At 38.8% G+C, this 133,328-nt stretch overlaps 1 protein-coding gene across 6 annotated transcripts; it reads right to left on the bottom strand.

Annotated features, from left to right (window-relative positions):
* Window positions 1–10,450: 10,450 nt before the first annotated feature.
* On the bottom strand, window positions 10,451–118,242 carry LOC149252375 (Acyl-CoA N-acyltransferases (NAT) superfamily protein). Of its 6 annotated transcripts, XM_089459669.1 has the most exons (9): window positions 117,699–118,236; window positions 117,414–117,567; window positions 13,644–13,746; window positions 13,354–13,433; window positions 12,872–13,204; window positions 12,553–12,629; window positions 11,970–12,012; window positions 11,372–11,440; window positions 10,451–10,882 (listed from the first exon to the last, which is right to left on the bottom strand). In XM_089459669.1, the coding sequence occupies exons 2-9, from the start codon at window positions 117,498–117,500 to the stop codon at window positions 10,856–10,858; spliced, it is 819 nt and encodes a 272-aa protein (XP_089315795.1). In that variant the 5' UTR covers window positions 117,501–117,567; window positions 117,699–118,236; the 3' UTR covers window positions 10,451–10,855. The 6 variants fall into 6 exon arrangements, with proteins under 6 accessions (XP_089315795.1, XP_089315799.1, XP_089315798.1 ...); XM_089459673.1 differs by lacking the exon at window positions 117,414–117,567 and having other exon boundaries at window positions 118,008–118,242; XM_089459672.1 differs by lacking the exon at window positions 117,414–117,567 and having other exon boundaries at window positions 117,908–118,242.
* Window positions 118,243–133,328: the final 15,086 nt, after the last annotated feature.

The raw sequence follows: 133,328 nt of genomic DNA on the forward strand, positions 1-133,328 counted from the left end.
CAGTTGGAATAGTTGGAAGATTTCAGGCAAATCCGAAGGAGACTCATCTTCAGGCAGTGAAGAGAATTTTCAAATATCTTCAAGGGACTCAAAATTATGGCTTATGGTATCCTAGAGATACAGATCTCACACTACATGCTTATACAGATGCAGATTGGGCCGGAAGCGTGGATGACAGGAAGAGCACAAGTGGTGGTGCGTTCTTTATGGGTTCCAGATTAGTATCTTCGTTCAGCAAGAAACAGAGTTCGATTGCCTTGTCTACAGCGGAAGCGGAATATGTTGCTGCTGCATCTTGCTGCACTCAACTCCTTTGGATGATGCAGACCTTGCAGGATTTTCAAATCACTTGTACACCACCTATCTCCATTTTATGTGATAACACAAGTGCAATCAGCATCTCAAAGAACCCAGTCATGCATTCAAAAACCAAGCACATACCAATCAAGTATCATTTTCTCCGAGAACAAGTGCTTGAACAGAAGGTCAAGTTGGAGTATGTTCCTTCTAAGGAACAAGTTGCTGATATACTCACCAAACCATTGCCCAGGGAGACTTTTGAATATCTCAGGCAAAAGCTGAGGGTTGTTGATGCATCATCTTATTGTTGAAACTCTTCTGATTGATGTATGCATGGTTCATCTGGGGTATATGCGTACATATGCTGGGTTACAGATTGGTTGAAGATTGAATGGCACAGGTTCAGGGGGAGCATATAATGCATTGTTGGCATTATGGAGGATGTACAGAAGGAGAGCATGGATGCTGGTCTGATTATAGTTGCAATATGTCTCTATCTCTTTCATGGTCATTTATGGTGTTTGGTGGATTATGGTTCTTCTTTGCAGATCTGGTTCATATTCAGGGGAGCATGTTCTTAGGGGGAGCATAACCCTTTGCCCTTGAAGTCAAAGGGGGAGAATGAAGCTGAAGATTTTGAGGTTGCCATCAAGTCCAAAGGGGGAGATTGTTGGCATTATGATTCTGGTATGGCTCTATGTTACAGATGTTGTACTTGATGGCAACACCCTCAAGTGGCAATGCTCTCAAAAGGTTGAAAATTAAGAAGTACGCAGGAGAATAGTTCAGAAGATGCGTACACACAGGTACACCGTGAAGGAACTGCGGCCACCCACGCAGGTCACCCGTTCAGAAGGTGCGTACCCCCAGTTTCACTTACTTCAAGGCAGAGAAGCGCGTTCACGTGGGGTTTCCTATGTTTGGCCCGTGGTATTTAACCCGCCGCTCTTGATTCTATGGTTTTGGCCCGTGGTATTGTTTTATATTATTATTATTATTGAGCCCCCTATTTTTGGGCCCCTTGTATTGGTTATCTATGGTATTGATCCATGATTTTAGGAGGAGCTTGCCTATATAAAGCAAAGGAGATCACTTGGCTATGTATCTTTTTGAAAATTTGAATATCTTAAGATCTGAAATATTGGGTTAAAAGCTTGATCTATATGAAAGTGAAGTTCAAAGCGAATCTGTGAAGGGTGATCTCTCAAGCGCATGATCAGATCTGGGCATCTGACTAACTGTGGCGCACTGGTGAACTGTCAATTCAGCGCTAATCAGAAGTACGCAGGTGATTAACGGTGCAAGTGCGTGGATACGCAGAGGAGAAACAGAAGAGTTGCGTGTGTACGCAGAGCAGAAGAAGGAGAACTGCGTGGGTACGCAGCACGACAGAGGTTCAGGTGCGTATGCACAGTAAAAGTACGCGGCGCGATAGTGTCTATGAATGCGTGGCTACAGTAACAGTACGCGGCGCGATAGTGTCTCTGGGTGCATACCTACTGTAACAGTACGCAGCGCGATTGAAGAAGCAGTGCGTGGGCACGCGGTGCAGCAAAAGGCTCTCTGCGGGTATACGCAGGGAAGCAGAAGGTGAAGTGTGTACCGACGCAGGCCAGAGAAAGAAAAACTGCGTATCTGTCTTAAGATCTTCTGTTGACTGAATATTTCTGTTGATAAGGTGTTCTGGGTTTAGTTCTGTTATTGTTGATCTGGTTATTGCAGTTGACTGTGTAATTTACATGTACTTGATGATCATTTGATGTTTATGGATCCAGTTTGAAAATTTATGAAAAGTGGTCCTTGTAAGAAAAGAAGTAGGGGGTTGTAGCTCCCTTCCAGGAGAGACTGGAAAACGAGAGAGAGTTGTAGCTCTCTGCAGGTTGCAGCCTGTGTACTGGTAAAGGACTGCACCAGTACAAAATCATTGTAAAAGGAGTTTCTAATTTGAAAGAAGATAGAGACATATTGCAGCAGGTGGTTTTCACCCACATTGGGTTTCCACCTTATATCTTGTGTTCTTTGCTGTGACTATCTGTTTTTCTTGTTCATGCTATTATTTTATGGTACTGATATGCAAAAATAATTCAAAGTGAAAATAAGGAAGATTTGGTAAAAGAACTTGATAATACTGATTCACCCCCTCTCAGTATTATTTCCAACACAAGTCAAATGAAACCTTTTCATGCTACATTTTAACATGTTAAGTTATAACTAAAATTATTAAAAAAAATGAAAATTATATGTAACGGTGAAGAAAATTAATTTAAAATAAACATGTAAATAATAAAAAATAAAAAGTCATAAAGATAAAAATGATTTATACTTTTAAAATTTAAAGAATAAGTATTATGCTTTTATATATTTACATATTTAGAAGTATAATTAAAGTATTTAAATGAAAAAGTGATATTAACACATTATTACTTATTTTCTAAAAGCAAAAACTAATTATTATTTTATCATATGCTTACATTTGCATATTTTCCTAATCTATCGTCAAAATTGCACCAATCAATATAATTCATCATTGATCCATATAATTCATAATTAATCGATAAACTTTTAAATTTCATAGTATAATAAATTTTTAAAATACAAAATCCTCAAATAAATATAGAGGTTCCAACTCATGCCCTTGACATCTAAGATGTCCCTTTATAACCATAAACAAATATGCAATACCATAATTACAAAATCCACTTCATATGCTTTTGCACTCATTATGAATTTGATTTCTTGTTAAATGCTCAATTGGTTGCTTCACATGTTAGGATGTTTACAGCTACCACAAAGGCTTCGCATAGGAAAGCACTTAGTGCACAAAGGCATACTAATCAATATAATTCATAACTGATCAATAAACTTTTAGGTTTCATAGTATAATAAAATTTTAAAATACAAAATCCTCAAATAAGTATATAGGTTCCAATTCATGCCCTTGACATTTAAGATGTCCCTTTATAATCATAAACAAATATGCAATACCATAATTACTAAATCTACTTCATACACTTTTGCACTCATTATGAATTTGATTTCTTGTTAAATACTCAATTGATTGCTTCGCGTGTTAGGATTCTTACAGCAACCATAGAGGCATTCGCAAGGGAAAACACTTAGTGCACAACGGCATACTAATCAATATAATTCATAACTGATCAATAAACTTTTAGGTTTCATAGTATAATAAATTTTTAACATACAAAATCCTCAAATAATTATATAGGCTCCAACCAATGCTTTGACATCTAAAATGTCCCTTTATAACCATAAACAAATATGCAATACCACAATTACAAAATCCACTCCATACGCTTTTGCACTCATTATGAATTTGATTTCTTGTTAAATGCTCAATTGCTTGCTTCGCATGTTAGGATTTTTACAACTACCACAAAGGCATTCGCATGGGAAAGCACACAATGCACAAAGGCATTTGCATTGGAAAGCACCTTACCAAGTGTACCTCCAACAAGAAGAACTACCCCCAACTAATTAAAAAAATGTGATGTTTCCTAATAAGCAACACCTCTAATTGATTGAGAGGTGTTTTCAAGCAATGGAAATTGTTTTAAATCATGCCTAAAACTCCTCACTATCTCTTTAAAAACAAAATTTAGAAAAATAAAATATGAAGAGAAATAAGCCCTTTTATATGGTTGCTCGGAAATATGTAGAAATAATTTTTTTAAAATATGTAGATATTATTTAAAAATGGGATTTTAGGTGAGAAGTAAAGGTACACAGTAAAAGTTAAAAAACACATAAAATGTTAATATTATAATTAATAATGAAAAGGTTATAAGTCAATATATATTCATCTTAATTTTAAATTTACCACCAATGAAAAGGATCAAAATTTTTAATCCAAAATAAAATTTCATTTTGAAGAAATTGATCTCTCTCATCACATAATAACTCCAAAGTTAAACTAAATACACACACACATATGAGAGATGTGTCAACTCTATATTCAAGACTAAAAGCATTACATATCTCCTTCATATTGAGCAACACGCAATTCACCTTGAAGTAAAAAGCACCTATGAAGGAACTATCTAGAAGAGACTCGTCTTTGTAGATTGATTTTCACTGCTAAAGTCTACAAAAGTGTAGATTGAATTTGTGACTTTTCATGAGGAAATACATGTTCTTAACCATTAAGCCCACTCAATTTATAAATTATTTTACTTAAAGTGTAACATTGAAATATATTTTACTAAAAGTGTAACATTGAGCATAGAAAGAATCACACATTCCATCACATTGTATTGTAGAAAGCATCCTCTAACAAAATGATTTAAAACTAAAAGTGCAAAAGTAAATGTTTTAATAAGTGTGGGAGCAATTTAAGAACAGATAGATAGGAAAGGACTAATTGCTTGCAACATAATCCAAAAAGAACATGCACAAAATATGAAAAATCAAAGCGTTCGTAGCAAGGAGACCCACGGCTAGATAAAATTAGTTACTTGCCCTTATGAAGTGTGTCTAGGTGAACCTACGAATAATGATTTTTTGTTCAGTGATTGTTATTGAACAGAACCAGCAGTGAAAGGAGCCCATGAATAGCCCTTCACTCCTCTCACTTTGGGCACCCAAACCTTGTCACAATATTTTAAAAGATAATTTGTGCAACAATGTCCACAGAGCAATCTCGGGTTGGCATAGCCTTTGCCCATCATGTAAAACAATTTGTTGTAATTATGATATTCTTGGCCCTTGAGTAGCACGTTAGTGGATTGATACATCATTAAGCTCTAGATATTGAGTTATTATACTTGTATTGTTATGTTAATGCTATGAGTTCTTTATAGGGACTGGATATTTTAATTGTAAATGTGACATTTCTCTCATATATATACAAAAGAGATAACTTTAAAGATCGTCTCAACTTGTGCTTCTAATATATCGTAAAATGAGGTTATCTCACAAAACGGGTTATTATCCATTCTTTTAATTTCTTTTTAAAGGTGTAGAGTTGCGTTCTATTTTATGGTAATTGGGGAATTTGGCACATAACCTCTGATTTCGGAGCATACAATCCTTTGTTTGGTTCATTCCATTGAGTCATTCCACCATTTCCACTATAATGTTTTTATAAAATTTCATATAGTGAGTTTCAAGGTTCATAGAGTACATATTGAAGTACATTACATCAAAATTTCAAGTTCTATTTGACTATACTTCCATAAATACAAGCTATGGAAATTATAGGTTTTTAACCACTCTTAAAACTAATCTCAAATGTGTGTTCTTGCTAAAATAATGATATTTGAAGCTAGAAAAATCTAAATTCAAAGCCACCAATGCCATTGGAAAGAAGACAAATTATAACATTTTAGCTCCAAATTTCATAATCATGATAAGAATTTTGACACATGGAATATTATACAAGTGTGCTTTTCAAAAATGGTCAAAAGCAATAAGTTTTAGACAAGTTACCATAATTCTTTTGGCGCATTAGAATTTTGTCAAGCTTGTAGCAATGAAAGAAAACATATCAAAGTACCAGAAGCCAAAATTTTGGACTCAAAGACTCAAAAAATTTGGAATTGTCACATGCAAAGTCAACATACGAAATAATCTCCATATTAGGGTTTTAAAAAATGTTATATTAAAAGCTCTATTTGAAGCGATTCTATATTGGATGCACCTCTAGAAAATTCATCCATGATTTATAAAAAAAATGTCAAGACTCAAGGATCCAATTATCCCAATTGAGAAATTGATTTAATGACATGGATGAGAATGTGTTGGAAAAGTTAATTTGGCACATTTGCAAGGAATTTCTTAGAAGTGAATTTGAAAATAAAATGGAAAAATGTATGGATCAAAAAATGAAACGATTACAAAATTCCATGTAAGCAATGTTCTTACATACCCTGGATGAGAGGTTCCCTAAAAATGATGTAGTCATACAAATCATGAAAATAGTCACACAAGTAACGAAAAATGATATAGTCTCGAAACCATGATCATTGATCACTTTAAAATTTGGATCATCAAATGTTCAACTCAAGACCAAAGAACTACTTAATTCCAAAGATTGATATGGAGTTTGATGATAATGGTCTTATAACATGAATATTCCAAAAGGATTTGCTACGCCAAGTGCTTGTTATGAACATAAATATGTATAAATAATAATTAATAATGGTTAATGATAATGTCAATAACTCTTAATTGTTGTTTTTAGAACCTAATCAATTTTACTAACACCAATAGCTTGGTGATCTAAAAAATAATTATATAGACTCTTGTTCAATTTTTATGAGTGAATTGATAACATATTATGAATAGATAAAAAGAACCTTGTTTTTCAATCAACTAATAAATCTTCAACAAAAATTCCAATTACAAAGTACATTCAGATATTTCAAACCAAATACAGTAAAGAATATTCCAAAAAATAATTTGGTAAATCTCTTTATGGACACTTTAAATAAGAACATTCAATTTGAGGTGCATTTCTTGGAACTTAAATCTTAGAGCACAATTTCAGTGTGACAAAGAGTTTAAAGTCAAAATATAGCTACCATAAGGATGGCCACTAACAACTATAAAGAGCATCGTGTTCCCTCTACTAATCTCACTCAGTGTACAAGGTCAACACCTCAACAAATGAATGAAAGAAAAGCAAAGTGATTGTTTCAATTATGACGACGAGTACAATGAGACACACAAGTGTAGTGAGAGGAAATTCTTCTAAACAAATTGTGAAGAAAAAATTATAGAACTAGATACTACTCCAACCATTTCATATCTTGTTTTAGTTGGCATTAGTTCTCAAATTCTCAAAATAGAAAGATTTATCAAAAAAAAACACAATGTTGATTTATTCTAGTAATATTTGTAACTTCATGAATTACAAATTAACCGAACTTCTCAATTGTTTTATATCCAGCTCTATAGTTTCAAGTAATGATTGCAAATGTAGATACCATACATTATTCAAGGAAGTGTCGTATTATTAAGCTCCCGGCATAGAAATGTTTATTGCAAAGTCCAATGATTACAATTCAAATGAGTGTCGCCAATTTTGTATTAGTTGTTACAATCATTGAGAATAGTGACTCCTAATTTTCAAAAGCATTCCCTAAGATTTTTGTTGAAAGTTAAGGAAACTGACCTCAAAGTCATGCAAGGAAAACCATCATAAGTGATAAGCTCTATTACTATGACAAAATTGTTGAAATGGGGCATATCATGGTGAAATTACATAATTATGCTCACTAGATGTTCAAAGCTCGGCAATTTATTCCCATGGACCTCAAATAATCATTCCAAGGCATTTGCAAAGATGTCTAAAGGTCTTCCACCTACTCGGGATGATGACCATGTTATTCGCTTGAAATCATAAAGTGTACCACCACACATAAGATCTTATAGGGATCCATATTATAAAAGGGTGAGATTGAACTTGTGATCCAAGAAATCATTGGCAGTGTTCAACCTAGCCAAATTGTTTTCTCTTCATAGTCATGATGGTTTACAAAAAAAGTTCGTAATGTATGCATCCAAATTATATATATAAAGGAAAATTAGATCAATGTCATTTAACCTTAACCAAAGTGTTTATTTCACCAATGGTGATTATTCATGGCATGTGTCCAAATTATAGTGAGCTCAACAAGATGTCCATTAAAGATAAGTTTTATATTCCTATCGTTGATGATTTGTATGGAACAATTTCTTTACCAAATTGGATATTCATTATAGATATCATCAAATCAAAACAACACAAGAATACATACCCAAAACAACATTTAGAATGCATGACATTCATTAAGATATTTTTGCAATGCCATTTTCCCTTTGTTAATATGCCTCATTCATTTCAAATCTTAAAAAAATTATGTGTTGCTATTTTTTAATAATATATTAATCTACGACAAATTTTGGAAAGAGCGTGTACAACATGTTGACGTGATCTTAAAATTATTGAAGAAATAGCAACCTTTGAAAAATATTCTAAGTGTTCCTTTGGTGTTCAGGAATGCAATATTTGGATCATATTGTATTTCAGGGAAACATCAAATTCAACCCTAACAAAATTATACCCATATTAGAGTTGGGGGCAATTCTTAAAACCTTGAAAAACGCTTAGAGGATTCATAAGATAATGATTGATGACCTATTGCCGCAAGTTTTTTATGAATTGTAATCAAATAGTATTGCCTCTAACAACATTCCTGAAAAAAAGATGCATTTTCTTCAACTTAAAAAGCAACCAAATCTTTTGAACATGAGAGGTAGTGTACAACTCATGTCATGGTCATGCTCAAATTAACAAAAATCTTTATTGCTTAGTGTAACATTTCAAACCATGGTATTGGTCCATTTTATTACAAGAAGAAAGCCCCTTGCCTTTGAAAGCAATGACATTAAAATAAAGAATTTAGTCAACCCATTTACTACAAAAAATCACCAGACTATATGTAGTGAATAAATTCCACCCTTCCCTGATAGTTTGGAGTATTTGGAACAACAATTAACAAAAATGGATTACAAAAGAAGTTATGACTTTGACAATATCTACAAAGATAAATGTGACAAACATATGCACTTTCAAGGAAAGATGAAAACACAAAGAAGTTACTTTATGTTTCTTCCATTCCACAATATAACTGGATGTGAGAAGCAGAGATATAATGGAAGCATAATTAAAAAGCATGCCAAATCATAACTACAAGAAGAAACGAGTGCATTAAATACATTTGCGTGGAAGAATGATTTATTATCTCATCAAGATCACCTAGATTTATATAGGATTTCTCAACTTAAATAGAAGGTTTCCTTTTGAAAATGCAAACATCTCTGACAGAACATAGTCCCTAAAAACTTACCATAAGATAAAGATGAGTTTTTAAACTAATGTTCAAAAGTTTGTGGTTGAATGATTTGTTTGCCAACAGAATAAAAAGTGGGACAATTAAGACACTCATTTTCTACAACCATTAGGTGTACCAAGCCAATGCTGGAAAGATATGTCAATGAATTTTATTGCAAGTCTATGACAATCTGAATGATATAATAAAATTATTGAAAAAAAAAAAATCATGGTAGTGTTGGCTCAACTCAAGTATGCCCATCCTTATGCTCTTTCTCATCCTTTTAAAGGAAATACTTTAGCCGCAACATCCATGGAAATAATTCAGTAGTTCCAGGGAATCCCTAGGATTATTACAAGCATAGAGAAACAATTTTCATTGCTAATTTTTGCACTGAATTGTTGTTCTGTTTGGGTGCTTGATTGACTCCTCTTATCATTCTCTCAACTCAAGTATGCCCATTCTTATGCTCTTCCTCATCCTTTTGAAGAAAATACTTTAGCCGCAACATCCATGGAAATAATTCAGAAGTTACAGAGAATCCCTAGGATTATTACAAGTGATAGAGAAACAATTTTCATTGCTAATTTTTGCACTGAATTGTTTTTATGTTTGGGCACTTGATTGACCTACTGCTTCTCTTATCATCCTCTATCCAATGGGCAATGTTTGGGTGCTTGATTGACTCAAAGATCCTCTTATCATCCTCTATCCAATGGGCAAATTGAGATTGAGTAAATTTCTAAACCGATATCTTTATTGCTTTGCATCTAATAAATAAACAATGAGTCAACTAGTGGTCTTTCTTAACCCACAATTCATCGAACATATCCCCATTTATAGCAAATTACTATCATCGTCCATCACACCACCCTTGAAAGGGAAGTGAAGGTTCAAATACATAGAGCACCAATGCAAAGTTCCCCAAACTATCGATGGACAACTTGACTATAACACAAAACAAGATGGAAGGAAACCAACATCACAACAAAATCGAATTCAAGTGGGGGATTGGGTATTTATAAAGCTACAACCATATAAACAAATGTGCTACAAATAACAAAAAGAAAATAAATCAGTGTCCAGGAGTCCAGAAAATATCTATTAACTAAACATTACTAACATTACTAGAGTCCAGACAAAAGCTGTTACGCTGAAGATCATACCTTGAGAGAACTCATTAATCTTGGCAAAAACCTCTTTCAATATTAGAGGGAAATAACACGTTTAAGGAAAAGGAAACATACACCTTAGAGAGATGCTCTGCACCGCAACTTTAAATACATAACAGAATATCACATGGCAGCACTCAGCACTGAAGTCAGAAAAGATATTATTTTCGCACATTTTGAAGTATAACTTCCAAATCTTTGGCATCGAGACGTGTATATGACAAGGGGACTAAGAAGATAAAGTGACAATACTAATACTAGAAAATGTCCTGAGTATTTCCCAGTCCCCATATAGGTTGCCTACCAAGGGCAGGCACAAAATTTGAGGGAAAGATGTATTTCATCCTCCGCACAGATCATTATTTACTACATACATAGAACGCATATATAAATAAAGAATAATAAATGAATGTAATTGCCCAAAATGAATAATTTAGCATAGGAATTCAACACTCGAATTTGTCTAAATGCCGGTGCAAGCCTTTTTCTGTAATACTATTTTGCAAAAATGCTTCAAACATCTTGAGGCCTAGACTTCCACCCAGATAATTAGTCAGCCCCTGATCTGCCATCTTCCTGTAATCACAAAACCACAACGAAATTTTAACACTGACAAATAGAGTTCCCAATCATATGTTAAGACTCCACTCAAAGTCAATTTTGGAAAGTACAAGTCATAATGTATACGAATGAAGTTAATTCGTGGACAAACTCAACCTTTTCTTGCATTGAAATTCTTCCCTAAATCTGGAAGGAATTATGGCAGAAGATAATAGTTCCACCTGACTGAAGGGAACTTTGACCTTGGAACATTGCCCTCAGAGGTTTTGGCTCATTTTAAGACAACACAACCTAGATCATTGAAATTTTGAAAATAAAGTGTAGATCAACATGGAACTTTACCTCACTGGAAAACACATAAACTCCCTCAGAAAGGTTGAGTTTGTTCACTTATTAACTCACTCCTTGGTACATTCTTTAAGGATATAAGCTATATGAACATGCTGCAAAAATGTGGATCTTGGATTCAAACTTTCACAATGTAAATCTAATTTTAAACCATACCTCCAGTTTCATCTTGGCTTCAGAATCAAATGTTTTGCAGAGGATTTCATAACTCTTCTCTGCTCCGATCTACATGCCAAAACAAAATTGAAATATGAGTTTTTTATTCTAATAGAACTTTTGCATGCAAAGAAAAGGAATACTTGAGTTTCTTGCATTAATCTTAAATGAAAAGGATATAAATAAAGAGAAGCACTAGAATTAAACAAAAAGAAAAGAAAAAACAAAGCAGCAAAACAAAAATTAAAAATTAAGAGTAAAAAATCAAATAAAGCAAAATAAAACGAAGCATTGTGAGGAGACTGCTAATGATAGGCTTCACCATCTAGTGTCTAAACAAATATCTTATACTCATCCAATGAAATATGACATGGGACAAGCCAAGTACACAGCCAGGCAACTAAAACTGACCCTGAAGTAAGTTAAACTAAAGACCATCATAGTGCCCACTGCAATTTTACAATCAGAAATCATTTAGTTAACAGACACTTGAAACGTACAACCGCTATACCCTGTTCGAAGCTTATTGCATAGAGAGGTAAGAGAGTATGCAAAACGGAATATTGCCTGTCAGATAATGGTTATCAAGCATACTCACCAGTGGATCTACTCGTGATGGTGATATGCTGGAAATTATGTATCTACAACACACAAGAACCCAAGAACAGTTAAAATATATCTTTTCATGCAGCTTTTACGACTGAATCTACAAATAAATTTTGGGGGTTAAATTTCAGATGGGCTAGTTTTCTATGCCTTTTCCAAAAAAGAGATTCGCCAATTTCTATTTTCTTCTAAAAAGAATTCGCCCAAATTTGATAGGATAAAATTATTTTTATCTTAAAAATTGCCAAAATTTTATAGATATTATATAAAACCATTAGGAATATGAATATTTTTATTAAAATAACAAAAAAAAATTAAGAACTAAAAAAAAATCCTAAACATTTCACATATTAGGAACTAGTATAATTCACCAAGGTTTCTATACTTTAAGATAAATTTCATACTCAACATTTTCCCTGATTAACCAACACACACACTAAGTAGGGTAAAAATAAAATATAGTTTTATGCATTGAAATAAAGGTAAAACTAACGACTCCAAACAGTCACTACATAGCTTCTAGTTCAGCACTAAATTGTCTTTTAGTACAAAAATTGATAGTTTCTGCTTCTAACCTTAGTTTGCTAGTGTAGAAATTCATTGCAGATATATTTCTTTTCTGAACAGTAAGCATCACTGCCTTCATCTGGTTCTGCAAAATCAAAGCCAAAAGAAATGAATAAATCAAGCACAATAAAAGGACATACCAACTCATCCTGCATTGCAACTGAAGATCAGATGCTAAGGCATAAATCTGTTCCCTGGATATGACCCAAATAACTCCAGCGTGGTACCTAGTGAACATTCTGTAATATAAAACAAACTATGTGGACACTGCTAAATTAAATTTTAATAGAAGCATTCTCAAGATCAGAATTTTATGAGGAAAACTACCTTGCGTGCGATAAGTTCAATTAGCTGCATCAAAAATTTGCCAAGCCCTCTTCCTTGCACACATTGCTGTAACTGAAGTTCATAAACATAGACTACAGGAATTTCTTCCTCAACAATGAATCGATAATGCACAAAAGCAACCACACGGTCTCCATCACCTGTCCACTGACACTCATGCACCTCTTCCTTATTATTTATATTGCAAAGATGTTCATTGTCAGCACTTTGCACACTCCGCACAAAAATATACCGCGCTTCAGGAGCAACCATTTCTCTGCGTTTGATTTTCTCTTCCGCGGCCCATTCTGGTCCATATGCACTCTGCATATTCACCTAAAGGAAATGAAAAGGTGTAAGTCTTAGAAACATAATATTGCATTTGAATATATGTGAAATAGCTTATTGCTTGGTTTTACACAGAAATTATCATAGGGCAATTTTTCAAAGTGACTGGATTCATGCTAAACAATGGATGAACCAACCTTCAAAAGCTCTTGGATGTAACGCTTTAGTGAGGAGGACAAATGTTCTCCTGATCCTGATTCCAGACGAACTAATAGGCCTGCATATGCAAGTCTTCTAGTCAACCACTACAGGTTTATCATTCGTCCAAGTTACAAGTGTAGCTTGTTATATTATTATCACTTCTTTCCACTAGACCAGAAAGAGTGAGAGAAGATTGTACAATGGCAAGAAACAGAATTCTTGAATAAAAAATAAGATAGTGTTCGTCTATACAAGACTAGAACAGTAGATATTATATCTTTAGTACCATTTCGGTCATATGTATGAAAAGCAGGGAAGTCAACGAGATGATCATCTTTCATATAGGCAGATTTAATGGCCTCGTCAACAGCCTTTTTCTTCACTAATTCCTGAACAATCAAATCAAATATCAGCTTCACTATTATTGCTGTCTCTAACACAAAACTAAACTTGTTGCTGAACACTGAATATAATTACAATAAACATTAAAGATAACATTATAAAAAAAGCAAACATAAAAAGTAACAATATTCATTATATTAAAGCCTATCAATTCATAGAAATTATAAAATATGCTGCTAATAAAAAAAAGATGAAAAAACACAAACTGAGTTGAAATCAGAAACGAGATGCAACAGGCTATCGTGTCACATTAAATAGAGAAATCCAGAGAGAAGATAATAGAAAACTGAGCTCCGTAGGGTACTTGAAGCCCTCGTTCCCTGTGCCCAATCAAGTTTTCCAATCCATAATGGACCTTTCAGGAACATTATTTCCTAATATTATTAATTACGCTCTTTGGTCAAATAAGTTAAAAGTAATGAATGACTTAAAGCTATGCTTACCAAAGATTAGCATAGGCCATTTATTTATCAATATTTATTTCATTGTAAGAGAATCAATTCAACAATCAATATATATTATTTGAACCATTTTCCTTGTGCACTAAGTATCTGGCAGATGCATTTGTCCACCATGAAATGAAACCCAGCTTAGACCCACAGAAAATCCCATAAGAGCTTTCAAACAGTGATTAAAGAAAACATGCACCAGCCTTCAACTTTTTAACATTGGTGCTAAAACATTAAATTCCCTAACCTTAAACTAATCATCTCAGATTTCACAAATCATACATATCTTCTGCAATTGCATCTGTTGGTTCTCAGCAGTCAATTTCACTATAGTCCCATTAACGTCCTTTTGCATCTCAGTTTCTCTGCACTTAATTATAGTTTGATTTGTCCCTTTATCTTCTTGCTCAGTTCCATATTTTCAATCATCTTCCCATGTTTGCAGTTATTACCAAATATACAGTATATTCAATATTTTGATTCAATTTAGCGAGTTAGAGTAGAGTTATGCTCTGTGCCTCCAACATCTCCACTATTCTGAATCCTCATTATGTCACTTTCATTTTCACATTTTTGTTGTGAATGGAATGTTCATCTAAACTACAAATTTCCCTACCCATTATCTGCCCATGTAACTATCACCACAATCTACATATTTACCATGGCTTTCACCTTGCATCATCTCTTACTGCCCACAATCATTATCTTCAACAACCACACATTTTGCATTTTATCCCTTGCAAAAAGCATTGCTTTATCCTTCAGGCTCGCATACTATCAAGTGACTTGCAACTTCTTTTGCTGTTGGTCTACTTGCATTTTCAGCATGTGATGGGCAGACACCCCAACAAACACATCATGAAGTATGCAATATACAAGATATGGAAAATAACATTTCTAAAGCACACCCTTCATATTATTCTGGGAAAACTAAGGGTTCTGCAAATCTGTCGGAACTTCATATTTTTCAAGGCAAAAGACTAACAGCGCATTAAATTCCCTTCTAATCACACCCAACCTTCCCTGATACCAATGCAGATTGCAACCGACACGACCTTTAGATAACAACATGCATCTTCTTCATGTTAACACTGCAGCACAGTAGCTTTCTGCTCTAAGCTCCAGAACAGCATCAAACAGATCTTTGAGAAGATCTACAGAGGGCAGCACAAAACCATCCCACTTCAACAGTATATGAGTCACTTATTGATGTCACCAAATCAACAGAACAAAAATGCGCTCTAAACGGCTCGACAGTTTTACGCTAATAACAAACAAACAGATTTTACAAGAACATATTAACATTTCAAATAACAGAATAGCAAATCAAATATTGAATCACACAACAAATCTCAGTACAGTAGGATTGCAAAAATGATGACCCTCTGTTAATTAAGATACCATAAATAGTACAACAATGTACAGAGAACAAAATAGCCACAAACGGATCTCAAGTGTGTTGTAGGACTCTTTAGCCGCACAAGAAGATTACAGGTCCAATGGTTCACTTGATAATTCTAACATTTAATCTAATCATCTTGCTATCTAACCTTGGCAAATGAAGCATTAACAATTTAACATATTTATAGATTTAGAAATGACGAAAGTTGAACAAGTCTCCCATGTGCTTTTCATATAATTGGTAGGTGCCCAATTAACCAGTGATAAGAAGTCACTCGGTCAGTGATCATCTTTGACCAATTAAAACATTGCCCGATGGTCACATCCACATTAGCAAATCATGCAATGTCACCTCTGTGCCAAGTCGCTCCTATCCCAAATCAGTCCTGTGGCACAATCCTGCAACAGAACTTTCAGCCTGCCAGAACTGAACTGCTATAGAGATGGCACTGTTACACTACTGCCAATTCTATACCTGTAGTCTTCTGCTATGCACCTCTGCAAATAAGCAATCAATGATGTATAATTTTCCATCACAATTTCCAATAATTCTCTTTTTATTCAAGAATCAAAACATCATCTACCATTGACAAAATGATCTCTGCCCTTCTTTAATATTCAGCCCCAATGCTATTAATACACACATATCTTGTAATTGATGGATACGACCACCATTTTATAGACCATATCGACAGCAATACCTTGCAAAATTTACCAAAAAATTGTGTTACCTTCCCAACTTGCACTTAATGATATAAGCCCTAATCCACAAGATGCAACCCAAGGTGACCTATAAGGGAAGTCACCATTCTCACATAAACAACCTATCCTCTCGCTTTTGGTTGGCTCTTCTCCAACTCAAGAAGGGTATACCTGGAATAAAACATAACTTCCCACATAACAAGCAAGAACCCTTAAAATTTCCATTAAGCCTCCACAAAGACATTCAACAAAGCTCCAAGAGGAGAGACTCCTCACCAAATCAACCATGAGAAACAATTAAAAGAGCAAATCCTTGCATAGGTTTGAGCTCCATCTTCATGTACAATATAATAATAATATCTAAAGGTGAAAACCGTAGATCTAGCCTTAGGAGGAAGTAAAGAAACAATATCCTCCAACAACTAACTTACAATACATGAAGTAAGAAGTGGCGATCGGACACATGTACAAGTCTTCAATAAAGACACTCAATGAAGGTAGGATGTCCCCATCAAAAGGAAATGAGAACAAATCACAGCTCCAACATCTGGCCTCCAAGTGTAGTGCTCCCATAATAATAATCCTCAAAACATGGAATGAAACCTTTGATCTCAAGTTTGGATCCTCCAAAGTGAACATATAGCTCTCCAATGTGAGACATCCTATAAATAGTGCATAAAAATATGTGACATGTGGCCCCAATAGCTAGTGTGTTCTCCATCATGGCCATACATAAACAATAATCCCCACAAATAACCACCAAAGTGCTTAAGCAATCAAGGTGGGGTGCTCCATGAAACAAGTGGTCAAGACTCAAGATGCAGCGAGACTTTTCTAATGACAAATTTGAAAATGCCTTAACTCCATCAAAATTTGTCACAATATTTATTTAGCCATAATTATGAAATGTTGTGACCATTATGCATCTAATGACATTGATTTGGCTGTAATATGAGCACATTGTCAACAGATAACCACTCTTCAAGCTAATACACCCTCTAAATAGCTATTTGTCCTCCTCCTACACATGTTGAGCTAATACTCCCTTTCGCTTCGATCAATAGCTGGGCTGATATGCCCCTGCAAATTACTTATATAATATAGAAGAGGCAATGGCCATAGGGACTACAACGTAAAGAGGATAAAAGAAATGGGGAAATGACAACGCGTGTGCAATAACTTCAAAATGGGTATGGCCTAGACTTCACTCACTAAAACATCTTAGTAGTGTGAAAATTCCAACTTCTAAAATCCTATTGCAGCAACTGGAAAATATTTTTCTAATTGTTAATTAATTTAACAATTTATCTGGTACGGCAAATACCAAATAATTCACACTGCAACCTCCACAAATAAATTGCGGAAGAAAATAGCATTGCAAATCGAGAAAATACCAGCCCACTCACGCATAAAATTTGACACATTTATTTTTGGGCAAAAGTCCCCAGAAAAACCCAACTTGGGAAAACCATTGCAACAGATGAGGGTTTTATATTATTATGCAGCAATGAGAAATTCAAAGTACAACTGAATGCTGAATCTGGCTATCGTACAAAGAAAAACACTGGCATAAATTTAGTGAGGAATTTTCCTCACCCCACAGGCAAATATGGGCTCTGACTGTAGCTCCAAGTGAGTCGTCCAAACTGCTTTTGCGTAGGCCTGCATTACCCTAGCATAGTCCCTTCTACGCTTAGCCTGAATCAACTTCTCCTGTAGCCGTCTTGTCTGCCACTGGTTAACAAACTGTCTCTCCGACCTTCTGGAACCCTTTCTTGGCCTCTGGCACTGAAACTCGGCTTCTCTCCAGCACGAATTGCATCTAGAGGCTTCCACGCAGCCCTTGTGTCAGCCTCACTGTGGTTATCTCTACCTCTCTACAAATGCAATCGTCGGATCCGGAAGGCTTCCTTTGGCCTCACTTTCTCTGCCCTCTCTCTGCTTCCTTACTGAAGCTCGAACTCTCCCAGCACTGTTGGCTCTCTGGAAAATCAAACTCTCCAAGGAAATCGAATTCTTTGTGGTTCTCACAAGTGTGTTCTCCATCTACCCATCAACTTCTTCTTATAATCTTTTGTTGGAGCTCCAACAGCCAAGATTAAACCTTAATCGATCGCTAATATTAATTCACAGTCGATCCATGTGAGTTTCTAGATGATTCACACTTTATCTCAATTAATAATGATTAATTAACCAGATTTCCTAAGTTTAGACTTAGGAAATATTAAAAATAGGTTAATAATCTAATTGAGACACTTCTGGGTGGAATTTTCAAAAATGATTTCTCGGTTATGAAGATCTCATGTGTTTTAGCCTCTCCACAAAGTTTCGAGACTAGAACACCTTCGATGCAATAGAAACTAACAAGTGGCATGCAATAGAACTGTAGACCTAGGGTTTGGAACCTCCTAGATCTCTTTTAATGTGAAACATCCTCATCAATGGCCTAGAAACGGGAGAGTGACAATATAAAACCCTCCAGTGCTGGATATGCGTCTCTCTAACGTGAGATGTCCTCTCACTCGTGAATAAATGTTCTCTAAATCTCTTCCAATGTGGATGTCTTCTCAAAATAACATAGGTGGTAGCGTAAGCAACCTTCTCAAGGTGGGTGCCTCCTCAAAGTACAGCATGAACCATGTCAACAATCCAAAGATGGTAAGTGTGAGATCTCCAAGTGAATGTTCCGTCAATATGGCATAGAAGAGTGTGCTATGTAGCCTCAAATGGTGGAAAACTTCCTCGAATCAAGTGTCAAGCAAGTGGATCCATGGAACAAGGCATCAAATCTATGAAGTACACATATGAAATGCTATCAAAGCTCAAATAATTCCATGAAAAAAGGGGGTGTGCCCTCGTCAACCAATAAAATAAGACCATCGCTCAACATGTGTCCAAGATATTCCTCCAAAGTTGGGATATCTTCATCCATAAAGCAAAAGGTGTGCAAGGTGATAGATCCATACAAGCATGTGCCAACTCAAGATGAACAAAGAGTGACCTCACTGTTCAAGCCACAAAGTGATGTCAAGTTTGTGTATGCCTCCAATTATGTGCCATCAAAAGTGAAAAAACAGAGTGCACTTCATGTAATGGTAGTCCATATCACTTAGAAATTTAGAATTAACTCATGTGCCAATAATCTCCAACCAATCAAGGGTGTCTAAGGACAAAGTGTTCCAAATAAGTCAAAAGCATGCAAAACTAGTCATTGAAAGGGCTAGATCCTCTTGAGAAAGATTGCAAGTGAAGAACACTCTCTTGAAACCATATGCCAATGAAGTTAGGATGCTATAATTAATGCAAAATAAGCACATGAAAGCTAGCATCTTGTTGTATCAAGGCTTAAAACATGCCTAGACCATGTCAAACCAACCCAAATGAAAGTGAAATCAAGTGATAACAAGGGGACAATGCCAAGCATACTATGCCATTATGATTAAGCCAACCAAATGAAGATGCCTATAATGTTAGCTTAGCCCAAATGTAATGACGTGTTCCATCAAGGGAGCCATACATCAAAGTGCGTCATGAACCATATAATGAGCACAAGGCTCCACAACCATGTCTACTAGCATGAAAGGACAACAATCACCAAGACAACCAAAGCATCAATGTCCTTCAAGTTCAACCTTCTCATGGAGATATGTCACTATAATATTGTCGTTGATCTTCGCTCTTAGAGATATACTAATACAGAGGTTTGGCTCTTCATTGATTAGATCTCGGTTACCATTTGAAGACTTGATTCCAATTGATGACATATTCATAAAAAAGTGTTGATATTGTCTTGATGTTTCAGATGTCCTTCAGAATGTCCTTGGAATGAACATTACATGTATAATTCAGAGGAATATCTTGGTCTAGTTCATATTTCAGTTGTATCTTGGAGGAGGTGACTTGTACCACATTCATATAACTTGCATAAGAAGAAACCTTGTAAAGTAGTAGATCAATGTACCATCAGACTTGGATTCTCAAATTTCTAGACCTCAGATAAGCAAAGAATAATTCGAATTATGTCTCAGATAAGCTCATCTTCATTTCAAATGATACTTGGATTGTTTGCTATGCCCAGAACTTTAAGAACAGCGACCTTTATGTCAATCCACAGTCAAACTTATATTGAACTTTGGATCCCTCTTGGAATGCCAACAAATTGTGATCTTCGATCTCCGTCACCAACCTTAGCTGTCATACCATGTTGGAAAATCAAGAAGTTTGTAGATTAATATTGATTCTCCTTAACTTGATAATTACTTCTGAACTTTGTTGGCTTCTATTAAATTATTTGTGTTTTCTTTCATCAAGCAATTATCAAAATGTAAACATGAAGATCACAAGAGAAAATAGACACAAGATATAGGCTCCATGCCAGGGCAAAACCCCAAAACTTGGGGAAAACCCGAACAATCTCCTCCTTATAGAATCAAATCAAAATGAGACCCCAAGACCCAAAGACAAACCTCCTGCAAGCTCCAAGTTAGCCCTCCAGAATTCTCCTCCAAAAGAGCCAAGGTCCACCAAAGTCAACAAAGGTCAAAGTGCCATCCTTCTGTAACTTCCAAAGTCTTGGCCCTCTTAATCAAGTTTGCAACTTCGTCATGTAGTTTCGAACTTGCAGCTACTACAGAAACCCTAAAAGTCTTGCACATGTGAATTGATTTAGGTCAGAGATCAAACTTCCCTTCTTCGCTTGGATTCTTCTCCTTTCTTCTTGCCTTCTGCTCTTTTTTCTTCTAATTTAGGTGCAGATAGAAGTTCAAATCGAACTTCAGATCAAACTTGATGTGTCCTCCAATGAATCAAATCATTTCCTTTATATACACTTCACATGTGGCCAAATAGCCCATTACTAGGCCGACTTCAACATGACAGGACTGACTTGTGCTTGGAGGGTTTCTTGACTTTATAGACTCAAAAATAAATTCTTTTGCATGATACAATATGCCCAAATGGGTCTTATACAATTGAAATTGACTCTCATGACAAACCCTAGAAGTATGAAGAACATGCTTAACCTAGTTAACCAATCAAAAGAAGCATGAAACCCATGCTCGAAAATAATAATTTTTCTTTCTTCATTTGTTATATCCAAAATACACAATGACATGAGTACAAAGACAATTATGAAGACCGAACCTAGTTACTTTTCCAACACCTAGTGGCATTGATTGTTGAACTCCTCTATCATGATCCTACTAAAAACATATACATCATTCAAACAGAATCTTCACTTGACATGCTATGCTTTTTCTATCTTATTTTAATACTTAGAGGGTAATATTGATGACGAATATCCCAATCTAGGCAAAGATTTTGATGATATCAAGGTATTTGTTGTAGCATGATTTTTTTGGATGCTAGAGCCCATCTAGCGCATGTTTGTTGATGCATTTTCGGTTGAAAGATGGATTGCACTCGATGCTATTTTGGTTATGTGCACCCTTACATGATATATAAATGAGAGATTTGTATACAAATGGTTTGAATTCATATGGATGCACATGAATATATATGTTTTTGTTTAAAATTTGAATATTTTGTGTTTTTGGTTGACTAGCTTTTTGGTCCGATTTTTTCATTGGTTCTGGTCCGCATCGCACCAATTTTTGGTTTGAGCGGTCTACTGGTTCGATGACAAGCCAGTTCTTATAACATCAGTTATAAAAAATTCTACCACCTAGTGAAAAGCCACACTAGGAAACCTAGACAAAGTGCAACACACGGGAATGTCAACATTGTCACCTCAGCAACTACTCCCCTCTCTTTAGTGAAGGACACCATCCAACAAAAGGGAGGTGTTAGCCACCCATGTAGGTGACCCCTAAGAGAAGTTTTCTCTTGTTGTTTAAGTTGCCAACCACTAGCCCTATTATGATACATAGATAGCTAGCCTTGGATGAATCTCATCCATTCTCTAAACAATGATTTCTACATCCTGCCCATTTGATGAACGTGGGTCATCAAATGTGAGGTACATAAACCTTCTTTGTATTCAAGTTCTTTCAATTAATGTTTGAGGGCATTCTAATATGGATCACAATTTGAATTGGATAATAGTCTGCTTTCGACTACACACTTGTTCCCTTGCTTCCCCTTGGTGGTTATCACTTGCCCCTAGTTTAATGTGATCTTTCTTGAGGCCTTTTTTCACTATCTAGGAGGGACACAAATAGGAGGCTTTGATGGATGTTAAGTGTCCATGATAATCCATACTTGACACCTTCCATCTTCCCTATGTATCCACATACAATCTTTGGGTTGATTGTTATCTGTCAGCAGGATTGGTTCCTTGATTTCCTCATCCTTGAGTAGGGGACTGGAAACTTCACCCTAAGAGGTTGAGGTAGCAAAAAGAAAAGAAAAAACAAGAGCCATAATGGTAAAATGCATAAGATTGACAAGGATAAATTAAAGTGCGTGGACAAAAGCCTAGCCTAAGCTCCACCCCCTTCATTAACCCTCACCCAATTCTTGACTAACGCATGAATTATCTAAATGAAAGGAACTTTGAATAGCCCAATCTCGATGAGCAATAAAATGTTTCATCTTTAATGTTAGAATTTCCCTAACCCGACACCCGGTACTCGGTTCCCAGTAACTATAAACTGAACGAATACATGGCCAAGTTCCTAACCAAAAATATTTGGCGGAAGCTAAATTACTCGAACTGAATCACATACACAAACGGATTTCTGCCCAATCAATAGTTCTCCATTAATAAATTAATCACAGAACTTACATGGGTTCTTGTCCTAGGATAATGGCCCATCTGAGAAAATACAAATTACAAACTGATCACCAGCATCTTTGCACTCTTTCGGGCAGAACACACGCTCACTAAGAAGCCTCTCTCAATATTGTGTTGTTGTCGTGTCTTAACCTCAACACTTAGGCTCAATTTATAACTTTCCTAAACTAAAATTAACAAGCAAAATTAGCTCACCAAGTTAATTGAAGATAAGTGACTTAACTTTAGTTGGTTATCCTATCTTTAGCTTTCTTTACATGCACATTTCATGTATGTCACACAATGTTTTAAAACTCCGACTCCGACTCGGCCGAAGATCGACTCCGACTCCGACTCCGAAACGGTAATGACTCGGCCGGCTCGATTTCAATGACTCGGTCGTTGTAAAAAATACATTAAATATTTATTTTTTTTATAAAAAAACATAATTTTAAAGAAAAACATTCCTATCTATGTGATATCCTATCTATGTGATATCCTATCTATGTGATGTCCGATTCCTATCTATGTGATGTCTGATTCCTATCATGCTATAACAGCATATCCATTGATGGGATTCACTCTACATTAATACTCTCCTGAGTCCTAACACAGTTGGCATAGGAATTGCAACTTGTTAAATTGTACCTTAGATAGTCTTCTACAGCCCAGACACATATGTGGCAGTCCAGCACACACTTATGAACAGATGTCGATACTTCAGTTACAGTAATTCGAGCTGTGCACTGCAAGTTGCAACGATGCACTTCCTCTCTTGTTGACTGAGCACTATAATGCATTATATACGTAGGATTGATTACTGTTCTATTTCCACAAATTGTCCTCAACTGTTTGCATGGTATCCTTAGAAGTTTACATGTATTAGTTCAGTTTTATTCTAGCAGCTTTCTAATTTTGACTTCAAAGTTCAGTCTAAGTTGAGTTAGGTAAGATGTATGCAATCCAATTGAGAGGACAGATTTCTAGGAGAATGCATGGTTGCAAGCATCAGATCATCTACAGTAGAGATGCACTTACCTGGTTTATAACTTTATCTATGGCACACACAAGATTAATTGCTATAAATATAAATGAAGATGATAACAGGGACAATTAACTGCACCGACTATTTCCTAAGTATGTACTAATTTAGAATTACAATACAAGATAGCAGTGCACTAATATAAAGAAAAGAAACCCAAGTCATTTTCTTTTCAAGGAAAAGATCCAGTAATTTTATTTCTGAGATAGGAACAAAACTTCATTTATATATGCCATGGGCATTCCTGCTGGCTGATGACCTGAACATATATAAGCAAGAAACAAAAACTGAAGTCTATGAGAAGGCCATAGAGGCTAATATTTTCAGCCTAAAGTTCAGCATTGGATCTGTAATTCATCAATCTGTGGACATATACATTGTCATTGGAACAGGGTCTGAAAATCCGCAGCCAACTTATGTATATCATTCATATTTTGAAAAAATGGCATGAACTCATGATTCTATGCCCTCAGGACTAACTCGGTGGAGGAAACGGCCGAGTTGGCCGAGTCATGGCTGACTCGGCCAAACGAACCGTTTCCTCCACCGAGTCAGTCCTGAGGGCATCGAATCGGACCAACTCGGCCGTTTCCGTTTCGGAATAGCCGTTTCTTAAAACACCGATGTCACATGCAACACATCCGCATGTCTGCAACTCACTTGCATACTTTGTATGTCATATGAAAGCTCCTAAATAAGGTTCTTCTAGTCAAGAAACAAGGCTAGAAGTACCTTCCGAGCTACAAAACTCAACACTCCCTCTTAGCGAGGGAGGTACATCTGGAAGAACCTCCTCCACCTGGATATGTCTCGAACACCACCATGTTATCGGCTACTATAGTTGCTCTCTCTTAACTAGAAGACTTCCATGCTACCTACTTCAGAATCTAATCTAAAGACCTATTCCTTTCAACCATGCTCCTAGGATCTTGCTCCTAAGTATCTAACAATGTCATATCATACCAGCTGAGGCTCGTGGAAGTACCTAAAGGTTCACTCTTCCTAGCCACCTACTCTCTCAGCAACTGACACTAATCCTATATCCAAGATCCCCTCGGATATACCCACAAGTTGTCCCAGCAACCTGTATCACTGCCCCTGTCTGATGCCAAGCACTACAATTGCATCCAAGGTCACTCCCTCTAAATATAGAAGCACCAGTCCATCCCGAAACCAAGCTCTATATTCAGCATCCTCCAAGGCTGATACTGAGAGCAAGTGGATCATCAACCCTAGACCAAACAAAATCCCTATGACCTCCAGAAATCCTCTTGACTCTAGTTTGAATCTAACACATCCAACACCCTTCACTACATGCGTGGTACTACCTCCACAACTCACATGGCAATGTGAGTTTGTCTCTGAAATACTGTAGAACACTAACCTCATCCCATCATGTGATTGGACGCTCTATTGTCCAGTAGCCATAACCCATAGTCCTCATACACAACAGTACTATTGTCTAAAGTACACAACAATAGAAAATTCCTTCTCAAATTTCTCTGTAAAGTCATCAATCTTAGTTTGATGTTGATGCAACCACCTGATCCTTCTTCTTCTTCTTCTTCTTCTTCTTCTTGTCTGGACACTTCGTAAATTTTGATAACAATGGTATGTTCTATGCTTTAGCACAATTACTTCAATGTACTTGAATCAACCCAATGACAGTTTCCAAATTAGTTTCCAATAGCAATCACATTAATCATAAATCACATTGGCAGTAACTGTAGTTAGAACATAAAATAAAAAACAAAAGACAAGCCAAGACAAGATGACACCAAATTTGGTGGATGCCAGGGAAAAACCCCAATGTGGGGAAAACCCTCTGATCAATTCTTGTTATTATTATATCAAATGTTCAGCACACAGAGAGAGTACAAAAAGACAAAGTTGACTTGCCAAATCAAAGTCAAAACAACACTGTCAAATCTGCAGTCAAACTCAAACCTAACCAGAAAGTCAAAGATGGTCAATGCAAGAGTCAAACTTGCCTCCTTGAGCTCAGTGAACCTTGGTCAAACTCGGCCTTCCTTGTTGGTCAAAGTTATCCCAAAACAATTCTTCAAAGTCCAGTCAAATTTCGTCAAAACAGAGAGAAAGTCTGTTGTAATTTTCTGCGGTCAAAGTTGCAATCAAACTTGAAGTGAACGCTAGTCAAAGTGCCCATATTTTCTCAATTTGTGTGCCAAGCAATGTGGCCTAGAGAAACAGAAATAATCACAAGAAAAACGCAGTGAAATATTCCTTGGTCAACACTGGTCAAACCTCTGCAATAGTCCTTAAATTCGGTCATGCAATCTGCCCAAAAAACTTGTCCTCCTTGCCACACATGTGAGAGAGAAGATCTATCCAATAGTTGTACGAATCAAGGAGAGAAGGAGAGAGAAGAAATGTGTGAGTGATGATGATGCCAAATGAGGTGAGAGGTCACTTGTATTTATACAAGTCGTTGAGGGTGAACTGACATGTCTCTTACGCCTCATGAACCTACAGGATGATGTGGTCAACCTGAACAATTTGCATATGTGTGGGCATAAATTCAAAAACACATTGTTGCTTGTCCAGATTTGATGATCTATAGGTCAACTTTGGTCCTCTCGAAAAGAGGAATTTAATGCAATCATCATCTCCATCAAATGAGTTGTCTAAAGTGGAATTTGGCCCTCGTTGCCAACACTCCCTCTCAACTACGGAGAATTCCACCTGCAAATCCATCCATCATCATCGATCATGATGCCATCATGTCGCCATGGACCATCACTGTATCTCATCTCATCTTTGCTCTGCTGAACACTGATATGAATAATGAAGAAGAATCGATCGAGAGTGAGTCACAAGACCTTAGCACTCTCCACAGACAAAAGTCAATCCAGAGGTAAAACCTCAATCAGACTTGATCCCAGATCAAGTTGTTGAACACCATGCATCTTAGAAATAGGGAGTATGACAGTGCAAAATGCATGCATTGGTAGTGATATGGTCCCTATCCACTTTTCCCAACTCATTGGCCAGATGAGAGTTACTTCATATGAGTCCCGGACTACATGGGTAGGATGTATGTTGGGGCATCAACAGAAGAAGGTGAACCACTCATCCTACTCATATGCCATAGGACAAGGTGAACCACTCATATGCCATAGGACAAGGTGAACCACTCATCCCATGGATATGTCAATCGTAGGGGAAGATGAACCACTCATCCTATGCATATGTCAATCGTAGGAGAAGGTGAACCATGTGAAAATTCCACAAACAAGAACCCCTACTGGAGCAAACTGATGTTCCTTCTCCTACTTGTTAATCCATACAAGTTATTTACTGTGTGCTACAACAAATATCGATGTAAGTACTACTGCAGTCTTCACTTAATTAAATTATAAGCAAAAACAAGATACTGAGCAAGAAAGAAAATACAACACAATAGACAACGTTATTTTTGGACAAATGTCCCCGGAAAAACCCAATGCGGGAAAACTAGTGCAACAGCTTTGAGGGTTTTATATTATTAAGCAGTAGTTTTTGAATACAACTCTGGATGCCCTCCCAGCAATCCAGTTATAAAGAAAACGACACTGGCAGAAAACTTAGTGAGATTACTTCAATTCACCCAGCAAATCTGGCTGATCCGACAGCTAAACTGACTATCCCCGGCTACAACTATGTTGCCCCTTCGCAATAACTGTGTGGGCCTGCGTGGAGCTCTCTAAGGCTTTGCGTCAACTTTGCGCTCGGTCTCCTTGCCTCCTGAAGCTCTGACGTCAACCTTCCTGATTGATCGGCAACTCCCCGGAAAATTTCGAACTTCTGCTGGAAGACAGCTCTGCCTCTGCGCTGGCTTTTCTGGCTCTAGGTCAAGCACTGTGTGGGCCCTCCTGACCCAGCGTCAGTCCTTCCTAGGTCTGCGTTGCCTTCATTGGTGCTTCTCTGCCTCTCTATTGAGTATTCAGGGTCCCGGAGAAGATACTCCAACCCCAACTATCCTTGCCCCTCAACTGCAAGAAATCTACTCAGTCGAATTTCCTCTTGAAAACTTCTCACTTCAAAAATTCGATCTCTTGATCTCTCTCGGTGTATTTTCCAAATGACCCTTAAACCCCTTCTTATATCTTTCTGTTGGACAACCAACGACCTAGATTAACTCCTAATCAAAGGCTCGGATCGTTTTGACTTGATCTTCGTCTTATTCTAGAAGTTACACCGACAATTAAATTAATACCCATTAATATTTTAATTTTCCCAAGTTTAGAGGAACTCCATTAAAAATATTAATTATTTTAATAAAATAGTCTCTAGGTGGAATTTTCCAAAACGATTTCTGGGTTCTTTGGAATGCATGTGCCCAAGCCTCCCTGCGAAATGTGAGGGCTAGAGCACATCCAATGCTACCCAAATCAACACTCCCTCTTAGCGAGGAATGTGCTCTAACAATACACTGTAGCTGCATACTGCTCTAACTTTGAAGCATCATCCTCTGCGTTGCTGATGTCTGACATGCTGTCCACCAACTACTGCGCCATTGTTGCAACTATACTGTTGCCTTTGACACTGCCACTACCAATGCTACATCTGTACTACAGCTCCCTCTCAAATGTTGCATCTAATATGCTGCTAGCACTGCCACTACTAACATTACATCCGTACTGCAACTCAGTTGTTGAGAGAAGCAATTGAAAAACATCCAAAATTACTGAACTAACTATGTTCAATATGATACCACGTGAATGTTGGAACTCATTGTTGCTAGTCTCTACGCTGACCCTCTGAATCTACTATGTTGTTACTAACCTCTGCTTTGTTCCATCTGCACCACTGCCAACTCTGCTCTGCGTTGTTTAGTCTCTCGCGCTCCTAGCCACTGAAGTTGTCTCCCCGACACTCCTCGGCACCATCCAACACTAGTCCATCCTACTACTGCACAACTGGGCTCCTATAGCAAGGGTATTGATCCAAGAGGTGGACTCCTCAAGGATCTTGCCCATCTGTAGCTCTTTCGAACTACATCTCCAAATCAGCCCACCTACCTCCTGAAGGTATCTCGGCTGTCATGGCAAACTCTTCCTGTTCGATCTTCGCAACTGCGACCTTAGGATCGTGCTTCTCATCCTTGTCCTTTTTCTTCAAAGGACACTGTGATGCATAGTGGCCCATCTCGCCATATCTAAAACACTACCTTGAAGACGTCCTCCTTTCGTCTTTGTTGCCCCTGTTGTCCCTTTGATGCAAGGGTTGCATTATCCTCCTCCTCCTTGGGCTTCGACCCACTGTTGTTGTTGCTTCTGTCAAGTTTGACCTTGACCAAGTCTCTCCTCAACTCCTCTTGTTTTAGAGTTGCCCACATCTCATCCCACTTAGGCAATGTTGCTCTGCCCAGGATACTCTGGACAAAGACTTGCCACTCATCTGAGATAGAATTGGGGGTCAGTCTAACCAACTCTGTATCCTGAGGTGTATGCCCCGCAGCAGACAACTCATCACCGATTTCCTTCAGCGTTGTGAGGAATGGATCCACTTGCTCTCCCTTCTGCATCTAAGCAGATCTCAGCTTCTGCTCCAAGTACATCTTCCACTGCTCGGAAGATCCCTAAAATAACGTGGCCAAAGCATCCCACATCTCCTTAGCAGTCACTCTGCTAGCAACGTGGCACACCACGTGATCCTTGACTCCATCCAGGATCATCCTCTTTGCCCTCGCCATCTCAGCTCTGTACTTCTTCAGCGGATCTGCATCCGCCGGTTCAGCCACCACGTTGTCGACATACATCTTGCGGGCATGCTCATCTAGAAGGAAAGACATTCTAGCCTTCCAAATGACGTAGTTGGATCCTCCGTCCAACCTATGCTAATCCCTCACGCCATTGGTTGCCATATCTGCCAAAAAATGTTGAAAATATTCTCTCTGCTTCTCATTGTTGCTGCTCAGCGAATGAGAGAAAAAACTTCTCGGCGGGAAGTCTGACGAGGAAAAGTTCCCTCAAGGTGCTTCTCTTCTCTCTTCTGACGTTTTTCAGCCCAGCAAACGACCTGCTGAAAATTTGCGTCCCACCAGTTCTCTCACACTGAGGCTTCAGCACTGCTCCCTCTGCACCTGCAAAAATTCGAACTGGAAGTCCTTCTCTCCATCAACTCACTCGAAGAGAGACTGCCTCGAAAAACTGCACTCCCAGCTTGGAACTGCGTCAGCCTTCTGGGTTTTCAAACTGCTGCCTCCTATAGCTTTTCGATCTCCCTCTTCTGCTCAGCACTGGTTCTCTGGCACTGCTCTTCTTGTTCCACCTGCAACTCTGATACCATGTGAAAATTCCACAACAGGAACCCCTACTACAACAAATTTATGTTACATCTCCTATGTGTTAATCCATACAAGTTATTTACTGTGTGCTACGGAAAATATCAAAGTAAATACTACTGCAGTCTTCACTTAATTAAATTACAAGTGGAAACAAGACACTAAGCAAGAAATAAAATACAACACAATATACACCGTTATTCTTGGACAAATGTCCCCAGAAAAACCCAATGTGGGAAAATCGGTGCAGCAGCTCTGAGGGTCTTATATTATTAAGCAATGGTTTTTAAATACAGTGTTGGATGCCCTCCCAGCAGTCTAGTTAAGAGAAAAAGGCACTGGCAGAAAACTTTGTGAGATTACCTCACTTCACCCGGCAAATCTGACTGATCTGGCAGCTGAACTGACTATCCTCGGCTACAACTGTGTTGCCCCTTCGTAGTAACCGCGTGGGCCTGCATGGAGCTCTCTGAGGCTCTGCGTCAGCTCTGCGCTCAGCCTCATTGCCCCCTGGAGCTCTGACGTCAAACTTCCCAGCTAATCCGGTAGTTCCCTGGCAAATTTCAGACTTTTGCTGGAAGAAAGATCTGCCTCTGCGCTGGCCCTTATGGCTCTGCGTCAACCACTATGTGGGCCCTTCTTGCCCAGCGTCAGTCCTTCCTGGGTCTGCGCTGCCTCCACTGGTGCTTCTCTACCTCTCTGCTGAGTGTTCGGGGTCCCGGAGAAGATACTCTAACCCCAACTATCCCTGCCCCTCAACTGCAAGAAATCTCCTCAATCAAATTTCCTCCTGAGAACTTCTCACTTCAAAAATTCGATCTCTTGATCTCTCTCACTGTATTTTCGAAATGACCCTCAAGCCCCTTCTTATATCTTCTTGTTGAACAACCAACAGCCTAGATTAACTCCTAATCAAAGGCTCAGATCGTTTTGACTTTATCTTCGTCTTTTTCTAGAAGTTACACCCACAATTATATTAATACCCATTAATATTTTTATTTTAATACCATGTGAAAATTCCACAACAAGAACCCCTACTTCAGGAAACTGATGATAGTTCTCCTACTTGTTAATCCATACAAGCTATTTACTCTGTGCTACCGCAAATATCGCAGTAAATACTACTGTAGTCTTCACTTAATTAAATTATAAGCGGAAACAAGATACTGAGCAAAAAAGAAAATACAACACAATAGACGCCGTTATTTTTGGACAAATGTCCTCGAAAAAACCAATGCGGGAAAACTAGTGCAGCAGCTCTGAGGGTTTTATATTATTAAGCAGTAGTTTCTAAATACAACTCTGGATGCCCTCCCAGTAATCTAGATATAGAGAAAAAGACACTGGCAAAAAACTTTGTGAGATTACCTCACTTCACCCGAAAAATCCGGTTGATCCGGTAGCTGAACTTACTATCCCTGGCTACAACTACGCTGCCACTTCGCAATAATTGCGTGGGCCTACGTGGAGTTCTCAAGGCAGTGCGTCAGCTCTGTGCTCAGTCTCCTTACCTCTTGGAGCTCTGACGTCAACCTTCTCGACTGATCCATCAGCGCCTCGGCAAATTTTAGACTTCTGCTGGAAGACAACTCTGCCTTTGCGCTGGCCCTTCTGGCTCTACGTCAAGCACTATGTCGGCCCTCCTGGCCCAGCATCAGTCTTTCCTGGGTCTACACTACCTCCACTAGTGCTTCACTGCCTCTTTGCTAAGTATTCGGGGTCCCAGAGAAGATACTCCAACCCCAACTATCCTTGCCCCTCAACTGCAAGAAATCTCCTTAATCGAATTTCCTCATGAGAACTTCTCACTTCAGAAATTCGATCTCTTGATCTCTCACTGTATTTTCCAAATGACCCTCAAGCCCCTTCTTATATCTTCCTGCTGGACAACCAACGGCCTAGATTAACTCCTAATCAAAGGCTTGGATCATTTTGACTTGATCTCCATCCTTTTCTAGAAGTTACACCACAATTAGATTAATACCCATTAATATTTTTATTTTTCTGAGTTTAGACTTCGAAACTCCATTAAAAATATTAATTATTTTAATAAAATAGTCTCTGGGTGGAATTTCCCAAAATGGTTTATGGGTTCTTTGGAATGCATGTGCCCAAGCCTCCCTGCAAAATTTGAGGGCTAGAGCACATCCGATGCTACCCCAAATCAACAAACCACTTACCCTACACACCTGTCATCAATCGTAGAGGAAGGTGAACCACTCACCCTACACACATGTCAACCATCATGGGGTATCACAGGGGAAGGTGAACCACTCACCTTGTGGTCTCTCGTAGCTCCAAGAAGTACCCCAAGCCTCAGGAGCTCCCATAGCTCAATGTCCAACTCAAGCGTGACCCTCATGGGAAGGTCTTTCCATGACTCCAAGTTTGACCTTGCCTAAGGGCTTCGTGAGGATGTCTGCAATCTACTCATTAGTCCAGATGTGTTGGAGCCTTATTGCTCTCAGTTGTACCATATCCCAGATAAAGTGGTACCTGATATCAATGTGCTTGGAGCGGTCGTGGAACACAGAATTCTCTGAAAGGCGAATCCCACTCTGGTTGTCGCAGAACATCACAGTGGTATCCAACTCGTGCTCAAATAGCTTCACTGAAAAGCTTCCTCAACCAAATAGATTCACAATAGGCCATACTAGCTGCAATGTATTCGGCCTCTGGGTTGCTTAAAGCAACTGGTTTTTGCTTCCTACTCGTCAACGAAATCGAAAAAGACCCCAATGAGAAGCAACATCCCGATGTGCTCTTTCGATCCACCACATTGCCAGCCCAGTCAGCATCAGTGTATCCATGTACCTTCAAATTCCCGATAGTGTATCTCAGTGCATAGTTGATTGTGCCACGAAGATATCTCAAGAGATTCTTAGCAGCAATCCAAAGTATGTGATGAGACTCGACCACAAATTGACTCAACGTATTCACAGCAAAGCATATATCCGGAGAGGAGTTTACCAAGAACATCAGGACCCCCACAAGTTGTCTATATTCAAAAGGATTTGCCAATTCGAGTCTAGCAACTTCTTGAAGTTGAGTTCCATCGAAGTAGACACAAACTTGCAATCCACCATCCCACATCCCTCGAGCAGCTTCACAATGTATTTTTCTTGAGAAAAGAAAATCTCACCTAGCTTTTGACATACCTCCAGGCCTAGGAAGTAGTGCATCAGTCCTAGGTCTTTCATCTCGAACTCGGAAGCCAACTCCCTCTTGCATACATAAATGAGAGGGTATGCACCTATCAGAAAGAGATCATCTACATAAAGGACCAAAATGAGAGGCATGTCCATTTCAACCTTGAAGTATAAGTTAGGATCAACATCGCTCCTCGTAAAACCCAACTTCATAGTATAGCTATCAATCCTCTCATACCAAGCCCTAGGGGCTTGCTTCAACCCATAGAGGGATTTCTTCAACCTGCATACGTGTGTCCTTTGATTTTGTACTTTGAACCCTTGAGGTTGTGTTGACAATGCTAGACCCGCCAACATGTCAAGAGAACTCCCCAATAAGAAGTCCCAACTAGACCTCAAACTGTTTGGAGTAGGAGTCTCAGCAGTGGGTAGTACAATATTGCCTTGACTCCGGTTGTGCGCAAAGGTAAGTAAGATGTCCTTGTTGGAAGAAAGGGTGTGACCTTGCAGCAAGTCAAGGGAGATGCCTGAAAGGCTCTAACACATGGAAAGGGAGAGGAGTGGGCCCCTTAGAAGCCTATGATAGCACGCAGCTTGAAAGGGAACACAAAAGCTGAAAGACAAAAAAAAGGAAAGCAGAATAGTCGACAATCCAAAGTGATGAGTTAAACCAACAACACACTTCGATAAGATTCATACAAACACATACGGAATAGTCCATACATTCATGCGTAAGTTACACCTACATACATCATTAGAGTAACCAGAATAGTCGAACTACAATAACAATATATGCATGAAACGTGTTGGCTTTGTTATATTAAAAGAGTAAAAGATCCAATCATACAACCATGATAGCCACTATCCCCAATAGCGGAACGTTATAGTCACTGCCGCCTGCTCCTCCAAAGAGATGTACTCACTTTGCACTGTGGAGAAGCCAAGGCTCGTTACAATACACTCCAAGCTTTCTCTAAGTTATACCTATCATAAGTTTGGCTCCCAAAAGCATGTACAATGAGTTATGACGTTCTATATATAGCAAAGGGTGGGGTGACCCTTGACATTCCCCTTTGTGACTCTTGAGCTACCCTCGTGACTCTTCAACTTACACATCATTGTTTACATTTTACCATTGACACTTGGTCTTTCACTTTACAACATGTTTACAATACAATCTACACATGTACCCATGTCCCACAAAAATGGGCTTGAGTAAGCCATACAAGACCTCATTGAAACTCGAACAGTTGTGGGAAGACTAATTCGTCGACATCCTCTTGGTGATCGATGGTGGCGAACTGATGCCAAGCTTGATAGTCTGCGATGGTGTCTGTGTACTCCGTGGTGATATCCTTCTAAAAGCGAACTCTTGCCTCTGTTGCATCTAGGTACACCGATTTGGTACCTCTGTCCAACTCCTCATATAGCATGTGCATCATGGTCTTGAGTGCAACCAGACCAACGACAAACTGGTGCATAGTGTCTGCGCTCATCTGCAAATCTGCTATGGTGGCTATGCACATCAACTACTCGAAGTACATGTCCAACTCCAGTCAGACTTAGTTCTTTGCTTTTGCCTCGGTGAGTGTGCTGATGGATGCAATCACATGCATGCGCACAATAACATCCATGCCCCTGAACACTCATGCATGTGAAGCCTGTAAGCTGGTGATGAGCTGTGGGAGTTCCTCATAGTTCTGAATCTGACTCCACTACCTTTGGCTTCATCATCTTTGGCAAGTACAATGGGGCTCCCTTGTTCCTCATTGTCCATATCTGCGTGTGATTGACAGCAGTGTGTATCTCTATCAAGATGTGTGCTTTCCTAGCACAGTGCTATTGCCAACCATTAAGATGGACAATTGACTTATGCACAGTGACGAACCTGAAGTACAGCGTCCGCAAGATTGTCTCGAGAGACGATGCTTCATCGAGTATCGCTTTCTTCAACTCTGCTCTGGCAGATGTTGTAGCTTGCTCTTCTCCCTACTTGGCCGCTTGCAACTCCTTAGCCATGCGCTCGTTCTAAGTTATCAAGAATCTCACACTTGAGCTTGTGGCTTCGGCATATGCTATTGTAACGTCGGCCAATGCAACTGGATGTTTGCGCACATCGGACACAATCACTCGTTCTTGAAAATGCGCAGGAGATGCATGGATCTCTGGAGTGATCACTCTGGGCAACTGCACAACTCTGTGTTGTGACTCGTCAAAGGATATGTTGTGCACATCTTCTTCCAGATTGTCCTCAAGGATTTCAGTGTCTCCTTGATCACTTGGGACTTGCTCTGCTCCCGGATCTGGTGAAGCCAGTGGAGTGACCTCTAGGTCCTTGGGCATGAGATCTGTATCCTGATCTTGTTCCAGCTGAACCACATCCGTGTCCATCTGCTCCAACATCTGTTCAATCTCCTCAGCAAAGTCTTGCTCTTGCAACTGCTCATCTTGTTTACTATCTGTCAGTTGTGATTAGTCAATAACCTGTATTTGAGCAGTTTCATCAATATGTCCACACTCCACTTTCTGTTGTTCATGTTCCTGTTGTGCTTCCTTCTCCCTTCTGCGCAGCTCTTGTTCTACCCTTAGTTGTTGCTTCATCTCTTGCAACTTCTCTACCTCCTCCAGTTTCTGCTTCTCCCTTTGTCCTTGCGCAATCCTTTTGTTGTGTTGTCACTTCTTTTCTTCAATCTCCAAAGTTGCTCTCATTACAAGTGGATCTGCCTTGAACTTGCAGCTTTACTCTGCCTCTGCGCTGTCGGCAACCTTTCTTTTGCCTTTGTCATGCACAGGTGTGTTTCCCTTTGTTGTTGTTAATGTTGGTGCTCTCTGAGCTATTGTTGCCTTGTAAACTGCTAACCATTCTACAGCGACTCTAACTAGTTCATTGAGCCTTGAGGAGTTGTAGCAGCGTCTCCATGTGTCTTCCTCAGGCCAATGACATGCCCCGTGGATCCAAGGATAATACACTCTCGCACAGTGGTCCTTCACTAAGCAATGCAAGTCGTATGGATTGAAACTTATGGTGCCAAAGGTGAACCTCTTGAATTCCTCTGCCTCGGCCTCAGCGTGCTTAAGAATCTGGATCTCATACAGCCCGATCTGCAAAGCAAGAGCGGGCCAAGGTGCCTTATTCTTCCTGTGCAGTCTCATTGACAACCCTGTCGAGATGTGGTATGCAACCTCTTGCATGACCAGCTTGTCCATGGAAAACTTCGGTAACACATGCGGAACCTTCTCCGCGTTGTACATCCGGATGAAGGTGCCAAGGGGTGAGGCATACCAATCTGCTATGTTAACCAATGCCTCCATCGCTACATGTGACATGCAAGGTGGATCCTGCTCAAAGATCATCCTATACATCGAGGTGACGAAGTGGTCTGATAGTTGTAGTATAACTCCATGGAAGCTGCACTCGGAGAACAACCTGCAATAGATGTGCACAGAGGTTTCTGAAGGTGTCCATGCCCAACCCAATCCAAGGAACTATTGACAGGGACAAATTGCATCAAGATGTAGGCGGACATGAATAGATTTGCTTGTTGACCCTTGGGCAGATGTCGGGCATTTGTTACTTGCCCCTTCAGCTAGAGAGCCAACATGTCAGACCAGTTGAAAGGTCTTCCTTCGTTCGCCAACTGATCCAACACAATCACCCAACTCTGTGGGAAGGTTTATGTACTCTCCTGGCCGTATAAGCAGCATGCGAAAATGACCAAGAACTGATAAGCCTTGTATACTTTGTATACTTGGTTGGGTTTCGCCTTGAACTTAGACGACTCTCTCACCCAGCGCTTCAAGATGTCTCATGAGTTCGCACTACTGCTGGGATGGGTGAAGAGTGCATCCATTTTGTTCACCAGTTACGACAAGTAACACATCTCCTGAAAGTTCTCTACCCTGAAGGTAGCAAGTTCTATTCCACTAACACTGCTCAATACTATTGTCTCTGGATCAATATGTGAGACAATCCAGTGGATCATGTCCGCGCATGGAAATGCGCGATACCTACATGCAACCCAGTACAAGCCAGACTTGTGTATGTTGACATAGACTTTGCGGTCCTCCAAATTCTCCTCAAAGGTGCTTGAAAAGATATCATTGATGTCCTGCCATGTGATCTTGATCTCCTTGTCTATGAACAACTTAGTATCTTCATAGATGGGCAAGCTCATAGACACTTGCTCAACCACATCTCGAATTGTGCTCTCTATGGTATCATTTGACTTTGCTCTCTTGGAAGCCATTGTACCTGTACTGCTGAGAGACTGTGAACACCTGTGATACCTGGAGACAGAGCAACACTCATGGCAAGCAAACTGTTAGTTAAAAACCAAAAGCAACCTGAGGACGGACATGCAACACACTTGGGTGACTGATTGGGAAATTTGCGCACTTTTCTCTGGGAGAGGCTGCGAGACTAACCACTGGAACTGCGCAAAGCACAATCCAATTTGGCCTGCTAAGGTTTGGAACTGCACAATGCGCAGTTTCAATCAGCACCACTGCTACCTGGGAAATTACACTGCACAATACCGGGGGCCAACTAAGGCACTGTCTCCCAAAATTGCGCAGAGCACACCCTGCGAGGCCAGTGTGAGGTAGGCTATGCGCAATTCCTGGGAGCAAGGCAAGGCCTTCCATCCCAGAAAAGCGTAGTGCAAGCCAAACAAGGGAAGGTCCTAGCTAAAGCAGCTCAGACCCACTGACGGGCAACTGAGAATTAGCAAGGATTGAATGCATGTGCAGAGTTGGGTGAACACATGAGTGAATGGACATGGATGCAATCAGTAAGTGCAAGATTCAGTAAGATGGGAAAACAACTAAGTGTGTGGAGCGAGTCGTTGCAACGGCGATTGTTAGTGCAGAAACAGTGTCATGCATGCGACAGCGAGGAAATGCAATGCAAAACTCGAAACGTTGCTTCTACAAGCTAACATGCATTGAAACGACAGCAAGCATTCAACAAAACCAAGCAAACAATGTTCACACAAACCAAAATACAAAAAGCGACAGATGAGCAGCAAAAGACATGAAAAGCAGGCTTACCAAGAAAAAGTTTAGATGAGTGTGCCGAAAGTTCCTAGATGCATTAGGGAATGCCAGAGCTCCAGGATCGAAGTGAAGAATGAGCTCTGAAGCGTCGAATAAATAGTTTTGACAAGATTGAGGCTAATGACGTGCATGCCACAATTCTAGGAAAAAGCGACACTTGGCGGGAAGTTTCTAAAACGGCTTTTGCATGTAACCCCCAATTGCTAAAAATGGATCCCTAAAATCCAGGGATTTTTTTGCTTACTGTTTTTTGCTTTTTCAGGAAAGAAGTTGCCCATGCATGCAAGGCAAGATTGCACAGCCCTGGAGGGAACAGGTCAACCTGTGAGCACATGCAACAGACAGCAAGCCTTGAGATGACTTCTGCGCAGTTTCTGAGCTTAGTGGCTCTCGCTGCCCCTCAAGCTCTGCGCAATTTCTGGACTGAAGCTAGTGTTGCCAGTCAAAACTGCACAAATTCTGAGAGCAAGCCCGGTGATGGGCTGCTCTGCGCAATTTTCTTGGGGAAGGCAACCTGCCTGCTCTGCGCAATTCTAGAGAGCAGTGTTGGCTGCCAGGATGCACTGCGCAATTCTAGAGAGCAAGGTTGGTTGCCCTCCAATGTTGCGCAGTTTTCCAAGTCAGCACAAGAACCAGTTTGAGACCAAGTCACAGGAGGTCAGCGCGCAGGTGAAAGGCAAACAAGTTAACAAACACACGCTGATTAGCGAAAGAAACTCAACTGAAAGCATAAGTACCTGGGCAGTGCAAGACATGCTACCAAGGATGGTTGGTAGGGAGGCTCCAAAATGAAGCTAAGGCAAAATTTTGGAGGATGGTTGTCACCGCTACAATAGGTTTTTCCAAGCATAGTTTTAAAACTCTGACTCGAATTCGAAACCGGCGAAGGGTCGACTCCAACTCCAACTCGGTATCGACTCAGCCTAGTTGATTTCAATGACTCGATCGTTGTAAAAAATACATTAAATATTTATTTTTTTATGAAAAAACATATTTTCAATGATTTTCATTCATGTTTCCAAACTCAAAGCATTAGAATATAGAGAGAAGACAACATATGATCAAAGTATGCTCATGAATATATCTATTATATCAAAAGGGCATCCAGTGCACCGTCTAATACATGTAATATATAGAGATCAGAACAAAAACAAATAACCAATGAGGCTCTAAATGGCCTCTACAACAAAACATCACTAGTCACTACTGCTAAACAAGGCAAAGATCATCTTCCTCAGACTCTACTGCTAAACAAGGCAAAGATCATCTGGCTCAGACTCTGAATCAAAGTCAGACGGAAAAACCCATGGCTCCTCCTCACTACTACTCCAAAAAACAACTCCAGCTCTTCACAAACTCCTCACAAATGCAATCAGATAGTTGTGAGTAAATGTGAGGAGGTTGGGTCACTTTTATAGGCTTGGGAGAGGGATAAAGGCTTCAAAGAAAAAAAAACCCAAAAAAATGGAGTTTAGAATCTGAGTTGCCGCCATTTTTCCCCGTGGACTAGCAGATGGGCTCGATCGAACTGGCCAATCCGTTACCGAATCGATGTCTGGCTCGGCTAGTTCGGTAACGGATCGGCCGTCAAAACGATTTTTCTACCTCGTCGACTCGGGCAGGGGTCTGGCTCGATCAACCAAGTCGAATTCGATTCAGACCAGCCTAGTTTCAAAACACTGGTTCCAAGTACACTTCCTCCTTGAGCGATCCATGCAAGAAAGCAATCTTATCGTCCATTTGATGTAGGCTCCATCCTTGAGTGTCAGCAAGAGCAATAATAGATCGGATAGTGGTATATCGGGCAACCGGTGCAAATATCTCGTCATAGTCCACTCCTTCCTTTTGAGAGAATCCTCAAGCAACGACCCTGGCCTTTTATTTCTCAGCACTCCCATCCGCTCCATGTTTGATTTTGTATAGCCATTTTGAGGTTACTAAGGACTTGTCCTTCAGTCTACGCACCACATCCCAGACATCATTTTTCATGATAGATTCATATTCCTCATTCATTGCATCCTTCCAAACTTGGTGCTTTACAGCATCTTCGAACGTACATGGCTCAATTTGAGCAATAGTACTCATAGAAGATAAGTACCCTTGATACCTATTCGCCTTCCTACTTTCACAGAATGTCCCTCTTGGAGCAATATCTCTTTCAGCATCTTCAAGAGTATCTTTAAGCCACAAAGGTATTTTCCTTGAGGTAGAGGGATCACTAGGAGGTGGATCAATGGGATCCATCGAGCATAGGCTCATCCGTTGGAGGTTCATCCTGTTTTTCTACAGCATCATCATTATCCTTCTTTGGAATGGGCAGATCTCTGGCTTTCCCAAGGGTAGTGTCTTCAGTGTGGAAAAATTCTAGAAAAAATCAAGATTAAATCCTAAAATTCTGATTTTTTCATCTAGCCGATTAAATCGGCCGACATTTTGCCTACTTTTTCACTCCCGTAAAAATCGGGAACAAATCGTAATACTTTCAATTTTATCAGGAGTCGACCCAAAAGGTCGTCCCCCCTTTCCCAGACGGCGGATAAGAGGCCAAAAAGCAGGGAAAACACAATTGTTTGTTGTTTTTGCTCCCATTCATCCATGTGGAGAGAGTATCTATTTGCCATTGCCCAAGAAGAGGAGATTTACTAGTTTTGTAGTGGGGATTTGGAGATTTGTCCACTGCTCAACGTGAGAGATTCCAAGTGCCGAATTGTTGCTGCCAGGTATGTATTTTAATTTCTCTTTTACTCTTTGTTACACAAATGGCTTCTTAAATCTTTCTATAATTCTATTAGTTTGTTTTTATCTTGCTTTAGCTTAGAATTTTGAATCAAAAATTGTTTAGAATCTAGAATGGAGCAAAACTTTAACTTTCAAGAATCAAATGACAAAAACTCAAACCCTTGTTTAGTGAATCTGAGTGTGTTCAAGTGAGTGAGAGGCATTTAAAAATCTAAAATCAACAATTACATTTGTGTTTGCTTCTTATGTGATGGGAAATTTTTAATTTTTTTCAAAAGAAATTGTGTCGGGGTTCAAATTCAAGTTCAAAGTTTCAAACAAAATGCCAAGGCTTTTGGACCCTATGTGGCAATATGATGAACCTGATACTATACTTGAATCTGGGGGGGGGTCAATAGAGTGTATTTGACTTGCAAGTTGTGTGGCAAGCATATATCAAGAGGTATCAAAAGATTAAAATTCCATTTGGGGCAAATTCCAGCGCAAAATGTAGACCTTTGCCCAAATCCATCTCCAAAAATCATCTGGCAAGCCATTCAATCGTTGATGGATAAAGAGGAGGGCAAAGACACCAGGGCAGCACTAAAAATCCAACTTGTAGGGGCAAGTGAGTGGTTCTTCAACATCACCTTCCACACCCATATGTCCCAACCCCTCAGCTTTCTAAACTTTTTTTGTTCCTAGAACCACACCTGGTGCACAACCTGGCATCAAATCGGCAATTAAAAAAAAAGGAAAAGGCAGAAGATGACAGGTTGGTCAGCAAGTGTCTTTTATGGAGTGATGTTCCTTTCAACATTGCCAAGACAAACCCATTCTACCAACCTATGTTTGATGTTGTTGTCGTCGTTGGCCCGGTGTACAATGCCCCCACCTTTGTAGAATTGAGAGGGCCTATTCTTCAAGATGAAAACATTGATTGCACTTCTAGATTGGAGGAGTTTAGGGCATCATGGGAACACATTGGATGCACAGTCATGTCAGATGGTTGGAGTCTGGACTGACCAGAAGAGTAGGGCCCTTCTTAACTTCTTGGTTAGTTGTACCAAGAGGACAATGTTTATGAAATCTGTTGATGCATCTGCACACATTAAAGATGCACATTTATTATATGAGTTGCTGGACATCTTCATTCAGGAAGTAGGCCCAAGAAATGTTGTCCAAGTCATAAAGGACAACGCTGCAAATTATGTTGTAGCAGGCAAGTTGCTTATGGAGAGGTATCCTAACTTGTTTTGGACACCTTGCGCTGCGCATTGTATTGACTTGATGTTGGAGGTATAAATAAGATTCCTATTGTGAGGGATATTGTTGAATCATCCAAGAGGATAACAAAATTTATATATAATCATGCAACTGTGCTTAGCTTGATGAGAAGATTCACCAACAACAAAGAGTTGGTGCATCCTGTCATTACATGATTTGCCACTACTTTCATATCTCTTCAGTCTCTGTTGAATTCTATGTGGGATGTGAAGAGCATGTTTCTTTCACAGGATTTGCACGCTTTATCCATTAGCCGCAAACCATAGGGAGACGGCATACGCAGACTAGTTTCATATGATCAGAGCATTTGGGCAAGAGTAGAGGAGGTGTCTACCATTTTAGAACCTTTGGTAAGAGTTTTTAGGTTGGTTGATGGAGACAAGCCCGCAATGGGCTACTTGTATGAGGCCATGGATAGGGCCAAAGAAGCCATTCGTGCTCATTATGAAGGTAAGGGAGAAGAGGGGTTAGAGAAACAACAGGTCATATGGAGAGTGATTGATGCTGCAGGTATCTACCTCAACCCTGCATTTGCTTACGCTTGTGGTTTCAGATTTGATGTTGAGGTGATGGATGGATTCTTCACTTGTGTTGAGAGGATGGTGGCATCTGAGCAAGAACATGAAGATATTTCTAAAGAAATGGAGGTATATAGGATGGGAGGTGGCACATTTGGTTTTAACATGGCTATTAAGAATAGGACGACCAAAATGCCAGGTAAGCTTCAGTTTGTTTCAAACTTTCAAGTTTAGAATTTCAATGTTTTAACTTTTTTTTATGTTTCTCATTTTTCTTTTAACTTGTAGATGCTTGGTGGACAAGCTATGGTGGCAGAGTACCCCATCTCCAAAAGCTTGCCATTTGAGTGCTCAGCCAAACATGCAATTCCTCTGGGTGTGAGCACAACTAGAGTGTATTTGACAAAATACACAGCAAAAAGCACAAGTAAAAAAAAAATCAAATTAATTTTTTTGAATTCATTTTATTATTTATAATATTTAAATTTTCTAAGTACTAATTTATAATCTATGACCCTAATACAGATTGGAGTCCCAATGCCTCAATAACATGGTCTACGTCTACTACATTCTTCGATTATGGGTGAGACAACTTCAGAAACCTCCTGATGTGGAAGCCATCTCATTAGACAATATTGATACCACTACTGCATGGAGGGTTGAGACTGAGAGGCCAACCATGGACTCTATCCCTGATTGATTAGATGTAGATCCAAAGGAGGTAGCAGTTGCAGGGGAGGGAGAGCCAGAGGTAGAGGAGGAGGAGCATCAGGGTCAAAAGGCAGAGCAAGATGAGGATGAGGATGAGGAGGTGACACCATCTAGGATAAGCAGCAGCAACATAGGAAAAGGCCACCCCTTTTATCAGCTTCTAGAGGACAACTGAGTCCATTTGTATCCCCAAGGGTTGGGCCTTCTTCCAGGAAAAGGCAAAGCCATTCCCTATTCCCATAAAAGGGGCAGAAGATCTCAGTGACTAGTTACTTTATGACATGTAGATGACTCATGAGTCATGATATACATTTATTTTATCTTTTGTTGATATTTTGACTCTTGACAGTTGAGACTCAAACAAGACTCAAGATTCAAGAGTTGATTCACTATTTTGATATGTGATGCAATGTTGCACTAATCGTTATCGGGATAATATCGGGGCGAGGAAAAAATCGTAATAATCAGGAAAAATCGATAATAATCGGGAAAAAATAGTTTAGTACAAAAATATTCATTTTTTTTCAATTTTTTAATATCTAAACCATCTACAACATAAAATAAATACATTGACACATAAATATGATAAAAGAACCAATATATAAGATGTTTAATATCATTTCTCATGCTAGAATCACACATAACAGTGAATCATGTCCTGAATAGTAAGTCCTGACTCCTGAATCCCAACTCAACCTCAAAATATCAACAAAAAATATAATAATGTATCTCATATCATGAATCATAATGTCATATACAATGAAATGAACCAAATAACTAAATTCTAATACCACTGCTTTCCTTTGCCCCTCTAGATGTAGATGTCGGTGGAGTTGGCAGGTCGCAGTAAACTATGGAGTCTGTTGTGCTCTAGAAGCTGAAGAACTAGGAGCTACAGGAGGCAGATCACGTCCTCTACTTGTGACAGGGGTAGCTTGGGTCACCTCCTCCTCAACATAACAGAAAACAAATTAAATAAAACAAAACAGAACAAACAAAATATAAAGAACAAATAGAAAAAATAAAATTTCTCCCACGATTTTTTCGAAAAAATCGGGCAAAAAAAAAATTCTGAGTACTAAGAGCGATTTTATCTTTTTGTTGAAAATATCGCGATTATACGATAATATCGCGATTTTAACAACACTGATGTGATGTAGCACTAGACTTCGTATACATATTATATATTAGCTTTCTTTACATGTTTACGTGGAAATGCATTTATTTGATGTTGTGGATACTTCAGATATTAAAAAAAATATATAAAAAATGAATATATTTGTATTTTTTTAATTTTGCCGACTTTTTGCCAACTTTAACGAGTTTTGCAATTTTTGGACCCTTGCCGATTTAATCCCGACTTCAACTTTTTTCCACCTTGGTCTTCATCGAAGGTCACATCGTGGCTTACTTCCACATCTCTTTGACCAGGCACATAGATTCTATATGCCTTTGAATTCTCACTGTAGCCAACAAATATACCCTTCTTCCCAGATGCTTTCAGCGTGTTTCTTTTCTCTTTAGGCACATGAAAATACATGGGACAACCAAATATTCTTAAATGAGAAACATCAAGTTTCTTACCAGAGAAAACTTCCTCGGATGTCTTGGAATCCAATGCTTAATGTGGGCTCCTAGTTTGAACATACACAGCAATGTTGGAACCTTCTCCCCATAAGAACTTTGGTAGACCTTGATCATGGAGCATGGAATGGGTGGATTCCATGATTGTTCGATTCTTCCTTTTAGCAACTCCATTTTGCTCAGGAGTGTATGGAACAGTTGTCTCCCTCTTAATGCCAGCCTCTCTGCAAAAGTCATTGAATTTGTTTGATTCATATTCGATTCCATTCTCGGCCCTCAATATTTTGATTTTCTTCCCTGTTTGATTTTCGACCAAGGCTTTGAAAAAACGTAACCATTTGAACACTTCATCCTTCTTCACGAAATAGATCCATGTTTTGCGAGAGAAGTCATCCACAAAAATTGCATAATATAAGTATCCTCCCAATGATGTTACAGGCAACATACCAGAGAGGTCAAAATGGAGCAATTGAAGAATATCGGTAGTTTGGCTTTCACTTGAAGGGAATTGTCTCATTGTAAGTTTCCCAACTGCACAACCCTGACAAACTCCATCATTCATGTTGAAATCGGGCATACCTGTGACCACCTTCCTTACCCCAGGTAAGGCTTTGTAATGTAAGTGGGCAAACCTTCGGTGTCATAAGCCGCAAGTCAAGGCTCCCAAAGGACTTCCTCCAACTTGATAGAGACCATCAACCCTAAATCCAAAAGTGAATGCATCTTTAGGGTTTCTTTGCCAAATACGTACCTTTCCATCAATGAATGCTACCTTGAAGCCTCCATCTTCCATTGCAGAAATAGGCACCAGGTTCTTCTTTAAATCGAGCACATACAATACTTCTTGAAGATGAATGGTTTGACCTTGATTCAAGTGAAAAGTGATAGTACCTATCCCCTTTACGGGGTAGGTGGCATTATCTCCAAGTATGATCCAAATCAGTTTTCTTTTCAATCAAATTTGAGAGGGCCCCTACGTACCCAATGAAGTGCCTTGAGGCTCCGCTATCAATCAACCAATGATCCAAAGTATCTGATGGAGAGGCAACAGATAGAGCGGAAATAAGATAAAACTCCTTTTGTTTTTGTACAACATTACTTTCCTCATACTTGGAATTTCTCGTCCTTTTAGGAGGTCGACCATTTCCCAATCAAGCAGCGGAAGCATTCCTCTTTCCTTTATTGTTGAACCTGTTGTTCCTTTGATTGCCATTGCCTTTGAAATTGTTGTTGTTGTTGTTGTCGTCATCCCTTGGAGAATTCTTCTTGCGAGGATACTCTCTAGCATAGTAGTGGCCAAACCTGTTACAATTGTATCAACTCCTTTCCTTCCTTCTTTGAATCCTTGCTTGAATCCTTGACCCTGTCTCCTTGGACCGGCATTATTTTTCCTCTTAGCATGAGCGAAGAAAGCAATAGGGTCATTTCCATTTGAAGGCTTGTCTCTCTCCATCATCCTCGTCTCCTCTTGAGTGCATCTAGCCAATAATTCATCGAAACTAGGAATCATGTCATTGTTGAGAATGGCGGTGTTAAACACATCCCATGCTCTTGAAATACCTCCAAGTGCAATGAGAGTGAGCTCCCTGTCAAAAATAACTTCTCTAATAAATAAACGGTCATTCTTGATTTGTGTGATCCTCATGAAGTAGGATTGGATAGACTCCCCTTTATCCATCTTCATGTCCTGCAACTTGTTTTTGAGAAAGAGGATTTGATTTGCATTGTTCACTTTGAACATCCCCACCAGCTTATCATTTATCTCCTTGGCAATTCCCAAATAAGAAATATAGGCAACCAAATGCTTTTGAATAGAGTCAACCAAAATTTTCTTTACTTTGAACTCACCTTTTCTATAGTTCGTCTTAGAGAAGCAATCGACGCATTTGAAGGAGGCTCCACCACTTTTCCCTGCACATAGTCCAATACTTCATGCTCCTCCAAAATCAGGTACAAAGTCATATTCCATGCATGATAGTTAGATTTGTCATTGAAGTTGTCCTCATTCTTGAAGTAAGATGAAGAAGCCACTGAAACTTGTCCAATAAATCTCTCTTGGTGAATGCTTTTCTCTCTCTTGCTTGGGTTGTGTCTTCACCTGGGCTTTGATACCATGTTAAATTTTGATAACAATCGTATGTTCTATGCTTAGCACAATTACTTTAATACACTTTAAGCAGCCCAATGACAATTTCCAAGTTAGTTTCCAATAGCAATCACATTGACAATGATTGTAGATAGAACATAAAATAAAATGCAGAAGACAAGCCAAGACAAGATGACACCAGATTTGGCAAATGCCAGGGAAAAAACCCCAATGTGGGGAAAACCCTTTGATCAATTATTCTTATTATTATATCAAATGTTCAGCAGAGAGAGTAGAAAAAGTCAAAGTTGACTTGCCAAATCAAAAAGTCAAAACAACCCTGTCAAATCTGCAATCAAACTCGGCGCTAACCAAAAAGTCAAAGATGGTCAACGCAACAATCAAACTTGCCTCCTTGAGCTCGATCAACCTTAGTCAAACTATGCCTTCCTTGTTGGTCAAAGTTAGCCCAAAACAATGCTTCAAAGTTCAACCAAATTTGGTCAAAAGAGAGAGAAACTCAGTTCAATCAAATTTGGTCAAAAGAGAGAGAAACTCTGCTATAATTTTCTACGATCAAAGTTGCAATCAACCCTGAAGTCAACACTGGTCAAAGTGCCCATATTTTCTTGATTTGTGTGCCCAACAATGCGGCCTAAAGAAATAAAAGTATTCCCAAGAAAAACGCAGTCAAATACTCCTAGGTCAACGCTGGTCAAACCTCTGCAACAGTCTTGAAATTCGGCCCCGCAACCTGCCCAGAAAATTCGTCCTCGCCACACTTGTGAAAGAGAAGATCTGCCCAACAATTGTACGAACCAACGAGAGAAAAAGACAAAAAACATGTGTGAGTGATGATGATGCCAAATGAGGTGAGAGATCACTTGTATTTATACAAGTCGTTGATGATGAAGTGAGACATGTCTCTTGGGCTTCATGAGCCTACATGATGATGTGGCCGACCTGAACAATTTGCACATGTGTGGGCATAAATTCAAAAACACATTTCTGCTTGTCCAAATTTGATGATCTTTAGGTCAATTTTGGTCCTCTCGAAAAGAGGAATTTCATGCAAACATCATCTCCATCACATGTGTTGTATAAAGTGGAATTTGGCCCTAGTTGCCAATTTTAACAACAATAGCTCGCATAATGACCTATCTTGTGACACGCAAAGCACTTCACTTTTCTCATGTCCTTCACGGAAGCAAATCCCCCACTTCCCTTTACTTTTGCCCTTTACAGCAAGAGCAAAATTCTCCTCATCATCCTTACCATCATGTTGGCCTATAGTTTTGGAACATCTACTTGTCTCTTCCTGTACAAAATCATCCCACAATCTATCCCAATTGGACAAATTTTCCCATGCGACGATCCCATCAACAAAGACATCCCATTTCGAAGGAAGAACACTCAACGATGATCTAACCAACTCTTCACTATTAATAGTTTCCCCATTGTTGCCAAGTCATCTCTAATCTAAGTGATCCTAGTTAGGTATGATGCAACTATGTCAGTTTCAATCATCTTGGCGTTTCTCAATTTCTTTGTCAACACCATCTTTCTATTTTGGTTTGTACTCTAAAATAACTTGGTTAAGGATGCCCACATCTCAAAGGCATACTTCCTCCCTATCACATGAGGTATAATAAGATCTTTAATAGTGTCTAAGATTATTCTCTTAGCCTTCACATTCTTCTTATTAAACTCAACCAACTGAGTAAGACTCATGAGAATTTGGACGACCCTCTCCACGATGTCCCACAACTCCTACTCCTCAAATAACAGAATAATCTACTCCTTTCATGGGCTGAAATTTCTTTCCCCATCTAACCTATCCTCGTAACATAACCCTGTAGTCATCTCAAGCCCCAACAACCAACAGTTAATTAATTAATTATCTGGTTGACCTGCTGCCTCACTCAAGTCTGCACCCATATGACCGATCATGGACAAATCTGACTAGCGGCTACTACTCTCATGGCAATGTCATAACCATATGGCCGTGTACAGATTTATGGCGGCTACTTCTATATAACAGCCACAACTTACTTCCACATAACAATGACCAATGCAACCATGTCCGCCTCTTGAGTATACTACTATGAAACCTTGCACCTATCTCTTTAGACTCAGTCGGACACCTTAGCAGACCCAGCCAGACCACTGCAATCGTGCTCCCTACCACTTGCTCAGTCTCTACCCATGCTTACAGATTCTAACAACGATTTGCAAAGCCCAATCATCCCTATGTGATGTTGATCGACCCTCCACAGTCTAAGCCCTACACAACAAACTCGTTAATTGTCCCACAAACATTTCTAAGCTTTAGACTTGTTGGCAATTGTGGTTCTGCACCTACTGAAGTTTTATCGGTCGTCTACAAGCTTGCCTGCAGCCTATGTCACCACCCTAACCCCTACTCACCATTGTCTCTGCTGCCTATCCTCTAGCGCACCTCCAGAACCTTGCTCAACCTCGCGTCCGGACCATTAGTGCTGCCTTTCATCCCCCCACTTGATTGCAGCCCTGCTTGACTATTGTAGTGTTGCGACCACCTCCTCATCTCCCCAGTGTTGTGTGACCCAATCCTCTTGTGTTGGTGCCCTGCTTCTGTTGGTCAGCCAATCGATTGGCTACCAGCCATATTGGCAACTACTAACACGGGTCGAGGAATGGCTAGCCCAGCAGTCGACCACCACCACTGGCCCCTCACCCTTTTTTTCTCTTAATCTCAACAAAAAGAAATAACAAAAAAAAAAATTGGCCCCTTTTCTCAAGGTTATTTTTTAATCGTTAAAAATATCACCTATAAAAAAAAATCCTTGGCCTGGAAAAAAAATATATATTGCCACCTTAAAAAAAAATCATTAGTATGATCCTAGCCAACTTGGCTTCAGTGATCCAACACGACCTCGGCACCAATAATTTTGAGATCAATTCAAAGATGTGGCTCTAATACCATGTTAGAATTTCCTAAACCGAGCACCTAGTATTCAGTTCCCAGTTATTATTAACTGAATGAATACACGACTAAGTTCCCAACCAAAAATATTTGGCGGAAGCAAAATTACTCTATCTAAATCACATACACAAATAGATTTCTGCCCAATTAGCAATTCTCCATTAATAAATTAATCATAGAACTTACTTGCGTTCCCATCCTGGGATAATGGCCCAACCTAGAAAATAGTAATAGTTTTAAACCTCAGACTCGAACACGGAACCAACTAAGGGTCAACTCCGACTCGAACTCCAACTAGGTATCGACTCAAACTAGTTGATCCTAATGACTCTGCCTTCGTAAAAGGTACATTAAATATTTTATTTTAATGAAAAATCATATTTTTGAAGATTTTCATTCATGTTCCCAAACTCAAAGCATTAGAATAATAAAGAGAAGATAGCACATGATCAAAGCATGCTCATGAATATATATATTATATCAAAATGGCACCGAGTACACTATCCAATACATGTAATATATAGAGATCAGAACAAAAACACATAACCAGTGCTGCTCCAAAAACCAACTCCTCAATGTTGCTCCAAAAACTGACTCCAACTACTCACACACTCCTCACAAATGCTCACATAAATGCAATGAGATAGTTGTGAGGAAATATGAGAGGTTTGGGTCACCTTTATAGGTGTGGTAGAAGGGTAAAGGGACTAGGAAATAGTTTAAACAAAACAAAAAATGATTTCAAGTCCACCCAACCCGACTTTTTTCCCGCCGCCAAGACCGACCGGTTTAAGTCAGGCTCGGTCGATCCGACTAGTACATTACCGAATTGGCCGAATTGGTGACTAACTTGGTCGGTATGGTAACGCACCGACCACCAAACTGGATAATTGACGTAGCCGGTCAGAGCAAGGGTATGGCTTGGTCAACTAGGTAGACTCCGAGTCAAACCAACCTAGTTTTAAAACTTTGGAAAAGACAAGTTACAAAACTAATCACCAACCTCTTTAAACTCTCTAAGACCCAACACACGCTCATTGAGAAGCCTCTCTCAATCTTGTGTTGTCGTTGTATCTAAACCTCAACACTTAGGCTCAATTTATAACTTTCTTAAGATAAGATTGACAGGGGAAAACAACTCGTCAATCTAGCAGAAAATAAGTGACTTAACTTTAGTTAGCTATCCTATTTTAGCTTTCATTACTTTAACTCAAGTACAAGTCACATATTTAGCTTCTTTTACATGCACAATTCATGCATGTCACATGCAACACATCCGCATGCATGCAACTCACTTGCACACTCTTTATGTCATATGCAAGCGCTCCTAAATAGGAACATCAAGGTCCTTCTAATCAAGACACAAAGCTAGAAGTACCTTTTGAGCTACAAAACTCGACATTTAAGGGGTCAATGGTGAATCAATGAAATATTGTAACACAAGCAATATATCCATGTGTAACAAACATCAATATATATTAAATAATAATTTCTTCTTTTAGATGAGATACTAGCAACCTCCCTAGATATATGCAACAACTCACAAGGTACATATATCAAACTCATAGTTCATCCTAGGACCAAGGCGTCTAGAGACCACCGAAAACTGGATCCGAGATCCCAAACTCCAACGGGGCATCCAACCTTTCAGCGTTACTATGATGGGCAATATCATCAGAGACTTGAACCCAAGTGGATGGGATGGAAGACCACCATCTCAAGCACTCGAGCTAAGAACCATTGACTATATATTAAATAATAATTACTCATTGAAGAAACATGTCCCAAAGAACATGACTATTTGTGAAAGGGCACCTTGCCTAATAAAGCAGGGCCCTAATTTGTAAACATATCATATCATATCTTTTGTACATTAAACATTCTTATATAAATATATTACTTGTCCTATAATGGATATTTACATATTTAAGATATTTTGAATATTTTGTTGAATATGATCTATGTTTGTTAAGGTAGCGAAGGAGCGCCCCCCGCCCACGAATCTGCTCCCAATTCGCGCTCTCTAGGGAGCTACCTCGAGAGTGCGCCCCCGAAATCGCTCCCGAAGGGGATAAAAAAATTGCTCCCTATTTTTGAGGGAGCGATTAAGGGAGCGATCAGGAGCAATTGCTCCTTAACCACCCCCCTTCGCTCTGGGAGCGATTTTTTAAGAGGTGGAGCAGTCCAAGAGTGATCTCTCCCCACTGCTCCCCCTCTCAAAAAAATGCTCCCATCAAAGCCGAAAAAGGTCGCGCAGCCGAGAGATGGAGGCGACCGTCGGCGGACAAAGAGGGAGAGGAAAGGGAAGAGAGGGGAGGGGGGGAAAGGTTAAAAAGACCCTCTCCCTTCCCATTATCACCCACTTGTCTAAGTTGGAGAGAGCAAGAGAGAGCTTGGAGCTTGGAGAGAGCAAGAGAGAGCTTGAAGCTTGGAGAGAGCAAGAGAGAGGAGCTTGGAGGAGCTTGCAAGGGAGATTGGAGCTTGGGATTGAAGGCCAAAGAGGTAGGATCTACACTCTAATCTAGCATTTTTGTTTTTTTATGTTCATTGCTAAATAAAATATAAAAAAATCTCTATTTCCCATTCCCATTCCTCCATTTTTTGCAGACTCAAAACTTCAAACATCATGGCTATATGGCTTGGCATTTTCTTCTTGTTGGTTCCTTTTTTGGTTATTATGGTGTTGGAGAGTACGAGGGTTGATCATGATGAAGAAGCGAATGAAGAAGTGGGTTATAGTGGATTTGATGAAAACCCTGGAGAGGAGTATCTTGGTGAGGAGGAAGAGAGTGGACATGATGAGGCTCCAAAAATTAAACAAGACCAAAGTTCAAACCCCATTGTGGAAATATGTTACTGGGCCTGAAGCAGGGAAACAGGGTGGAACCACTAAATTTACATGCAACCATTGCAACAAAACTTACACAAGTTCATACACTCGTGCCAGAAGGCACCTCTGTGGGAAAAGGCCATGGGATGGAGATAAACCAATAGGAATCAAAGATTGTGCAAGTGTGTCAGCAACAGATAGAGCCAAATACATAAGGGAAGACGAGGAAGCCCAATACAAATCTAAAAAATCAAAGTGTTTCTTTGAACATAGCTCACAATCACATGCACAAATAATTCCTTCAGCATCCTCCCATGGCAGTGGATATGGAGGCACATGAACAAACATCTTTTTAAGGCATAAAACCATATCAGGTTTCCTTGACAAAGGGTGTAGGAATGATGTGGATTCAAAATTTACCGGTTTCTCTATGCATGTGGGATACCATTCAATGTTCTTCGCTCACCTTATTGGCATGAAATGGTTCCTGCCATAAATGATTCCCCGAAAGGATACAAGAGCCCTAGTTATGACAAGGCTAGAACCATTAGACTTGATCATGAAAAAGCAAAAATATCACATTCTTTGAGTAGAATGACAAATTATTATACTGAGCATGGAGTGTCCACTGTATCTGATGGATGGACAAATGTAAAAGGCAAGCCATTGATAAGTGTTCTTGTTGTGTCTGTTAGTGGTGCCATCTTCCTTTCAGCATATGATTACTCAGAGAACTTCAAGATCGACATCAAAATTGCAGAACCATTACTTGAAACAATTGAATGTATTGGGCCATACAATGTCATCCAAGTCATCACTGATAATGCTGCTAATTGTAAGGCAATGGGAGCAATTATTGAGGATAAATACCCCAACATATTTTGGTTCGGGTGTTTGGTTCACACAATGAACCTTTTGATGCATGATATTATTAAAAACAAAAACCAACAATACAAATGGATTGGCAATTTGTGCAAGAGAGGCGAACAAATGATAAAATTTATTACAAATCATAGCAATAACCATGGGCTTTTCCGCAGTCACTCAAGATTGAAATTGTTGAAGATTGGGAAGACTAGATTTGCTTGCTATTACCTCAACTTCAAGCACCTTTTGAAGGTAAGAGAGTCATTGGCTAGCATGGTATCAAGTCCACACTGGCAAGTATTAAAGGACAAGGCTACAAATGCAGGTAACAATCAAGGTTTTGAACAGATGGAGGAGACCACTGTTGATGCTCTATTTTGGGCACGTGTGAGGCAAGTATTGCAATTCACCAAGCCTATTTATAGCATGATTCGTTTTGCAGATACAAATAAACCAGTGATTGCGGAGGTGTTTGAGCAGATGGATACCATGTTGGGGAAAATAAAAGATATTGTTCACGAAGATGATCCCAACTTGTATACAATGATCACAATTGTGTGTGTACATGGTGGAATAAGCTTAATGTTCCACTACATGCCTTGGTGTATATCTTTATGCCAAAATACTACTCTCCATCTTGGTTAGGCCAACCTGCACCTGGGGGTGGGGCTAGGGCCAAACCCCATACAAATCTAGAGGTACAAGAGGGATATATGAAAGCATTAGACAAGCTAGTCCTTGATAGGGAGGAGTGTGCTAATCTGCGTCTTGAATTAGGTAGATACTTTAGTTGCACAGGTTTGTTTGGTTCTTTGCATGCAATGGAAGATAGAGACAGATTTGATGCTCTCACGTGGTGGGAAGCATATGGCGGCATGGGACTTTTGCAAAAATTGGCAAAAAATGTTCTCTCACACGTTGTAAATACTTCTTTGACAAAGAGATGTTGGAGCACCTACAGCTTCATACATAATGTGAGAAGAAACAGACTCAATGAAAATCGAGCAAAAAGTTGGGTTTATGTGCACTACAACTTGAGGTTGTTGAGTCATTATTGTGATCGGGCTTATGAGGATCCAACATATAAAATTTGGGACAACCACCCAGAGGACGATAATTTGGAGGATGGCACTATACATCTTGAAGAATTGGAAGCAGAACTTTTGAGAGATGATGATGAAGCAACAACAACCATGCCCCCATCCTGTAGTAGTGCTAGTGCTCGAGTTCCAACTATTGTTCCTTTGTTGTTGTTGCCTCCATCTACATCCTCACATGGAGGGCTTGTGCCTTCTAGTTCTGGTCATGCAACTATGCGGGAGGAGACTCCTAGACAACCAATACCATGACCTGCTCAAAAATCAGACATTTCTCGTGGCGGTAAGAGGAAACTGTAGATAATAGATTTACTTGTCGTTTCTAGTTTCTAGTAGTTTTAATAATTGTTGCCTCTTTCATATTTATAATGATATTTTTTGTAAACAATATATGACAATTTAAGTTTGAAGTTTGAAGTTGGCAATTATAACTCATTGGTAATGAATTATGAATATGATACTTCGTAAAGTTGAAAGTTGTTTCATTTCATGTTAAATATTCTTTGTTGTAATGGTTACACTTAGCTTACAAGTACAACTTTGGTGATCAATGATGATAAATGTTATATATTGAATTTTGAAAGCTTGAAACTTTAAGATTGATGAATCATGAGACTCAATATGTTGTATGTTACTAACTTGTCGACATGGTTGATGAAGATTATAACTTCCAGATGATTGTTATATGGTTCAATCTATGTTTTTATGCTTTTTATATCTAATTCATCATTCTACATGCTTTTGTTGACATATATATGTATCAAAATAAAAAAAAATATATATATATATATATATATATATTATATAAAAAAATCGCTCCCAAAACGGGAACTTCTGAAAATGTCGCTCCCGCTTCCACTCCTACTCCCAAGTAACCTTGCATTGGTATCAAGCCCTCATTCTCCAATCCTGACCTTTGGCCATCAACTCGTAGTCAAGTTCATTAGCATTGCGATTGATGCTTTTAGCCACAAAAATATTCTATGGAGGTTCTCAATTCTACCATCAAACCTTTTGCCATTTAAAAAATAAAAGAAATAAAAATATTATATATATATATATATAGAGAGAGAGAGAGAGAGGAAGTCTTTAAAATATATATATATAGAGAGAGAGAGAGAGATGAATTCTTTAAAAATATATATATATATATATATAGAGAGAGAGAGAGAGAGAGGAATTCTTTTTAAATATATATATATATATATATATATATATATATATATATATATAATAATAAAAAGTCAAAATATATGTCCCATGGGGGGCCTACTCAATTGATGATCAAAGTAATGTGAAATCTGTGAAAATTGAGAGATCCAAAGTTCACCCCCCCCAATTGTGACCTGGTTTACGGAGAGGAGGACAGGTCATACACCCCCAGAGGTTTACTAATAGCTATGTGTCAGGCGAGCTATTAGGTTCCTTTGGGATAAAAAAAAAGTCAAAATATATATTTAAAAACAAGTATACATATTTATTTAAAAAAGGAAGGAAGAAGACATAAAATTTTCTAAAAAAACTCGAAGATTAAAAAAAAAAAAAAAGAGTGTTGTGCGTGTGCGTGTGCGTGTGCGTGTGCATATATATATATATATACACCAAAAAATAAATTATATAAATAAATAAGTCCCTGGGGGCAGCTCAATTGATGATCGAACTGATGTGAAATCATGCAAACCAAGAGATCCAAGGTTCAATCCCCCCATCGTGACCTGGTCTATGAAGAGGAGGAGAGATCGTAGATTCCCATAGGTATAGTGGTAGTAGCCAGAATTGACCCATGTCATGCTTGTACGAGACTAACCCTAGTTGCGAACTCCTTTAGGCTACAAATAAATAAATAAAAGCAGTTAAAATCAGATAGTCGTTGATGCCACGGCTGTACATCGCCACTCAACTACACAACCAATGGTACCACCACCGTATACAACCAAAAAGTCGTCGTTTTACCACTGTCAGACAATTCCACAGAGTCATCAATCCAGTGTTGTTTCGGTCGTCGACAATTTCATCGTAATCTCATCCACCATACGCCGCCACCACTACAGTCTGTACCTCTTTGTAGCCACAACCATAATATTCCAAACCAGAACCGGTGACCAAACTTGCCCACTTATCAAACCCGGTTTCAAACCATGGGACTAGTCAAATCTCAATGAACCACTCCTTAAAAAAATACATGAAATAATCAATTTTGAATGAAAAACACTATTTTTAAGATTTAAAACCATGATTCCAAGCCAAAAGAGACAAAATGTGCAAAGTTTGCTAATCTATATACCATGTAAAGATGAATATATCAAAATGGTGTCGGGTGCAATACATATTAGCAACAAAATGCATACTCAATGAGGCTCTAAATGGCCTTTATTGTCCAAAAACAACACTACAAGCTATGGGGCCACTGGCCTACTACAAGTCTACATATCAGTGATCAACATGATCACTCCTCATCATGATCAAACTCATCACTAATACTAGACGTGAGATCATCAACATGAGCTGCATAAGTAATCTAGCAGTGCAGTGACAAATTCCAACCATAGGACTAGATTCCTCTTTTCGAGAGGACCAAATTTGACTATTGAAGCACTCAATTTGGATAAGGGAAAGTGTACTAATGAAGAAAAGCCCATATATGCACATTTGGACAGGTTGGCCCTAACAAGAAATTGGTCACCCCTGGAAGTCTATAAATACAAGTTAACTCAAGCTCATTTGGACATCATCAAGCAGCGTCTTCTCTTCTTCATTGATTGGTTCGCACAGATCTCAAGATGGATCAACAAAAGAAGTTCGCAAAGGTCCAAAATTACAGAGTTTGAAGCTCACATGTGTTTCTAGGGTTTTGGGTCACAGTCGCAGGCTTGCCAATGGCAATTTTCAACAGTAGCCGCAGGATTCCAGTCTCAAGGGAGCGATTGGAAGCTCTCAGTCGCACGCATGACTCTTCCTCCATGCGAATGGAAACTAGGGCAAAGATTTGACATTTGACCGCACCTGACCGCAGACAGGAAAAGTTGTTTCTGATATATATTGATGTTGGGAACATATTTCTCAATGTTATTGGGTTAATTTTGTTGGATGATATTGTATTGGGCTCATTGTACTCTTTGCTGACAATTTTATGACAACCTAATCGAAGAAGAATCTCAAAGGGTTTTCACCTTTTTTGGGTTTTTCCATGGTCTTTGACCAAACCTAGCATCTCTTGTTAATGTTCTGATTGTCTCCTTTGTCATTGCATTTATTGTTCTGTCTTCAATTACTATTGATGATTGGAAAGATTAATTGTTATTGGAAAGATTGCTAATTGAAGAATTGAATTGGGCTAAAGTAATTGAAACAGCAGAGAACAATCTGAAAATTAACATGGTATTAGAGCTAAGGTGAAGGCCAAGCCCAAAAAGAGACCAGCATTGAAGCAATCATCTTTGGAAAGCTGAAGGAGCCTATCTAGTCAAGTCAAGATGTCTTCCTCTTTCTTCAAGGAAGATGAGAAGTTGGGTGACTCATCTAACTTTGTTGCATGGAAAGTCAAGTTGGAGATCATAGCTGACAACAATGATGTTTTCGATTACATTCAAGGAAGAGTACTTGAGCCTCCAGAGAATGATTTCGTTGTTGCCAAGAACAAGCACAAGAAAGGTGAGTTCAAAGAAAAATAAATTATAGATGATGGTTTACAAGATAATTTACTTGCATATATTGGAAATTTGAGGTAGTCTAAGGACATTTATGATAAGATAGTTGGCATGTATGAAGTCAACAATTGGAATGAAATCATCTCCTTGAAAGATCAACTCAAAGACACAAAGATGAATAAGGGAGAGCCTGTGCAATCCTACATTACGAGGATATCTCGCCTTGGAGATCAATTGGAAAGAGATGGGGAAATTGTGCCTGACAGGGAATTGGTGATTGCAACTCTAAGAGGTCTCCCTCCTATTTGGTAAACCTTCATTACTATTATAAGCAACAACAATACCCTCCCGTCATTTGATGAGATTGTTGGAAAGCTCACTCAAGAAGAATCAAGGATGATATCAAGAGGAAGGAATCAAAAGCATGAAGAGGGAGAGCCCGCTACATTCGTCACTCAAAACAAGAAGGAAGGAAGGAAAAGGAGGTCCATCAAATTTAAGAAATCCTCCACCTCGAGATACAAAGAGAAGGAATGATCATCATCTCACAATGAAAGCTACAATTGTCACAAGAAAGGTTTATGCTCGAGATTGCCCCGAGAAGAACAATGGTCTGCGCTACAACACTAGAAGCAACAATAATAGATTTGATGATCAAAGAAGAAGAGATGAAAGAAGAAGAAAAGATGCTCCAAGTGGCGATGAAGAAGATCGTCGTCCTCAAACGAAGTCAAGATACTCCAGGTATGAAAGTAATGTTGGCAAACAATCTGAATATATTCTTATTTCTGCCCTTACTAGTTCTTCTCCTCTGGATTCGTGGGATAATTGGTTGGTTCATAGTGGGGCCACTCATCATTTCTCTCGGTATAAGAAAGTTCTCTCTAGTTTGGTAGAGAGGGAGTCAAATTTGAAAATTATTCTTGGAGACAACTCCACTCATCCCGTTAAAGGTTTTGGGTCAATCAAATTTCATTTGGATTCCGGGGGATTTGTTTTGCTCCATGATGTAATGTACGTGTCGGGTTTGAAGAAAAATTTGGTATCAATATCCGCTGTAGAAGACAAAGAGACAAGGGTTGCCTTCATCGAGGGAAAGGTTCTTACTTGGCCTGTTGGATCACCTATGAAAGATGCATTTACATTGGGATCAAGATTTGAAGTACTCTACATGGTTATTGGAAGACCTCTTCTAGCATTGGTCCATGATACAAATCATCTAAGCGAACTATGACCTCTTCTATCATTGGTCCATGATACAAATCATCTAAGCGAACTATGGCACCGAAGATTCGCCCATCTACATTATGATGCTCTTCCGAAATTGGAGAAATTGGTCTCAGGGATTCCCAAGGTTCAAGCCCAGCATAATGGAATATGTCTAGGTTGTGCTAGTGGAAAGAACACAAGGGGACCATTCCCCTCTAGTGAGAACAAGACAAATGACATCCTCCATCTCATTCATTCTGAATTATGTGGTCTAATGACCGTACATTCTATTCGTGGCCATCTCTACTACATCACCTTCATTAATGACTTCCCAAGAAAGACATGGATATATTATTTGAAGCACAAGGATGAAGCCTTTGAAATGTTCAAGGAATTTAAAGCTTTGGTCGAAAACCAAACAGGGAAGCAAATCAAAATATTCATGTTTGACAATGGTGGAGAGTACACATCAAAGGAGTTCATTGATTTTTGCAAGAAGGAACGTATCAAGAAAGAGATAAGTGTGCACTATACTCCAGAACAAAATGGAGTCGCTGAAAGAAAGAATAGCTCCATTATAGAAGTTGCATGTGCCATGCTCCATGATGAAAAGATGTCGAAGTTCCTTTGGGGAGAAGCAACAAATGTTGCCATATATGTTCAAAACAGGGTGCCTCATCAAGCATTGGACAACAAGACCCCCGAAGAAGTATTCACAAGTGTCAAGCCCGATGTTATCCATCTCCGTACCTCTGGCTGCCCCATATATTTCCATGCGGCGTAGGACAAAAGAAACAAGTTGAAAAGCCACAGGAAGAAAAGGTACGTTGTTGGATATTGTGAAAATTCCAAAGCATTTAGAATATATATTCCTAGTCAAAGGAAGGTTGAAATTAGCAAAGATGTAACATTCAATTAAGATGATGCCCTTGGGAAAAGAAAGTGACCTTCCCCTGCCTCCTCCCAAGGAGAATGATGATATGGATATTTTAGATGGTCCTTATGTCCCTGAATCTGAGACAGATATTGTTGATGATCCCATGGAGCCTATGGATCCCTTAAATCATCCTCCATGTGGTCCTCCTACGAAGAAGAGGCCACTGTGGCTCAGTGACACATTACAGGATGATGAGAGTCGAGTTCCCCTTCGAAGATCATTTAGAGAAAGGAAAAAACCATGCAGATACCAGGGATATGTTGCAGCCATGAGCACTATGATACAAGTCGAACCTCCCACCTTTGAAGAAGTCGTGAAAGAACAAGTTTGGAAGGATTCTATGGCCGAAGAATATGAATCAATTATGAAAAATGACATATGGGATATTGTGTCGAGACTAAAGGGGAAATCCGTAGTGACTTCAAAGTGGCTATTCCAAATTAAACATGGAGTTGATGGTAGCATTGAGAAACATAAAGCAAGGTTTGTGGCCTGAGGATTCTCCCAAAAGGAGGAAGAATATTATGACGATATATTTGCACCTGTGGCTCAATATACAGCCATTTGTTCAATAGTTGCCCTTGCCGCAAGTAGAGGATTGACCCTTCATCAAATGGATGTGAAGATTGCATTCCTTCATGGTATGTTACAGGAATAAGTCTACATTGAGCAGCCACAGGGATTTGAAGTAGAGGATTGAAAGACACACATGTTTACAAGTTGAAGAAGTCATTGTGTGGTTTGAAGCAAGCCCCCAGAGCATGGTACGCCCACATAGACAGTTACTTGGTGAAGTTGGGATTCACAAGAAGAAATGTCGATCCCAACCTCTACTTCAAGGTAGTCCAAGGTATGTCGTTGATTTTGGTTTTATATGTTGACAATCTATTCTTGACAGGTAGTGAGCCCCTGATGATCGAGTGTAAGAGGGAGATAACCTCTGAATTCGAGATGAGTAACATTGGACTTATGCACTACTTTCTAGGCCTTGAAGTGTGGCAAAGGCTCGTGAGATATTCCTTTCACAAGGGAAATATGTCGTGAAGTTGTTGGAGAAATTTGGAATGACAGAATGCGAGTCCTTGCCTACACCGATGGAAATGAACTTCAAGAAGTTATGTGGAGACACTGCAAGACCTGATTTGGTGAATCCATCCTAGTATAGACAATTGATTGGGGCTCTGATTTTCTTAGTGAACACCTGTCTAGACATATGCTATGCAATGAACACATTGAGCCAATTCATGACCAAGCCTCTCCATGCACATTAGGTCGTTTCCAAACACATTTTGAGATATTTACATGGGACGAACACGCTTGGTTTGAGATATACTACCAGAGATGTTCGACTTCATGGATATACTAATGCTAATTGGGCAAGAAATGTTATCGATAGGAAGAGTACGTTTGGATGTTGTTTTAGTCTTGGATCTGCCATGATATCTTGGATGAGCAGGAAGCAAAAGTCTGTAGGATTGAGTACCGTCAACGCAAAGTATATTGCCACTAGCATGTCTAGCTACGAAGCAGTTTGGTTGAGGAAGCTCTTTGGAGAACTATTTTAGCAGGTCTTAGACACTACAGTGATATATTGCGACAACAACAGTGGGATTCGCCTGGCAGAGAATCCAATATTTCATGACAAGTCCAAGCACATTGAGATTCGATATCATTACATTTGAGACATGGTGCAGAGATGAGCCGTTAGACTCCATCGTATATCGACAAATGAGATGATTGCAGATATTCTTACCAAGGTTTTGTCGAAAGGCATGTTCTTGGTCTTCAAAGAGCAGCTTGGACTAATGGATGTAACCCCTCCTGATAAGGGGCATCACTGATCGAGAACACTGAGCCAACTCTTCCCCCCCTATCTGAGCTCCCAGGGTGAGGAATTGAGATAGAGGGCTCCTGGGGTTGAGGGATCTCTGGACAATAGGTTCATAGATGTTGCTCCCCTATCTATTACCCATAGGGTTGGAGATGTTGCTCCCCTATTTTAGCCTTTACAGAGTATACCCCAGTTGGCATCATACCCACAAGTTAGGTCTACCTCAAATTTTGTCCTTCTATTCTTCCTCAGATTGATTCTTCTCTTTTCTCCCATGTGTGAACAAAAGTGATCAAATTGTGCCTCAGACAATCCGAGTTGGATGGCCAAAATGGAGAAGACGAATGCTAATATATACTTGTTAAAGGAGCCAAATTCGTGTGTCCCTTCACTAGGGTCAAATTTTAATTCTTTTAAAAGTCGACTTGAAGTACAATTCATATTTGTCATTTTGGAGGGCTAAGACAAATTATGAAAACCAACCTTAGCTACAAAACTTCAACATAGTTGAGCCTATGGTTGGGTGGAGAGCCATCCCAAACATGATGGTTGCGGTCAACAAGCTCAGAGACGAGCGCACAATGATTTAATGTTCACACTGATGTAAGTAAGTTGGTTTCTTCAACATCAAGGTAAGCTTCCTCCTACTCATAGCCTAGGAAACCGGATTCGTCCTAAACCCCCTGCGAATCCCGAATCCGACACGATTCGGTCCGGATTCGTGTCCAAATCACAGGACACGTCGTGTCCGTTTCGGACACGTCGTGTCCGAGGGCGTGTCACGATTTTCAGGGGCGTGTCGCGATTTTAGGACACGTGTCCGGTTTCCAGCACTCGCTAAGCTCAGCACGGGTATGAAAAGGGCGTGTTTGCTCATTAATATTTTCATTTGGTAAGTGATTTGTGCTGTTGCAGCAAGGAGTAGAGCATTTTGGCAGCTTCATAATCAAGTCTAGGCCCTAGTATTGATATGCTATTCATGGTAATGTTAAATTCTTAAAGTAAAAGTGACATTCTCCTTAATCTTCATTTTCATCCTTTTACTTAAATTTTTAACATTACCATGAAATGACTCAGGATGTTTGAGAGTGGTTCCGCCTCATTGGATTTCATATGGAGAAAGTAGAATTTTAGATTTCATTCAAAATCCAGCAGACTTATCAGTTTTTCAGGATTTTAGGATTGGGGGATTGCAATGTTTCCATTGAATTTTGTCATGTGTTAGGGTATGGAACTCGTATTTAATCAAGAGCACCAAACCAAGAGCTTCTGAATATGTCGCTCCCGCTCCCGCTTTCGCTCCCGCTCCCCGCTTTCGCTCCCGCTCCCCAGTAACACTGTTCCTGATGATATGGGTCTGGACACCATTGTTGAGTTGGCATTGGCCAACATGGATCTCAATGATCCAGTGCTAGAGCCTGTTAGATTTGATGACTTAGAGGGGTCAGCCTCCATACCAGCAGATGCAAAGGCGACTATGGATACAGGGGAGGCGGAGGATGTAGAGGAGAGCAGTGGGGACCATGATGATGGGGACAGTGATGCTGATTCTGATGCTGATTGATGCCTTGAGGCTTGTATACCTGTAGTTGTTTTATATTTTCTATTTCTATTTGCCATTGGCATTGCACCAACACTACCTATGTAACACATTTTGATTTGATGACTTAATGAGAAAACTACAGTTGTCAGTGTGTTTATCTTACTATCTTATAGTTGTAAGTTGTCTTTCAGTTATGAATTATGAATCATGATTTAAATTTTTAATAGATTTATCATTTATGTGACCAGTACCACTGACATTTATTTGAATTTTGTATGTACTATGCATGCTAATAGCTATAGATGAAGATCTATGTTTGAAATCAATAAATTTGTATCATTAATTAAAATTTGTGTAAGAAATATGATAATATCTAATTTTTAATATATATATATATATATATATATATATATATATATATATATATATATTTTAATAAAATAATATATAACGTGTCCTGTTCCGGGGGGTCAGCGTGTCCCGAATCCGACACCACGAATCCCGAATCCTACGTGTCCCGAATCCCCGTGTCAGGTGACTTAGCTCATAGCTCATATACATTATGCAATCAATAAGGAAATCTTATTTATGTTTACCAATTAAGGGTTTTAAATTTTGGTGTTTAATTTGTTTAATATATGTAAAAGCTAGATTTGCTAGTTTGGACATAACGAACTTGCCCTAATCTCACACAAGTTCTAATACAACCCCAATGCTTACTTACGGAACTCTTTCTTATGTGCTTTAAAAAAAGCTTGTTTTAGAATCATTTGTTCACCATCTGTTATTGTCGTTCCTCCATCTCTTCTCTAGTCACACTAATCCCTCAACACCTAAACCTACTTCCTCGCTTCTCCTCAACATGGCTCTAACACCATGTGAAATTTGCACACATACACCTAGACAAGAATACACAATAATGAGAAAGAGTGGATTCATTCACTAGATGATGCAATGTCTCATTACATAGCAGGAGATGAGTACATTATGTAACTCCCAAATACCTAATTATCGACAACTACACTAATGGTGCTACATTAAATGTCCATTTTCTTACATAACTTTATTTATGATATTTTATTATACTTTATTATATGCAAGTCCTAATTAATATGTCTAAATGTAAGGTATGACCATTATCTCTAACATGCGAAATATATGATTAAAATGAGGGCCAACTTAAAACTAACAAAGAAAACATTTAAATTATTCCTCACTTAAGGCAACAATAAAAATTTAATTTTGAGTTCAAGTTGCAAGTCTCCACAATTCAATTATGCCCATAAGACTTCATTGCAAAGATGCCATCCTCGTACTTCAACAGCCCAACCATCTTTTGTACTCTAGAACAATTTTGCAATTGTATCTACTTCTTTAATCCATACTCCTATTTTAGTGCAACTTCCACAAATCATGATTCCATGTCAAGAGACTCTGTATGGCAGTATGGTCCAAATCCTTCTCTGCAGAGTGCATTTAAATATGGTAGTCGAAATAGCAGCTACTTGTCAAGATCCAATAACCCTAGTAAAGATCAAAAGCCTCGCGACTAGTATATGGGATCCCCATCCTTAAGGTTTCAAGCTTGATTTTCTGACCTAGTTGGAAATCACAATTTCTATTTGTTGTGGCAATCCCACTAGCCACTGAAACAGTGACTTGTGACCTCCTTTAGGCACCTTTCACTGTAGGTTGCAAGTCGCATTTTGTGTTTACAATGGTTCCTCAATGCAATATTCAATTGCAACCTGTGACACACTGAGTCTATCACATGAGATAAATTTAATTTGCACTCCCAAACTGCAACTTCCCCTCTTATAGCATCATTATCTTTTGTCTTATTCAATGGGTTCTTGATGTGGCTCGTTGATCTTTGTCTATGGCTCATTTTGCATCTCTATAGCAAGCAATTTCTGGCTTGGGTTTTTACCTTACGAAGGCTCGCATTCCGTTGTGATATAATTCACATATTTTCTGTGGCATATGATATAGCACTCTATGTTTAGCTCACGATATACACTTATCTTTGCGGCTCCATTTAGACTAGAGTGGCATCTATATAGTGGCTCGATACTCTGGCTCAATGACTTTCTAAGGCAAGCTATATTTCATAGTGGCATTGTGGTGTGTATTACATTCCAATGGCTTCGCTAATCTGAATTATTGCTATACTTTGTGACATCATCATATTAGCATCGCATCTATGGCATCATATGTTTGTACAGTGGCATATTTGTTCAATGGCTCACATATTTGTTCGATGGCTAACTCTCAAGCTCGCAAAGGTTTGTATGACTTTCGTGGTATACATCTTGCAGATACTTCTATATATATACACTTCGTTGAGGCTCGCAAATCCCTATCTATGTCTCGCATTTTTGTATTGGATCGCCTCACTTTTGTGGGTGGCTTTACTTCTAACATATAGTAGAGAACTATTATGATAGTAACTATAACATTATGACAATAATCCTAGATATGGCAGCAATCTGTCATTACAATAGTATTGTGGTCTATGTAACAGTGATATAGTGTCCAATATAACAGTGAGACAGTGTTGGCTGTGAGATGATGATCTTCATGACATGGAAATAGTTGATAGTGTGACAGTGTTGGATGATCAATAATCTCATCATTATGTTGACCTTGACATCGTAGTGATATATTCTAGAGACCCTAATAGTCTAACCAGTTAGAGTTTTTTTAATCAATGACATATGAACTGTAGCTCCTATGATACATGACAGCAGTGATGATGCCCTTGTTCTTGTAACACTTGACAGCAGTGACTTTGATGTTTAACTATCACTGGTAATGCATCTCAAATATATGGCTTGACAATAACGATGACTTTTGACAGTGATCTTCTATGGTACATTTGATAGTTGTCTTCTATGGCACATTTGATAGTGATCTTCTATGATTCATTTGGCAGTGCTATTCTACAGTACATATGACAGAGGTCTTCTATGATACATGTAACAGTGATCATGATATGATTCATATGACAATAACCTTGCTCTTATATGATGGCAATGACATTGGACAGTGATCTTACTCCTATGATGATGATGACACTTGTCTCTATGACATGGATATTGTTTCTCGCAATGATATGGCAGCAACGCTCTAAATCGTTCGGTTCACAAACGAAGTTGTGAACTGACTTGGATTGGCCGTAGGATTGGTCGTAGGAGCCCTGATGTGAATGATGTATCTCATCATAGATGTACCTTGTATCTTAGTTGAACAATTGATGAATATCTAATAGAAGAAAAATTTGGTTGGGGTTTCTGCCTTGTGGGGTTTTGCCCTGGTCTCTAACCTAAATCATGGTGTCCCTATTTGTGCATTCTTTTCTTTTGTTGTTCTTTAATGTTTCGTTGCACTATTGATGTTATTGATCTTTCGACATAATTGCTAATGATGTTGTGGGGTAAATGCAATATGTACATGATGAAAAAGTTTGTAAATGCAATTATCTAAAGCAAAGAACAATCAAACCCTCGAATTTAACATGTTATCAAAGATTGGCTGAAGAAAAGTCATTTGAAGACACCGATGATGGAAGCAAATGAAGATGGCAGAGACCTAAAAGAATCCTAGGGTTTCCTTCAAACCCTAGGGAAGCTTTGTTCTTACAAGAGAAGGTTAGGGTTTGGGAGAAACCCTTGAAGTGGCCCTAGTTATGGCCTATAGCATTGTAACCCTAGTATGAAGCATAATCTTCTTGATCTGTGAGAAGCCATTAAGTTCTTCAAGTACCTATGACATATTTAGAGAAACCCTAGTTTGACTTGTCTCCTACCCAATGGGAAATGATGTGTCACAATGATTATCTTGTAACTAGAAGGATCGAAAAGGGAATACAGGTGATACTCAAGAGGACGCATTTCTTTTGAAGTTTACATTGACATATGATCAATGGACAATGGTGCCTCCTGGACAAGACAAAGACGGGATCAAGAGGGAGCTGAGAGCCTCCTACAATCTACATTAAAGATAAGTACTTTTAAGACTCATGTCATTTTTGTGTCACTATTCTTGTGAATTTATTTTCAATTATTGGTGATTCTTCCTACATGAGTATTTTATTTGTTTCGTTAACTTCTTGAATGAGGATGTGATCCATCTTGAGGATCATCAAGATGCAGAGTAGTGCAGGAAGGGTTAGCTCCAAGAGGGAGTTGGTGCAAGAAGATGGAGCCATTCTTACATCTAGAAAAGAGAGACAGTCTTGCCTCATCACCAAGTACACTTTCATTATGATTATTTACTTTGCCATTATTGCTCTTGCTCTTGCTCTTGTTTTAGGGTCACAAGTATATTTGATGAATGTGAAGACTATTACCGCACAAAATAGTTGGGGGGCTAAAATGGGGTCCTTGTTGAAGAATCTAGGGCTATTAGAGTTAATGTGATTCCTCTAGCATGATAACTAGTTGAGAGGTATTTTAATTTTTCTTCCTAGTACAATCTTCACTTGTTCTTATTAGAGTGTGTCTTCTTATATTCATCAAAAAGTTATCAAAAACAAACAGACAAGAACACACGATCTTAGCTTACTGCCAAGGCCAAAACCTCTCCCTCTTAGGGAGGAAAACCCGCACAAAATTCTTCTCATAGAGATTCCAATTGACGAATACCAATACCATGACCCTTGACCTACTATGCCACTCCAAGCCCAAGACACCAATCCTCTTCTTTGTCACTGTTGAGATCACCATCATCATTATTGTACCATGACTGCTCCTTCAGCTATATCATTGCTCCTTCATTGAGATCTTCATCACGAGATCACAGAGATTGGTTGATCACAGAGATCCTCTGTGATAAAATTGTTGCACCATGACTCCTCCTTCATTGTGAACTCGAGATTGGTTGATCACAGAGATCCTCTAGATCAAGACTGTGAGACAGTGATGTTTATGTCGAGACAAAGTATCATTGAGATCCTTCTTCTAACATGAGACTAGGATTGTGTCTTCTCCTGCACTTTCACCGAGACTGTAACTAAGTTCTCCTTGCACCGAGGTCTACTGCAGCTATGCCAAGACTGTATCACTATGACCTTGTAAATAGGCCGAGACTTATGAAATATATGCAAGGATATTCCTGTAATGATCACCGAGATCTCAGAGATATGTTGAGATTTTGTCCTCATTTGAAGTTGTAGACTTGTCCTAGATTTCTGAGCTTCTGTGGTGACCCTAGCTGGGTATATATAGTTGTCACATCTCCATAATAAGCCGACATGTTAGGGTGAACCGATGTGTCTCTATTTTTTAGCCGACTTGTCATCTATATATGCTTTGAGACTGACATGATTGTCTTTCACATTGTCTTGGAGGGCTACTTGACATTTCTATAGACTCGTATATTTTCCTCATGCTCAAGAAGAGCTTCTTAATACATAACATTAACTCTGACTTATCCTAAGGCTCTCAATGGGAGCCACTGCAAAATAAATAAACTTCTTGCTCATGAAATCCATGCAGCAAGGTATAATAATAAATTCATTTTTCTTGTTTACAAAAATCAATGTCATGAAGACCAAACCTAGTTACACTTTCCTCAACAGCCCTAAGGGACAAGTGTTAGATCAAGGGCAATGATGGAGACTTAGCCCACTGTCACCTCACCTAAGACTCCCTACTCTTTACGGACTTACACCGATGAGAGGAGCCCCCGTATATAGAAAGCCACTCGTGAAAGGTGAATCAACAAATGGATGTGAAGTGACGTTAATGATCCTTTCCCTAGAAGGAGGTTAAGAATATAGCTTGCTTGCTCTTTAAGTAAGGTACAAAGCTTTCTAAGAAAAGGAGGTGAGGATTTAAGGGCTAAGTTAAGGGAATATGACTTGTGAAGGAGTTTCATAATCCCTAAAATCCTTCCAAAACTTGGATTTCCGAGTTGTCTTGGATGAATTGTCTTTGATGAGAAATGGGACGACACGAGCCAAGTGGACCCCAAGTTAGGTCAGGGGAGAGGATTTAGCAACTAATAATGAGCTTGACCTAATCAGAGAAGGGAAGGGGATCATAGAAAAAAATTCAATGAAAGGTGGCACAATGATCCCTATGAGGTAACTAGCTTAAGCAAAACCAAAGGCAAGAATTGGTCTTTGGGCTAGAGCTTGCGATATCTCAAGATCCCACCGTCGAAATCTCATGAAATTTGGAGGGCTTCTTGAGGACACACCAGCGCAATTGTGGACCAAAAATTGAAGTATTTGGATGGCTAAATTGTGAGATATTCAATGCCCTAGGTGACCTATGGGGCTACACCTAAAAAGAAGAGGAGAAGGTGAAGAAAAATAAGTTTTAGGTTGATCACCTATGGTAGACCATTGCCTAATCCTTTGGGGATATCGGAGTCAAGAACGATTATAAATTCGGATTTGATTTTCTTGGTGAAGGAGGCTTTAAAGGCAACTTCACTTATAGCATTAGGGCAAAGGAGAGTAGCTTCAAAGACTTTATACTTCGATTTGCAAAATAAATGGCTTATCAAGATAAATTTCAACCATGAAATATCCCTAGGAACATTGACTCACCATACATTGCCCATACATGAAGCATCACTATCTAGAAACAAAATTTCCACAACTTCGCAATAATAATGCAGCAAATTAGCCCTAAAATAGCGAAATCCCAACAACAATGTATGTGACAAAAATAAAGCAAAGAATAGCATTAAAATTGAACTTACATGTATTAGAGTATATCCAACCATCAAAATTTGCCAAACAAGAAGCTCCAAGACAAGAGAAAATGATCCAAACATCAAAATTCATTCCATGCTCCAAAATTTCGTCCACCAAGAAGGGTAGTGAAGTTCTCTAAAGAGATACAAGTCCAACCAAGCAATGATGCTAAAATGAATTCACATCACTTGTATTTATACACTTCTAATGAATTTGATTTAGTTAATTAGGCCTACATTAGCCCCTACAATAAAATAACGTGAAAAATAACTAACTTTTGGTGACAAGCCCACCAAACTAGCTCATAAACAAAAAATAAGCCTCTCAAGAGGTCAAATAATGAATAGTGCATGTCATTGGGCGTTGGTGGAGGCCTAATGGAGTCCATATGTGTTATAATGTGTAGTTGAACTCCCAAAAGCAGTAAACAAGGGGTTGGCCCCTTGTAATAACTTGTGGTGCTCCAAATGACATGTGCGGCACACAAGTGTCCTCATGGGTCTCCAAACAAATTGAAGATGTATGTAGATCGCCTACAAGGGCTAGGATGATGGAGTAGGTGATGCCAAATCATCATGCAAGTCCTGGATCATCTGCCATGTGTATGGTGCAACTCTGGGGCCATGTGGGCATGATGGATCAGTTGCATCTTCCTCATCCAATAAGTGAACAAAAAGCAATCTTTGAATGGTTGTGGGGATCCATGGAGTGTTATATGTTGTTGTGGAGGCCCATGGCTCTCTACACACACCCTACATGTGCCAATGTAGCACTCTTGGGTTAGGACCCCATATAGGGAGACCAAACCCAAATGGAAACCACCTACAATCCTACATAAGTTCCATTGTGTCCCCGTGCCTTCCAGTACACCAAGTCCTTAAAGAAATCAAGTAAAAGAGTTTATAAACCATGGATAACAAGTGAGCACTTCATAATGGCATGCCTTTCCATAGTGAGCTTTAGCATGTGCTAATGTCTCCCATCTCCAAATAGGGTTAACCAAGTTTCCAATTAAGTGGTTTCTACCTCTAAAGGGGGCGGTATGTTCATGGTACATCCTTCAAATGGAGATGGCATGTGGCATAATGATGGAATAGAGTAGGGAATGAAAGGGGGAAACCCGAATCACATGCCATGGTACAAGGGTAGCTAATAAAAGGGAAGCCCACACTTGGGTAAATAATGTGTAGGAGGGAGCAATCGTGGTGCATGAGTTACCTCGGCCTTGATTTTTCCACCCTTCTTCATATGCCTTTTGCCTTTTTATGATTTTCTTTGGTTAACTACTCGAGGCTCTAGGTAATGAGAGCATGATGCATAAAGTATAGCAGTGGGAAGCCCACACTTGGGCAAATAATGTGTAGGAGGGAGCAATCGTGGTGCATGAGTTACCCCGGCCTTGATTTTTCCACCCTTCTTCATATCCCTTTTGCCTTTTTATGATTTTCTTTGGTTAATTGCTCGGGGCTCTAGGTAATGAGAGCATGATGCATAAATTATAGCAGTGGATACACCCTTATAAGGTGGGGCAGTTCATTGCCCACCGGGATTGGGATAGTCATTGGTTCTTGAATGATGAAAGAGGCTCATCAAGGGCCATGTAGGGACCAAGGTGATGGCCATGGAATGGGGTAGAGCTCATGCCATGGCTTTTCACCATGTGCTAAATGCTTTTGTCTCGGCCATCTTTTGCATTTTGTGGTACAATTTCTTGTTGGATGGGGCCAATTATGCTTTTTCTTTTTCTTTTAGTTGCATCAACCTTCGGGCATCGTTCCAGGCCCGACCCAAGATGTGGGGCAAGGGGAGGGAGTGGTTGACCCTATGTGGACCCAGTGGAGGAATGTGGACCCAGGTGGGAGAAAAAATGATTGGGAGCGTAATGAGCAGAAGGGGAGTATTATATGCAAATCGGGGAGTGGGACCACACAACCAAAATTAGGGTTTCCCATGTAGTATCATCCCTAAAACCAATAGGTCAGTAAAAGAGATCCCACGAGACAAGGGTGCAAGGTTAACATCCCAAAAGAGACCTAGGGGACAAGAGCATAGACCTAGACCACTCTTTTCGCTAAATCCCCCCATTAATCCATGCCCAGAATTTCCATGATAAATAAACTAGAGTACTCAATTACCAAATAACAAGGCAGGCCCACCTTCAAACATACGATCATGACAAGATGGGTGAGGGACCACATGGCTGGCTCAAGTGGCGAATCAATGGCACATCGAGCTAGTTGGTGGCTGCGAGGGGTTTTTCCCTGTCGACTAAGGACGATCATGGAGAAAAATTCTCCTAGAGATATCTATTATCACCGGCAAAATGGTGGGTAACAAAGACTAAGTCCTCTATGACGATATTGAGGAAGATGTGGACCCATTCCATCATTAGAGTGGCACTTGAAAATGGACAAGAGCTCAAGACCTCGAAGAAAGGGTTGCAGTATCCTTGGTTGATAACTATGATTAAATAACCTTCCTATTCATATGGAGTAGATTGAGTGCAACAGTCTGATATGATGTTGAAAGCAATATGTCCTTCATGCAAAGACCATTCTTGATGACTAAGATGTAGCAACGTTTGATGCTTTCGTGATTTGGTTCAAACTATGATAAGAAGTTTTCTCTCAAAGAAAGAAGGTCGTGATGAGATCCTAGCTCTTGTTGCCAAATGCACGTGAAGTAAGCTTCCTATATGTAGGAAATAGCATATTTGCAGTTATCTCAGGACTTGAAGGGGCATGAAATGGGATTCATGATTTCAGATGGAAGAAAGTCCCATAAGGATTCGAGCAAGCCCTCCAGTCTTGGCATACTTGGATTGATGGTCATATGATGCAGACACCAACCTCTTTTCAAGGTTTCAAGTATTTCTTTAATATTTGGTTATATACGCTGACAATTTTGTTTATGACGAGATCAAATCATCTCCGCGTTCAGTGTTAGAGGGAGCTGCCCCCTGAGTCCAGATGATCAACAACTTGAGATTTGAAGAGATTATGATGACTCCCTTGTTAAGAGAAGTATGTTATCAAAATTTTAGCATGATGAATTACACTAAAGCAGTTGAGAGAGACTCCTCTTCATATTCAAATTTGATGGATCCCATGATGAGCAGACAGTCAAATGAATCCTTGCTTTGCCGCATGTTCTTTGAGCCAGATAGAGACTGATCATGTATATTGGGATGTTGCTAAATATGTGTTGTGATACCTATATGAAATTATTAATCATGGACTAAGACACACTACCAAGAACTTGATGTATACACCGATGCTGATTGAGACTAAGAATGTTGTTGACAGGAAAAGCACATTTGGGTGCTGCCTTAGGTTGCGGTCTGCCATCATTTCCTGGATGAGCTGGAAACTGAAGTTTGTTGCTTTGAATACAGAAGGCAATAAATCGACGCTAGCATGACTAGCTATGTGATTGAGAAAGTTCCTTAGAGTTGTTTGAGCTTGTGTTGGACATGACTGTGATATATTGTGATATTAAGAATAAGATCCAACTTTTGAAGAATCCCATGTTTTAGGTCCAAGCATTTTTTATATTGGATATGGCTATATTTGGGATATGTTGCAGAGGGAATAGTGAGACTTTCACACTGATGCGCTATGGAATTGAAGTTGCAAGGATTCAACAAATGAACATGTTGCTGACATTCTCACCAACACTTTGTCGAATGGGAAGTTCTTGGTCTTCAGAGCATAGCTTGGACTGATGGATGTGACCCTCCTGGGTAAGGGTCTTGGCTGATCGAGGACACTGACTTATGCTCTTCCCCCCTGTCTGAGCTCCTAGGGTGAGGAATTAAGCTATGAAAGCTCCTAGGGTTGAGGGATCTCTGGACAATAGTATTTGCAATCCTTACCACTTATGGCAAGTTGGGCTATCCTGCCCATTTTCACTATAGCATGTATGTGATCCTTGTCATTTATGACAAGTTGGGTATCCTCCCCTACCATTGACAGAGTATACCCCAATTGGCATCCTACCCACAAGTTGGGCTTGTTGGGATTGTCCAACCCATTTGGCCAATGGGTGATAAGACTTGGGTGTATATGATCCTTACCATTGGTAAGTAGGGCTATTCTACCCAAGTGAAAGGATGCAGGGGTTCTACCACTGACTCTTGAGAGTCAAGATGGGAAGATTAGCAGACAATAGAATGTGTGATCCTTGTCACTCACAAAAAGTTGGGTATCATGCCTATTGTTAGGCAATAGGATGTGCGATCATTGTCTCTCATGACAAGTTGGGTTATCATGCCTATTGTCCTTGGATATAGGGTGGTAGCTAGAGCTCCCCTATGAAGATTCTTCTTTTTTAGACAGAGACATCATTGTTTAGCTGATGATCAAAGGAGAGACCAAGATGTGATAAGATGGATGCCCTGTTGATCTAGCTAAGAAGAAGTTTAGTCAATGATCAAAGGAGAGACAAGATGTCATGAGATGGATGTCTTATTGATCTAGCTGAGAAGAAGGTCACGGAACTTGACTTGAAGTCTAATCGATCTCCCATACCATCGGTTGTGGCTTATTCTCCTTCTATGAGACAAGTCCAAATGTAGTGATGATGTCGTTGCCTGCCTTCATATATTAAGACATGTCATCCAAGATGAGATTTATGAGGTAGATGGAAATTCCTCGGTAGTTGAGAGGGAGTGTTGAAATTTGGCAGCTTCGAGACAAATTTCCCCAAAGGGAAACCCAGCGACCCTAAAGGAAGCCCAACTGCCCCAAAGAGAATTCAAAGAAATTTTATTATTATTTTATATGGCACAAAAGGAAATTATTTGGGCAAGCGATTTACAAATTACGTGAAAATATATTGAAATGGAAATTAAATTTGAACTTTCCCTGCAATACTTAATCGGCCTCTCAAGCAAAGGCCCTCCACCAATTTGTATAAATAAGAGGTCTTTGTGGCTCATTCAGATCATCGTATCATTGAGGAAGATGGCTCTCTGTGGTTCACTATTTTACATTGGATAGTTGACTTTATTGTCACTCATTTTTGTGGCTTGTTGATCTCTATCTGTGGCTCACTTCATATCTCTATGGCAAGCAATTCTGGCTCGAGTTTTTACCTTATGAAGGCTCGCATTCCGTTGTGATATAATTCGCATACTTTCTATGGCATACGATATAACAGTCTTGCACAGTCTCTATTTAGCTCATGATATCCACTTGTCTCTGCGGCTAAATTTATACTACAGTGGCATCCATATAATGCCTTGATACTCTGGCTCGACGACTTTCTGAGGCACGCTATATTTCACAGTGGCATTGTGGTGCGTATTACATTTCAGTGGGATATTGAAATGGAAATTAAATTTGAACTTTCCCTCCAATACTAAAATCGGCCTCTCAAGCAAAGGCCCTCCACCAATTTGTATAAATAAGAGGTCTTTGTGGCTCATTTAGATCATTGTATCACTGAGGAAGATGGCTCTTTGTGGTTCACTATTTTACATTGGATCGTTACTTTATTGTCACTCATTTTTGTGGCTCGTTGATCTCTGTTTGTGGCTCACTTCATATCTCTATGTCAAGCAATTCGAGTTTTTACCTTATGAAGGCTCACATTCCGTTGTGATATAATTCACATACTTTCTATGGCATACAATATAATAGTCTTGCATAGTCTCTGTTTAGCTCATGATATCCACTTGTCTCGGCAGCTCAATTTATACTATAGTGGCATCTATATAATGGCTTGATACTCTGGCTCGACGACTTTCTGAGGCAATCTATATTTCACAGTGGAATTGTGGTGCGTATTACATTACATCCTTGTCTGTGTCTCGCATTTTTGTATTATTGCAGCTTGTTTTCTACATTGGATCGCCTCACTTTTGTGCGTAGCTTTACTTCTAAGATATGGTAGAGAACTATTATGGCAGTAATTATAACATTATGACAATAATCCTAGATATGGTTGTAATATATCATTACAGTAATATCGTGGTCTATGTAACAATGATATAGTGTCCAATATAACAATGAGACAATGTTGGCAGTAAGATAATGATCTTTGTGACATGGAAACAGTTGATAGTGTCGCAGTGTTTGATGATCAATAATCTCGTCCTTATGGTGACCTTGACATAGTAGTGATATATTCTAGAGACCCTAATAGTCTAACCAGTTAGGGTTTTGCTAACTAGTACATTTGAACTGTAGCTCTTATGATACAAGACAGCAATGATGATATCCTTGTTCTTGTAAAACTTGATAGCAATGACTTTGATGTTTAACTATGACTGGTGATGCATCTCAAATATAAGGCTTGACAATAACGATGACTTTTGAGAGTGATCTTCTATGGCACATTTAGCTGTGATCTTTTATGGCACATTTGACAGTGATCTTCTATGGCACATTTGACAGTGTTCTTCTACAGTACATATGAAAATGGTCTTCTATGATACATGTGACAGTGATCATGATATGATTCATATGACAGTAGCATTGCTCTTATATGATGGCAGTGACCTTGGACAGTGATCTTACTCCTATGATGATGATGACACTTATCTCTATGACTTGGATATTGTTTCTTGCAGTGATATGTTAGCAACTCTCTAAATCGTTCAGTTCACAAACAAAGTTGTGAATTGACTTGGATTAGCCCTAGGAGGCCCGATGTGAATGATGCATCTCATCATAGATGTAGTTTGTATCTCAGTTGAACAATAAATGAATATCTAATAGAAGAAGAATCTAGTTAGGTATTCCCCCTTGTGGGGTTTTGCCCTGATCTCTGACCTAAATCATGGTGTCCCTATTTGTGCATGCTTTTCTTCTGTTGTACTTTATTGGTCCGCTGCACTATTAATGTTGTTGTTCTTTCTATATATAATTGCTAATGATGATATGATGTTGTGCGATAAATGCAATATGTAAATGATGAAAAAGATTGTAAATGCAATTATCTAAAACAAAGAACAATCAAACCCTAAAATTTAACATTTATATCCATAATAAAGCCACAAGTTGATTTGCTACAGCTTTGTTACACATGTGACTATGTTAGAAAGCATTTATGAAGGCATAGACCATATATTGGAAAAAATTTAGCACACTCATGAAGAGAGAGGCCCTGTTTTATATAGTATCATAAATGATATAATTATTAACGGATGGAACAAATACTGTTAAAATTGTAAACTAGGGCCAAACTCCATGTGGGTCATCTTATTGATGGAAGCTGATATTTTTCTTGGATCCCTCTCATCGAGAGGTGTAGGATCGATCTAAAGATCATCCGATTCCGATAAGTATTCATGGAGATATGAATTTATTTGTGTTATGGGACAATTCGTCAAGGTCGGCCAACAACCAAATAAACCCCACTTGTGCTCAACGTTTTAGTATAAATAGAGGTGGCCTTCAAGTCATTTCAACACACTTGGGATCTCTTCCTCTCTACTTGTCTTTGGGTTTTAGTAGGAGGAGAGATCCTAAGGGATAATTCTGCCCTAATCTAGAGGGCAGAAGCCGGAACTGCCAAAACTGCAAAGGAAAAGTCGCCACTGCCTCGAACTACCGGGAATAGCCGAAATTGCCAGAACTGTCGGGAAAAGCCATAACTACAAGGAAAAGTCGGAACTGCCAGAACTGTCGGGAATAGCCGAAAAAGCCGGAACTATCGAGAATAGCCGGAACTGTCGAAAACTGCTGGAACAACCGGGAACTACTGGAACTACCGGGAATAGTCGGAACTGCCGGGAATAGCTGGAAATGCCAGAGCATCTGTCTCCGAAGGTGAGCAGCATGCAAGGGACAGCGAACTAACATTGGGACAGTTGTATAGTACTTAGCGGCATATGCACCAAGCATGTAATGTCACATCTAGCATGCAAGGACAGCTAGCATGCAACAGTAAGCATGCTAAGGACAACAAGCATGCTAGGGACAACAAGCAAGCAAGGGACAACAAGCATGCTAGGGACAACAAGCAAGCAAGATGCAGCCAGAGCATAGGTCAGTACGGCAACATGGTGTAGCAATGGCACATAATGCAGTACTATGATGGGTACAGTCATGATTAATGAAGCATGATGATGGGTGCAGCATGGTGCAGCGTCGTGAGGTGTAGCATGATGACGAAATGCAGCACAACGATAGGTGAAGGAGTCACCTTGGAGAATCAATTGAAGAAGCATGTCTTCCACTGATCTCATGTATCATCTTCTTAGAGATGATCTTTGCTCTTATCTAGATAAGTCAATGTGTTGACCTCTGTTGTAAACGTACTATCTCTCTCTCTCTTTGCTGAACTATTGAAGAACATATAAGAAGAATTGATCAAGGGTTTCCCCACATTGGGGTTTGTCCCTGGCTAGCGCCACATCTTGTGTCCTCTTGTCTGGGCTTGTCTTTTGCAATTTATGTTTATGTTCTATCTGTAGTTTACTTTAATACTGATGTGATCGCTAATCTGGAAAAGATATTGAGCTAACTTTGAAAATTGAAATAAATTGCTCTAAGCATATAACATACCAAAAATTTAACATGGTATCAGAGCTAAGGTGAAGACAATGCCCAAGCAAGAGTGAAAGAGCAATCATCGAAGACAGTTGGGAAAGGACAAAAGGATCAGTGGATTCCTCATCCCTCTTCAAATTCACCGAGGGTGAAGTCAAAGCAGAGAATATTATCAGAATGGCGCAATGGAAGTTTCTGATGGCATACCTAAAGATGACTTCATTGGGAAGTCCGGATCTAAGGGTGGAAGGAAAGGCAGTTGCCTTGGTTGCAATAAGTTTGGCCATTATGCGAAGGAGTGTCTAAGGTAGGGACACATCACTTGATGATGATAACAATCATTCCAAGGACATCTTCAATGATCAGAGGAATGACAGGTAATGCAAGTCATCAAGGAAACGACCGACTCTTCAAAGAAAGCAAGGAACCGCAAGTATGAAGAATCAAATGTTGTTTCTGATAAGACAAAGAAGCGTTATCTTGTATTGGCCCTCTCCTTTAGATTCTTTGGGAATCTGGCTTATTGATCATAGTGCTTCAAGGCACCTCATCGGATAGAAGGGTGCTCTCTCGAATTTGGTAGAGACGGAAACAACCGTGGGATTATACTTGGAGTCGATGCCACCTATCCCGGAAAGGGTGTAGGGAATGTTACCCCTCAATTGAATGAGGGTAACTCTATTCATTTACAAGAATCTATTTTATGTACCTAATCGCAAGAAGAACCTGGTGTCAATCTCAGAAATGGAAGTCAAAGGTTTCAAGGTGGCATTCGTCGATGGAAAGGTACGTGTTAAAAAATAATAGAATTTTCAAAGATGCTTTTTCTCATGGGTTCAGGGTTGGCAATTTGTATCAAGTTGCAGGATGGTCCATTGGGGATCATGTCAATTGACATATCTCATCTATAGCACTGGAGGTCTACTTATTATGGGACCCTACCCGATGTGAGTCAAATGGTGACAGGGATGCCTGAATTCAAGAAGAGCATGAAGGTACATGTCCGAGATGTACCGAATGAAAATCTTACAAGGGGATCATTCCCCTCATGTAGTAGGTCCACAGATTTGGAACAACCCAAGGGGTTTGAGATTCATGATTGGGAATCTCATGTATACAGGTGAAAGAAAGCCCTCTATGGCTTGAAGCAAAACACCCCGGGCCTAATATGAGAGGATTGATAGCTATCTAATGAAGCTGAGATTCACTAAAAGTGAAGCCGATCCAAACCATTGTTTGAAGGTTGTGGATGATAGAGCTCTCATATTGGCACCTTCTGAGAAACGACCTATTTCTGACAGGTGCAGACCCTCTCACTTGCAGAAGAGGGAGTTGGATTCCAGATATGGAATGGTAAACTGCAAGCCCATGACTACCTCGGGGATCTTAACTTTCAAAAGTTATATGGTGGTGATGCGGGACCAGATTTGGGAATCCCTCTGAGTTTCATAAACTCATTTGCATTGATGTTCTTGGTGAACTTCTGTCTCGACCATATGTTTTGCAATTAGCATGGTGAGCTCATATTTGGTTGAGCCTCACTGGATTGGTGCCAAGAATCTTCTGAGATATCTTCGGGGCACAATCTCTCATGGATTGAGATACACTGCTAGAAATATGAAGTTGCATGATTATTCAAATGTTGACTGGGCAGGCAGTGTGGAGGATCACTAGGGCACTTCTCAATGCTGGTTCTCTTTGGATTCTGCTTCGAAATCATGGATGAGCAGGAAGCAGAAGTCGGTTGTTATAAGCACCGCTAAGACCGAATACATAGCTACGAGTATGATCTCGTGTGAAGTTGCATGGTTGCAGAAGCTCTTAAGTGAGCTGTTTGCACACCTGATGAATACCACTATGATTCTCTATGACAACCCGAGGGGGGATTCAATTATTAAGGAATCCCGTATTCGATGATTGCTCCAGCAGATAGACATCAGATACTGCCTTATCTAGGATATGGTAAGTCGATGAGCGAGGAGGCTCCATCACATTAAGACTGATGTATAGGTCCTAGACATTTTGTCAAAGCCTCGGGAAAGGTCAAATCTGTGACTTTCTCGAACGACTTGGAGTCGTTGAGAGACCTTCTTATAAGGGTCCTGCATGTTGCATGCATTGAGCTCTGGGGGCTTGGGGTACTTACTGGAGCAACATACGACCACAGGGCAACTCACCCTCCCCTGGTGGTGCGCTATTTACAGGATGATAGGTTCAACCTTCCCCTGTCATACCCCGTGGCAACTATGAAACAGGATGATTAGTTCTCCTGTGGGCCGGGATGATTAGTCCTCCCTTGGCAACTGTGGAACAAGATGATTAGTTCTTCTGTTAGCAGAGATGATTAGTTCTCCCGTGGCAATTGTGAAACAGGATGATTAGTTCCCCTGTGGGTTGGGATGATTAGTTCTCCCATGGCGACTGTGGGGCTGGATGATTCGTTCTCCTGTGGACAGGATGATTAGTTCTCCTGTCGAGGCATTCTACCCATGCACTCTGGGTCTCATGGGAAGTACCTCTCATCTGATCAATGAGCAGGGAAATGGGGTTAGGGACCATAGTAGTACTATCGATGGACGCATCGTTGCATCTACCGTACTCCTTATGCTAGGATGACCTCCATTGATCTGGGATCAATGAAACTGATATGGGATCAATATGAGTGATTTGAGACACTCTCTTGTGATATTGATCTGGGATCAATAAAACTGACTTTGGGCCAGTAAGAGTGATGTGACACACTCTCTTCAAATGAAACTGACTTCTGGCCAGTAGAGAATGGTATGAGACATTCTCGATCAATTATTCTTCTTCATGGTTCAGCAGAGCAGAGCATAGCAGAGCAAAGCAGTGCAAGGCATTGATGGCAGAGATAGTACAGTCGGACATATGGATCAGCGGATGGAGTTCTCCCTAATTGAGAGGGAGTGTTAAAATTGGCAACTAGGGCCAAACTCCATGTGGGTCATCTTATTAATGGAAGCTGATATTTTTCTTGGATCCCTCTCATCGAGAGGTGTAAGATTGATCTAAAGATCATCCGATTCCGATAAGTATTCATGGAGATATGAATTTATTTGTGTTATGGGACAATTCGTCAAGGTCGGCCAACAACCAAATAAACCCCACTTGTGCTCAACATTTTAGCATAAATAGAAGTGCCCTTCAAGTCATTTCATCACACTTGGGATCTCTTCCTCTCTACTTGTCTTTGGGTTTTAGTAGGAGGAGAGATCCTAAGGGATAATGCTACCCTAATCTAGAGGGCAGAAGCTGGAACTGCCGGAACTATCGGGAATAACTAAAAAAGCCGGAACTGCAGGGAAAAGCCGAAACTGCCGAGAACTGCCGGGAATAGCCGAAATTGCCGGAACTATAGGGAAAATCCAGCACTGCTGGAACTGCCGGGAATAGCCGAAATAGCGGGAAAAGCCGAAACTGCTGAGAATAGCCAAAACTGTCGGAACTGCTGAAATTGTCAAAATAGCCGGAATAACCGGAAACTGCCGGGAATAGTCGGAGCTGCCGGGAATAGCAGGGAACTGCCGGAACTGTCGGAGCATCTGTCTCCGAAGGAGAGCAGCATGCAAGGGACAGCTAAATAACATTGGGACAGTTGTATGGTACTTAGCAACATATACACCAAGCATGGAATGTCACATCTAGCATGCAAGGGACAGCTAGCATGCAACAGCAAGCATGCTAAGGACAACAAGCATGCTATGGACAACAAGCAAGCAAGGGACAACAAGCATGCTAGGGACAACAAGCAAGAAAGATGCAGCCAGAGCATAGGTCAGTATGGCAACATGGTGTAGCAATGGCACATAATGCAATATTGTGATGGGTACAGTCATGATTAATGAAGCGTGATGAGATGCAGCATAGTGATGATGGGTGCAGCATGGTGCAGCGTGGTGAGGTGCAACATGATGACGAAATGCAGCACAACGACAGGTGAAGGAGTCACCTTGGAGAATCAGTTGAAGCAGCATGTCTTCAACTGATCTCATGTATCATCTTCTTAGAGATGATCTTTGCTCTTATCTGGATAAGTCAAAGTGTTGACTTCAGTTGTAAACGTACTATCTCTCTCTCTCTGTTGAACTATTGAAGAACATATAAGAAGAATTGATCAAGGGTTTCCCCACATTGGGGTTTGTCCCTGGCTAGATCCACATCTTGTGTCCTCTTGTCTTGGCTTGTCTTCTGCGATTTATGTTTATGTTCTATCTGCAATTTATTTTAACGCTGATGTGCTTGCTAATCTGGAAAAGATATTGAGCTAACTTTGAAAATTGAAATAAATTGCTCTAAGCATAGAACATACCTAAAATTTAACAAATACAATATACCCATTCCCATTATTTAACCTACTCCTTGAACCCAAAGTACTATGGTGAGGCTTACATGGCTCAATTTGGGGTTAAAAGAAAGGACCCAAACAAAAACAAGGAGGTGGAAGATGATTTAGAACAAATTACTAATATTTTCCTTGATTTGAATGAGTTCTTGAAGCTAAAGAACCAATTTACTATACTCATCATAGAAAGAGGTGCATTTGGAAATGTATATGCACTTGCTAATAGGAGCACCCTGAAGACTATTGCATGATGGTTATTGTTAGGATATTCCGACACATAGGAAATAGTTAAGTATAACTTGGTCTAGTATAGAGTTAGGTAAAGTGTGTTTCTTTACTATGTACATTTTGTAACTTACAATCCGACGGTCACGATATGTAGTGATCCGACGGTTCATTCTCTCCTCGGTATTACCGATACTTGATCCGTGGCTTAACACCCGATTGGTCCATGATCTCTATTTAAAGAGCATGGACAGTCATTTGTAGGTTAACCGTCCATGAGAGAAGCTTATGTAAATTTTCATTCTTTTATTAATAAATTGCCTAAGTGGCCGCGTTGGCTCAGGCCGTGGACTGTTTCCCTCTTTAAGGGTTTTAACCACGTCAAAAATACTAGTGTATTGATCTGTGATCTGTTTGTGAGTGGTGTCCTTTGGTGTTCTGTCTGAGGAACTTACCCTGTAAATTCCTACATGGTATCAGAGCTATTTGAGGGCCGCGTCCGTTGGTGATCCAAATATGAAGCCGGTAGAACTGCATCCGACTATCGTTTCCTAGATCTACTGTTTCTGACTACTTTCGGGCCGAGAGGACTGCTCTATTGTGTTGGGAGCATCTGTTCCAGTGAGGAACCCCTTTCGTTTCACGCGAAAAAGTTTCTGGTAGCCCTAGCTACATCATTTTTAAGATCTGGAGGTATACAGTGTTTATTTACAGTTTACAGTTATTTCTCTCTGTTTATTTCGATTTCGGTTTATTTAGCTTTTTTTATTACTGGATCTGTACCTTTCATTTCTGCGTATGCTCTTTGCCCCACGACTCTGTGCGATCTGGGCAAATCAAAAACAGAAAGGAAGGATTTTTCTCATGCGTATGTTCTTTTCCGCTGCACCTTAGTGTGATCTCGGAAAATCAGAAACATTGAGGAAAATATTTAGTTTCCGACTAAAGCTAACTTCGAACCGCAAGGTTCGTTTTTTTTGTATGTCCATGTTGGATTTTGTGTTTTTTGTTTTGTAGGGAAAAAGAGCTTTCTCAAAGCAAGCACGCAACCCAAAGCTTCAACCCCCCCCTCTCTCTCTCAAACTTTTTGTTTAGCTCACTTGGTCCAAAGCTAATTTATGAGAGTAGAGGTCTTGAGTTCAAGTTTCCTTTTTGTGGGCGTGGATTTTTCATTTCCGCACATTCCCGCACTTCGTCGGCATCTTCATCAATTTTCTTCAAAAAGCCATAACTTCTTCATCCGGAAGCCGTTTTCAGAACCATTTTTTTTTAAACAGCCTAATTTTTCAAGATCTTTCCATTGGAACACTTAGTTTTAGCATCTATAGCTTCAGTTTCTGTTAAAATGGAAAGTCCATGCCAAGTTATTCTTGACAGCACCAACTACTTCCAATGGTGGTCCTACATTGTGGATTTACTTAGAAGTAAAGGTCTCTATAGAATAGCCTCAGGCCAAGAAACCAAACCGAAAGATGAAGATAAGGCAGCTAAATGGGAAAATAGGCAAGATCAAGCACGTGGGTTGATAGGGATATCTATTTCTCCAGATCTTAGATTCCATATTGCAAAACTTGATACTCCTGAAGAAGCAATGAAACAGATCACTAAAGTTTTTGGAATTAAAAATGAACTTAAAGCCCATCAACTTGAAAATGAGTTGCTTACATTGGACCCCAATAATTTTTCTTGCATTGAAGATTTTTTGTCCAAGTTCAAGACCCTTAGACTTCTCGTGGAAGGTGTTAAGGTTAAGAAAGAAGATAGTAGCCTTATCTACTCCATTCTTACTAAGTTGGGACCAACCTATTCTGTGTTTGTTTCCACCTTCCATTCTACAAGAGAAGCCTTCATTTCTCAAGGACAAGCCTACAAGTCCCCTTCCTTTGATTCCTTTTGTGATTCTTTAATAAGAGAACAAGAAAAACTCTTACACCTTGGTCTTCTTCATCTTGGAAACTATTATAAGAAAGCGTTAGCCGCCCAGCAGCAACCAAATTCAAAGAATCCTAAGAAGTTGTATCCTAAAAGGAATGGTCCTAAACCAAACAAGGGTACTAAGCAAGTTGCACGAAGCGGGAGCGAAGCGGGAGCGAAGCGGAAGCGCGAAGCGGAAGCGTGGAGCGCGGAAGCGTCATTTTCCAAAAATCTAGGGAGCGAAGCGTCCGCGGAAGCGTCTGCTATATATATATATTTTTTTATATTTTTTTGCATTTATACTCAAAACAAACATCCCAAATACCAAATTAATTGTAGAAGACATGAAAACATGCATATTTTTGCATAAATCAAGATAGATATGGCATCCATGATTCCATTGTAGTTACTAGTATGTACAACAATCATCTATATTCTAGCTATTACAAACATACATCAAATTTTTAAGCATATTATAAAACATAAAACATTTAAGCATATTATAAAACATAAAACATAGAGCATATTATGATTTATCTAGCAAGTGAGCAACTGTCAACATTTGTCATGTCCAAAATTCAAATAATAATGTTTACAAAATATGTCACTTGGTCACCGCCAAGCCAAAAAGGTTCAAAATTCAAATTCACAAGTCTACAAGTCTAATGAGTAATCTATGACAAAAAGAAGTAGATTGTGAATATATCTACTAATCTCTCCTCCTTCCACCACGAATAGAACGTGATGGCGGGCCTCCACGTGGTGGCAATGAAGAAGATGGTCCCTGTGTAAGTCGTGGCACTGGAACTGATGAAGAAGAACCTCCTCTAGTAGAAACCAAGGGACCAGATGGGGGTGGGGGTGGTGGCATATCAACACCCGTGTCATCATCCTAGAATCGCTCAAAAAATTCATGCAAAAAAAAAACACTAGTTAACAAAAAAATTAAAAACATGAATTCTTTATAAGGGAAAATTGGAAAATTCATACCACAATGGACATACCTAGATAAGAGAATCCTCTAATTGCTCTAGTCGCAACACTCCATCCTCCAAATTGGGCTCCTCTGGATTCTTGTCCCAAGTCAACAAGTCTTTATTAGACTTTGCATCTTCACAGTAATGGGACAACAATCGCAAGTTGTAATGAACATAAACCAAGCTCTCTGCCCGGTCTAAATTCAACCTGTTCCTTTTAACACTGTGGATGAAAGAATAAGAGCTCCAACACCTCTCTGCAGAAGAAGTGTTTACCACCTGTGATAGCACCCGCAATGCCAAACTCTGTAGAAGTGGAGTAGGCCCTCCATGCATGTTCCACCACTCAAGAGCAGAAAAATTCTCTCGATCTTGAATTGCATGCATGCTCGAAAATGGACCAGTGCTGCTCGTATAGTTGCTCACGTGTCTCCGTACCAATGCAGCCTCCTCCTCATCAGGGATTAATCTACTCAATGCAGCCATATATTTTTCGTGAACCTCTTTATCTTGGTGTGGTTTTCTCCTGACTCTCCTGACTCCCCCCCCAGGTGCTGGTTTTGAAAGCCATGATGGATGATAGTATTTAGGTGTCAAAACATATGCTAATGCATGCAATGGAACATTTAGCATATCCCATCGTTTTACCACCTCTTCACGAATATAATTGTACAAGGTGGTATCTCTAGGCTCAACAATGTCTTTAATCTGCCCCAACATGCTATCCATTTGCTCATACACCTCCCCAATTACTGGTCGATCTGAATCTGCAAACTTGATCATGTAATAAATTGGTTTGGTGAATTGCAAAACATATTTAACCTGTGACCAAAAGTAACTGTCAAGAACAGTGTCCTTGACTTCATTAGCACCATCTGTGTCATTGTTAATTTCATCCCATGTTTCAGCACACACCAGATTAGTTAAAGCTTGTCTCACCTTCACTAGCCGCCTAAAGGTGAGGTAATAACTAGCAAATCTTGTCTTTGCAATTTTAAGCAATTGCAACTTGGAGTAAGTGCCATAGAAGTAGTTTACCCTTGTATGCCCTGTGATGAATTTAATGAGCTGCTTCCCTTTCCTGTAAACCTCAGCAATCCACCCACATTCTTTGTGTTTCACAATATCATGCATCAAAAGGTTCAATGTGTGAACCAGGCACCCAGACCAAAAGATGTGTGGATGAGTACGCTCAATAATTTTTCCTGCTAACTTACAATTTGCTGCATTATCTGTGATCACTTGAACCACATTATTCGGACCAACATCTTTGATTGATTTCAATAGGAGATCTGCAATGTTTGGTGCAGTTGCACTGATGGAGGAGGAGTCATGAGATGCAATAAATACTGCACCACTAGAAGAAACACCAAGAACATTTATCAAATGTTGGTTTCTAATATTTGTCCACCCATCTGATACAATGGATACCCCAGAATCCACCCACTCATGTGTAAAACGTGTCAAAGCTCTTTGAACCTTAGCTTTTTCTCTTTCTAATAACACTGTTCTAGCTTTCTCATAGTTGGGGGCCTTGTATCCTTTTGGGGCTTCATTGATGGCCTTTACCATTTCATGCCAATAGGGAGAGCGAAGCACATTGAATGGTACACCGCAAGCACAAAGAAAACGGACTATCTTTCCATCCACATCATCCCTCCCAGTAACATTAAGGAAATCCCCTATTGTTTTTCTACCTCCAGAGGTTGCAAAAGTACCATGAGGAGATGGGCAACTACCAAATTTAGAGGTTGCACTTGATTCAGAATGAGTTTTTTGTTTCTTGTTTTTTCCTTGTGCAGCCATCTCTAATTTGATGTATTTTTGTCTTTGTTCACTTGAAATGTTTGGGCAAATGGTTACCCCCACGGAACCCTTTTTTTCATCACTGTCTAGCACCCCACAAAGATGCCTCCTCAGACGGGTATATGAACCCGTATATGGTTTTCCTCCATGACAACCATGAGGGCACATCCATTTGTAAGATCCACCACCCTTTCCCCCTTCAAGTTTGGTCACAAAGGTCCACAAGGGATTTGATGTACCTTTCCCATCTTGTGCTTCAGTGTCCTCTTCAAGTTCATCCCCTTCCTCTTCAAACCCTTCCTCCTCATCATACATTGGGTCACTACTATTAGGACCAAGTTCATCCCCTTCCTCTTCCCCTCTATTCCTCACCCTTGCCATCATTAAAACCAAGAGTGGAATGATACATAGAAGCCAAAAGAACACCATCTTGGAATATGGATATAGGTGGTGGACAACCTGTAAATAAAGGAGCAAGTAGAAACAATGGGAAAGAGTAGGAGAGGGAGGAGAAAAATACAATTTTTTTTTCAAAAAAACAAGGGAGTTTGGGGTTTGAACTTACCTCTTTAGCTCTTGTAGATGAAGTCCTCCAAGCTCTTGCTCCAAGCTCCTCCTCCTTCTCCTAGCTCCTCCTTCTTCACTCCTCCAAGCTCTCCTCTCTTCTCCTCTCCTTTCCTCTCTTCTCTTCTCCTCTCCTCTCTTCTCTTCTCCAACTCTCATAAACTCAAAGTGAGAAAATGAGAAGAGAATGGGGGCTTTATTCTTTTCTAAAGTCACCCTAGACTCACCCTAAACTCACCTAACCCACCTCCTCATGCTAGTTAAGTTACATGTTAAAACAAATTTAAAAAAAAAAATTAAAAATCCGCTGCCGCGGGGTTGCATCCGGAAGCGCCTGGGTGGCGTGCGGGTGGCGTGCGGTTCCGGGCCGGAAGCGTGGCGCCACCCCGTGCCCGAACCGCCCTCCGATCCGCGGTTCCGGGCGGCCGCAACCCAAAATGCCAGGAATCGCATTTTTTAAACGGATCCGCGCCACCTCCTCCTCCGATCCGCGCTTCCAACTTGGATTCCGGGACGCTTCGCTCCGATCCGCGGTTCCGGGTTTGGATCCGGCGGGGGGGGGGGGGCGATTCCTGCATCACTGTTTCAGCCTCAAAATGAAAAATCATTTCAACAAAATGATAAGACAAATAAAAACAAAGGGAAGAAGACTGATAGACATTGCAACTTTTGTAATCGAGATGGCCACTTAGAATCCAAATGCTTTAAGAAGATGGAAGCCTTGGAAGCAGCAATGAAGAAGCATAATATCCATTTGGAGCACTCTTCAACTTCAACTTCATTTTTAGGAATGGCACTTTCTGCATGTGGTTGTCAAGCATCTCGGTCTGGCTATGCACTAAATGTATCTTCTTCTTCTCATTTTGATGAGTGGCTCATTGATTCTGGAGCTTCCTATCACATGGCCAAAAACAAAGCCATGTTTTCTTCTTTAAATGATTGTAACACCAAAAATACATATGTTGGTGATGATAGATCTCTTAGTGTTGTAGGGACTGGAACTGTTCATATAGACAATGGTCAATTTAATGATGTATTATGTGTTCCAACCTTATCCTGCAACCTTCTATCTGTATATCAGATAACTCATTCAGGTGAAGGTAAAATCGTTGAATTTTCACCTCACGATGTTGTAATTAAGGACCTAAGAGATCCTAGACAAATTTTAGCTACTGGCATTGCTGATGATTCTACAAGGTTATATAAGTTTCACAACTTTGGGTCATCAAATCTTCCCTCAGTATTTGTTGCTCATAACGATGAAGTGAGCAAACTTTGGCATGAGCGATTTGGTCACTTAAACTATCGCTCCCTTCAGAATCTATGTAAAGAAAATATGGTGACAGGTCTTCCAATGGTATCTTGCAGAGATGGTGTTTGTTCCATATGTGTACTTGTTTGTTCCGGATGTGTACTCGGAAAACATCATCGAGATAGTTTTGAAAAACGTGCCTCTTGGCACGCCTCAGCCCCTTTACAGCTCGTGCATAGTGATTTATGTGGTCCACTTCCAGTTGTTTCATTCTCTGGCTACAAGTATTTCTTAACTTTCATTGATGATTTCTCCAGACGCACTTCGGTATACTTCTTAAAACTCAAGAGTGAAGTATTTAACATGTTCTTGGCCTTTAAGGCCTTTGTTGAAAAACAATCTGGACATCAAATTCTTAAGCTAAGATCTGATAATGGCGGAGAATATGTTAACAACAAATTCATCAACTTTTGCACTGAAAATGGAATTCAAATGCAACATATTGTTCCATATACTCCACAACAAAATGGTGTAGCTGAAAGGAAGAATCGCACCTTAAAGGAAATGGCTAATTGTATGCTTCAATCTAAAGGACTTAGTCTTAATTATTGGGCAGAAGCAATTAACTGTGCAAATTACATAATAAATCGCACTCCTACTAAGGTTTTAAAGAATCACTCGAGAAGAAGCATGGAGCTCAATTAAACCAAATGTAAGTCACTTTCGTGTTTTTGGAAGTGAAGCATGGGCCCATATTCCAGATGAGAATCATAAAGCTTTAGAACCTAAGAGTGAAAAATGTATTTTTGTTGGATATTCTGAAGATGTCAAAGGATATAGACTTATTCCACTTAAGTCCAAAAATGTAAAGTTTGCTGAAAATATATCGGCCTACGAGCCTAGTTCGGCGGATGTGCCACCTCTCCCTATCTCTTCTACTTTTGAAAATATTTCTTCTTTAGATGATGAAAGCGAGGATGAAAATCCTCCCCCACCTTCTCAGGATCCTCCTTCAGCTCCTCAGCTTCCAAAATGGGTCTGTGCTACTCGGGATGCAGCAAGTGATCTTGCCAGTGATCCTACAGATCAGCGACGTACACGTTCTCAGTTTGATAGAGCCTCTTATTTACTGGCTCAAGCTTCAGTGAATTATGATCCTGACACCTTTGCAGAAGCTTCAGGCCATCCAGATTGGGAAGCAGCTATGAATGAAGAATATCATTCATTATTGGCAAATGATACATGGGATCTTGTTCCTCTACCAAAGGGACGAAAACTTGTTAGATGCAAATGGGTTTACAAAACCAAGTATGGACCAGATGGGAAAGTTGATAAACATAAAGCTCGTCTTGTTGCTAAGGGTTTTTTACAAGTTGAAGGCATTGACTACACTGAAACCTTCTCCCCTGTTGCCAAAATGAACTCTATCCGCCTTGTTCTTTCCCTTGCTGCCTCTTTCAAATGGGAAGTCCATCATATAGATGTTAAATCTGCCTTCTTGCATGGGGACTTGCATAAAGAAATCTATATGGAACAACCTATTGGCTTTATACAAACAGAATCCAGCCTTGTATGTCGGCTTAAGAAATCCCTTTATGGTCTCAAGCAAGCTCCTCGAGCTTGGTATGCCAAAATGGATAACTTTCTTTTAGAAAATGGCTTTTCTAGGTGTCATTCTAACAATACTGTCTACACCAAGAAAGTGGGCAAGTCTCTTATCATTCTTGTTCTTTATGTTGATGATCTTATCTTGACTGGTAGTGATCCCAACCTTATAAACCATGTGAAGTCTAGCCTTAAAAGGAAGTTTGAAATGACAGACTTAGGACACTTACATTATTTTCTTGGTCTTCAAGTCTTGCAATCCAAGGAAGGTATTTCCCTTTCCCAGTCCAAGTATGCCTGTGATATTCTACGCCATTTTCACATGGAACACTGTAAGCCAACCCCTTCTCCCTTTCAGTCTGGAGTCAAACTTTCAGTCACTTGTACTTCTCCTGAAGTTGATGCTACCTTGTACCGTCAACTTGTAGGAAAACTTTTGTATCTAACCCATACTCGTCCTGACCTTTCCTTTGTTGTTGGCCTTGTTGCTCGGTTTATGCAAAACCCACATGAAAGTCATTGGAAAGCAGCTAAAAGAATACTTCGTTATGTTCGAGGTACAGTTCAGTTTGGGATTCATTACAGTGCCGAAGCAGCTCCTCTATTGGTTGGTTTCACTGATTCCGATTGGGCTGGTGACCCTGATGATCGGAAGTCTATTGCAGGTTATGTGTTCACTCTTGGTTCAAGACCTATTACATGGGCTTGCAAGAAACAAGGTGCCATTTCTCTTTCTTCAGCAGAAGCAGAGTATCGTGGTGCCGTAGAAGCTAGTAAGGAAGCCTTGTGGCTTCGTCAGATCCTGTCAGAATTTGGCTTTCAGCAGCAACATCCGACTACACCTTGGTGTGATAATCAAAGTGCCATTCAACTATGCAAAGATCCAGTCCAACATCAGCGCAACAAACACATTGAACTGCACATGCACTTCATCAGAAAGCTCACCCACGACCATGTTCTTGAAGTGCAATATTGTTCAACAGATGATCAAGTTGCAGACATCTTTACAAAGGCTCTCACAGAGGCAAAGTTCACTAAACTTCGATTTATGGTTGGAGTTCAGGAAGTTGTCACTAAGGGGGGATAGGCTCTAGTGCCTCCTTCCTTCTCCTATTGTGTCATATTTGTAAATCCTTCAATCCTATCCCAAGTTGTTCTTAAGGTGGGATGTTAGGATATTCCGACACATAGGAAATAGTTAAGTATAACTTGGTCTAGTATAGAGTTAGGTAAAGTGTGTTTCTTTACTATGTACATTTTGTAACTTACAATCCGACGGTCACGATATGTAGTGATCCGACGGTTCATTCTCTCCTCGGTATTACCGACACTTGATCCGTGGCTTAACACCCGATTGGTCCATGATCTCTATTTAAAGAGCATGGAGGGTCATTTGTAGGTTAACCGTCCATGAGAGAAGCTTATGTAAATTTTCATTCTTTTATTAATAAATTGCCTGAAGTGGCCGCGTTGGCTCAGGCCGTGGACTGTTTCCCTCTTTGAGGGTTTTAACCACGTCAAAAACACTGGTGTATTGATCTGTGATCTGTTTGTGAGCGGTGTCCTTTGGTGTTCTGTCTGAGGAACTTACCCTGTAAATTCCTACAGTTATATTACAGTGCCCAAACCTCAAAATTGCAAATGCTTACATTTAGAGTTCTTTTGCAAGTTTACAACTAAGTAGCTCTTGAGCAATATAGAGAACATGGAACACTTATGAGTTCATCAATTCAATAAAGAGAAACAAGCTTCAATCAACGAAAGGTAGAAGATCTTATGCAAATTCACTCAAATCTTCACCTTCACTTGAGTATCATTTGAAGTGTTGAATTTTTGTCACTGCGTTCGGCATTCATTCATTGTATTTGGCATTTGCCCACAAAATTGTAAAAGAATAAAATATAATTTTGATTTCAAGTCAGCTCCAAAATAGTGTTATCGAGACTAGACCAAACCGGTCTAAGGAAAAAAACCAGTTCATACTAGTGATTTGAACTGTTTTTGGTCCGTTCAGTACCAAACCCCTGGTTCTGTAATGGAACCAGCCAGTTCGGTAACAATTCAGTAAAGCCACATATAACGCAGCAAATGGGGCTTGTTTTGCTTTTTGTCTTTTAATTTTTGTCTTGGTTGGGCACTAGCCCACAATAGGTGCCTAATATTCAAGCCTATGGCCCTAATATTGCTATGCAATTCATGGTAATGTTAAATTCATAAAGTAAAAGTGACATTCTCCTTTATCATTCATTTTCATCATTTTACTTAAATTTTTAACATTACCATAAAATGACTGAGGATGTTTGAGAGTGGTTCCGACCTGATTGGATTTCATATGGAGAAAGTAGAATTTTAGATCTCACTCAAAATCCAACAGACTTGAAAAAATAATTCAAACTTTCAAGATTGGGGGGACTGCAATGTTTCCACTAGATTTTGTCATGTATGAGGGCATCATGTTGAAATATGTAACTAGGTTCGATCTTCATAATGAGATATGTAATCACGATTTTATGTATTTAATGAAAAGAGAACAATAAATTTATTATTGTTGTTCTTGAGGCATGGGTTTCATGCTCAAGAGAAATTTATTTTTAGGTCAAGCACCCATTGAGTGCTTCTAGGGCTTGTTATTTAGTCTACAAATCAATTGAGTCATTGTCATATATTGAAAACCCATTTGGGCATGTTACATATTGTAAAAATAATTTATTTGAGTCAAAATAGACTCAAAAGACCGCCCAAGACCTTATCATGATGCAAAGATCAAGTAGGCATACATGAAGGGAGAAGTCGACCTAAAGATAGCAATTTGTACCCCTCACAAGCCTATAAATAAGAAGGAACTCGAACTCATTTGGAGACTCATTCAAGCAAGTTCGATCTTCTCAAGATAGAAGCTAGAAAAGGACGAAAAAGGAAGAGAAGAACTCGATCAAAGTTTTTGGACCTCTCTCTCTCTCTCGTGTTAGGGTTTCTATATTTGTTGGGCAGAAGAATTTGTTGGGCAAAAGAAATTGCTAGACAGAAGAATTTGTTGGGCAGGTTGAAGTTGCAGAAGAATTTGCTGCGCAGGTCGAAGTTGTAGAAGAGTTTGTTGGGTAGGTCAAAGTTGCAAAAGAATTTGTTGGGCAAGTCAAAGTTCCAAAAGAATCTGTTGGGTAAGTAGAAATTGCATTAGTTGTTGGAAGCAAGGTTTGACTTGGTCTTGGAGGGTCTTGGTAAAGGCTCATAGGTCTTGAAATTCATCAATTGAAGTTCTATAAGAAGAGAAGAATTCTTGTGGGTTTTCCTCTCAGTTGGAGAGGTCTTGGCCCTGGCTAATTCCCTACATCTTGTGTCCTATTGTCTCATTGACTTTATTGTTTGGTAGTTGTTTGATGATAAAGAACATTAATAATAATGAAGTGCAAGAAGAAGCTAATCAAGTTAAGTAAAAATACATCACAAGCAGTTATCAAAGTAAGAGAAATCACCTACTTTAGTTGCCCCTAGATTTCTCAACATGGTATCAGAGCTAAGGTGACAAGACAAGGAAAGGCAGCTTAAAGAAGGACACCCAAGGGTCAAAGCAATATAGAAGCATCAAGAAGTTCGATCACAAAAGAAAAAGAAGCCTAATACCTAAGGAAGAAAGAAGGAGAAGCGAAGCATCTTAGCTATGTTTTTGGGCTATATTCCTCCACATGTGCGAAGATTAGGGCATCATCTTGCAACTAAAAATTCTGAAGTGTAAGCTACTCCAAGAGGGCCAAAGTTTTGTGGCAAAATAAGTCTCCCTTGCAAGCTGAATTAATAAGAAGAAGATTCCATCTCAAGCGAAGGAGAAAGGAGACAAATCCATCCATCTTCTAGTCACATGTATAAACTAGGGTTTTTGCAGAAGAAGATGAAATTGCAATCCTGCAACAGCAAACCGAAAATCTGAAGAAGCTCTGAAATCTGAAGTTGTAAGTTTGATAAGCGCGACTGGAAGGAACTAAGAAGGCCTCAAAGTCAAAACCCTAGCTCATCCATAAACGAACTACACATTGAAGCATCTAAAAGTCTCTACATTATAGAGAAGCAAGAAGAAGAGTAATCATCATCATCAAGGAATCGAGATGATCTCCCTCTCATTGAAGTATCACTTTTGAAGGAAGACATCTTCTATCATCATCAAAATCAAGAAGGCATCAAGTTGAAGATATTAACATCAAGGAGCATCTTCACTTGACAAGTATTTTATTTCTATATTTGAATCTATCAAAATGACTTCATTTTGCAAGGATAGCAACAAACTAGTTGGGTTGTCAAACTTCCTTGCATGGAAGAAAAGGATAGATTTGATCCTCATAGAAAATGAAGTCGTTGAGCATGTTAAGGGATTTGTCACTAAACCTCCAAAGGAAGAAGCTCTAGCTCTAGCTGAATACATGAAAATAGAAATAAGGGCTCAAAGAATCCTCATGTAGCAAAATTGGAAAAGTCAGAAAACATCTATGACAAACTGGTGGAATTTCTCCATAAGTACTGTAGGAAAAGTGATATCACTAAGAACCAAGCTCTACAAGATGATGATATCAAAGGAAGAAGGTATAGCCCCATACTTCATGAGGGTGTCAAAAATATGAGACCAGCTGCAAGAGTTGGGGAAAATCATGAGAAATGACCATCGTGGTACTAAATACACTCCCTGATGGATGGGACAACTTCGTAGCATTTTTGGAAAGAAGGAAGCCACCTCATTCAATGAACTCTGGTCATTGTGTAAAATTGAAGTAAACCAAGTTAAAAGCAGAAAGTGATGTTGGACCAAGTGAATAAGTTCAAGCATTTGTTGCCACATGTCAAAAAGAAAATGGACGGTTTGAAAAAAATCTGGTCCTCAAAAAAAAAAGAAGGATACGTCAAAGATCCAATGTTATGTATGTCAGTAATATGAGCATCACAAGAAAGATTGTCTGAAATTCAAGAAGGACAACAAGAGAAAAGAAAAAAATAAAGCTCCAAAGAGAAGAACCTAAAGAGAAGAAATCCAAAGGGATAGATCTTCACTATTAGGGTTCCTCCAATGCATAGCAAGGAGAAGTAGGAGGTGAAAAGACCTCTACCATGGAAGTCAAAATGAGAAACATTATGACTGAATGCTTCTTAGTAGAAAATGGTATCATATTAGAAGCATACCGTTAAAACAAGAGCTCATTAGAAAAGCATGAAAGGATAGTTGATGTAGAAGTCTACATGATTGTCGCAGTCGTCATAGACAGGAAGTAACTCTTGGTAACCTCATTGAAAGCATAAGTAGTACTTATGGGAAAAGAAAAGTCATCTAGCATAGAAAGAACTCATCATGTATCATCATCATTAGGAAGGAACATTTGCAGATAATCAAAATCCTCCGTTGGAAGGTTCATCTCTCTTGGAAGAAGCAAGTGTCTCTTTGAGAATTCCATCTTGTATGGGATTCATGGGATGATGATATGATGACAAAGGAGTACAGCAGTTCAAGATGGCTCAAGTACTTTCAATCAAAGAAGTTGTCGAAGGAAGTCTAGATGAACAAAAATAAGAAATGAGGTATGTATGCATGTATTTTGAGTCACGTCATCATATAGTTGCAGATAGCATGGATGAATGCTCTGCCTCATGAGCATGATCGAAGAAAAGGGATCTCTCTTTCGTTGGAAAGATGCATGAATGCATGTTTCACATATTGACAAGATGAAATCAACATAATATGCCCTCATATGGAATATGAGGTGGTTGACAAAGATGAAGGAACAACAGATGCATGTTCCTAAGGAGCAATATGTGAAGAAAGAAAGAGAAGATCGTGAAAGCTGCAACTAAGGTCACAAGGAATCAACATCCAATGAATCTGATGTGACATCTCCATGGGAAAGGTATGAAGACCTTGATAAAGTCTAAAAAGGAAGAAGACCCTTGACATTGAAAGTGTTGGAGATGTGTTTATGAATATGCAGGATGTTGATGTCTCTAGCAACAGATGTCATGATGAAAGGCCATCACAAAAGGTAATTTTGATTTTATATTCATTTTTTGGTTTTTGAATAACATCTAGATGGGTTAATGTAGGGCTACAAGAAAGAGAGTTGTGGATATCACCTACAACTAGCACTCATGTGGTGAGATGCAAGATCCTAAAGGAAACATAATGTGGAGGAGGTAGTTGTATGAAGGAAAGCCAGATGTGGACTAAAAAATCGCTTTCCAATAAGGGGAAAGATTACATGACTAACTTGAGGAAAGTGATGGATGGTCGATGCCCTACAAGATGAAGGCTCCATAATAATGAAGATAAAATTCATGACATCGAAAAGAGGAGCTCAACAAGCAACTAAAAGTCCCATGATCTCCATTAAAGAAGAAGGTTGTTGTTGGAAACAAGTCCCTGGATAATATGCCCTCATATGGAATATGAGGTGGTTGACAAAGATGAAGGAACAACAAATGCATGTTCCTAAGGAGCAATATGTGAAGAAAGAAAGAAGAGATCGTGAAAGCTGCAACTAAGGTCACAAGGAATCAACATCCAATGAATCTGATGTGACATCTCCATGGGAAAGGTATGAAGACCTTGATAAAGTCTAAAAAGGAAGAAGACCCTTGACATTGAAAGTCTTGGAGATGTGTTTATGAATACGCAAGATGTTGATGTCTCTAGCAACAGATGTCATGATGAAAGGCCATCACAAAAGGTAATTTTGATTTTATGTTCATTTTTTGGTTTTTGAATAACATCTAGATGGGTTAATGTAGGGCTACAAGAAAAAGTGTTGTGTATATCACCTACAACTAGCACTCATGTGGTGAGATAGAAGATCCTAAAGGAAACATGATGTGGAGGAGGTAGTTGTATGAAGGAAAGCCAAATGTGGACTAGAAAATCGCTTTCCAATAAGGGGAAGGATTACATGACTGACTTGAGGAAAGTGATGGATGGTCGATGCCCTACAAGATGAAGGCTCCATAATAATGAAGATAAAATTCATGACATCGAAAAGAGGAGCTCAACAAGCAACTAAAAGTCCCATGATCTCCATTAAAAAAGAAGGTTGTTGTTGGAAACAAGTCCCTGGATAAGACAGAGCTTGGGTACATTCCTTTATAGGAATGAGTATATCCTCCCTAGTTGAGAGAGAGAGATAGATACATCATTCTTGTCTTCACCTTGGGAAGAAAGAATGGAAGATTGGGTAAGCATATGGCATCTGATACTCTTTGAGGATGTGGTAGGGCATCCAAGATAAGAGTAGTCAGAGAGGATCGATATTCTTTGAGCACTGGTTATCCAAGATAAGAATAACCCTGGAAGGACATACCCTGTTAACACCGGGGTGGGGTATGTTCCTTGAGAGACAATGATGAAGGTGCCTATAAATCATTGGTCTTACCAGCATTGTGCTCTGATCTTGTGGATAGATATGTTGTTAGTCAAGGCCTTGCCTATAAATCATTGGTCTTACCAGCATTGTGCTCTGATCTTATGGATAGATATGTTGTTAGTCAAGGCCTTGCTATGTAACAATATTGAATGATATGATGCTACACAGATGGGTTACCAATCCGACTCTTCTTATGAGAATTCTTCAGATTGAGAATGTCCAAGTACCTTGCATGGATTATGAATACCTCCCTAGTTAAGAGGGAGTGTTGAAATATATAACTAGGTTCAGTCTTCATAATGACATATGTAATCATGATTTTATGTATTTAATGAAAAGAGAAAAACAAAATTATTATTGTTGTTCTTGAGGCATGGGTTTCATGCTCAAGAGAAATTTTTATTTAGGTCGAACACCCATTGAGTGCTTCTAAGGCTTGTTATTTACCCTACAAGTCAATTGAGTCATTGTCATGTATTGAAGACCCATTTGGGCATGTTACATGTTGTAAAAAGAATTTATTAGAGTCAAAATAGAGTCAAAAGACCCTCCAAGACCTCGTCGTGATGCGAAGGTCAAGTCGGCCTACATGAAGGGACAAGTCGACCTAAAGATAACAATTTGTACCCCTCACAAGCCTATGAATAAGAAGGAACTCAACCTCATTTGGGGACTCATTCAAGCAAGTTTGATCTTCTCAAGATAGAAGCTGGAAAAGGATGAAAAAGAAAGAGAAGAACTAGATCAAAGTTTTTGGGCCTCTCTCTCTCTCATGTTAGGGTTTCTACATTTGTTGGGCGGAAGAATTTGCTAGGCAAAAGAATTTGCTGAGCAAAAGAATTGTTGGGCAGAAGAATTTGCTGGACAGAAGAATTTGTTGGGTAGGTCGAAGTTGCAGAAGAATTTGTTGGGTAGGTCGAAGTTGCAGAAGAGTTTGTTGGGCAAGTCAAAGTTGCAAAAGAATTTGCTAGGCAGGTCGAAGTTCTAGACGCTGGGTAATTCGAAAAGTTGTTGGAAGCAAGGTTTAACTTGGTCTTGGAGGGTCTTGGTCAAGGGTCATAGATCTTGGAATTCGTCAATTGAAGTTCTATAAGAAGGGAAGAATTCTTGTGGGTTTTCCTCTCAGTTGGAGAGGTTTTGGCCCTGGCTAATCGCCTACATCTTGTGTCCTATTGCCCCATTGATTTTATTGTTTAGTAGTTGTTTGAAAATAAAGAACACTAATAATAATCAAGTGCAAGAAGAAGCTAATCAAGTTAAGTAAAAGTGCATCACAAACAGTTATCAAAGTAAGAGAAATCACCTAATCTCGCTGCCCCTAGATTTCTCAACATATCGAACTAGCATTTAATCAAGAGCACCAATTATGTACCTTGATGTTAGTGGTATTGTTTGTTGAACTCCTCTATCATGATCCTACAAAAATGTACCCATCACTTAAACAAAATCTTGAATTGACATGCTAAGCATTTTTATCTTATTTTAATGCTTAGAGGGTGATATTGACTAACCTAGATCCATTTTAACTCTGGATCTAACAAGCATAGAGATTGATCAAATCTCTTTTCACTTTAAAAGAGGTTTGCATCTTAGGAGATTTGATCCCTCTAGAAGCTTGGTAGATTTGGAGTTAAGATGGATCTATGCAGGTTTTATTTTTTAATTTTATTTTTATTTTGTTTTGACCAAGTCAAAATGTTTACAAGACATTACAACATCACTACATATTGCATTGGAGAGCGACTCTCTAGGCAATTAATTTGAACCTTTTATTATTTTTAATTGAGCCCACATGTAAATATTTAAATGTAAATGTTTACAAATATTTACATGTAAATGTTTACAAACATTTACAACACTACAACATCTCCCCATAGCTTTTTGCTTTTAGATTTAATTTAAAAAATGTTATAAAATAAAATATTTGTAAAATATTTTGATTTTGAAATGAGTATAGGTTGTTGGGAAAATGGTATTGATAAGCCATGGTACTGGCCAATGGTATTGTAACAAAACCTATTTACAAGTTAATAATATCCATAGTATAATGGAGCTGAATATGCATGGTTAAGATTCATGTTATATTGTATGTTTATTGTAAGTATTAAGTTTTAATTTTAAAAATGTTATAAAATTAAATTAAAATAAAATATGAAAGAACTAACAAACAAAACAAAAAAAAACAAAAACAAAAATTTGAAATGAGTTATGGTTTTTGGGTATGTGGTAGTGATAAACCATGGTATTGACCCATGGTATTGTAAGAAAGCCTATTTAGAAGTTAATAATGTCCATGGTAAAATGGGGTGAATATCCGTGGTTAAGAATCTTGTTATATTGTAAATATTAAATTTTTATGTGCTTATTAGCTAAAAATAAATATGATTACAAAATCCTTATTTTAAGTTATATGGTAAAACGGGGGTAATTTATGACTACTATTTATATGCTATATATTTTAATGTCATATGTATATTATGATTTTCTTTTATATAAGAAATTGTTTATAATTTTATTAATGAAAACAAAATTACAATATAAAAAAAGTGAATTTAAAAAGTCTAACATCTAACGCCTACACATCTATCTACCCTATATTGGGTTGTAGAGTGCCCCTCGGTGCAATGACAAAGATCCCAATATAGGCAAAGATTTTGATGATATGTAGGTATTTGTTGTAGCACGACTTTTTGTGGACACTAGAGATCAATGTTACTTGGGAGCGGGAGCGGGAGCGAGGAGCGGGAGCGGGAGCGGGGAGCGGGAGCGGGGAGCGGGAGCGACCATTTTCAGAAGCTCCCGGTTTGGGAGCGAATCGGGGAGCGATTTTTTAAAAATATATATATTTTTTATATTTTTTAATTTTTGATACATATATGTCAACAAAAACATGTAGAATGATGAAATAGACATAAAAAACATAAAAAAACATAAATTGATCATTGAACCATATCACATCAATCATCTAGAAATTATAATCGTCATCAACCATGTCCACAAGTTAGTAAAATACATATTACAACTGCAACATATTGAGTCTTATAAATCATGATTCATCAAATTCAATATTAAAGTTTCAACTTCAAGCTTTCAGAATTGAAAATTCAATAACATTTATCATCATTGATCACCAAAGTAACAAGTTGTACTTGTAAGCCAAGTTTAACCATTACAAGAAGTAATATCGAAGATATTTCTAAGTCCTAACTTCTAACTGTTAACATGATATGAAATGTTAAAAATTTATAAAATGAAACATGAATAATGAGATGAAATGAAACAACTTTAGTCTTTCACAAAGCATCATATTCATAATTCACAATCATTACCAATGAGTTATAATTGCCAAGGCCCAACTTCAAACTTCAAATTTTCATTGTCACAGTGATATAATGTTTACAAAAAATATCATAATGTCATAATGATATGAAAGAGTCAAGAGTCAAGAGTCAAGGACTCAAAACTCAACAGTTATGAAAACTAAAGTCTAATAGAAACTAAAAAAGACAAGTAAACTGTAAATCTACAAGTGGCCCTTGCCACAAGAGTCTCCAGGAGTATAAGCAGGTCGTGGTGGTCTTCTAGGAGTCTCTCGCACAGACCGACGACCAGAACTAGAGCCTCCACGTGAGGGTGTCGATGGAGGTGGCGACAGCAATGGAACAAGACTCGGGCCCCGAGAACTGCTACTGGATGGTGGAGGTGGAGGTGGCATGGCTGCTGCAGCTGCTTCATTTTCATCCCGTACAAGCTCCTCTTCTAGTTCTTCAATATGTACAATGCCATCCTCCAAATTGTCGTCCTCAGGGTGATTGTCCCAAATTTTATATGTGGGATCTTCATTAGCCCGATCACAGTAATGGCTCAACAACCTCAAGTTGTAGTGCACATAAACCAAGCTTTCTGCTCGGTTTTCGTTGAGTCTGTTTCTTTTCACATTATGTATATAACTGTAGGTGCTCCAACACCTCTCTGCAGAAGAAGAATTTACAACCTGTGAAAGAACTTTTTTTGCCAATTTTGGCAAAAGTCCGTGGCCGCCATATGTTTCCCACCATGTGAGAGAATCAAATTTATCTTTGTCGTCCATTGCATGGAAGTTACCATACAAACCACTGCCACTGAAGTATCTGCCTATTTCAAGGCGCACAGCTGCACATTCCTCCCTGTCAGGCACCAACTTTTCTAATGCTTCCAGATATCCTCTAGTTACCTCTTGATCTAAATGGGGTTTGGTCCTAACACCACCCCCTGCTGCAGGTTTGCCCAACCAAGATTCTGAGTAGTATTTTGGCGTAAGGATATACGCCAAGCAATGTAGTGGAAGGTTAAGCCTATTCCACCGTTCACACACACAATCATGAATCAGTTTGTACAAGTTGGGATCTTTATTATGAACAATGTCTTTTATTTCCCCCAACATGGTATCCATTTGCTCATACACCTCGCCAATCACTGGTTTGTCTGTATCTGCAAACCGAATCATGTTATAAATTGGCTTGGTGAAATCCAATACCTGTCTCACAGTTGTCCAAAACTGCCCATCAAGAGCGGCCTCCTCCACCGTTTCAAAACCTGCCATGTCAGCGACATTTGTAGCCCTTTCCTTTAACACCTGCCAATGTGGACTTGATACCATGCTAGCTAATGCCTCTCTTACCTTCAAAAGGCGCCTGAAGGTGAGGTAATAGCTACCAAATCTAGTCCTCGCAATCTTTAGCAACTCCAATCTCGAGTGACTGCGGAAAAGGCCATGGGTATTGCTATGATTTGTAATAAATTTTATCATTTTTTTTCCTTTCTTGTACAAATCACCAATCCATTGGTATTGTTCATTTTTGTTTTTGACAATATCATGCAACAGAAGGTTCAATGTGTGAACCAAACATCCAGACCAAAATATGTTCGGGTATTTATCCTCAATAATTGCTCCCGCTGCCTTACAATTAGGAGCATTATCAGTGATGACTTGGATGACATTGCATGGGCCAATACGCTCAATTGTTTCAAGCAATGCTTCTGCAATGTTGATAGCGGTCTTGAACTTGTCTGAGTAATCATGTGCAGCTAGAAAGATGGGACCACTTCGGGACACAGCAAGAACACTTATCAATGGCTTGCCTTTTACATTTGTCCATCCATCAGATACAATGGACACCCCATTGTCAATCCAAGAACTTGTCATTTTATTCAAAGAATGTGATATTTTTGCTTTTTCATGATCAAGGCCAACAGTTCTTGCCTTGTCATACCCAGGGCTCTTGTATCCTTTAGGGGCATCATTTATGGCAGAAACCATTTCGTGCCAATAAGGTGAGCGTAGAACATTGAATGGTATCCCACATGCATAGAGGAACCTGTAAACTTTTGAATCCACATCATTCCTACACCCCTCATCAAGGAAATCTGATATGGTTCTACGCCTTAAAGATGATGACCCTGTGCCTCCATGTCCATATCCACTGCCTTGGGAGGATGCTGAAGGAGTTCTTTGTGATTGTGAGCTTGGTTCAAAGAAACCCCTTGATCTTTTTGTTCTGTATTGGGCATCCTCCTCTTCCTTTATGTATTTGGCTCTATTTGCTGTTGACACCGCTGCACAAGTTTTGATTCCTATTTGTTTCTCTCCATCCCATGGCCTTTTCCCGCAGAGGTGTCTTCTAGCACGGGTGTATGAGCCTGTGTAATCAGTGTTGCAATGGGGGCAATGAAATTTAGTGGTTCCACCCCCTCTCCCTGTTTCAGCCCTGTGAACATATTTCCACAATGGAGTTTGGTCTTGTTTAGTTTTTTGAGGGTCATGTTCACCCTCCTCCACCTCCCCCTCACTGGGGTTTTCACCTATTTGACTTCCTCCGGCTTCTTCATCCACCTCTTCAGTTTCAGGCCCCCTCCGTTTCCTACTCTCCACCACCATAATAATCATAAAAGGTACCAGGAAGAGGAAAATGCCAATAAATATCCCCAGGTCCATGGTGTTTGATGTTTGTAGGGTTTGAGTCTTGAATCTGCAAATTAATTTAATTTATTGGGATTAATTCATTTAATTTATTAATTTAATTTAAATACATGATCTTTAAACTCAAACAGCTAAATTAAACTAACCAAATTAACTACCTAACCAGCTAAACTAACTAAATGATTAAGTTACTTACCTCTGCAGGCTTGCTCCTCGCTCCTTGGCACTTGCTCCTCACTCCTCAGCTCTGGCTCCTTGCTCCTCAGCTCTTGCTCCTTGCTCCTTTGCTCTTGCTCCAGCTCTCAATCTCTTGCTCAATGAAGTTGAAATGAAATTTTTTTGGCCCATTGGGCTTATAAAATAAAAAAAAAATTCTAAATTTTTTGGAAATTTCGGGTTTGGCGGATTTTTTTTCCGCCGAACCGCTCCCGACCCGGCTGAAATCGCTCCCGGAGCGTTTTTTAATGCCCGGGAGCGATCGCTCCCGGGCATTAAAAAACGCTCCGGGAGCACGGGAGCGATCGCTCCCGGGCATTAAAAAACGCTCCGGGAGCACGGGAGCGATCGCTCCCGGGCATTAAAAAACGCTCCGGGAGCACGGGAGCGATCGCTCCCTGAGTCGCTCCCTAACAGACCAGGGAGCGTAAATTTTTTTACGGGAGCGATTTTGGGAGCGCGCTCCCGACCCGCTCCCGCCCGGAGCGCGCTTCGGGAGCGGGTTCGAAGGGGGGGGGGGGGGGGGCGCTCCCCCGCAACACTGCTAGAGATCATCTAGGTCTTGCTTTTTGATGTATTTTTTATTCAAATATCGATTCCACTCAATGTTATTTTGGTTATGTACACCCTTGCATGCTCTATAAATGAGAATGTTTGCTTATTTGTGTATAAATAGTTTGTATTCATGTGGATGCACATTAATATATGTGGTTTTCTTTGGAATTTGAATATTTTGTGTTTTTCGTTGACTGGTTTTTTGGTCCAGTTTGTTTACCATTTTTTGTCTGTTCTAACCGGTTCCTAGTTCGAGGGGTCTACCCGTTCAATGACCGGTCTGGGTCTGAAAACATTGCTCCAAAATTAAGGAGGGAAAATTAAATTTTGAATTTCAAAATTTTTCCTCCAAATAGGTCAAGTCGGCCCTACTAGAGACACCCTAATTCGACCCATTCATTCACTATATATTGGCATTCGTTCTCCTCCGTTTGGTATCAATTCAAATCAACACAACAACTTCTATCTATTGTTCACACGTGGGAGAAAGAGAGAGATATTTGAGGCAAAAGTAGTTGAGTTCAAGACGGAATTTTTTGTGGCAGACTAACAATTGACCAACTTTGACTTTGCATTTCTAGGCTGGAGACCGAATCTTTAGGCAACAAACCGAACTTCTCGGTTGCAGGGCGAGTTTTTGGGCAGAATGCAAAATTTTTGGGGAGCAGCGAGAGGTCGAAATTCGGCCTATTTTTGGCAGGTTGACTAGGGAAAAATTAATATCAAATTGTTCGTTGAATTGAATAATTTCTTTAAGAAAAGGTTGTTGGGTTTTTCCCTAAAAGAGGGCTTTCCCAAGGTAAAAATTTGTTGCATCCTTCTACATCATTGTTCTATTGTGATCTCTACTATCCTATTGCATTTATGGTTGGAATTTATGAAGTATAGTTGCTTAATGATAAGCTAGAATGTGCTAAAGTGAAATAAATACCATTAGAAGTAATTATCAGTTTCATAAATTGTGCTAGTCTTTATTGCACTTGAAAAATCAGCATGGTATCAGAGCTTTGGTGAAGGAAAGGGCATTGAGATCACAGTTGAAGACACTTACTTCTGCAATCTACTCTTTGATCAGATCTTTGGCCATGGGTTCATCTACTAAGTCAAAGAATAAATTAGAAGGTGCTACAAATTTTAGGGCTTGGAAGACAAGGATTGATCTCATTCTTGAAGAAAATGATGTTATGGAGTATGTGAAAGGCAAGGCTACTGAAACACGGGATAATGAAGGAAAAGCAAGGTACAAGAAGTCTGAAATCACAGCTAAGAGCATTCTTGTTGAATCTGTTGATTTTTTAGTAGCTTGGGAGGTACTCCAAGCCCTAGGGTTCAGGGTTTGGAGGTTGGAGCACCATAATAGGTCATCATGGGATTGGAACCCAAGGTTGGGGTTTTGCACCCATCGATGTTTAGGCCAAAGCCATGGAGCATTTTGGATATGTGATGGATGGAGATGATAGAGAATGGCGGGAGGATCCAACACTCCAAGAATCATCGAAATCCGAGATGTCCTTGAAGAGATGTGAATTTTTGAAGATAACGTGGGATTTTCGACAATCAAGTCATGTAGGCTTGAGATGGTTATGTCCAAAAGACATGTCTCTTCATGAATTCATGGAGCCCTTCTTTTGGATATAAATAAAACGTGAGGAAGTTCATTTCAATCATCCAAGTGTGCATCTTTCATAGGAAAAACATCCTAAGGCAATCGCATTTCAAGAAGGAAGAGGGCCGAAGTGGAAAGGGATTGTTTTGGTCACCTTTGAGTGGGTTTTACAAGTCCGTGGAGCAGAAGAGGTAGGCCGCATACCTGGAGATGACTTGGGCACTGTTTTGGTGAAGTTTTGTGTGGGTTTTCTCTCCTACAAGAAGCCACAGTTGTGAGTGATACTTCCAGCTAGGCCACGGGCCTTGTTTTGCTTGGAACAAAGGGTCGAATGGGTATTGATGAGCCCAAGTAGGCCGCAAGCTAGTTCAAACATGCAAAAGGGCTTGTTTGGGGTTGGTTTCTAGCCAAGATTGGCAAGGAGTGTGGGAAGACCTGGGAAAAGGGAGGCCGCAGCTGGAAAGAGGCCTGGACGTGAAGGAGGAAGGTTGTTACAGTATAGTCGCAGCCCTAACCAAAGGTACAAACTTACCGCAGTATAGAACATCCCATGAAGAATGAAAAAGGTATAAGTTTTGATGATGGTTTCGTGTTGAATTCATGTTAGTTGGATGGGATTTAGTTGCAACCTGTGGGAGCCAATTGGAAGGCTTGTCTTGGTGGTTGAAAGCCTCTTCTAGGAGCAGATCCTACAGTGATCGGATTGGGTGCCATTGCACTGGTGGAGGGCAGTGTGTAGGTAGCCCAAAGTAGCCCTCAACAAGTGGTCATAAAGAGAGCTTGACAGTTGTAGGTTGGGTGAAGATTGGAGCCTAATGTGTAGTACATTGATGGACTAATGGACTGCTAGACTGGTAGATTAGAGCTCAGGTATTGGCCAGCCTAGAAGCGCAAATTGGATTAGCTCGTGTTCACTATAGCTGAAGTGACTTGCAACAGTGATTAGTGGCAGCACTCCCGGAGTCTCTATGTGTTGTCTCTTGATGGACTAAGGGGCAGCTAGAGAGCAAATTGGAAGCGAAGGACCGGCAGGACGAGATACAACATAGAGTTTGTGATTGTTCACTATTGTAGAGAGATTGTCATTGTATCTTGTATTCTTGTACTTGTGGATAATTGAGGGCCATTATCCCTTGTATGAGAGCCCTAGACAGTTGTATTATATGTTGATTAATATAACGAAGTTCGTTGAAAAAATTGTAAAAAGTTGACTATATGTGTGCATGTTGATTCACTGCATTATATTGTTTCGTTGTGCAAAGTAGCTTTGTTGAGATCCTTGGTTTAGTAGTGTCAGAGATTCTAAGATTCTATCCTAGCACCAGGGTCGTGGAAATTCAACAGAATCCATCAGAGATCACTTGATTCCATATGTTTCAGAGTTGGACACTTCAAAGCAAATGCATGATGCCCTCGTAGGATTGTATAGCATCAACAACATTGGTCAGAAAATGAGTTTAAGGAACAAATTTTGTGATATTCAAATGACTAAAGGTGATACGGTGGCTTCCTACTTCATGAGGATCTCTCAATTGAGAGATCACTCAAGGCTATTAGAGAAAACATTGAAAAAACAGAACTTGTGACTACAACTCTTAATGGACTACCTAATTCATGGGATGCATTTGCATCTAGCATTTGTAGTAGAACAAAAATTCCTAAGTTTGATCAGTTATGGACCTCATGTACTCAAGAAGAATCTAAACTGGTATCAAAAGTAAATATTCAGAGACCTCAAGATGGTGAGTCCCAAGCATTTGCAACCCATACGAAAACTAGTAAAAGAAATTTTGGAAAGCTTCAAAGAAGGAATTCATGTAGAAGACCTACTCTTTGTGTTCAAGAGAGAGAAATTGTACTAACATCCAGAACCGTCCCTGATGATTGGAAAAGCTCCTAGTTCAAAGGAAGCAGGCAGGCCAGCAAGTTTGAAGGATGTCATTGTGCTGAAATCTGTGGAAGGTCAATATTGATGGCAACATAGATCAGTACAAAGCAAGGATTCTCCCATGAAGAGGAAGAGGACTATGAGAAGACATTTACTCCAATTGTCAAGTACACTTCTATTAGAATGATTTTTTTTTTGCTTCTATTATGGGTTGAATATTACATCAGGTGGATGTGGAGACCGCTTTTCTCAATGGAATAGTTGAGGAAGAAGAAGTGTACATAGGGCTACCTCAAAGATTTAAGGTAAATGAGAGGGAATCTCATGTTTGTAGACTAAAGAAGGATTTGTACAAACCTCGGGCATGGTACTCTCAAATGGATGGATATATGATGAGTCTTGGTTGATCATGATATTATATGACTTGTTTTTTACGGAAGCAGAAGGACCCACATGACAAAGGGAGCACAATGGAAGGAGGATTTAATTCCATGATAACGGGAGCAATTAAGCCCTGCTTCAATGTCAAAGGAAGTTGACCTTTGAGTTTGAGATGAAGGATCTTGGTTGGATACATTACTTCTTGGGACTAGAAGTGTGGCAAAAGTCGGGTGAGATCTTCCTTGGTCAAAGGAAGCATATTATTATGATCCTTCAAATATTTGGGATGATGGATAGCCAGTCCATGGCCACTCCCATGGTAACTAATATGAAGAAGCTAAGTATCAGAGTGGGCACCCAATCAGAAAGACCAAAAAGTAGCTGTGGCACAACATGTGTTGAGGTACCAGCATGGTACAGTTGGATGTAAATTGAGAAGTACAGTTGCAGGGATATACAAATTCAAATTAGGCAGAGAGTGTTGAAGACAGGAAGAGCACATCAGGATGATGATTCATTTGGGATTATGCTTGGGTAGGAAGCAAACATCTATCGCACTCAAGACTGCAGAGGCAGCATTGTATATTGCAACTAATTTGGTGAGTTGTGAAGAAAGTGTAAGCTACTTGCAAGATTGTTTGATCTGGTGCAGGAGACGACCATGATGCCAAGTCAAAGCTACTTGCAAGATTGTTTGATCTAGTGCAGGAGACGACCATGATGCCAAGTCAAAGCACATTGAGTACTACTATATCTAGGATATGGTACAAAAGGGAGCAAGGCTCCAATGCAATTTTCTACAGATGAGCAAGATGTTGACATTCTCACAAAGCCTTTGTCCCAAGGTGAAGTTTGTATACTTCGGGGACAATCTTAGATTAGTTGAGAATGCTTCCCTTAGTCAAAGGGAGTGTTGATGTTGTAGCGTCAAGGGGCAGAGATTCTCCCAAGGTCGGGATACTAACAGGTTAAGGTATTGACCAGGGCCCATGTAATGTGGCTAGGGAGAATTGCCCAGAGAGCATAAAGGCCCAAAGTGCTCCCCAAGTGGATTGAGTGAGTGCCTTTAGCATCGGGCAAGTGATTTGCCATTCAATAGCATGTGACGACATGTGGGAATGGTAAATGGGCCCAGGGTTTCACCATGTGTTAGGGGGTGCCTGATTCCAAGTGACAACTTGGTGGATTGGTGAAACAAGGACTAGTCTTGACCCCAAAAGGCCAAAAGGTATTTGGCCAACGGGACCCCAGAAGGCCTTTGGCCAGTGGGTGACTAAATCCATTTGCAAAGGGGATGTGTCTAGTGGGTGACTAGATTCCCTTACATGATGTTGATGTGGGATGCTTTCTACATGGTTCTAGTAAAGAACATGAGGTGGATGGATTCATCAACATAGCTAGCTCATTTAACATTTTATTGGGATAGAGAAATTTTTCAACAAGATATCATCTGAAGAAGTCAAATGAATACCTCGCTAGCTAAAAGGGAGTGTTGAATTTCAGTAGTTGCGGTCAATGTTCATTCATTGTGTTTGCCCACAAAATTGTAAAAGAATAAAATATACTTTTGATTTCAAGTCGGCTCAAAAATTAAAGAGGGAAAATAAAATTTTGAATTTCAAAAGTTTGCCTCCAAATAGGTCAAGTAGACCTTGCTAGAGACACCCTAATTCGGCCCATTCATTCACTATATATTGCCATTTGTTCTCCTCCATTTAGTATCAATTCAAATCAACACAACAATTTTTATCTTATGTTCACATGTGGGAGAAAGAGAGAGATATCTGAGGCAAAAGAGGTTGAGTTCCTCAATACGAAATTTTTTGTGGCAAACCTAACTGTTGACCATCTTTGAATTTCCATTTCTAGGTAGGAGATCGAATCTTTGGGCAGCAAGACAAGTTTCTGAGCAAAAGGCCGAATCTCTAAGCAGAAAACCAGACTTCTGGGCAACAAGTTGAGTTTTTGGCAAAAGGACAAATCTCTGGGCAGCAGCAAGAGGCTGAAATTTGGCCTATTTTTGGCAGGTTGACAAGAGCAGAATTATGGTCATTTTGACTTTGACTGGAATATCAAATTGTATCTCTTGTTGAAATGAATAATTTCTCTAAGAAAAGGTTGTTGGGTTTTTCCCTAGAAGAGGGTTTTCCTAGGGTAAAAATGTGTTCTGTCTTTGTCCATCATTGTTCTATTGTGATTTCTACTATCCTATTGCATTTATGGTTGGAATCTATGAAGTATAATTGCTTAATGTTAACTTGGAATGTGCTAAAGTGAAATAAATATCTTTAGAAGTAATTATCAATTTCAGAAAGCGTGCTAGTCTTTATAGCACTTGAAAAATCAACACAAATGATGATTATAGAAAGGAGCTTTCAAAATTGTGGGATTAGAATCCCCAATTTGATACCATTAAATTCTCGATAGCTAACTTCTTTTTGAGCTCTTCCTCCAACAAACCTTTTCATGTCGACGATAAGACATGCTCAGTTAGGTCAATTATAAGAGGTTATATGGCTTTTGTCGTCAGTGGGCAACATGACGCTACTACTTTTGGCCATAGTTCTTCTTACAATCAATCTAGGGACATACCAAATAATTTTCCATTGGAGAATGTGAAGGGCGTGAACTAGAGGAGGAGCAAAATTACTAAATTTTAATTTTTCTAATTTTGGACTCATGGGGATTCCTAAATTAGTTCAACATTTGTAATCTAAATATTTGTGATTTTAAAATATTAATATCATACATGCAATGAGGAGTGGCAGGTGCAGGGGGGGTTACCATCAATCTCGAAGGAAAACCAGAGTCTAGCTATGATTAGGGGATAGAAGAAGGAACCAACAACATAACAAAAGCATTAGCAACCTTTCAAGGGTTAAAGTTGCTAAAGACTCAAGGGATGAGGGTGATTGCGGTAAGAGATCCAACCTTCTTATCAAACATTAGAAGTTTAATGACGCAAAAGGATATCACCCTCAAATAAGTGATCCTTCACACCTAAATTTGGGCAAATTGGTTTGAAGACATCCAATCCTTTCATGTTCTCAAATAATCAATGCTAAGGTAGATTAAAAAAGCGAATGTAGCCACAGCCACCCAAGTTGGGCAATTACAAATTTAGGAAAGGCGGTTGCAAAATCTCCCACATTCCTTCAAATGGCTTTGCAGCCTTCTAAATGGGGATTGGAGAGCTTCATAGGACAAATGAGAACTTTGAATAGGAGAACTACGAAGAGCCATTTCATTCCTTGGGTCGACTCTACTCTTACACATATACTGCCATATGTGGAAGATTGGTTGTAGGTTATACTGGAGTACCTAGAAATGGAGCGAAAGAAAGGCCAAGGGTCATGCATCTCTTCACAAGCTCTATTAGCTAACCTCTCACCACGACTCTTGCATTGAATTGTTGGCCACTCGTCATAGGTTCTTTCTAAAATTGCAAGCAAAATAGTCTCTTATATTGGCCGCTAACATCGATATCTCATGAAGGCAATTTTCACTGGGGGTTATTTCTTAGATTCAGTCTCAACCCAGCTTGATTTTAATTTTGTCTCAACCTCTATGTGGTGTGGATATCCCTTTGTGGAATAAAATAACTTCTCAAATCAATAGTGGTGATCCCCTTCTATCCGTCTTAGTTTACTCATGATGTGATATGGCAAGAGATACGAGCAACCACGGCCACCTCGATAGGTGCTTGTACTGTGAAACCTCTGAAATGAGAAGAAGATTTAAAAGGTGTAAGAGGCATGTAAGAGACATCCACGATGAACTCAATATGGTAGTAAGAGAGTGGGATGATTGGAAAGATGTTAAATATAAGACCATAATAGAAATTCGAGAAAGGGATAGAAATTAATTCATGACCACTCATGCTAAAGGAGCAGACGATCAGAGTAGATTGAAGAATGCAGATTGGCAGACAAGATAGAATCCCTCCAAACAAGGTTGACTGAGCCTTCAAATGCAGGGAAGAACTGAGGGGTTCCTCCTACCAATGCATCCAGAGGATCATTTGAATGATACCTGGCAGCACATGCATAAAACACAGTCCAACAATGTTTCCGTATATCATATGCAGCAGCATCACAAATTGGAGTCAGGCTCTAGCAGCCTGCAGTGGACCTGATCAAATGCAGAAGTAGTATATGTATTCCCAATTTAGAAGATTCTATAGTAGCCAGCAGACTAATTTTAGGGTAAGGAAACGATGGCTAAAACATACTGCCAGCCTCAATCTTGTATTTCTGAAAAACTCTATGGCCAGTAGGCTGTCCCTCACTTTTGCTGTTGTCTTACTCTGCTGGACAGCATGGCCGCAGCATTGATATAATACTACTCACACACACATATACACAATGATGAATCTTCTCTACAAACCTCTCGTATATTTTTTTATTCACATTCATCACAGCTTCCTTCATCAATTCTGTTTTTCAGCTTTTGTATAAACTATGAATTTTATTTAAAATGTAAAAATTCAGATTTTATTTACAGTAAAATTATGACTTGTGAATTTTGAAATTTCTGACTTTTTTAAAAATGATAAAATGACATTTAGAATTCTAATTCCTGGAATGAAATTTTGAATTCTATACAGTAAAGTGATTAATCTGAATTTCCAAATATTTTCTAATACTAAATTGCGACAGGTCATGACTCATATCCTATATGACATCATAATTTGGCAACTGGCATCTAAGTATTTACAATCTCGAATTTCATATTTGTTTTCCCCGAAATTTATAGTTTTTTTTGCATATGAATACATATTTATATAAAAAAGTAAGGTGTCACACTCTCAATTCCTAAATTTGAAATGGTGGATGCACCCACGTCAGAACTTTTGTCAATTCCAAACTGCAGCCACAGTCCTGGTAATTTTGGTTATAAGGGATCAACCACTTAAGTATAGTGGCCACCAGTATAGTCTCAATCTAAGTTTCAAAAGAAAATGTCAAATACCATCTTCTAAATTTATTTTTAGCTTACATGAGAGCAGATAAGATGCATCATAGTATATCCATAAAGGATGTAAAAATCTAAAAGTTAATTGAGCGGATAAACAAAATTCAAGTAAAACAAGCAAAAATAACACGAAAAGTGATCACCAAAATATAATGTTAACCTACTCTACAAAATTGTGGATTGCCATCGATAATGAAGTAGCAGTTATTGTTTTAATCCAAAGGTTTAGAATTATATTTAACCTTGAATGTTCAAAAGTTGGACATAACCTGAGACTCCCTCTATGCTATATATCTTATGAAGAACAATTGGGCTAATAACAGATAATATCCAAGAGGTTATGGAAGACAGCAAGGTTTCAATCTGATATCCAATATACTTGAACAGCATCACATCTGAATTTAAAGAACAAGGTGGCAAATTAAGCTGTGAACCTCAAAATTTCCTGGAAAACTAAGGCATGTCCAAATAAAATTTTATGAGCATGAAACAAGGAGGAAGAGTTGGTTTGCTATAAATCTATTATTAGTAAATCAGTTAAGAACTAAAGTAGTGGGATGGATTAACTGATGCATGAGAAGCTTATTGTCGTTATGAGACACTACAAAACTACTTTATTAAAAACAAATATGACGATTGCCTAAAGTTACCATATCTACAATTAGTGGAGATACGAGGAGGAACAACAACAACGTCAACGAGAAGCATCATCCCAGCTCTCCCTTGAGACAAGACCTCCTACCTTGACTAATCATAAGACCAACTTGTATTCACACTTGGGAAGCTCCCAACAGCAACCCATATTATGACGATGTTGGAGACAATAGTAGTAAAGGTAATGTAAATATTGAGACTAGCTAATGAAAATTTCATTATGGTTATAAAACACTACATAACTTCCCATTAAATTTCATTATGAACACATATCAGATGTCTCAAGGAAGCCTACCATGCAACAGTAAAGGAAGTAGGTGGAAATCGAGATGTACCTTCTAGCTTTATCAGAAGAATTTAACTACACTGGTCAAATGAGTACAATGTCTCCCAACATGTAATATATAACCATGGAGGAGCAATGGGCAGATCATGAAAATATGAAGAAGAAGAGAATGCTCTTATTCTAGTGTGGGAAACGAAAAGCAGCAGGGAACTTACTAGCAGAGGCAGGAGACAATAACTGAAATATGCATGTAGCTACCATTGATCTCTTGAAGACAACCAGGAGGATACACAACGAGTTTCAAAATTTGGAGCCATTTGAGAGGGAGCCTATGGAGACTATCAAAGTTGAAGAAAATGTACAAGAATCCATGAACCTTGTGGGAATATGCAGCAGCAGCAAAATAGATTGAATGGTAAGTTTCTTACCACCGTACATGGCATAAAAGTTATCCGTGCAGAGTAGAGGCAAGTAAAAGAGGAATTCATTGAACTTGTCCAAGGCATCCCTCATCCCTTATAACTTGGTCCCTCATGACGCGTGCACTTTTCATCCATCAAGTACGGCACATTTCCTTTGGTGTCTACCTTGGTGTTGATTTTTGACTTAGCCCAAATAGTATGTTTTAAGCTCTGTCATTTTGATTTGGGGCATGTAAGCCACGTCTTGCTAGAAATAGTGGAGAAAAAGGGCAAGGGTTCTGCAAATAAAGGGGATGTTCAAAACAGTGGAGAACAGGTTCCATAGAATAAGGAGCATGAAAATCCCAAAGAACTCGGTAACTAGATTAATATAGAAAAAGGAAAAAGAGAAAAAGAGTTAAGCACGGTAGAACAAAAAGAGTAAACAGATGAGCAACCCACACATACACACCTTTTGCTAATGATCAATTAAAAAAACAGATAACAGGCGTAGGTTCCCTATGATAAACAAGGATTAGCATGGCCATGTCTGAGAACCCATAATTTCTTCCACGCAGAACACGATATGCCAAACGCCCAACAACCCAAACTACAAAATTAGCTACCCATAACACCAGTACAGTACGATTGGAGACCAAAATCACAAATTTGACAGAAAAAAGCAGGAGGACAGTATCTTTGGATTCTAGACCAAATTGTAGAATATATCGCCCTCCAAAAATACAAGCCAACCTTGGAACAAAATGGGGGTAGGTCCATGGTACATACCTCCCTGCGTCTCAACTTCTTCTCCTTGCTGCTCAATTTTCTGGAGTCCACAGAAGTATTATTGTCTGCAACATTGTGAAGACCCATTTCTCCTCCTAAACGCTCTCAGCTCACTGGTCGGAGCTTACCCAATGTCTTCCATGGAGACCTAAAGCTAGATAACAAGTGATCATAACATGAACCAATATTCCCAGGTCAATTTCCATACAGCTTGCCACCTCAAATAAATATGCCCAGAATAAATTGTCACCACGAAAAGGCAGAAACAAGGAAAAATTAATATACCCAGAATGGATTGTCACAGCATAAAGCAGAATCAAGGGCTCTGAATAGAATCTATGGCCGTGTAACCAGACAGAGGAGGTCAGGTAACCCAACGTTGTCAAAAAAACTGAAATGGTAAGCAGCTTATATCCACATCAAAAGACGAGCCTCTTCACTAGTGTATATATATATTTAATGGCTGTATACTATATTTATATTAATGGATTTACCAATTCATCGATTCATGTGACCTTATAGCCCAGAAATGACAAGGGCAAGACCCTGGGTACACGGGATTATTGTACGATATCGGCCTATAAAAGCCAGTACCCATTTTATCAGACCTCCGAAACTGGATGCCCATCTGTTCCCTTTTCCAATTCTCTGCCACTCCCAACTTCCTCCACGACCAATGAAACCGCACGGTTCAGCGCATGGTTCAGCACGCGGGCTTTCCTCGGCTTTGTCGTCAGCCAAACCGGGCGGGAAAACCGTACGGTCTCATTGATTTCGCACATTTGGATGGGACTTCCCTTATTGTGGCCTGTTTCACACTTTCTGCCGAATCATCATGAAGGGGTTTGGGTTTCTCCTCTCCCTGCCCTACGTTAAAAAGTCTTACATTTTGGAACTCTTGTCATGGATGTGGATGGTTGATTTTTCCTTTTAACGTAGCCCGGGGTTAGAAAACTTTTCAAAATGTCATGTCATAGGTATTTTCCAATAGTTAATATATTTTTATTGAGTAACATTAAAATAGTATCATATTTATAATAAATTTTCTTTATTACTATTAAAAAAAATTATGATGAGAGATATTATAATGTAATGTTTAATATTTTGATTAAGTGAAATTATATAGAAAATTTAAATTAAATAAAAAGATTTATATAATATAATCTAAAAAAATTAATTGGATTAAAATAAAATAAAATAAATTTGATCGGTGTTTTAATTGTTGGACAAGTGGTAGAGGAAGCGACGATGGACCTTGTCTAGCCTCCACGCGCGTCCCACCCCCATGTTCAATAGACGTGATAGCAAGGGCCAGCGTGCGAGGTTGTCACCCATGATGATGGCTATTAAATCTTGTCCATGGCGCTAGTTACACATTGCTTGGTCGTAGTGGGAGATAGTAGTGATATGCAATGCGGTAAGGGTTGTGGAACTCTTGAACGCCTTGTCGAGGTCTAGGCCTTGGGGCAAAGGCGGAGAAGCTAGCAACTAATACGTAGTGTGGGGTGTGTTGGTAGCGCTAGATGATCCTTAGGACCCTGGAACGTCCAGGGAGAATGAAAGAGCCAAGGCTGACAAACCTTGGCCAAGCACTAGCAAATTATCCTCTTTTGGTTTGTGAGTAGTAGGGAACTTGTTTGGGAGACTGGTGGTTTGGGATTGATTGGCGCCTGCGGCAAGACTTTGGTTTCTCAGGACCCTCGCGAGGAATTACAGTTGGGAAGGGCTCGGAAAGCTGGAGGAAATATGCAAAGACAAGTGTAGAAGAGGTGGCGGGATGCCGCATTCAGCTTTTGAAGCCCTATGCTGAGGAATCCTCATCCTGCTTTGCCTGGGTATGGAGAGTTGATTATGGTGACGACCAGTGCAGGATAGCCCCTCAATTCTCTTTGGGGGCAGTGGTAGAAGTTACATTGTTTTATGTTGTTGTGTGGGGTTGGGAGGGTATTTGTGTTCGTCGTCCTTTCAGGTGTTTTGGGTACATCAAGATGCCTCGCCACCAAGAGAGACCATGTCGTGGGGGTGGAAATCCGCAGCAAGCAAATCAACCAAAGCGGGACAATGACGCCTTATCAGGTTCGTTGGGCAAAGGTGAGACAGAGGAGAGAGTTGATGGCTCCTCGAAGCATGTGGTTGCTCCAGTGACGCTGGAATCTATCGCTGCTCAAATCCATAACATTCAAGAGAACATGGACAACCTCAGGAACCAAAGGTATGATGATCGTAACGAGCTGCTTTCGTCAATGACATTCAATTTGGCCAAAGTGAAATCATGGAAGAATTAGATAATTTGTGATGTCAGCAAAGGCACACCAACGAACACCTTCGCAGTCTAGAAGGGAGGGTGGAGCATATTGATTTTCATGACGCTGGCTATTTCACAGCTCCCCCTATAATCCCCCCCAACCCCCCTCCTTAATATGCTGCTTTTTGTTATGTTTCTCTTTTTGTTTCCTTTATGTATGTCATGGTTCCTAGGCTGTCGGAAAATAATGCATGAAGTTGGTAGCTCATGTTATCCTCCAAGTCGCAATCTCAATAAGTCTGGTCGGACTGAGAGAAAGGGGCATGTTGAGATGCATTTTGTACTCTACACTTTGATGTTAATATAATAATTGAACTTTCACTGACAAAAAAAACTTTATCAAAATAAAAATAAAAAATGACCCATGGTATTCATGTGGAATACAGTCTATTTAAAGGGGAAATTAAACCAGCCTAGATCCATCTGAACTCTCGATCTACCAAGCCCCTTGAGAGATCAAATTTCTTGATATGCAAGAGTGAAAAAAATATTTGATCCCTCTTGGTGCTTGATAGATCTGGTTTAGGACATATCTGAACTGGTTAATAATAAAAATTAGTGTAAAGTTTTATTTATCTCTTTTATAATTAGATTTGATTAAAAATTAAATAAAACATATAAAGATATTATTTTACCATGTATAGGTTTTGGATCATGAAAAAATAAAATTCACACCTAAAATTTATGTTAATTTTTTATCAAAATTTTAAATGGAAAGAGGATCTATTTGTTAAAAGATTAGCTTATTGCGTCAAGAGGCGCTCTCCAACCCCGTATGGTAAATATGTTGTAATGTAATGTTTAACACTTTGATTAAGTCAAATTACATAAAATTAAATAAAAAGATTAATGTAATGTAATGTGAACATTTTAATCCCGGATCCGGGTGTCTGACGGCAACATAGGCACATGGCCAGTGGTTTGGATGGGCGCGTGGTTGATCTGCACCGCCACACATCCTCTCGCGGCTCTGGTCATAACTCCTCCTCTGCTCCAGCTTAATGAGACTTTAATGACGCCAGTACATCCATTTACGCCGGTTAATTTCTTGATCATGGCGCTATCAACTCGCCATAATCGCATTTATCCTCTTCGCTCTGGCTCCTCCTCCATTGCAATTGCAACGGCTTGTTTTCAGCCTCTCTCAGGAGCAAACCAGGCTTTGGCTCGCTGGAGGAGCTTCTGGCTTTGCCCTCAAGCCATCCTCTGTTTCCCCTGCTCTTATGCTCGCCACCCGCTTGCTGCCCTGAGCACTGAAGCCAAGTTAGTTTTTTTCCTTCACTGCTTCCTTCGTCTTCCAAGAAGCCAGGATCATCCCGCCCCTCCAGCTATGCCGAAACTGCGACAGCGGATGAGTTGCAGAAGGGGCAGCTCTCGCGGGCAAATTGGGCGCCAGGCCGCCTCCTCCATGACAGACTCTTCAACCTCCTGCCTGGACCTTCGCTCAGATAGGTACCCTGCTACTCGGAGTGGACGGGGTAGGGGCAGAGGATTACAGATACCAGCACCGAGCTCCTTCCATTCCATGACCAATGCCGCTCGGTTACGTTTCCCCTGCAGTCATGGCACTTCTTCCTTTATGGCCACGGTCACCATTGAGCTTAGCGAGCTCAATTCAAGTCAAGGGGCTGGCTCCCTCAGAGCGACTTCGGACAGGCCGACGGAAGACAAACCAGGCCCCATCCAGGCAAACCTCGATCAGAGCAAAGCTTCAGGCTCTGGTAAAGGCAAGGCTTCTCAAAGCATGAAGAATCAGGCGGGCTCCTCTGATGACGACGATGATTACAAGTATGGATGTCGCATCACCGAGGAGCCGCCTGATCCCTCTCCTGATGCTTAAGCAGGTTGGTTCCTTTTGGTTCTATTGGATTTCTGCCAGCTCGAGAAGGTTCACTCATCACTGTCCTAATTATGTTGACAAATGCATTAGCTCATACTGCCAGTTTTTCATACGCAAGGGGCATTCTGCCAACCTTCAGTTTCCAATTTTGGTCGCAGTCACAGTTACCTCTGTTTTCAGTTATGGGTTGTCGTGTAGCTGGTCACAGCTACCAAGTCTAGTTTCACTGTCTAGGTTGTCGTATAGCTCCGGTTTAATTCTCAATTCCAAGTTTTGGTTGTCGTATAGCTCAGGTTCAATTCTCAATTCCAAGTACAACTATGGGGCTTTCTGTATTTTTGCTTTACTCATGAACAGGCTCTCTACAGTTCTTGAGGGCAATACTCTACTGGATTTTGGCACACAGATTTGCTTTGCTTGTAATCATGCCGCAATTTTGGGCTAGCTCTACGAGGTCATGGCCTCGGTGTAAAATATTTTTGTATTAATATAGAAGTAGCCTTATTAAAAAAAAAAAAATAAAAAATAAAAAAAATAAATTAATTAATTAATTAATTAAAAAATATGTGAAAATAAAAATAAAAATAACCCTATAAAAATAAAAATAAAAATGACCCATGGTATTGAGAATCCATGGTATTCATGTGGAATATAGTATATTTAAAGGGGGAAATTAAACCAGCCTAGATCCATCTTAAATTCGGATTTAATAACATCGAGAGGGATCAAATATCTTTTCACTCTAAAAGAGGTATGCATCTCAAAAGATTTGATCCCTATCAGCGCTTGGTAAATCCGGATTTAAAATGGATCTAGATTGGTTCTATTAATAAATCAATATGATAGTAGGAGAAACTAGTTCCTTATGGCTGAAAGATGGTGTTATTATGTATTCCTGACTATATAGTACAAAACATCTAAGTATATTAATTGACCATGCATGAGTCTTGAATCAAGATAGAATTTAACTCATATCTAAAATTTATATTAAATTCTTATTAAATTTGTTAATGGAAAGAGGATTTGTTACCTCTATTGTTGGGCAGGTATTGTGCAATAAGTATTAGGTTGACTTCGTATTAATTCAGTTAAATATGTGAAATATTTTTCAATTTAACAAAGTGTAACTTCAAAATTATCTTTTTATTTTCTGCAAAATATTTTAATGTCATTTATCTTTCATGTGATTGGTTGTCGATTTGCAAATGTTGTTGGCCAATGCCTTGATTAACGAACCCTCTCTGACAAGCTTAGAAAAGACTAAAGAAAACTAACCCCGTAGAGATTTATACGGATGTCATATCCTTAAAATCAAAAAATCATTAAAAAAGCTCGTTGTTCGGTCATACTGATGTTATATGATTAAAAATACATCACATATTCTTAAATCATCTCTGTGTTGAAAACATCGTTGTACTTTCTCTTTACAACTTTAGTGCACAATATGGAAATTAGTTAACTCATTTACGCAGGTCATTTAATCAAATAAAATAATGAAAAAACGCACAGACAGTAATCTAGTGCACCTTTTTGTAGACCTTGAAGATTATGTGATCGCAGCGTGCAAGAAAACCTTACCTATAAAAAACCAATTGAGTTCGATTATCTGAAGCATCCATAGACAAGTATATTATTAGATGGTTAGGCTAGTGAAGTGTGCTTGTTGTGGGGTAATGTCGTTGGATTTACTTAACTAAGTAAAATTTATTTCCATATGTAATTTTGTCATACACTTCAAACAATCGAGGTAAGAAAATATTTTCCGAATGGTATTTAGCTTTTGAGTATAGGAAACCTGCAGTGAGCCATGGGCATGGCCATAACATAGCATGTGCAAGATATTAATTCCAGTTTCTCTAATGGGTTAGGGTTGGGTAACCATCATTTGGTGTTATCATTAATACTAAATGCATGCAACAAATGTCGTGAGCTAACATCATTGGCAATTTTTGTTGGTTCCATTAAACCAACATTCTGATTATGCCTACATTCTAATTAGACAAGATGTTGGAGTTGGTTCATACCTTTCGAAATTCAATAATCAAACTAAGTGACAGGGACCCCTAGCTATGTGGTATTGTTTGTTATAAGATTAGCTTAGTCCATAATAACATTTTCACGAAAGAGCAAAACTAGTGAAAAAATTAATTTGTAAAAAAAGAATGGAGTCGAAGACGTCGAGGAGTGAGCGGCTAGGGTTTTCTAGTCGTCATTACTCCTCGCTCGCTACAGATCCACACACTATGTTGTATGAGATCATGGCAGATTTAGTGTTTTGTTGTAGATTTGGGGTTTTGTTTTTAACTATTGTATCTCACTTGGCCATTTTCAGTAGCTACATTCATAGTGCTTCAGTCTTTGTGGTAGATCAGGAGTTTATGCTATTGATTTAGGGTTTTTGTTGCCCCAACTTGCTATTGGCTTGGCTAATCTATTCTCCCAACCAATTCCATTAAGTTCGTTGCTTATACAATGGGTGGTTTTTCCAACCTTAGCGTGGTCATCATGACTCTCTACCCCATAGTAGATTTGTTAAAAGGAAGGATACAAATTCTTCTTTTATTTTTGGGTTTGTTGCATCCATAAAGAATAATGTTAATACCCTTAAAGAACGAGAGTTGATTGGTAAGTTCATCCATATTTGGTCTAGTTATAACTATGTTTCATAATGGACCTCTAAAATTTGGGCATATCATGATCCCATTTGTATTTTGTATTGCAAAAATGGTTATTTTGCTTTTGTTTTTTAAAGCAAAGAGGACAAGGATTTAATTTACATATTTGCGCCCTATTTCACGGGCTCTTGGGGAATGTTTCTCACCCATTGGACTTTGGATTTTAATCTTACCATGGAAATTTCTTTTGCTTTTGTTTGTATTAGATTGTTGTATCTTCGCCTTCTTTACTACAATGATGGTATTTTCAAATCCATATGTGACAAATTGGGCCACCACATTACCAATTCTCAGGGAAAGCACAATCATGTGCCAAAATTTGTGTTCAAATGGATTTTGCAAAAGGACTCCTTGAGGTGATGCAACTTGACTTTAAGGGTTGGTCCCATCTTTAGGCTCTTGATTATGAGCATGTTCCTTTTAAATGCAATTTCTTCAATGAGTATGGGCACTTAGCAAAAGGTTGTCCAAAAGCTCCAGTATCTCAATCTCCACCTATCCCTCCACCATCTTCTCAAAGAAATGATGAGCAAAGAAAATTCAAGCATATTTCAATGAAGCACAAGAATCATTTGTTCAAGCCTCATTTGAATGGTTTTGAATCTCGTCAGCATCCTCCCTCCAATAATAGATATAAAGCTTTGAAGTCCTCGTAAGCTGAAAGTATATATAAAGATGATCAACTAGATGCAGATCAAGTGCCTTCGTAGAATTAATTCACCTTCCAAGCAAGAGATTTCTTCTAGCTATAATGACAAAAGCCCTCCTTTGGATAAGAAGGAAGAGAAGGAGGTCAATCCTTCCTCTTTTTCTCCTTCCTATTCAGATGTTCTAAATAGCAAACATTGATCTTTCCCTCCATTAACAAGAAGTAGAAAAGATCAAAACAGGAAACCCCCAAAATCTAGTACCTCTCATGATCCTTGTGGGGGGTTTGTTTCAATTTACTCGTCTTATCAAGAAGCAATATGCTCAAGTTTGAGAAGGTCTAATATTGGATCTCCCCCCTTCTTCTTTTGTTAAGGTAAGGATGGTTTTCTATTATCATTGAAAATGAATTCCCTATGGTATTCATTATGTTGTACTTCAATTGTGTGTTATGGGGACATATTTTTGTTTAATACAAAAATCTTGTTGTGGTTTTAAAAAGAAAAAAGAAAAGAAAAAAAACATAGCTTACTCCATTAATCGCCCATTATGTTAGTAGGAAACACTACTCCCTTATCATTGAAAGTTAGTGTTATTATGTCTTCCTAACCACATTGTATAAAACAATATTATTATGTCTACCTAACTATAAAGTGCATGTTGGATTGCTCAACAATTCTTTCAATTATCATGTTAGTGTGCTTTTCCCTCGGGTCTAACATGATGGGAGTGCACATATTGTTTACACCATGTTTCACAAACTATAATGAGTTCAACAATATATGAGATGAAATTTGATAATTACGGTTCAACAATTGTTGTTTATCTTTTTCGAGGGAAATCATCCACTTTCTCAAACCGAAGGGAGAGTGAGGGTCAATACAACGCTATTCATAGGCACGCAACCATTACATTAATATTTCTCATCATCATGTCACTCACAAGGAATTGAACCTAAGTGGTGGAGATAACAACAATTTTTCCCATCCACTTGCGATAACCCCAATTGACGATGAAGGTTCAATAGTTTATCAGGAAGAAGGCTAACCATTTTATGTTTTTAACTCTTTTAAAATTGTCTTCACTAGAATTGGCGAGGAAATTCTTGTCAAGATTACAATGGATTTATTGATAAAATTATTAATTTTAATGTAAAATTGGCTTCAACATCTTCAAATACCCCTAATATATTAGATTGTGCAATATTAACTTATATTATCTAAAATTTCAATAATTCAAAATTAATATTACAATATTTTAGAGTAAAAACACTTCCCATTATTTTGAACAAACATGAAATAACCACTTTGTAATATGTTTAAATTGTAAATATTTATGAGATATATATCCAATGATGAAAATCAAACAACTATTGTAGAAATGTCATTTTGAGAAGTGATATAAAAAAAGACGACATCCACCCACGGGGCATAAAATAGACGGTGATAGGGTGTTCTATTAAGGCACTCCATGGTGAAAAGGTCACATGTTCAAAACTCTGTGGGAAAAAAAGCCAACCATCCTAAGGGATGGTGTGGCCCAGGTCGGGTGTGATCCCTAAGTCATTTTGATGGCTTAGACGCCCCTGGGTCATAGTTACTCAAGCCATAGTCTAGACACGTTAGACATCTCAAGACTCACATTACCTAGCAAACAAAAAGACTACATACAAAACTCTTGAGATAACTAAATGAAACCATATATTCTTCAATTTTGTCATCAGACCACAACATTAATTTTGCAAACAACAAGTAGATACATTAGAAAGAAGCTATAAGAAAAATATACATTAGAAAGATACTATAAGAAACAATTATTTCAAGAGGAAAAAAGAAAATTTTGAAATGTATTGAACAATATGTGAAATTTTTTTACCAATACTTTGATGTTAAAAATATTTTAGATCGAAAAGCAATATATGTATTTCTTTATAATTATAAATAATATTAATAATTATAATTATAAAATACTTAAAAATCACAATGATTTTATTATTATTATTGTTATATATTTTTAGTGTTTCAAATATCAATTCATTTATTTTATTTTTTATTGTGTTAAGTGGTACTTTAGAATTCAATACTAAAGAGATGTTGTCCTGTAATGTTCCATTTAAAAATAATAAAATAATACTTATATTAATAAATTAAAAAATATTAATAATAAAAAATATTACAATGTCGGCCATTAATAAAATACTTTAATACTTATCTTAACTTTTCATCATTTTTATATAGAGAAATGATGTAATTGAGATTGAAAAAACTCTAATTTCATTTATAATTGCTTGCTACTATTTAGTATGTGACAGATGTGTAATTCCTTCATTATTCAATATGGAGTTGACATATGTGGGGGGCAACTCAATTGGTGATTATTGTGTTATGAAGTAGTAAGTAAATTGTGAGATTACAGGGTTAAATCCCCCAATGAACGTTTACACCCGCCCCCCCTTACACATAGACATACACACATATATATATGAGATATTTAATATTACTTTAAGTTACATATTACATATTTACTTAGCTATCAAATATACCAATTATAAATGACATTCTAGGTTAAAATAATAAATTTGTCATCACATTCTTGAAGAAGTTAGGGAAAGAACCAAATCGCGGATCATCTCTCTAAAGCAGGTGTCTCAAGCTCTGGGAGTTTGGCAAATCAGTGAACAATTAAATGAAGAAATTTTTGTGTACTATCACATATCCTTCGTAGAAGGACTTCGACAGACAACACATAGCGCAACAATCCTTTCACGCTTTGTTTCAGACCCATACATGACTCACAATTGTTTTATTACTAAGAATATATTATCAACTCTTTTATGTTTAATGCTTTATCTACAACACTTGAACTGTTATAATTGTTGCCCACACGCTTTTATTTTGTCCTTGTTTATAGTTTGCTAGCCAACACGGTACAAACATGTATATGGTTTGTGTATGTCTCTCGATAACAATGAGGCATGTTTTCTATCCACCAACAGTGAACCTCTTTTGGAGGTGCTCAAAGTACATGCAACATGTAATTTTATTTCCTCTGATAAAATTATAGTTTTTTCATCGAAAAAAACAAGTAAATTTATTATTACTATGTTTTTTTTAATATGTATGAAGCTACCAACTTATTTAATTTATAGTTTTAATAATGAATATTGGTTTTTTTTTAAATATCATCTAAACCCTCTTTTAATTTTGGAGTGTGATTTATAACTCTTTTTTATCACTTAAAATCTCATATTTTATAGATTTAAAAAAAAATATAAAGTTAATGACCCAAGGCATAACCATTAAAATATGTCTTTTATACATTACTAATAAATTAGCATTTGCACCAAAAGGTACAAGGGCACGTCGATAGTGTTTCGGGGTTTTTTGACCCTTTGAATATATATACAAAAATATTTGAAATAGAGGCAGAAGGATATGCGGTCCCCAACAATAAAAACTATAGTGTTTAGAGCATAATTAAAATATAGAGTGGCAGGGAAAATATTCACCATTACTCTCATACACATCCTACTCCATTGGATATATAAAAGGACTCATTAATGGCACCAAGGATGGCCATTGAGTAATAAACACTTACTAAGCCTGACTCACAATCTAGAACTCCAGAGATGGAAAGAGGGGTGTGTTTGGAGGAGTTAGAAGCCCGTATTAAGATCACAAAAAATATCCCAATAAATAAGAAGCACATTTTCTAACTAAGAAGCCATTGTAAAAAAATAAAAAATAAGTAAAATAAGAGAGTAAAAAGTTGATGCTATTGTGCTTTGTAGCTTCTTGTGCACCTATTTGACCTTGGTCCTTGTGTATTTTTCTACTCTTTCATTGCAGAAATGCATCTTTCCTCAATAGATGAATATCAGGCCTTTTAAGTTTCAAGCCCCTGCCCATTATTATTGTCTTATACACTTTGAACTCTAAAACATATTACATTAGTTACATTCTTCCAACCATATAAAACCTAAATATTGAATGCTACTGAAGTAAATATTCAACTATTTTAACACTCATATTTAAGATAAACATGTTGGAACAACCAGTGCTAGGTGGCTAGACATCTATGATCTATGAACTGCATCGAAAAAAAGCCAACCATCCTAAGGGATGGTGTGGCCCAGGTCGGGTGTGATCCCTAAGTCATTTTGATGGCTTAGACGCCCCTGGGTCATAGTTACTCAAGCCATAGTCTAGACACGTTAGACATCTCAAGACTCACATTACCTAGCAAACAAAAAGACTACATGCAAAACTCTTGAGATAACTAAATGAAACCATATATCCTTCAATTTTGTCATCAGACCACAACATTAATTTTGCAAACAATAAGTAGATACATTAGAAAGAAGCTATAAGAAAAATATACATTAGAAAGATACTATAAGAAAAAATTATTTCAAGAAGGAAAAAGAAAATTTTGAAATGTATTGAACAATATGTGGAATTTTTTTACCAATACTTTGATGTTAAAAATATTTTAGATCGAAAAGCAATATATGTATTTCTTTATAATTATAAATAATCTTAATAATTATAATTATAAAATACTTAAAAATCACAATGATTTTATTATTATTATTGTTATATATTTTTAGTGTTTCAAATATCAATTCATTTATTTTATTTTTTATTGTGTTAAGTGGTACTTTAGAATTCAATACTAAAGAGATGTTGTCCTGTAATGTTCCATTTAAAAATAATAAAATAATACTTATATTAATAAATTAAAAATTATTAATAATAAAAAATATTACAATGTCGGCCATTAATAAAATACTTTAATACTTATCTTAACTTTTCATCATTTTTATATAGAGAAATGATGTAATTGAGATTGAAAAAACTCTAATCTCATTTATAATTGCTTGCTACTATTTAGTATGTGACAGATGTGTAATTCCTTCATTATTCAATATGGAGTTGACATATGTGGGGGGCAACTCAATTGGTGATTATTGTGTTATGAAGTAGTAAGTAAATTGTGAGATTACAGGGTTAAATCCCCCAATGAACGTTTACACCCGCCCCCCCTTACACATAGACATACATACATATATATATGAGATATTTAATATTACTTTAAGTTACATATTACATATTTACTTAGCTATCAAATATACCAATTATAAATGACATTCTAGGTTAAAATAATAAATTTATCATCACATTCTTGAAGAAGTTAGGGAAAGAACCAAACCGCGGATCATCTCTCTAAAGCAGGTGTCTCAAGCTCTGGGAGTTTGGCAAATCAGTGAACAATTAAATGAAGAAATTTTTGTGTACTATCACATATCCTTCGTAGAAGGACTTCGACAGACAACACATAGCGCAACAATCCTTTCACGCTTTGTTTCAGACCCATACATGACTCACAATTGTTTTATTACTAAGAATATATTATCAACTCTTTTATGTTTAATGCTTTATCTACAACACTTGAACTGTTATAATTGTTGCCCACACGCTTTTATTTTGTCCTTGTTTATAGTTTGCTAGCCAACACGGTACAAACATGTATATGGTTTGTGTATGTCTCTCGATAACAATGAGGCATGTTTTCTATCCACCAACAATGAACCTCTTTTGGAGGTGGTCAAAGTACATGCAACATGTAATTTTATTTCCTCTGATAAAATTATAGTTTTTTCATCGAAAAAAACAAGTAAATTTATTATTACTATGTTTTTTTTAATATGCATGAAGCTACCAACTTATTTAATTTATAGTTTTAATAATGAATATTGGTTTTTTTTTAAATATCATCTAAACCTTCTTTTAATTTTGGAGTGTGATTTATAACTCTTTTTTATCACTTAAAATCTCATATTTTATAGATTTTAAAAAAATTATATAAAGTTAATGACCCAAGGCATAACCATTAAAATATGTCTTTTATACATTACTAATAAATTAGCATTTGCACCAAAAGGTACAAGGGCACGTCGATAGTGTTTCGGGGTTTTTTGACCCTTTGAATATATATACAAAAATATTTGAAATAGAGGCAGAAGGATATGCGGTCCCCAACAATAAAAACTATAGTGTTTAGAGCATAATTAAAATATAGAGGGGCAGGGAAAATATTCACCATTACTCTCATACACATCCTACTCCATTGGATATATAAAAGGACTCATTAATGGCACCAAGGATGGCCATTGAGTAATAAACACTTACTAAGCCTGACTCACAATCTAGAACTCCAGAGATGGAAAGAGGGGTGTGTTTGGAGGAGTTAGAAGCCCGTATTAAGATCACAAAAATTATCCCAATAAATAAGAAGCACATTTTCTAACCAAGAAGCCATTGTAAAAAAATAAAAAATAAGTAAAATAAGAGAGTAAAAAGTTGATGCTATTGTGCTTTGTAGCTTCTTGTACACCTGTTTGACCTTGGTCCTTGTGTATTTTTCTACTCTTTCATTGCAGAAATGTTTCTTTCCTCAATAGATGAATATCAGGCCTTTTAAGTTTCAAGCCCCTGCCCATTATTATTGTCTTATACACTTTGAACTCTAAAACATATTACACTAATTACATTCTCCCAACCATATAAAACCTAAATATTGAATGCTACTGAAGTAAATATTCAACTATTTTAACACTCATATTTAAGATAAACATGTTGGAACAACCAGTGCTAGGTGGCTAGACATCTATGAACTGCATCGAAAATTCCTTCATCATTAAGGTATTACATTAATACGTAAAATAAAAGAAAAAAATATAACTCAATCAAAATTCAAGTAGCAACTTTTTAACTCCTTCGAAACTTGACAAATGACAAAATATGAAGCTGAAAATAATTTATGCATAAAAATTTCATTGAAGAAGCTTAAAAAATTTCGTGTCTGAAGATCTCACACTTTGCATGAGATGCTAATACTCAAACATATTTATAAAAAATAAATAGTTTTGTAAAAGTGTGACATTCATATAGAAATTACAACCAACTTTCCAAATACCCAAACTTTAGTTAACAACATCTAACACATATTTTTCTATCACAACTATAAATACTATGATTCTTAAAAGAGCACAGAACTGATCAAAGTCATAGTTTCCAAGAGTGGAGCGGTAAACTTAAGGGCCTTTTCTAGTAACGCAACTATGTCATATTGTAACAACAAATACAACTCTCTAATAAATGGAATTGAGATTAATGATAAAAATAAAGATTCTCTTCAAACATCCTTTCAAGTATAGAAGAAGACAATTAGGAAACACAAACACTTGTAGCAGGGAATTTTTCAGGAGACTTAGGTTTTTAGCAAGCCTAGAAACCTTGGTGAATTCCTAAAATTCTTATAATATCAATCATAAATATTTGGGCAGCCTTTTTCAAACACAGACAGATAGGAATTAGGAATACCTATAGTACGGAGCTCTAATTTTCTGGTAAGATAATAAACTTTGGTGAATTTTTATAATTATTAAAACATGGATTATAAATATTTAGTCAAACCTTTGAAAAAAAATTGAAAGATTTGAATATTCTTTATGAAATATGGCATTTTTTCACATAAAATGATTTCATCTTACAGATATTTGATGAAAATCCATTTTCAATTAACTAATATTTTGGAAAATTACCCAAATGACTGATATTAACCCCAAAATAATTATGACATGTAGTGGTTTGCCTTTGTCTTTGCCTTGCATCCAACAGAGCGCAAACTTGCAACATCTTCTATGCATATTTTGATCGAGTTGTCTTGGTTTCCGTAGTGTATGTACTTATGGCCTCTTATAAAACATCATTTCCCTAGTCCAAATTGGTCAGAACAACTTGCTCTGCATACATTACTTATTGTTTAAGCTTTGGACCTCCTCCGCCTTATCTTGATGCAACTAACCTCTCTGCACATTGCTCTTTGTGTTGAAGCCTCGCTTCTCTATTTATCAACCTATCCTTTGTGAAACTCCCTATTGTCAACCTAAAAAATCTTCCAACATTACCATTGTCCATGATGGTCATGTTGGCCATTAGAAAGCCCCCATTGTAGAAAGGAATTGTCAATTCAACCTATCTTTTGTGAAACTCCTTATTGTCAACCTAAAAAATCTTCCAACATTACCATTGTCCATGATGGTCATGTTGGCCATTAGAAAGCCCCCATTGTAGAAAGGAATTGTTAATTCAAAGGCAAAACTTAAACAAAATCCATCTCATGAAAAAAAAGAGTAATATGTTTGAAACAAAGAATGAAAACAATAGCAAGATTACAATGCCTGTAAGTGCACCTCTAGATAGTAACACAAATGTGTCTCAGTCGACAAATAAGGTGAATAAAGGTTCTGATAATAGGGAAGAAACACATACCTGCAAGAGAAAACAAAGCAGGTTAGAATAAAGGGTAACTTTTTCCATCTTGATTCATAAGAAAAAAAATTGAACTAAAATGTAGGGCAATAAAAAAAAACAATTAAAAAG

This window comes from Pinus tabuliformis, chromosome 7, assembly GCF_031772625.1.
Source record: "Pinus tabuliformis cultivar Carrire ecotype Pingquan chromosome 7, CPIR1, whole genome shotgun sequence".
NCBI lineage: Eukaryota > Viridiplantae > Streptophyta > Pinopsida > Pinales > Pinaceae > Pinus > Pinus tabuliformis.

Coding starts and splice junctions, on each gene's coding strand:
- LOC149252375 (XM_089459669.1), bottom strand. CDS start 117,500: ATGGGTCTTCACAATGTTGCAGACAATAATACTTCTGTGGACTCCAGA. Junction 13,205..13,353: donor ACATCCAAGAGCTTTTGAAG/GTTGGTTCATCC, acceptor CATTTCCTTTAG/GTGAATATGCAGAGTGCATA. Junction 10,883..11,371: donor AAGCCAAGATGAAACTGGAG/GTATGGTTTAAA, acceptor TTGTGATTACAG/GAAGATGGCAGATCAGGGGC.